The sequence below is a fragment of the Cervus canadensis genome, chromosome 4 (genome assembly GCF_019320065.1).
Source record: "Cervus canadensis isolate Bull #8, Minnesota chromosome 4, ASM1932006v1, whole genome shotgun sequence".
NCBI lineage: Eukaryota > Metazoa > Chordata > Mammalia > Artiodactyla > Cervidae > Cervus > Cervus canadensis.
This window is the reverse complement of record NC_057389.1, coordinates 77,181,412-77,297,096: the sequence shown is the minus strand read 5'-3', so window position 1 is coordinate 77,297,096 and position 115,685 is coordinate 77,181,412. Positions and strand designations below refer to the sequence as shown.

Sequence of the window (115,685 nt, the reverse complement as noted above, 5' to 3'; positions counted from 1 at the left end):
TGACCACTGGCTATTTGTTCTTACGTGAAAGACTGTCATTAGACGTATCTCTAAAGCTAAACTGGAACTTCAGGTTTCATTAGCCTTTCTCTTTAACTACACCCTCTATATTCAGAGGAGCAAAGAGCATTCATGTTCCTAAAATACATACCCACACTCGCTTCTAGATAACAGGTGATTAAATGATGTCTTACTACATGTATTTTTTAAAATAGAAGAGTTTCATTTAGATGCTTCTATAAATCAGTCAAAAAAAGAAAAGCAGAGACATTACTTTGCCAACAAAGGTCTGTCTAGTGAAGGCTATGGTTTTTCCAGTTGTCATGTATGGATGTGATAGTTGGACTATAAAGAAAGCAGAGTGCTAAAGAATTGATGCTGTTGAACTGTGGTGTTGGAGAAGACTCTTGAGAGTCCCTTGGACTGAAAGGAGATCCAACCAGTCCATCCTAAAGGAAATCAGTCCTAAATATTCATTGGAAGGACTGATGTTGAAGCTGAAACGCCAATACTTTGGCCACCTGATGCGAAGAGCTGACTTATTGGAAAAGACCCTGATGCTGGGAAAGATTGAAGGCAGGAGGAGAAGGGGATGACAGAGGATGAGATGAGTTGGATGGCATCACCAACTCAATGGACATGAGCTTGAATAAACTCCTGGAGTTGGTGATATACAGGGAAGCCTGGCATGCTTCAGTCCATGGGGTCACAAAGAGTTGGACATGACTGAGCAACTGAACTGAAATGATAAGTCAGTCATAATCTGGAGTTTTCATAATGATTTGCATTAATGTCAGTATCCTATATAGACAATTAATAGTGAACAAAGATGTGGAATGCTCTGTTAAAAACATAATTTTAAAGTATTTTAATACATTTTATCATGTAATAGACTATTTTTAGTACATGTCTTCATTACCCTACATAATAAATTAATAGTTAGTTTTGCTTAAAATAGGTTAAGTAGATTTGAACATCAACATTCTAAAATAAAATTAATAGACTCTAACTCTTATAACTACTACAGTATAATATCATGAGTGTTTCCAAACATATGTTTTGGTGATTAGGATTTTTTTACATTGAGGTTTACAAGGCACACAGGAAAAAAAATGTAGCAACGAAATCAATGATTTCTATGATCTACTTTTGCCTAAACAACCCAATCTTTGTCAATTACAGATTCCATTTTTCTGTTATCTTATAATTATAATGATATTAATATTTACTTGGCACTTACATGCCAGGTACTATGATAGCTCTATATAAGCTTAGTTGTGTAGTCATGTCCAGCTCTTTGTGATCCTATGAATTGTAGCCTTCCTCCTCTGTCCATGGGGTTTTCCAGGCAAGAACACTGGAGTGGGTTGCCGTCTCTCTTCCAGGGGATCTTCCTGACCCAGGGATCAAACCTGAGTCTCCTGCTCCTGCATTGGCAGACAGATTCTTTACACTGAGCAACCTTGGAAGCCCTTATGCTAGCTCACTGAAGACTTAAAATAACACTATGACGTAGGTATTACTATAACCACCTTATAAAGAAGAAATTAAGGCTTAGGAAAGTTAAATAACTTTCCCAAGGTCACAAGGGGACACCTAAGATACAAATCTAGTTGCTCTCACAAGTATGAAGCCTATGCCCTTAGCTCTTATTTATTACTTCAAAAAATACTTCTTGGGCATACACTATGTGTCAGGCACCCTACTATATAATGAGGATAAAGTAATCAACCAGGAAATTCCTGATCTCAATGAAGCTAAGCAGAAGAGACAAAGAAAAAAATCTAAAAGACAAATGACTAAAATAATTACAGTTGTGAGAAGCAGTGTAGCACAAACATATATCTCCTGGGAATAGGACATTGCTGAGTTAGACAGTTCTCCCTGACGTAACTGGGTCATCTAGTTTATGCAGTAACATCTGTTTGATATTCTCTTGTCCTGCACTTTAAATAGCAGAAAACAGAAAAGTCTGAGATGTGTATTACTGACAAATCTGGGCTTCTCTGGTGGCTCAGTGGTAAATAATCTGCCTGCCAATGCAGGAGACGCAGGAGATGTGGGTTTGATCCCTGGGCCGGGAAGATTCCCTGGAGGAGGGCATGGCAACCCACTTCAATATTCTTGTCTGGAAAATCCCAAGGACAGAGGAGCCTGGTGCGTTACAGTTCAGAAGGTCGCAGAGAGTCAAACACAACTGAAGTGACTTAGAATGCACGCACGCAGGCACGCTGAGAAATCCGTGGGACTGATCCTCCAACCATAAAGGAAACTAGAGAGCTACATGCCTGGATGGATGATCCACATTCCATATCTGAAGCTTGATGCCAGCATCTGGAGTCATGCCACTCCTCAAAGTGGCCAGACTGGGTCTCAGATCCACCTGGTAGACAGGGGCAGACTTTTAAAATGTCTGACCAGAACAGATGGCTCTCACCCAATGGAGACAACCCAATTATCATCCCACTTATGGCTTATTTTATGATTTTATGGGCTTCCCACATGGCACTAGTGGTAAAGCCAATGCAGGAGACATAAGAGATGCAGGTCGGGCAGATCCTTGGAGTAAGGAAATGGCAACACACTCCAGGATTCTTGCCTAGAAAATCCCACTGACAGAGAGGCATGGCAGGCTACAGTCCATGGGGTCACAGAGAGTTGGACACGGCCGAGTGCGCGCACACACATTTTACGGGGGCCTTATATTTCAATAAATCTCAGTTGCATCTTGAGGCAAGGGTTGCACCTCAAAGAATACTGTCAATCAGACTCATGGCTCCATTCTTACCTAAGACTGTTTCCTCATTTGAGGTACACAGCTGATGATATAACAGTACACAGGCTTACTTTTAATCTCGTGACTTGAACAAGTCCCTTGTGTATATATATATATATATATATATATATATATATTAGTGGAAGTCTCCTTATACTTCCGTTTCATCAATAACCTCAAAAATACCCATTACCACCCAAGGAAGCAAATCTAAACAGCTTCCGCAGGAGGTCTGGACCTCAGTACCTTCGTGATATTTCAGGAAACAAGTCAAAGCAATTGTACACCATTCATTTCTTGTGAATTTTGTACTGCTAGGAAGGTGTATTAATTTTCTAGGGCTGCCATAGCAAAGTACCCTAGACCAGGTATGACAGAAATTTGTTTCCTCACAGTTCTGTAGGCTAGAAATCTGAGATGAAGGTGTCGGCACAGTTGGTTTCATCCGAGGCCTGGTTCCTGGCTTGGTGCTGGCTGTAATGCCTCCGTCTTCCCACGGTTTTCCATGTATGTATGTGTGTGTGTGTGTGGTTGTCCAGGCACTGTCTTGTCTGCCTCTTTGAGACCCCATGGACTGCAGCACACCAGGCGCCTCTGTCCTCCGCTCTATCCCAGAGTTTGCTCAAACTTATGTCCATTGAGTCCGTGATGCTGTTTGTGTGTGTCCCAATCTCCTCTTCTTATAAAAACACCAGTTACAGTGGATTAGGGGCCACCCTGATGACCTCATGGTAATTTAACTGCCTCTTTAAAGGCCCTGTTTCCGAATATAGGCACATTCTGAGGTACTGGGAGCTAGGATTTCAACATGTGAGCTTGAGGGTGGAGAGGTGCACGATAGAGCTTGTAACAGGAGAGTTTATGAGAAACGAGAGGGGCCCGGCAAGGCTGTTCTTCACTTACAGAGTGTAGGGCTTCATGGTAAGTCCTCAGTTCCTGATCGCTCCTAAATATGGCCTAAGGGTGACACGGGGGTCTCCCCCCACCCCTTTACAGAGGGCGGCTTCCCCTGGCACAGTGCTCGCTAGAGAGGTGTGTGCGCCCCTGGGCAGGAGCTAGTGTGTGTAGTGTTAGGCGCTCAGTCATGTCTGACTCTTTGCAACCCCATGAACTGTAGCCCTCCAGGTTCCTCTGTCCATGGATTCTCCAGGCAAGAATACTGGAGTGGGTTGCCAGGCCCTCCTCCAGGTGATCTTCCCAACCCAGGGATTGAACCCAGGTCTCCTGCATTGCAGGCAGATTCTTTACCGTCTGAGCCACCAGGAGGCTGAATCATTTCATGAAAGTGATGCCATTCCCTTGCAGTTCTTCTGAAGAAATCCATGGGCAGTCTGGGTATGTTGGCCATTTTTTTTTTTTTTTTGAATACTTGTTAATTCCTCCGTACCCACTCCCTACGTTTTTTTCCTTAAACAAACAGAAATCAGGGCTCAAGCTCAAGAGCCTTTGGCAAGCACCAGTATCCAGCCCTAGGCATCTTGCCTGTTTGTTTTCCTTGAATTCATGAGGTCACCCACATTTGCATTGGTGGCAAGTGATTCTGTTTTCCATCTCAAATTGTGATATGTGTTTTATTTAACACAAAGTATGTAAGTTAAAAAAGTGAATCAATTCAAAGAAAAATATTCATGATGGCCCAGGTAGGAGGAAGATATGAAAAAAATCAGGAAGGTGATCTATAAGAGATTTGAAGTCTTAGAAATACAGCTCTAACATGTAAATTGGACCATAAAGTTGAACCATGAAGAAGGCTAAGCACCAAAATATTGATGCTTTAGAACTGTGGTGTTGGAGAAGACTCTTGAGAGTCCCTTGGACAGAAAGGAGATCCAACCAGTCCATCCTAAGGGAAGTCAAGCCTGAATATTCATTGGAAGGACTGATGCTGGGAAAGATTGAGGGCAGGAGGAGAAGGGGGTGACAGAGGATGAGATGGTTGGACGGCATCACTGACTCAATGGACATGAGTTTGAGCAAACTCTGGGAGGTAGTGAAAGACAGGGAAGTCTGGCATGCTACAGTCCATGGAGTCACAAAGGGACAGAACTTAGGAACTGAGCAACAACAACGTGTAAGATAAGCAGAGACACTGGTCTTACTGACCCTTGGGTTGTTCACCAAGGGACACTCCTTAGAAAAATGGCACTTCTGGCTCCACCCAGAGCCTCCACTGCCAGTATTGTGGTCAACCTTGGTGCCAAGGGCCTGGTTCTCTTCCCAGAGTGATGTGTCTTCTCCACCAGCACCCAAGAGGAGACAGAGCAGGGCAGAGATGCCCGTCCCTTCTTTTATGTTGACAACTGCCACATCTAGTATCTAAACAGTTTCTATCCCCAGGATAGAGGTTTACTCTCTAGATCCTCCCTCTTTTACTTTAGTTCCAACCTTGACATTGGCAAGGCCCTCATCTGGTGGCTCAAAGGTTAAAGCATCTGCCCCCAATGCAGGAGACCTGGGTTCAATCCCTGGGTTCGATCCCTGGGTCAGGAAGATCCCCTGGAGAAGGAAATGGCAACACACTCCAGTATTTTTGCCTGGAGAATCCTATGGTCAGAGGAGCCTGATAGGCTACAGTCCACGGGGTCGCAAAGAGTCGGACACAACTGAGGGACTTCACTTTCACTTTCATCTCAGTTAAGGAGCAGCTACTAAGAGAAGTTTAGTGCAGACACATGTAGACAAAGTATTTTTGGCTTTAACCTGAAAACTTCCAGGAAGTTCCAGTATGTATCTGATTCACAATTCTTTCCTATGCTTGTTTCCTGTGTCACACTTTTGTTTTACAATTTGGAGTTTCGTTCCTAGCTTCCTTTCTCTATTTCTGGTTTAATACCAACTTTAAGAGTCAGGTAGTTCAAATAGGAGGCTAGGCTTATGTTTGTGTTGGACATCTGAGCTTTGTAAACACTTGTAAAATGTTTTATTTGCAAGAATAAGCTATCTGCTCACTAGAGATTGGCTTAATAATCTATTATGTAAGTCTCTGATAGTTTCAAAAGAGTTATTAATACATGGAAGAAGTGCTTATGGTATAATAAAGAAAACAGGTTACAAAACAGCATTTTTGGTAAAACACTACTTTGAAAAGCATTATATATACATATATATATTCACACATACATATGCATATATTACAGTTTATTAATATGTAATTGAAAGAGTATGCTGTAATATTATTAATGGTTCTTTATCTAGAGGGAGTATGAGGATTTTAAATTTGTTCTTTTTACTTTTCTATATGTTCTTGTGTGTTTTTTGTTTTTTTGGACTATACCTTTTATTTGCAGTTTTAAAAATTGAGGAAGAGTTGATAAAATTATGCAAGTTTTAGGTGTGTAACAGTGATCCACAGTTTTTAAAGGTTATACTCCATTTATAGTTTTTATAAAATATCAGCTATGTTCCCCATGTTATACAAGCTATGCTCGTAGCTTATTTATTTTGCATATAGTAGTTTGGACTCTTAATCCCCTGCCCCTGTCTTGCCCCTCCCTTCTTCCCTCTCCCTACTGGTAAACACTAGTTTGTTCTCTGAATCTATGAGTCTGTTTCTTTTTTTGTTATAATCACTGTTTTTATTTTTTGGATTCCACATGTAAGTGATCCTATACAGTATTTGTCTTTCTCTGTCTGACTTATTTCACTTAGCTTAATACACTCCAAGTCCATCCTTGTTGTAGCAAATAGTAAAATTTTATTCTTTTTTATGACTGAGTAGTAATCCATTGTGTGTGTGTATATATCTATATCAGTATGTATTGATCCATCCATCTGTTGATGGACACTTGGCAATTGTAAATAATGCTGCTATAAACATTGGGATACCTGTATCTTTTCAAATTAGTGTTTTCATTTTTTTTTCAGATATATACCCAGAAGTAGAATTGTTGGATTATATGATAGTTCTGTTTTTAGTTTTTTGAGAAACCTCCATAATGTTTTACACAATTACTATACCAATTTCCATTCCCACCAAGTGTATGAAGGTATCTTAATTTTCTGCACTGAATTTTTATTTTGTTTAAAATTTGAAGAAGAAACATTAAATTAGCTTATGTAAAAAAAAATTCTTTTATTCAAATGTTTCAAAGGTGAAGTCTATACCATGTAAAAAGGTGACTACTGCTGGCCAGGATTTTTTAAGAAATCATGTCTGCATTTTTTTTTTTTTTTTTTGAGAAAATGAGAAAAGGATGGCAGTGCTTAGTCTTGAACCTCTTCCAAAGAGACATGGTCTTAGATGAGATACAGGGTCAATGAAACAATGCAAGTTAGGCTGCTTTCCTCATTATCACTAGGCTAGGTGAAATCTGTTTTTAAAAAACAACAACAACAATGGCAGTCTTTATCACAGGACTTGTGAACTTGTGAAACCAAAACAGCAGGTGAAAAGAGGCTGACGTCAGGATGAAATATGAATAACCAACTACACTATTTTATTCCTTTACAAACATTTATTTTTGGCCCCTCACATTAAAAAGTTTTTTCTATAGCCGTGTTTCTCAGTAATTTTGATGTGTTCATCCTTCAGATCCAACAGGGGTCCCAACAGTAACCAATTTTCAGTGTGACAAGTAAAAGAGCCTCATACAGGTATAGATCAGAATAGGGAGGGGAATGTAACTTTGATGAAAAACAAATACTAGAGTCTTCTGATATCCCCCACTTGGGTAATTACTGCTTTATGTTATTTTGTTATCTTTTATTGAATATTTAGTTCAACATCACATGCAACTACCTGTTTAAAAAAAAGAAGCTTTATTCTGCTAAACTTTGTTGGTTTTATTGTTGTTTAGTTACTAAATCCAACTTTTTTATGACCCCATGGACCATAGCCCACAAGGCTCCTCTGTGCATGGGATTTCCCAGGCAAGAATACTGGAATGGGCTGCCATTTCTTTCTCCAGGAGATCTTTCCTACTGAGGGATCGAACCATATCTCCTGCATCAGCAGGCAGATCCTTTACCACTAAGCTACCAGGAAAGCCCACGAACTTTGTTAATGCTAGTCCATTCTCCCTTCTCCTTTCCTAACTGTGTCCTATCTTGCTGTCCTTTCTGCACAGTTCATGTGCTTCAGGGAAATGTGACTTCATCTCCAGCCTCAGGGTTAGGCCTGGCTGGTTTAAAGTGAATCTGAAACTCTTGCAACAGTGTCTGGTTTAGGCAAGCCAGCTGTGACATTCCCCTGGCCACAGGATTGTTCAGAAATGAGCCTGAGGGCCAGTGTGAGCCAATGGGACTCCAGCTGCTTAAAAAGGAAGGTCCTCAGTGTTAGGAGAAAGCCCCTCTGACAGATGCTGTTCCTCTGGAAATCATTCTGGGTTATTACAGTCTCTTCCCACTGAGTGATCCTGACTGAGAATGAAATAACTCAAAACAGAAGGCACAAATGACAGACCAGAAGGGACTGCATGAACCCTGAAGCTCTCCCTACCTCCAAAGTACCTGGTACAAACATTATCTTATGCTGTAAGCCAGTTGGGGTCAAGTTTTCCACCTCTTGAAGCTGAAAGCATACTGATACAATACATGTAATATTGAAGAATTCCTCAAAATATAGTTTTATAATTTTAGTGTGAAGTGAGTTTCACTTCCCAGGCTGGAATATTAGGGAAAGAGAAGCTGCTTGACTCTCTGTAATTATTGACTTAAGTTAATCACTTTAAACAGCATCTTAAATATTCATTCTAAAAGTTTCCATTAAATACAGCATAATATATGGTTGGTTATAAGAGTCTTTTAGCAATCACAAAATGCCAAAGATCTTAAAGCAAATTTCCATAATAGGATTTGTGCTTAAACTATGTTTTACCTGTAATGTCCTTGAGATCTAATCTTAAAATATGAGTGCTGATAAGTGATTAAGATACATTTCTTCCTGAATAATTTATGTATTATGGCATCAAGTTGAAGAATTACACTGGAGAGCATTCAATAACTATAAAAATAATCCTTACATTTTTTCAGTGGTCCTTTTTCAAATAATTCATTCTTTTAAATTTATTGAAATGTTTAAAAATAACATTAAGAACAAAAAAATAGAAGCAGATAATTTAAAAAAATGAACTCAACTTTTTCTTTCTTTGGTGAAATTTCATATTTTGTTCCATAGCTTGTATGTCTAAGAAATCAGTACCTTTTAGGGGCATGAGAAGGGAGGAGGTGATAAAAAACAAATGCAAGGTGATCCATATGATTGTTTTCTAGCAGAAAGGTAACTGCACTAAAAGTATATGTTTTGAAAATTACTTAGATGCCAAAATAATTGAGGAAAAGTTGTGTTATATTTTGATAGAAAATCTTCTGTCCTTCAAAGATGCTTATTTTGGGCATTTCCATTTTCCATTAAACTCAGCAGTAATTATTCTGCAGACTACAGATCCATAAGTATTTTGGCATCCATCCTTCATTATTACTTGCATTTAATCTGCTAGATTCATAATTCCTACATATTATAATAGCATGTAGCCACAGAAGAAATAAAGTATACAAGCTGGCTGAATATTGATCATCTAGATTTAAACTGATTTCTATTTTGCTGACATAAGAAAGTAGGAAAAAGAAAGAGCTTCACTTAGAGAGAAAGTTCTTTAATTAAGGGAAATGTATTAAATTAACTCTATTTTTTGTGTGTTTGATTCACATATGAGATTTCTAAAGAGAAAACAGTAGCTGATAAAGTCCAAATAACTAATATAAGCTGATTTATAGGTTCTGTTTCCAAAATTTTAATCCAATGAGACTTTGTTTTAGGGGGAAGATTTATAAACAAAATATCCCAATGAGTGAAGTTTCAACTAACACAAATAACGTATCTGGATATGTTACTACCTTTTAATATAACCATGGTTGATTTAGGGAGGAAAGGGAAAAAAAATGCATGGAATAGGTGCCTCATCATTGGATATCAGATTAAATTGTTTGATTTAAATGGATGTAAAGTTAATGAATACAGGGAACTGCTATGAAGTTCTACTTTTTCTTATCAAAATGATAACATTAGGCACCCATACTCATGAGAACCAGGCTAGGTGGGGAGAAAGTTAATTGATCTAGGCAGAAATCCTTCAGGGGAAAGGACAAGAAGAAAAGAAACCTGGCCCCTTGTGTAAAATGAGAGCTCCCTCAGCTCTATTCTGAGAAGTGGTAAATTAACTATTTGGATGGACTGATAGTTGGGTTCCATTGCAATGCATTTGTTATACCATTTAATACTTTTTAAATGAAAGCCAATTCAAGCTCTGGAATGTCTGCTCAGTTTTCCTAAAACTTAGAAGCTTACATTAATTAAAAAAAAAAACAACAGTGAACTTGATGGAACAGAGATATATGATAAATTTATATAATTGCCCTGATTAAGTTCGGAGGTAAATTTTCCAGGATAGATAGCAGTGTGAAGTTGGGTATTTGAAATCTGAAGAAACTCCTGGGAATCTTATGGTTCTAATTTGGTCCACTTAAGAAATAAGAGAAAGTCCTTGAAAACTTAATTTCTACATTAAAAAAAAAATGAAGTGTAAAAGTTTGACAAAAGTTAGCTACTAGCCAAATATAACAAAATAGTATTATAGCATTTTATTTTGAAGAAGTAAATATCCCAAGAAAATGTTTAATATTTTGATAAATTTCCTTTATAATGGAGGATATTAGTCAAACATGTCATATCATGTTAGGTTTAGAGTCCATCTGCTGGCTAAAATCCACTCAGTTTTGTCAGGTCATTCAACAAATATTTATTAAATGCCTATTGTGTGCCAACCACTATTCTAGACCCTGGATATAGAAAGTAAAACAAACAAGATCCTGTCCCATGGAACTTAATTTATACATTGTCTTTTATTGGCACTTGTTCAACGAATATAATGACTTGTTAAAGATTTGGAATGAACTGTATCAAAGCTGTTAACATTTCCAATAAGAAAACAGTAACAAACGAGTTATAAAATGTCCTTTTAACTTCACCCTGCTGAATAGACATAATTTTGGTGTGTTCATATTGGTTAATAGAGATGACGGAAAGCAGTTTGTTAATAAATACTGCTGGATGGTGGACAAAACTATAAAGAAGAATTCTCAGAAGTCTAAATTTTAAAATATTTCTTTTTTCTTATTTTAACTATCCTTCTCACTCCCTGATGGAGAATTCCTTTTTCCTTCTCGGACTTCTTATGGCACTGCCAGTGAGGACACTAATGAAACATATTAGTTTAACATCTCCTTTTCCTTTTCTTCAATTTTTCTTTTTTTCTCCTTTTAACACATGTAGAATAATTATCCTTTTCAAGGGTAATTTGCTCACTCTCATCTCTGACATCCTTGCAAAATCATTTCATTATTGTCATCTTAACCTTTGAGACTTTCCCAAAGTACTACAGTAAGTCCTTTCCAGGTGGCCTTGTGGTAAAGGATTCGCCTACCAATGCAGGAGACACAGGAGATGTGGGTTTGACCCTTGGGTTGGGAAGATCCCCTAGAAGGAGGAAATGGCAACCCACTCCAGTATTCTTGCCTGGAAAATTCCATGGACAGAGGAGCCCGGTGAGCTATAGTCCATGGGGTTGAAGAGTCTGATATGACTGAGTGGGCGTGTGTGCGCGCACACACACACACACACACACACACAGAGTTCAATAAATTATTTCTTTTCATATTGTTAAAAGTTCCTGAGACCAAGTAGATTACAAAGTGTTTTTAATGTATTGGAGAATGGCTGTTGCAATCTGATCAGGAAAATTTCAAGGCTCCATTTCTTGAGCTGTACCGAATTCTGTATTCACTTTAGTACTCTACACTTGGATGAATTACATCTCCATTACTATCACTGGTGTAGATATAATTCTATGATTGCTATAAATTTGGCTTTATTTATATAGCAAGAATCTGTTAAGCTTCTATTACAAATTGACTTGACACTCTTCCAAGCATTAGCAATAGGATAATGAACAAAATAGACATGCTTTCTAACTTACTGGGATTTACATTCACTGATATTTGGAAGATTATATATTTCTGGTTAATGTTAGGATAAGTCAGTCAATGTTGACATTGCAGTTTTTAGCCACAAACTAAAAAAAACAAAAACAAGAAAACCACTGATTTTTACCTTGTATTCAACTCTTCTCTGGGACATTAGTCATTTTTATGATAAACCAATTCACAATTGTAAAAATTTGCAGAGTACACTAACATTATGTTATCACACTCAGCAGTCCTAAGAGTACCTCTCAGCTAAATGTCCAATCATTTAAATCTAGCATGACTAGAATATCAAAGTCAACCATCCTCAGAATTTCATTTACTACATTGAAATAATAATGATTTCAATATATAATTAGTCTTCAATTTTCTCTAACTTCTGCTGGAGAAGGGATAGGCTACCCACTCCAGTATTCTTGGGCTAACTTTCTGGCTGAGCTGGTATAGAATCCACCTGTGATGCGGGAGACTGGGGTTCGATCCCTGGGTTGGGAAGATCTGAAAAAGGGAAAGGCTACCTACTCCAGTATTCTGGCCTGGAGAATACCATGGACTGTATAGTCCATGGGGTCACAAAGAGTTGGACACGACTGAGCAGCTTTCACTTTCACATTTCAACCTCATAGAGTGCTATGTGGCAGTATGATATCACTTCCATTTAGACATAATATTCAACCTCACATATGCAGATAAAACAACTCTCATGGCAGAAAGCGGTGGTTGGATAGCATCACAGACTCAATGGATATGAGTTGAGCAAGCTTCAGAAATTAATGAAGGACAGGAAAGCCTGGCAGGCTGCAGTCCATGGGTTGCAGAGAGTTGGACACAACTTAGCAACTGAACAACAACAAAAAGACATTATATTTCCTCCTTTCACTATTGCAAATCGCTTTTAAGATATGAATCTAGCTCAAGAATATAAGTGAGGGCCTTTTCTAAGGGTCTAGTAAATAACCAACTGGAGAGGAGGGCTGACATGAACAGAGTTGGTGGGCTGGGGCGGGGGTGTGAGAGGCTGGAAGTCTGTTAGTCGCTCAGTTGTGTCTGACTGTGACCCTCTGGACCGTAGCCCAGAAGGCTCCCCTGTCCATGGAATTCTCCAGGCAAGAACACTGGATTGGGTTGCCATTTCCTTCTCCAGGGGATCGTCCCAACCCATATGTTGAACCTGTCTCCCAAATTGCAGGCAGATTCTTTATCGCTGAGCTACCAGGGAAGTCCCTGGAGGCTGAAACTGTCCTCCAAAGCAAATTTCTTTGAAGTGTTATGCTCTGTCTTTGAAAATCATGCAAAATATTTCTTGTATCCACACCGTTTCGTGCTCATTTTAATATAAAAACAGTGTTTTCATTTCTTACCACTTATTAACATTGCTGCCCCATCCATAGTGTTGTAAAGAAATTTCTACCCCAGGGTCCCAGCACTGATCCATGTTCTCAGGTCACATGTGTACCCTGGTCGGGGGCTTCCCTCGGGACTCCTATGGTAAAGAATCTGCCTGCAATGCAGGAGACCGAGGTTCGATCTCTGGGATGGGAAGATCCCCCGGAGGGGGAGGGCATGGCAACCCATTCCAGTATTCTTGCCTGGAGAATTCCATGGACGGAGGAGCTGGGTGGTTTATAGTCCATGGGATCACAAAGAGTCGGACACGACTGAGTGACTATCACTTTCACTTTTCACTTTTCAGGGCATCTGAATATCACTGGCTTAACAGAAGCACTCAGACACCCTAACATCTGACTGTTATCAAATTGTTCAAGTTATCCAACCTCAGATTTTCTCAGCTGTTAAAAAGTGGTAAAAACCTCGGCTTTACTCTCCAGAGTGTTGTTGGAAAGATCAGAAGAGTCAACATAATAGTACTATTATTAGTATTAAATAACTGGTTTCTTCAACAATCAGTACGTAGGTCAGTGTAGAAATATGAAATCATTCCACTTTTCTCCAATTATTGCTTTCAACTATGCAACATTGAGTTTCCTTCTCCCATCCCTTCAAGACAGCTTAGTCAGACCCTACAGCTTTCTGATCATTCAGTTATTAAAATATCAGTTTAGTTCAACTTATTGCAGTTTATAATTTCACTTTACACATATGTTTGAAATCTCATTGGCTCCCAACCTCCCCATTCCAGTGAAGCTTGCATTTAAGTAATTTAGACTGGGAAAGGAATGGGATCAGTTGTCTTACTCCCTCACCTCTCTTTCCTTTGGGACCCCTTCTCCTCCAAAGAATTGGGATCAAAGATGGAGAAAGACTGCAAGTATCAGACGTCAGTCCTCCCTTGCCTGTCGTTCTTTCTCAGTTCAAGATCCATCTATCTCTGAGGCCTGCTGAGTAGCTCCCAGCTAAATGCTGAGTCTTTCCTGGGACACGTATGTGAGTTTTCCAGAGGCGATGTTGGTGGGAGTGGTGTGGGGGGCTTTCCAATGCACTATATTTTCTTCTGGGAGATCAGCCTGACTTGGTCACTTATGACTCCTCCTGCTCAAACGCTTCTGAAACCAGATCCGTTCCCACCTCAGATTCTAGACCCCACAGCCTCGGTGGCTGCAGTCTCTTCACTTTATGGCCTCTTTTCATGGACACCAAATAGCTCCATCAAAGTAACCTACCACCATATTCATCTCAACCATGGGAATCTCCCTCTACATTGCTGCTGCAACAAAATCTGAATCTGTCTCTCTTTCCTTTCTCTCTCTCTCTCTCTCTCATATACACACACACAGTCTCTCTCTCTCCTTCCAACGCAAGTATCCACAATGAGCTTTGACTGGCAAGTCTGTCCATGTCTCTGAGAAGTTCCTTTGGATTCACCACCTTTTACTTGTCTTGGGATGAGGCGGGCAGGGGTGTGTGTGGGTATTTTCACTCTCTACAATGGGATGGATGTCAGGCTTATCACTCACTCCTCCTCAGCCCACCGTATGAATATAGTGTTGGCTGGGAGCTGGACTGGTGGTACTGGGTAGCAAAGCTGTTGTAGTCACCTCTTACAAAACCTGAGAGCGGGGTGTGGACCTGAGTTGTCCAAGGTGCTCTTCAGAAAGAGGGACGCATGACACCTCTTTGCCATCCTTTGGTTCATGGGTGTCAACTCCACGGCAACAAGTGAAATCCCCACGCAACATCCTGTTACCTTGTTATGCTCGTTAACTGCTTGGGAAAAGTACTCATTTATGCACATACAAAGTATTACATTGGCAGCAGGAACACAGGCAAAAATTCAGGAGGGACAGTACTGTGATTTATGCGGAATCACATGGGATAACAGTTTTGTTGTACCATTTGTGGTATGACAAAGTTTGCTAGCTGCTGGCTAGCGAAGCTGCTTGCGTTATGGCTTAAGGATACATGTGAGACGGAGGCTTCTGTTTTCTTTGAATCCAGGTTTAGAAACTTTCTCTTAATTCAAGGGTGGGGGGCTATAATTATTGGTATGTAATTTGTTGTTGGTTCACTATAACATAGTGAGGTAGAGAATAGTTTCATCCTCTTCAGGTATATTTGTAATAACAGCAAAAAAAAAAAAAAAAAAAAAATAGGACTCTTGCGCCAGGAATTTCTTGTAGCACAGAAGACTCTGTGTTACTATTTAGTGGAGTCAGACTTCTATGGGCCAATCACCCAGAAGCCTGGGGAATTTTGCCACCAGACAGCTGAGTAGGCGGGCACAAGCTCCTCCTCCAGTATTGGCTTCAGTGGTTCAAACGGGAGCTTTTTAGAAGGAAAAAATATCAACACACATCAGACGTTACATAATAGGTGAAGCAAAGTCCCAAAATGTCACATACTGTTTCTTGATGTCACAGTGTTCCCGTGGCAGGTCTTTCGTCCCTGTGTCTACCATCTGTTCTATGCTCCAGTGTTAAAAGGGACCCTTTAAAGTCTGCTGCCCCAGGACGTGGGCACTCTACAGATAGCGTAGTCTTTCCAAAGCAAGACAGGGGCATTTTTGTTGGCCTGCAGCCCTTCCCCAGAGCTCCAGAAGTGTCTCCAACTCTTCTGGTCTCTCTGGAGTAGGGGGACGTTTCCCACCCTTTATACTTTGCTCCGCAGAGAACCACTGTGATGACATACCGTGACTCAGTGGCTCAAAGCTCATCCCAGCCTAAAGTAACCCCAGGAAACTTACTCCACATAGAAGAGAGTGCCAGAAATATTCCCAGGTGGGGCTAGTGGTTAAGAACCCACCTGCCAATGCAGGAGATGCAAGAGATAAGGGTTCCATCCCTGGGGTTGGAAAGATCCCCTGGACGAGGGCATGGTAACCCACTCAAGTATTCTTGCTTGGAGAATCCCATGGACAAAGGAACCTGGCGGGCTATGGTTCATGGGGTCACAGAATTGGACATGACGGGAGCAACTTAGCAAGCACGTACACACGCCAGAAATATTGCTTTTCTGTAGACTCTTAACTTCAGTTCGAAGTTCCTTCCAACAGGCAGAAATTCAGTCTCAGTTATCATTGTAACTCCCCTCATCCACTCACAGAGTGTTGTGCAAAGGTTCTAGGGTTCTAACACCGAGCAAAGACGGGCCTTGGAAGTTTTTGCCCTTGTTGTCTCTGTTCAGCTGTCTATCAGCCCAGCCTCCACGGTTCCTTGAATTCTAGTGAGTTTGCTGATTCTGTGTCAAATTAGAGGCATGAGAACCTGTGGCAAGTGCGATAAATTGAGGGCTAAGTTCTCAGTTACCTCCCCATTTCTGTTCCCTCCTGAAGGTTCTGTCATGAAATGGAATGTGGGTCCCTACCACACTCCCGTTCATCTTCTTCCCAGTTGAAGGCAATCTCTCCTCCTTCCCTTACTGCTTTCTTTCCTCTGCCCTTCAGGGGCAGCTATGATAACCACTTTAATTCATTTAGGACAGGGAGAGGGGGTAAGTGTGGGAGGGTGGGTGTTGTGTGTGCTGAGTTGCTCAGTTGTGTCCGACTCTTTTAAGACCCCATGGACTGTATCCCACCAGGCTCTTCTGTCCATGGAATTTTCCAGGCAAGAATACTGGAGTGGGTTGCCATTTCTTCCTCCAGTGAATCTTCCCAACCCAGGGATCGAACTCGCATCTCTTGCATCAGCAGGCAGATTCTTTACCACTGTGCCTAGCATTTAAAAATTGAATGAATTCACATAAATGTTAGCTGCTTATGGAAATTTGGAAAATCTGGCTTTTATTGCATGACAATAACCAGTGCAGGGAGAGAAGGGTTCTCCCTTCTGCTCAGGCCAAGCCCAGCCCATTGCACTAGTTAATGGCAGTTGCCTGACCTGGGGAGTATCTGACTTTGAAATTTTCTGCTGTGATCTTTCACAAAAGCCAAGCAGAAGAGCTAGAACATAAATATAGGCATAAGTGAGGGCATATAGAGGATCTGGTTATCTTTAAAAAACCAGAAGGGGAACAACCCACAAAATAATAGCAGAATAAATTATCCCTCCACATTCATAATAAAAATGGCTATCATATTCAGAGATTTTATTACATCCCAGGGCCTTAAAAGAGGCAATGCCATTTAATCCTCACAAAAATCATGTGAGCTGAGGACTACTTAACCCTGGTTTACTGATGGGAAAACTGAGTTTCAGGGCAAAGTGATTTGGCTAAGCCACAAAGCTGCTAGGTTGAGAAACTTGAAATGAAGCCATGTATGTCTCTTTACTGTGGGGCTATATTGTCTCTCCTGCTATAGACATTAGTGGTCCTTCTTTAAGGGATTAAAGGCACGGAAATTAGTTGCCAAGTTTAATGAGGTCAGACCCTAGATTGGAAGTCATCTTGACACTGAGGACTCGTTACTAAGTCTACTCCCGCTTCCTCTTCTAGAAGGAGGCTATTTCTAAGCACCACTTGAAGATCAGAGTGGCACCATGCTTTTACTAAAAGCAGTTATCAATAGATATGTTAATTTTATTAGTCCTTGGAGCTTGCTTTAAATTTTACTAAGTAGGCATGTGGGGAGGGGACCAGAAGAGCAGGGGCTGGTGAAGGGGAATACAACTCATGATGCCCCCTGTGGTGGCCACAAAAGTGTTGAAAAGATTTTTAAAAATATATAGAGATATACTACTAGGAAAGTTGTTTGTCAAAATGTAAAATAGTTACAGAAATTGAAAGGTTTGAAATGAGTCAAAATGCTTTGTTTGGTTCTGGGAAATCCCTAGAAATAGAAAGCTACCTAACATAAACTTTTAGGTTGACAAACATGATTTCAGAATCAAGCATTTAATCACACTGGTTAGTCTGAATTTTCATGTTTAGAGTGTAATGGATCTCACATTATGTAATGGACACAAATTTTACATTTTATTAGCATTTACTGATGTATTTTGAAACAGTAATTGACACTTTATAAACTTATAACAAATTTTTTTTCTCACGAATTTAAGTTGAAATATGATTTATGCAAGAACTGAAGTTATTACTGCTAAATATCACATATGAGAGGAAATGAGATTGTAGAATAACAGATAAGGAGGAGGCTCTAGTGCTGATAGAATTATAATTCCATTTCTAGGTGGGATAAATGGGACATTTTATGTTATTAGTTTTGTAGTTATAAAAAGCAAACAAACAAACAAAAAACCATGCCAACTAAGTTGATGACTTTTCAGTAGCTATGATGAGGTGATTTTAGAAGTAATAGTGTCGTTTGGCGGAGAAGGCAATGGCACCCCACTCCAGTACTCTTGCCTGGAAAATCCTATGGATGGAGGAGCCTGGTGGGCTGCAGTCCATGGGGTCACTAGGAGTCGGACACGACTGAGCGACTTCACTTTCACTTTTCCCTTTCATGCACTGGAGAAGGAAATGGCAACCCACTCCAGTGTTCTTGCCTGGAGAATCCCAGCGACGGTGGAGCCTGGTGGGCTGCTGTCTATGGGGTCGCACAGAGTCGGACACGACTGAAGTGACTTAGCAGCAGCAACAGTGTCGTTTGGGATAAAAATTTAGAGAAAGAGAATTATGTGAAAATTTTACTATGTGAAAATGTTTCTTAATTTCAATGATTTGCCAGATTTTTTTCTGACCTGAGATTATTCTTTGGCATTCAGTAATGGTTTACAGTCTAGGTTTTCGGCCCTCTAGAAATACTAAAGCAAAACAATGAGGTTTATTGATGGCAGTTCCTGGTTCTTTTACAGCTATCAGGTAAGGTCTGAGATTGTTCATATAAAAAGGTAATAACTAAATGGCATTTACTACATTTAAGTCTTGAACTAAGGAATCATTTGTGCTACCATTGTACAGCTGAAACCGAGGCTAAAAGCAGTAAAAATGATGTGTTTAAGGTCACCAATGCAAATGGCAGAGGTAGGTACCCAAACTCTTATCTCCCGGGTATCCTTTCCATTGGAGACCCTGTTTCTGTGCTTTGACTTCCCTTTTCCGAGAGTTTAATGCTAAGTAGTGTTTTACACTCTGATAACCTTGTATTTGTTGTTGTTGATCTGTTTTGCTAATATTCTTTGAGTATTGTCGGTGTGGACATATTGGGTTAGACTGCTCAACAGAGGATATGTTAAATAACAACACTGGTATTGTATCAAAAAATTTAGATTGTGGTAAAATCTGTAAAATTATGTGACCAGTTTCTTCAACAAAGAGTTTCAAGGAAGAAAAAAAGAAGTGGAAGTGAGTACCTATAGATTAAAAAAGGCAAGAGACAGATGAATCAAATACATTGTGTTTTGGGTCCTAATTTGAACAGACCAGCTGAAAAAAATTATTAGACAACCAGGGAATTTGAACAGTGTATATTTAATTTTATTAATGAATTATTGTTAAATTTAAGGTGTGACAATACAATTGTGATTAAGTATCTAATATTTTGTTGTTGTTGAGTTGCTCAGTCATGTCTGACTCTTTGCAACCCCATGGACTGCAGTATACCAGGCTTCTCTGTCCTTCACCATCTCCCAGAGCTTGCTCAAACTCATGTCCATTGAGTCAGTGATGGCATCCAACCATTTTGTCATCTGTAGTCCCCTCCTCCTGCCCCTCAGTCTTTCCCAGCATCAGGGTCTTTTCCAATGAGTCGTCTCTTCGCATCAGGTGGCCAAAGTATCGGAGCTTCAGCATCAGTCATTCTAATGAAATCTAATATTTAAGATTAAAAAAAAAACTTTATTTTTTAGAGGTACTTATTGAAAGAGGTGAATTGATATGACATTAGGAAAGTGAAAGTGAAAGTCCCCTCTGACTCTTTGCGACCCTGTGGACTGTATAGTCCATGGGATTCTCCAGGCCAGAATACTGGAGTGGGTAGCCTTTCCCTTCTCCAGGGGATCTTCTCAATCCAGGGATCAAACCCCAGTCTCTCACATTGCGGGTAGATTCTTTACCAGCTGGGCCACAGGGTAAGCCCAAGAACACTAAAGTGGGTAGCCTATTCCTTCTCCAGCGGATCTTCACGACCCAGGAACTGAACTGGGTCTCCTTCATTGCAGGTGAATTCTTGACCAACTGAGTTATCAGGCATTTCCTTCAAATACCTGTTCCTCTGCAACGGATGAAGAGGACTGGTCTTCAGCTGATAATTTCCCAAGCTGCATTCTGGGTACCTGGGGGTTCTTGTATGATCGGTTCACTTTTGAGTCTGACATTTTCCGCAGAAGAATGTATTGAACCGAAAGTAGATCATTACTTTGGTTTTATTTTGCATAATGCCTTATTTCAGGGAGGCCTCTAAAGGGGCCTGAAAATGTTTTAGAAGTAGTCTAGTCCGGTCTCCACATCCTCCTTTTCTTTGGGGCACAAAGCGGAGATGGGGTGGTGCGGTGGAGTGAAGGAGTAAAAATTGTTCTCTCTTCCTCCTCCTCCCACCGATCCCGCCCAAGAACCAGTTTCAAACTAGGTGCTTTCCAAAAGACTTCTAATCTTTCCTAAAATAAAGCCTGACGTGTGTGGGGGAGAAGGCCTGTAAAGGAGGAAATGTCCTCTAAAATGAAGCTTTTAGATGCTTTTTGATTTCTGGTCTTGATTTCGCTAATTACTTTGTCGCTAGGGAGTAGAAGAACCTATACCTTTAATTTTCCTGCCCACGTGACAATGTTTTTGTTTTAGGGTAGTTTTTACTGTACAGGAAATTCTCAGCGAGCTTACGTCACTGCCAGCAGTTACAGCAGTTACCGTAATGACGCTACTTTAGTTTACAAAGCGTGAAACCTGGGCTGCCGTCAGGACAATTTTAGTTGATTTTAGAGTTCAGACTTAAATCATTATTTTTCCAGGATTTAACTTCTAAGCAGTATTGACACTGGTGGCCTGAACAGAGCTAGCTTTTTTGTTTTCTAAATTTATATTGATGTATTTCCCAGGTTTGTCTAGGACGAAAACCAGAGAATACATTACATTCACTTTCCTTACTGGGGAAGTTCGGGAAGGGTTTACTGCAGTAGTGCGCCTGCGCGGTTGGTCTCCACCAAATCGCCCGCTTTCCCCAGTCCGGCTAGCAGGGGGCGCTGTGAGGCAACGGCCAGTCTTTTCTTCAGGGCTCTGGAACGTAGCGTAAAAAGGGTAAGAGGTGAGGCGGGCTGAAGGGCGTTCTATCCTCGACTGCCCTGATCTCTATCACCCTTTGTCCTCCAGCCTCCCCGGGGCGCTGGGCCTGCGGGCCTGGTTGCTAGGCGGAAGCGGGGAAGTGCGGCGGCCGCGGCGGCAGCAACCGGGGTGTTTGAAAAGCTTTTACGCAGGCGGCAAAAGGTCCTCTGGCGGCGGGCTCGCGTCTCCCTGAGGACAGGCCGGGCCGGGTGGCCGACCGGCTTTTGCCTGAGTCGGGACCGGGTTGCAGTTGGACTGGCGGCCCCGGGCCGGGGAGCCGGGCGCGCTGCAGGCCGACCGCCGAGCGGGATCCGGGTGTCCGGGGCTGTGGGCGGGCGGCAGAAGCCTCGCCTGGGGTTCTGCCTGGGGTCGCAGGCTGCCCGCCACTCACCCGGGCCCTTCTTCCTCCCAGCAGACCCCCGCCTACCGGCCGCCGACCACGACCATGGTCTCCAAGTCCGACCAGCTGCTCATCGTCGTGTCCATCCTAGAAGGTGAGCGACCGGGAACTTGGCGTTTGCAGTTGCTGCGCTCTAAATGTTAACGGAGTAATGTGGGACTGGGACCGAGGCTTTGTTAACCTGAAGAACCCTGTCATCTTCGCCGGTGCAGTCCTCAGAGACTTGTTTGAAGTTGTATGCTGTAAGGTCTGTTGGGCAGTTGATTTAAAAGACCCCCAAGGGAGTGGGAGTATGGGAGGTATTAAGGGTAGGTGATATTTAGTGTGATTAGCCGTAGACCCAGAGAGTGTTGGAGAAGGTTTCCATCAGAAGCAGCATATCGATGCTGCTTACAATATGAGCTGAAATAGTACCTGGAAAGCAGGTTCTGCTCAGCGTCCTCCTGGTATCAGTGTTGAGAACTTTGCTTTGACTCAAATACATACTTCTTTTTTCAGAAGCGTTTATGTGTTCTTGCATCTTCAGATGTCTTTGCGGGGGCCCTTCCGTTTACAGGTCTCTACTGGGTGCTTAGAGGACTTCAGTTGTCAAGAGGGTCTATTGCACATGCCCGGAAGTTGGGTTTGTTTGGAGACTAGCTGAGTGTCAGGCACTGTGCTGGGAATGAAAACACAACAGACCTGGTTCCAAAAGCTACCGGTGTAGCCTGGAGAATAATTCTTATCAAGGTGTGGAAGAAGGAACATTCTTCTTCCTCTGTCTGGGGAAGCTGGGAACATTTTCCCAAAGGAGATGACATTTATTTTGGTCCTAAAGAATGATTAAAAGTTTGTCGGGGGAGAAAAAAGGAAGGAAGGACATTCCAGGCAAAGGGAAGCGCCAGTGGTGTTTAAGGGATAGTCAAGCCAGGCATCTTCTTTGATTGCTTGAATTCAGTGTGGTTGGAGAACAGGAAAGTGGAGGATATAGGAGTTGATGGGTAAATTGAGGTTAGGTTTTGAATAATAGGACAAGAAGGAGTCACCTTGAACGGTGAGAGGAATGGCTGGGGACCCCTGCCCTTCAGGGGAGGTGTCTCATGGAGGCCTGACACTCTTTGGGAGGTGAGAGGGAAGAAAAGATAAAACTAGTCTTTTAATTTTGGAGGAGAGGATGGGCCGGAATCCATAGTGTTGGGGAAGATTTTAACTGTTAGGTTACTGACTGTTTAAAGACATAGGACTAAAATCCTCTTCTAATTTGGTGAACAAAAACTTTTGGACTGTGGACCATGCTATGAGGTAACAGAAATGTAAGGCACTTTCTTTCCCTTCAAGGTTGTAGGGTTCTGTCTCCTTAGGGAGGTCAAATTAATGTGCAGGCCATAGTATGTTGGGATGTAATGTAAATAAAAATAAATGATTCAGGCTGTAAACACAGGTTTGGAGGTGGATGAGGTTGATGGCTGAAGTGCCTTGGTTGGTAGGTAATCAAGGATAGAAGAGTCATTCCAGGCGATTAGATAACTCAGACCACTGTGAGATTGAGTATGGTGGTTTCCAGAGAACCTGGAATTGGGAAGGTCAGTTAGGTGTTGCTATAAACATATGCAGTCCTCCAAGCCATTCCTCCTTTTGTGTTTGTGTTTCCATTCATTGTAACCACGCTGTTGCTTCAAGCCAAGACCCTGGGAGTCATCGTCTTCCTGGGTTCCCTCTCCATCCCCAACATCCAGATGGTCACCAAGTGTTGATTTTATTTTAAAAATAATAGTAGGTGCTTTATATAACTTTTTTTTAAATGTAAGCTTTTAAATGAGCGAGTTTCCATTGTGGGTGCCTTGCTGTCGGGCTGTCATTATCCCCCTAATCTACTGTAGTAATCTTCTCAGTAGTCTGTTTGATAAATCTTTTCAGAAAACACTGTCCACCTTACTGGCAGGGGTAACTTCTGAAATGCCAAGCTAAGTTTCTTAAAGTCCTTTGGTGTGCTGAGGGATAAGGTCCTGCTTAGAGTGGCATACATGGCCCTTTAGGGTAGACTTGTGACCTACCTTTTCAGCCTTCTCTCTCCTGCTGTGTGTATTCATATGTTCCTGGTCCTTCAGCTATTTGAACTGCTTGCAATTTCTTGGCTATGCTTCTAGAAGTGCTCTTTACTCAAAAGAAGATCACTGGGCCTCTACCATGAGCAAACTTTGGCCTAAGTACTAGATTCCAGGGATGAGAATGACAAGGGTTTCTGATTTCAAGGTCTTCTTTGTCTTTGGGATGAGGCAGGCACCTGTTGTTCCCGTACTTATCCTCAGTTTTCAAGCTAATTGGAAGTTGTGGTTAGGATAGCCTTTAAATATAGGGGTGTTTTTGGACACATGTGAAATTCATTTGTGAAACTTAGTGATTGGTTAGAGCAGCCAACAGTGATGTCCCGTGAGAGGCCCCTGAGTTCTAATGGGGAGAGCCATGCCCAGCGTGGCAAGGCTCTTCATAGGGAGTTTCAAATGAGAACTTTAGGTTGACACTCACAGGTTTGCAATCAAGGTCTTTGTGACCAGCTTAATTCCTTTTAAGCAGCTTGAACCAGGGTGAGTAGCAGGAGGGATGCACTTATTTAACAGTGGTTAAACTCTGCTCACTGAAACCCCCTCAGCAGACCTGCAGACATATTGGCTGTAAAATGCTTAGTGCTTATTTCTTTTTTAGTGTTTTGTTTTCACTGTGTTAAGTCTGTTTCCACTGGACCTTCAACTCTTCAAGAACACATACTCTGCTTTCTTCCTTTTGCATCCCATTTTCTGGCATAAACTGAACTCTGAATATGTCTTCAGCAAACTGAAGGAATGAAGTCTGTCAGTACAAATGAACAGCAATGCAGAGAGAATATTTTACTATTTCTTGATAGTGTATAACGTTGTCATTGAAAATAACATGAATGAATGAACGTGTTTATTTTCCTTTGGCTAATTTGTAAAGTATCCTTTACTGTGTTGTGTTAGTTCAGTTGCTCAGTTGTGTCCGACTCTTTGTGACCCCATGGACTGCAGCACGCCAGGCCTGCCTGTCCATTGCCAACTCCCAGAGTTGACTCAAGCTCATGTCTATTGAGTCCAGGATGCCATCCAACCATCTCATCCTCTGTCGTCCCCTTCTCCTTCTGCCTTCAGTCTTTCCTAGCATCAGGGTCTTTTCAAATGAGTCAGTTCTTCGCATCAGGTGGCCAAAGTATTGGAGTTTCAACTTCTGCATCAGTCCTTCCAATGAATATTCAGGACTGATTTCCTTTAGGATGGACTGTTTGGATCTCCTTGCAGAGACTCTCAAGAGTCTCCTCCAACACCACAGTTCAAAAGCGTCAATTCTTCAGTGCTCAGCTTTCTTTATAGTCCAACTCTCACATCCATACGTGGCTACTGGAAAAACCACAGATTTGACTAGATGGACCTTTGTTGGCAAAGGAATGTCTCTGCTTTATAACTTTTCTTCCAAGGAGTAAGCATCTTTTAATTTATGACTGTTGTCACCGTCTGCAGTGATTTTGGAGCCCAAAAAATAAAGTCTGTCACTGTTTCCACTGTTTCCCCATCTATTTGCCATGAAGTGATGGGACCAGATGCCATGATCTTAGTTTTCTGAATGTTGAGTTTTAAGCCAACTTTTTCACTTTCCTCTTTCAACTTTCATCGAGGCACTTTAGTTCTTCTTTGCTTTCTGCCGTAAGGGTGGTATCATCTGCATATCTGGAGAAGGAAATGGCAACCCACTCCAGTACTCTTGCCTGGAAAATCCCATGGATGGAGGAGCCTGGTAGGCTGCAGTCCATGGGGTTGCACAGAATCGGACACAACTGAAGCTACTTAGCAGCAGCAGCATCTGCATATCTGAGGTTATTGATATTTCTCCCGACAATCTTGATTCCACCTTGTGCTTCATCCAGCCCAGCATTTCTCATGATGTACTGTGCATATAAGTTAAATAAGCAGGCTGACAATATACAGCCTTAATGTACTCCTTTTCCTATTTGGAACCAGTCTGTTGTTCCATGTCCAGTTCTAACTTGCTTCCTGACCTGCATACAGGTTTCTCAAGAGGCAGGTCAGGTGGTCTGGTATTTCCATCCCTTGAAGAATTTTCTGCTGTTTTTTTGTGGTCCACACAATCAAAGGCTTTGGCATAGTCAATAAAGCAGAAGTAGATGTTTTTCTGGAACTCTCTTGCTTTTCGATGACCCAGCGGATGTTGGCAATTTGATCTCTGGTTCCTCTGCCTTTTCTAAATCCAGCTTGAACATCTAGAAGTTCATGGTTCACGTACTGTTGAAGCCTGGCTTGGAGAATTTTGAGCATTACTTGGCTAGCGTGTGAGATGAGTGCAATTGTGCAGTAGTTTGAGCATTCTTTGGTGTTGCCTTTCTTTGGGATTGGAATGAAAGGTGACCTTCTCCAGTCCTGTGGCCACTGCTGAGTTTTTCAAATTTGCTGGCATATTGAGTGCAGTACTTTCACAACTTCATCTTTTAGGATTTGAAATAACTCAACTGGAATTCTATCACCTCCACTAGCTTTGTTTGTAGTGATGCTTCCTAAGGCCCACTTGACTTCGCATTCCAGGATGTCTGACTCTAGGTGAGTGATCACACCATTGTGATTATCTGGGTCATGAAGATCTTTTTTGTATAGTTCTGTGTATTCTTGCCGCCTTTTCTCAATAGCTTCTGCTTCTGTTAGGTCCATACCATCTCTAATTTTCTTGAAGAGATCTCTAGATGGTTCCCATTCTATTGTTTTCCTCTATTTCTTTGCATTGCTCGCTGAGGAAGGGTTTCTTATCTCTCCTTGCTATTCTTTGGAACTCTGCATTCAAATGGGTATATCTTTCCTTTTCTCCTTTGCTTTTCGCTTCTCTTTTCACAGCTATTTGTAAGGCCTCCTCAGACAACCATTTTGCTGTTTTGCATTTCTTTTCCTTGGGGATGGTTTTGATCCCTGCCTCCTCTATAATGTAATGAACCTCCATCCATAGTTCTTCAGGAACTCTATCAGATCTAATCCCTTGAATCTATTTGTCACTTCCACTGTATAATCATAAGGGATTTGATTTAGGTCATAACTGAATGGTCTAGTGGTTTTCCCTACTTTCTTCAATTTAAGTCTGAACTTGGCAATCAGGAGTCCATGGTCTGTGCCACAGTCTTGTTTTTGCTGACTGTATGGAACTTCTCCATCTTTGGCTGCAGAGCATATAATCAATCTGATCTTGGTATTGACCATATGTTAATGTCCATGTGTAGAGTCTTCTCTTGTGTTGTTGGAAGAGGGTGTTTGCTATGACCAGTGTGTTCTCTTGGCAAAACTCTGTTAGCCTTTGCCCTGCTTCATTTTGTACTTCAAGGCCAAATTTGCCTGTTACTCCAGGTATTTCTTGACTTCCTACGTTTGCATTCCAGTCCCCTATAATGAAAAAGACATCTTTTTTGGGTGTTAGTTCTAGAAGGTCTTGTAGGTCTTCAAAGAACCATTCAACTTCAGCTTGTTTAGCATTACTGGTTGGGGCATAGACTTGGATTACTGTGATACTGAATGGTTTGCTTTGGAAACGAACAGAGATCATTCTGTCATTTTTGAGATTGCATCCAAGTACTGCACTTTGGACTCTTGTTGACGATGATGGTTACTCCATTTCTTCTGAGGGATTCTTGCCCAGAGTAGTAGATGTATTTGTCGTCTGAGTTAAATTCACCCGTTCCAGTCCATTTTAATTCTCTGATTCCTAAAATGTGGATGTTCACTCTTGCCATCTCCTGTTTGACCACCTCCAATTTGCCGTGATTCATGGACTATTGCTCTTTACAGCGTTGGACTTTACTTCTATCACCAGTCACATCCACAGCTGGGTAGTGTTTTTGCTTTGGCTCCATTCCTTCATTCTGGAGTTATTTCTCCACTGATCTCCAGTAACATGTTGGGCACCTACTGACCTGGGTAGTTCATCTTTCAGAGTCCTATCATTTTGCCTTTTCCTACCGTTCATGGGGTTCTCAAGGCAAGAATACTGAAGTGTTTTGCCATTCCCTTCTCCAGTGGACCACATTTTGTCAGAACTCTCCACCGTGACCTGTTCGTCTTGGGTGGCCCTACACAGCATGGTTCTTGGTTTCATTGAGTTAGACAAGGCTGTGGTCCATCTGATCAGATTGATCCTGTTACTGTGTTAACAGGAAAATTAAGATGCAGGTAAATTTGATTTTGCTAATTTGATTATTTTTTAACTCTCTAGACAACCTGTTCTATATTATATACTGGTATTTGTTGTTGTTCAGTTGCTCTGTCCTGTCTGACTCTTTGTGACCCCATGGAGTGCAGCATGACAAGCTTCCGTGTCCTTCACTATCTCCCAGAATTTGCTCAAACTTATTACCATTGAGTCAATGATGCCATCCAACAATCTTGTCCTCTGTTGCCCCCTACTTCTCCTGCCCTCAGTCTTTCCCAGCATCAGGGAGTCACCTCTTCATTTCAGATGGCGAAGGTACTGGAGCTTCAGCATCAATCCTTCTAATGAATATTTAGGGTTGATTTCCTCTAGGATTGACTGCTTTGATCTCCTTGCTGTCCAAAGGACTCTCAAGAGTCTTCTCCAGCACCTCAGTTGGAAAGCATCAGTTCTTTGGGGCTCAGACTTTTCTCCAACTCTCACATCCATACTTCACTACTGGAAAAACTATAGGTTTGACTATATGGACTTTTGTTGGCAAAGTGATGTTTCTGCTTTTTAATATGCTGTCTAAGTTTGTCATCGGTTTTCTTCCAAGGAACAAGCATCTTTTAATTTTGTGGCTGCAGTCACTGTCCACAGTGATTTTAGTAACATCTAAAGTGGGTATAATCACATTTTTAACACTTTAATTCTGAATGTCATTGAGATCATTGCTGCTCAAAGTGTGAACCAAGAACAACACCATTGACATCTCCTGGGATCTTGTTAGAAATGCAGAATCCTGGGCCCATCCCAGACCAGTTGAACCAGAATCTACATTTTAACAGGACCTTGGGTGATTCATTGCACATTAATGTTAGAGAAGCACTAATTTATTAATCACGGCTTTCAGTTTGACTAATGTGTTTATGAATCATGAATTTGAGTATATATGTGAGTATGTGCTTCTGCTGCTGCTAAGTCGCTTCAGTTGTGTCCGACTCTCAGTGACCCCATGGACCGCAGCCCACCAGGTTCCTCCGTCCATGGGATTTTTCAGGCAAGAGTACTGGAGTGGGGTGCCATTGCCTTCTCCGGAATATGTGCTAGTGAGTTAGTTTATGGAATACGTGGTAAGTTAACCACTGTTAACATGTCAGTTTTTAAAACTTGGGTGCCAGGTGACCATATTTGATTTTTGTACACTTCCAGTTAACCTGTACAGTCTTTTTTTCCCTAGGTCGCCATTTCCCCAAACGTCCAAAACATATGCTTATAGTAGAAGCGAAGTTTGATGGAGAGCAGTTGGCTACTGATCCTGTGGACCATACAGACCAGCCGGAATTTGCTACTGAGTTAGCCTGGGAAATTGACAGGAAAGCACTTCATCAGCACAGGTGACTGTTATTTCCAGTCTGTTCAGCTCTTGTTTCAGTTTGTGAGGTGTGTGTGCACAGACATGTGTGCACGCTCGAAGGTGCTGTCCTGCGCTTGGTCGCTCAGTTGTGTCCAGCTCTTTGTGACCTTATGGACTGTAGCCCACCAGGCTCCTCTGCCATGGGGATTCTCCAGGCAAGAATACTGGAGTGGGTTGCCATGCCCTCCAGGGGATCTTCCCAACCCAGGGATCAAACCGGGGTCTCCTGCATTGCAGGTGGATTCTGTACCATCTGAGCCATGAGGGAAGCCCAAGAATACTGGAGTGGGTAGCCTACCCCTTCTCCAAGGGAACTTCCTGACCCAGGAATTGAACTGGGGTCTCCTGCATTGCAGGTGGGTTCTTTGCCAGCTGAGCTACTGCGTGTATATACACATATACACACAAATGTCTGGGTGGGCTTCCCTGGTAGCTCAGGTGGTAAAGAGTCTGCCTGCAGTGCAGGAAACCTGGGTTTGACTGGGAAGATCCCCTGGCTTAGTCCATGAATTTCTTTGAAATGGTATTAAATTCCTAGAGGATACGAGAATTTTGCATTTCATCTCAGTGACTTGTGGAATATCTGCTCAGACAATGTCTTCATATTGAGATATTAGTGCCTGCGTTGATGTTTGTGTATACGATTGTGTTAGTATAAAGTGGCACCTCTCTGTTTTGTGGACTGAGACAGTAACATGGATAAATACATACATGATGACTTTCGTGCCCAGTGCGGGGTTCTCAGTCATTCCGTTAGATGATGGCAGTGATGGCGAACCCCGGTCAGCTTACTGCATGTGTAGGGGTGCCAGACTCAAAAGAAGCCATGCTGCACAAGTCAAGCTCCTGCTTACGTGACCTTATCATGTATTACACTGAATTGTTTTTAACTTAATTTTAATAATTTACAATGTTATGACATTTAATTCTTAAGCTTATTTCATTTTTTATTTTTTTAGCAACAAGAAGAGCTACAAGCATATAAATAGGGACTCCCTGGCTGTACAGTTAAGACTGCCTTCCAGTGTAATGGTGCAGGTTCCATCCCTGGTCTGGGAGCTAAGATGCCACATGCCTCAGGGCCATGAAACTAAAACATTAAACAGAAGCAATGTTGTAACAGATTCAATAAAGATTTCTTTTGTCTACATAAAAAAATCTGTGTAAAAAAAACAAGCATATATATGTGTATTCGAAACTTTATGTGTGTAAGTCTAAGAAAAACAATTTAAAATCAGTCTTGAGGATTAATGGTAATTTTTGACTTTGAAAGCATTCTGTGTATCACAGAAGCTTGAGAAACATTGACCTAGATGTTGGCTTCTTGGATGAGAGAGACTTAAAGTTGTTTTTTTTTGACATGTTGTGTGTATTAGTTGGTATATAAATAAGTAGACATAATTAATAGTTCATGCCAGTTGAGTTTTTTAGAAAGTACAGAAAAGATACAGGTTATCCAACAAAATAATAGTTGTCTTGAATAGTAGTATAAGTAGCTTTTTCAAAGCTAATAGAAAGTTCAGTATTAAGCAAAAGTGATTTTATTTATCACATGAATTGTTACGTTACAGGCTACAGCGTACTCCTATCAAACTGCAGTGTTTTGCCTTGGATCCTTTAACTTCAGCCAGAGAAACTATTGGTTACGTTGTTCTCGACTTAAGAACTGCTCAAGAAACAAAGCAGGTACTGACCTTTTGATGTTTTGTTACTGACTCTGTCAAAACAGTTGGTTATTTTCAGTAGATAAGAGATTGATGGAAAGGACATGGACTATTAGACCTAATAGATCATGGCTCGTACCATGGTATATGGTATGGTAGTTCTTAGTTCTTAAAGTGAATTTGGCATAGAAAATCCTGACCTTTTGATCCTTCCTTGACCTAGATCTATCTCTCAAAGAAACTTCTGAGTTCAAATCTGTGTTCAAGTTGCTATTACCTTTACGTTTAACATGTTCAGCTCTTGCTGAAGCTTCAAAGTGCTCCTCTTTTAGAGTTCCTTGCTTCAGTGATGGTCACTGCTCTCCTTCCAGACGTCTTCCTTGACACTCCCCTTTCCTGGCCTCCAGAGCCAACCTTTTCCAGTTGGTTTTCCCTCCTGATTCATCTAATTTCCCACATTTCATGCTGCCATCTCAAACTGAAGCCACTTACCCAGGCTGTCATGTTGTTCAGGCACTAAGTCGTGTCCAACTCTTTGCGAGCCCATGGACTGCAGCACACCAGGCTTCCCTGTCCTTCGTTATCTCCCAGAGTTTGCTCAGATTCATGTCCACTGAGTCGGTGATGCTCTCTAACCATTTCATCCTCTGCTGCTCTCTTCTCTTTTTGCCTTCAATTGTTCCCAGCATCAGGGTCTTTTCCAGTGAGTCATCTCTTCACATCACGTGGCCACAGTATTGGAGCTTCAGTTTCTGCTCAGTCCTTCCAGTGAATATTCAGGGTTTATTTCCTTTAGGATTGACTGGTTTGATCTCTCTGCAGTCCAACTGCAAGAGTCCAACTGCAATAGGACTCTCTGTTTATTTAACTTATATGCAGAGTACATTATGTGAAATGCCAGACTGGATGAATCACAAGCTGGAATCAAGACTGACATGAGAAATATCAACAACCTCATAGCTTTGGGTATATGGACCTTTATTGTCAAAGTGATGTCTCTACTTTTTAATACACTGTCAAGGTTTGTCATTCCTTTCCTTCCAAGGAGCAAGCATCTTTTAATTTCACAGCTGCAGTCACCTTCCTCAGTGATTTTGTAGCCCAAGAAAATAAAGTCTGTCACTGCTTCCATTTTTTCCCCTTCTGTTTGCCATGAATACCATGATTTTTGCTTTTTGAATGTTGAGAGTTAAGCCAGCTTTTTCACTCTTCCCTTTCACCCTCATCAAGAGGCTCTTTAGTTCTTCTCTTTCTGCCATTAGAGTGGTATCATCTGCATGTCTGAGGTTGTTGATATTTCTCATGTCAGTCTTGATTCCAGCTTGTGATTCATCCAGTCTGGCATTTCACATAATGTACTCTGCATATAAGTTAAATAAACAGGGTGACAATTTACAGCCTTATTGTACTCCCTTTTCCAGTTTTGAACCAGTCAGTTGTTCCCTGTAAGATTCTGACTGTTGCTTCTGAACCCGCATACAGGTTTATCAGGAGACAGGTAAGGTGGTCTGGTATTTCCATCTCTTTAAGAATTTTCCACAGTTTGTTATGATCCACACAGTCAAAGACTTTAGCCTGGTTAATGAAGCAGAGGTAGATTTTTTCTGAAATTCCCTTGCTTTTTCTATGTTCCAGCAGATGTTGGCAATTTAATCTCTGGTTCCTCTGCCTTTTCTAAACCCAGCTTGTACGTCTGGAAGTTCTTGGTTCACATACTGCAGAAGCCTTGCTTGAAGGATTTTGAACATAACCTAACTAACATGTGAAATGAATGCAATTATACCCTAGTTTGTACATTCTTTGGCACTGCCTTTCTTTGGGGTTGTAATGAAAACTGACCTTTCTTGGTCCTGTGGCCACTGCTGAGTTTTCCAAATTTGCTGACATATTGAGTGCAGCACTTTAACAGCATCATCTTTTAGGATTTGAAATAGCTCAGCTAGAATTCCATCACCTCCACTAGCCTTGTTTGTGGTGCTGCTTCCTAAGGCCCACTTGACTTTAGACTCTAGCATGTCAGGCTCTAGGTGAGTGACCACACCATTGTGGTTATCTGGGTCACTAAGAATTTTTGTATTTTTCTTCTGTGTATTCTTGTCACTTCTTTTAAATCTCTTCTGCTTCTGTTAGGTCCTTACTGTCTTGTCATTTATCATGCCCATCCTTGCATGAAATGTTCCCTTAGTATCTCTAATTTTCTTAAAGAGATCCTAGTCTTTCCCATTCTGTTGTTTTCCTCTATTTCTTGCATGGTTCATTTAAGAAGCCCTTCTTATCTCTCCTTGCTATTCTCTGGGAACTCTGCATTCAGTTGCGTATATCTTTCCCTTTCTTGCTTTTTGCTTCTCTTCTTTCCTCAGCTATGTGTAAAGCCTCCTCAGACAACCACTTTGCCTTCTTGCATTTCTTTTTCTTTGGGATAATTTTGGTCACTAGCTCCTGTACAATGTTACGAACCTCGGTCCGTAGTCCTTCAGGCACTCTGTCAGATCTAATCCCTTGAATCTATTCATCGCCCCCACTGTATGATCAGAAGGGATTTGAACTGGGTCATACCTGAATGGCCTAGTGGTTTTCCCTACTTCCTTCAGTTTAAACCTGAATTTTGCCGGCTTTCATAGCAGCCTTCTATTTGGTGTCCTGGCTTCCTGCTCCTTGCATGCCTTTTGTATTATTTAAGAGTAAGGGAACTTCTTGTAACACACTTGTTATGTAAATAGTATCCCCTTGGCAAGGTGGTAAAACAGCTCAGGGTCTTGATTATGCTTTTGTTATTGAAAATGCTTCTTAGGTCTTTTAAAATATCTTACAACTTTTTTTGTATGTTACTGACTTTAGAAGTTCTTAGTTTCAGTTTTTCTTAATGATATTTTTTGGCCCTACTTTCTTCAGAAAATAAAGTAAAAAAATATTCTCTTTTATTTTAAAGTCCTTGATGGATTTGGATCTTAAATTTTTCTTCACAGAATCCTCATTTATCTGTTACTGACATTTCTGCTCCTGGTAGAAAGATAAAGGCCTCATTTTTATTGCACTTCATTTTTATTGCACTTCAGTTTATTGTACTTCACAGATATGCTTTTTAAAAAAAACAAAAAAAACAATTGTGACAACTGGTTGTCAAGGAGATCTGTTGGAGCTGCTTTCCAGCAGCATTTGCTCACATTTTGGTAACTGGAATATTTCAAACATTTTCATCATTATATTTATTATAGTGATCTGTGATCAGTGATCTCTGATGTTACTATTGTAAGGAGATTATGACTCACTGAAGGCTTAGCTGATGGTTAGCATTTTTTAGCAATAAAGTATTTTTTAAATAAGGTATGTACTTTTTTTTAGGCATAATGCTACTGCACAGTTAAACTACAGTATAGTGTAAACAGAACTTCTGTGTGCACTGGGAGACCCAAGAACTTTGTTGCAATAGTTAGTTTATTGTGTTCGTCTGGGACCCACCCTGCAATATCTCCAAGAGTATGTGTGTAATTGCAAATAAGCCACTCAGTCTGGCCCAAATTTGGGGCTATTCAAAAGAAACTGAAATGCTTTAAAAGAGGACTTGTTTCTCATCCATCTTTGGGTCACCTCTCTTCCCCCCAAGTCTTGAGAAAGGTTTTCCTTCTAGGCTTAGACCCGGAATACTTGTGTAGTTTCTTTGGTTAAAGAGAAGGTAATGCCTCTGAGAAGGAGGATGTCCAAGCCAAGCTCTTATCTCTAAATGCTCTTGGCATTGCTTTTACCTGGTTAGTCCTTTAGGGCAGTTAGTCTTCATATTGGTGAACAGAGTTAAGAAGGAATATTTCAAAAGTATGTTAGTTTTGGGAAAACTAAATATTGTCTTGCTTAATGTTTTCTGTTTGCCAGCAGAAATATTTGAAGTTGGATAGTAGAATATTTTAATTTCAGGGTAAATTGATTCTCTGTAAATAAACACAAACAGAAGAAACCAAATTTGTTTTTCTGAGTTAATACCAGAAAAATAAAATATATCGTAAATTCTGCGAGCAACTAAAAGTCTTTTTTTTTTTTAGGCTAATGCTTAAAGTTAGAAAATATCTGTCATAAATACAGCAACGAACTATGAGTTTTTGCCTTAAAAAAAACTTGGTTATGGATTTGAAAAAATACCTATGGTTTATTTCATCCTGTTTTACCTATAAACATAGTTTGAATATAAAGCTGCAGTTTTTGGTTTTGATCACCAGTTCCTTCGCCTTTCTATTACAGTGTTCAGAGTAAGAATGCTGTTTGTAGGTATTGAAATGGTGCCCCTGCACTAATGGTCCATGTGGTCATGGGCCATGAGATTCTGCAGGCTGATTTGGGTATTAGAATTCTTGCAGTTACTCTTGGGTTTGAGGAGAGAGGGTGGCTATGCAGGTATTTTAGGATTCCTCATTCTGTGAGAAAGCTTTTATATTTCAGTATCAGTCAAATACATGGCTCATAACCGAGAACGCTGCCATTAGACCTTACTTTAGTATTTTGTGTTTTTATTAACACTAAGCTTTTATTTTCCTGATTTGATATAAACAGAACAAAGCAGAAATGTGGCAGGCAGAAAAGGTGTAACAGAAAAAGTGAAAAATTAGCAGTTAGAAATTGGAAAACTGATAGTCTTTGTTGTTATAAGGGATGAAGTGAGACAGACGATATAAGAATGAAGATAGAAAGAAATACACATACCTGTTGAAGCATAGGAATAAAAACAAGCAAGGCAATCTAAACTTTTGCCTGCTTGTTTTTTTCAACAGGAAACTCAGTTAGTTTCCTAAGCAGGATTCATTTCTTTTGAGGAAAATGTGGAGGAAAAATACTTTAAAAGAGGAGGAAGTTCTGAGAAACTACAGGAAACGTATTTACAACCTTATAGAACATTTCCCACTACTGTTTATTTCCTGTTAACTATTAAGGAGCTTTGCTTTTTTTTGTTACTCTCTAGGCACCAAAATGGTACCAGTTGCTGAGTAATAAATACACCAAGTTCAAGTCTGAGATACAGATAAGCATTGCTTTGGAAACAGACACAAAGGCACCAGTGGACAGTTTTAAAGCAAAGGGAGCCCCTCCTCGTGATGGAAAAGGTTTGTGTATCATCTCTAAGGTTATTCTCTGCGATGTATACCTGTGGACTAGAATTTCAGGAAGGGAGGGGTGGAGGTATTATAGGGAGATAAATGCAAGGGTGTGAACTGATTTTACTCCAGAGCATCAGACAAATGCGACGTTGTTACGCATGAACACTTGTTTCTCTCTGCTGTTGTCTTCAAAAATTAGCAATAAGGAAAGATTGTGTTTTCATTGTTTGATATATAGCAGAATAAAGCAGAATTTTGTATTGTTTATAAAAATTTCTTCTTAGGAAAATTTTCTTCCTTGGATGAGTACAGGGAAACCAAAAATGTCTTTATTGGTCTCTGTTAACTCAGCTGTAGTTTAAGAAAACCTTCACTTTTTTCTTTATTTTTCATTTAATAAACTTTTGTTTTTTAAGAGCTTTTTTAGGTTCACAGCAAAATCAAGTGGGAAGTACTGAGTGTTCCCAAATACTACCCACCTCCCCACAGTCCTCCTCACCACTGTCAGCATCTCCCACCAGAGTGGTACATTTAGATAGTTGATGAACCCACACTGACACATCATTATCACTCAATGTCCATAATTTATATTAGGGTTTGTCCTTGGTATTGTACATCCTGTACGTTTTGACCAGTGTGTAATGACACCCATCGATGGTTGGAGGATCCTGCAGAATAGTTTCACTGCCCTAGAGATCTCCTGTGTTCTGTTTGTTCATCTCTCCTCCCCCTCTAACCCTCGGCCACTACCGATCTTTTTACTGTCTCCATAGTTTTGCTTTTTCTAGAATGTTGTATTGTTGGGATCATGTAGCATGTGGCTTTTTCAGATTGGCTTCTTTCACTCAGTAATAATGCATTTAGGTTTCTTCCGTGTCATTTTGTGGCTTGATAGATCATTTCTTTTTAGAGCTGAATAATATGCCATTGTTTGGATGTACCAATATTTATTTATCCACTCAAGCTATTGAAGGATATATCTTAGTTGCTTCCAAGTTGGGGCTCTTAGGAATAGAGCTATTACAGACGTCCTTGTGCAGGCTTTTGAATGGACCTGAGTTTTCAGTTCATTTGGGCAAATACCAGAGAGCATGATTATTGGATCGTATAGTAAAAGCATGCCAAGTTTTATTAATATAAGAAACTGCCAAACGGTAAGAGTGTGTGTAAGAATGTTTAATTTTGTAAGAAACCAACAAACTTGTCTTCTAAAGTGGGTGTGCCATTTTCCATTTCCACCAGCAGTGAATGGGAGTTTCTGTTGCTCCACATCCGTGACAGCATTTACTGTTGTCTGTGTTTTGGATTTTGTTCATTTTAATAAGTACATAGTGGTATCTCATTGTTTTTATTTGCAATTCTCTAGTGATAAATGATGTTAACATCTTTTCCTGTGCTTATTTGCCCTCTGTATATCTTCTTAAGTGAGGTGTCTGTTTAGGTTGTTTGCCCAGTTTTTAATTTTTTTTCTTTTTTTGCATTTTAAGTGTTCTTTGTATATTTTGGAAAATAGGTCTTTATCAAATGTCTTTTGCAAATATTTTTTCCATTCTGTGGCTTGTCTTCTTATTTGTTTGACATTGTCTTTAGCAGAGCAGAAGTTTTAAAATTTTAACGAAATCCTGCTCATCAATTCTTTCACGGATTGTACCTACAGTGTTGTATCTAAAAAATCATTCCATAACTACAGTCACCCAGGTTTTTCCTAGGATTTAGTAGGGTTTGTACTTTGGTCTTTTAGGATTTAATAAAGGTTTGTACTTTACACTTAGATCTATGAACCATTTTGAGTTAACTTTTGTGAAGATAAAATAAGTTTATGTTCATATTTTTACATGTGGCTGTCCCGTTGTTCTAGTACCACTTGTTGAAAGACTGTCGGCTCCATTGTATTGTCTTTGCTACTTGGTCAAACATCAGTTGACAGTGTTTATGTCCGTCTGTTTCTGGGCTCTCTGTTTCATTGATCTGTGTGTGTTTCACGACTACCACACTGTCTTAATTACTGTAGCTTTGTAGTAAGTGTGTAGGTTGAGTAGTATCAGTCTAGCAACTTTGTTCTTCAATATTGAGGTGCCTATTCTGGGTCCTTTGCTTCTCCGTTGAAACTTTGGAATCATTTTGTCCTTATGCCCACAAAATAGCTTGTTGGAGTTTTGATTGGGATTGCACTGATTGTGTAGATCAAGTTGGAAGGACTGACATCTTGACAATATTGAATTGCTCTACTCATAAGCATAGAATTAGCTTAATTTATTTAGTCCTTTGATGTTATTTATCACAGCTTTATAGTTTACCTTGCATAGATCTTCTGCATGTTTGTTAGGCTTATTTCTAAGTACATAATTGTTTTGGGTGCTGATGTAAATGGTGTCTTATTTTGATGGTACATTGAAACATTTTATTTGATGTTGGAGTAGATAGTTGATTTAAAATTTTGTGTAACTTTCAGGTGTTAGAGCAAAGTGGTTCAGTTATACATATGCATATATCTGTTCTTTTTCAAATTATTTTCCCATTTAGGTTATTACAGAATATTGAGTAGAGTTCCCTGTGCTATACAGTAGTTCCTTGTTGATCATCTGTTTTAAATATAGTGTGTTTATTTAAAATTTGGGATTTTAAATAACTCCACCTTATCCCAAATTCCCAGTTTACCTCTCCCTCCCACCTTTCCCCTGGTAAGCATGAGTCTATTTTTCTATGTGTGTGAGCGTTTTTGTTTGTAAATAAGTTCAATTGTATCATTTTTTCAGTTTCTTCAATAAGGGGTATTGTATATTTGTCTTTCTTTGTCTGACTTCACTTAGTATAGTAATCTCTATGTAGATCTCTACAAATAGCATTATTTCATTGTTTTTAATGGCTGAGTAATATTCCATTGCATGTACATACTCTATCTTTCTTTATCCATTCGTCTGTCAGTGGACATTGGGTTGCTTCCATGTCTTGGCTATTGTAAATAGTGCTGCAGTGAACATGGGGTGCATGGATCTTTTCAAATTATGGTTTTCTCTGGATATATGCCCAGGAGTGGCTTCCCAGGTGGCACTAGTGGTAAAGAACCCACCTGCCTATTTAAGAGACACAAGAGACAGGGGTTTGATCTCTAGGTTGGAAAGGCCCCCTGAGGAGGGCATGGCAACCCACTGCAGTATTCTTGCCTGGAGGATCCCATGGACAGAGGAGGCTGGCAGGCTGCAGTCCATGGGGTGCAGAGAGATGGTCATGACTGAAGCACCTTGACATGCACATAGGTACACACGTGTGCCCAGGAGTGGGATGGCCGCATCATATGGTAGCTCTATCTTAGTTTTTTAAGGAATCTCCATACTGTTCTCCATAGTAGCTGTATTATTTAACATTCCTATGAAAACACTGTAGAAGGGTTCCCTTTTCTCTACACCCTCTCCAGCGTTTATTGTTTATAGACTTTTTTAAAATTTATTTTTTTTATTGAAGGATAATTTCTTTACAGAATTTTGTTGTTCTCTGTCAAACCTCAACATGAATCAGCAATGGGTATATATATATCCCCTCCCTTTTGAACCTCTCTCCCATCTCCCTCCCCATCCCACCCCTCTAGGCTGATACAGAGCCCTGTTTGAGTTTCCTGAGCCAGACAGCAAATTCCCATTGGCTATCTATTGTACAGATGGTAGTGTAAGTTTCCCTGTTACTCTTTCCATACATCTCACCCTCTCCTCCCCTCTCCCCCAGTGCACAAATCTATTCTCTATGTCTGTTTCTCCACTGCTTCCCTGAAAATAAGTCCTTCAGTACCATTTTTCTAGATTGTATATATGCGTTAAGTTCAGGTCAGTCACTCAGTTGTGTCTCTGTGACCCCATGGACTGCAGCATGCCAGGCTTCCTTGTCTATCACCAATTCCCAGAGCTTACTCAAACTCATGTCCATTGAGTTGGTGATGCCATCCTACCATCTCATCCTCTGTCGTCCCCTTCTTCTTCCGCCTTCAATCTTTCCCAGCATCAGGGTCTTTTCCAATAAGTCAGTTCTTCACATCAGGTGGCCAAAGTATTGGAGTTTCAACTTCAGCATCAGTCCTTCCAATGAATATTCAGGACTGATTTCCTTTAGGATGGACTGGTTGGATCTCCTTGCAGTCCAAGGGATGCTGAAGAGTCTTCTGCAACACCACCGTTTAAAAGCATCAGTTCTTCAGCACTCATCTTTCTTTATAGTCCAATTCTCACATCCATACATGACTACTGGAAAAACCATAGCTGTGACTAGATGGACCTTTGTTGGCAAAGTAATGTCTCTGTTTTTTAACATGCTGTCTAGGTTGCTCATAACTTTTCTTCCAAGCAGCAGGCATCTATTAATTTCACGGCTGCAGTCCCCATATGCGGTGATTTTGTAGCCCAAAAAAATAAAGTCTGTCACTGTTTCCACTGTTTCCCCATCTACTTGCCATGCAGTGATGGGACCAGATGCCGTGATCTTAGTTTTCTGAATGTTGAGTTTTAAGCCAACTTTTTCACGTTCCTCTTTTATTTTCATTGAGAGGCTGTTTAGTTCTTCTTCGCTTTCTGCCTTGAGGGTGGTGTCATCTGCATATCTGAGGTTATTGATATTTCTCCTGGCAATCTTGATTCCAGGTTGTGCTTCATCCAGCCCAGTGTTTCTCATGATGTACTCTGCATATAAGTTAAATAAGCAGGGTGACAGTATACAGCCTTGAGGTACTCCTTTCCCTATTTGGAACCAGTCTGTTTTTCCATGTCCAGTTCTAAGTGTTATGTATGCACTAGAATACAATATTTATCTTTCTATTTTTTGACTCACTTCACTCTGAATAATAGGTTCTAGGTTCATCCATCTCATCAGAACTGACTCAAATGCATTCCTTTTTATGGCTGTGTAATATTCCATTGTGTATATGTATCATAACTTCTTTATCCATTCATCTGTCCGTGGACATCTACATTGCTTCTATGTTCTAGCTATGGTAAATAGTGCTGCAATGAACAATGTGATACATGTGTCCTTTTCAGTTTTGGTTTCTTCAAGATATATGCCTAGGAGTGGGATTGCTGGGTCATATGGTGGTTTTATTCCTAGTGTTTTAAGGAATCTTCATACCATCTTCCATAGTGGCTGTATCAATTTACATTCCCACCAACAGTGCAAGAGCGTCCCCTTTCCTCCACACCCTCTCCAGCATTATTGTTTGTAGACCTGTTGATGGTGGCCATTTTGACCAGTGTGAGGTGATATCTCATTGTGGCATTCTGACCAGTGTGAGGTGATATCTCATTGTGGTTTTGATTTGCGTTTCTCTAATAATGAGTGATGCTGAGCATCTTTTCATGTGTTTGTTAGCCATCTGTATATCTTCTTTGGAGAAATGTCTGTTTAAATCTTTTTCCCACTTTTTGATTGGGTTGTTTGTTTTCCTGGCATGGAGTTGTGTAAGCTGCTTGTATATTTTGGAAATTAATTCTTTGTCAGTTGTTTCATTTGCTATTTTTATCTCCCATTCTGAGGGTTGTCTTTTCATCTTGCTTATAGTTTTCTTTGCTGTGTGAAAGCTTTTAAGTTTAATCAGGTCCCACTTGTTTACTTTTGTTTTTATTTCCATTACACTAGGAGGTGGGTCATAAAGGATTTTGCTTTGATTTATGTCCTCAAGTGATCTGCCTATGTTTTCCTCTAAGAGTTTTATAGTTTCTGGTCTTACATTTAGGTCTTTAATCCATTTTGAGTTTAACTTTGTGTATGGTGTTAGGAAGTGTTCTAATTTCATTCTTTTACATGTAGCTGTCTAGTTTTCCCAGCACCATTTATTGAACAGGCTATCTTTGCCCCATTGTATATCTTGTTTGTCAAAAATAAGGTCCCCATAGGTGCATGGGTTTGTTTCTGGGCTTTCCATCTTGTTTCATTGGTTTATATTTGTTTTTGTGCTAGTACCATACAGTCTTGATGACTGTAGCTTTGGAGTATAATCTGAAGTCAGGAAGGTTGATTCCTTCAGTTCCATTCTTCTTTCTCAAGACTGCTTTGGCCATTTGGAGTCTTTTGTGTTTCCATATGAATTGTGAAATTTTTTGTTCTAGTTCTGTTAAAAAATGCCATTGGTAATTTGCTGGGAATGCATTGAATCTGTAGATTGCATTTGGTAGTATAGTCATTTCCACAATATTGATTCTTCCTACCCAGGAACATGGAATTTGTTTATGTTGTCTTTGATTTCTTTTATTAATGTCTTACAATTTTCTGTGTACAGTTCTTTTGTCTCCCTAGGTAACTTTATTCCTAGATATTTAGCTCTTTTTGTTGCAGTGGTAAATAGAATTGATTCCTTAATTTCTTTCTGATTTTTCATTGTTAGTATATAGAAATGCAAGTGATTTCTGTGTCCTGATTTTGTATCCTACATCTTTGATAAATTCTCTGATTAGCTCTAGTAATTTTCTGATACTATCTTTAGGGTTTTCTATGTATAGTATCATATCATCTGCAAACAGTGAGAGCTTTACTTCTTTTCTGATCTGGATTCCTTTTATTTCTTTTTCTTCTCTGATTGCTGTAGCTAGGACTTCCTGAATTATGTTGAATAATAGTGGTGAAAGTGAACACCCTTGTCTTGTTCCTGATGTTAGGGGGGATGCTTTCAGTTTTTCACCATTGAGAATAGTGTTTGCTGTTAGGGCTTCCCTGGTGGCTCAGAGGTTAAAGCGTCTACCTGCAATGCAGGAGACCCAGGTTCAATCCCTGGGTCGGGAAGATCCCCTGGAGAAGGAAATGGCAACCCACTCCAGTATTCTTGCCTGGTGAATCCCATGGAGGAAGGAGCCTGGTAGGCTACAATCCACGGGGTTGCAAAGAGTCAGACACGACTGAGATACTTCACTTTCACTTTCACTTTATCATATACAGCCTTTAATATGTTGAGGTAGGTTCCTTCTATGCCCAGTTTTTGAAGAGTTTTCATCATAAATGGGTGCTGAATTTTGTGAAAGGCTTTTTATGCGTCTATTGAGAGGATCATATGGTTTTTATCTTTCAATTTGTTAATATGGTGTATCACATGGATTGATTTGTGTATATTGAAGAATCCTTGCATGCCTGGAATAAACCCAACTTGATCATGGTGTATGAGCAATTTGATGTGTTGCTGCATTCTGTTTACTAAAATTTTGCTGAGGATTTTTGCATCTATGTTCATCAATGATACTGGCCTGTGGTTTTCTTTTTTTGTGTTGTCTTTGTCTGGTTTTGGTATCAGGGTGATGGTGGCCTCATAGAATGAGTGTGGAAGTGTTCTTTCCTCTGCAGTATTTTGAAAGAGTTTTAGAAGGATAGGCATTAGCTCTTCTCTAAATGTTAGAATTCTCCTGTGAAAATATCTGGTCCTGGGCTTTTGTTTTTGGGGAGATTTTTGATCACAGCTTTAGTTTCGGTGCCTGTAATTGAGTTGCTCATAATCCCTATTTCATGTTGGTTCAGTCTTGGAAGATTGATCTTTTCTAAGAATCTGTCCATTTCTTCCAGGTTATTCATTTTATTGCCATATAGTTGTTCATAATCTTCTCTTACAATCCTTTGTATTTCTTCATTGTCTGTTGTAACCTATTCTTTTTCATTTCTAATTTTGTTGATTTGATTCTTCTCTCTTTTGCTCTTGATATGTCTGGCTAAAGGTGTCTCAATTTTGTTTATCTTCTCAAAGAACCAGCTTTTAGTTTTATTAATCTTTATTATTGTTTCTTTTATTTCTTTTTCATTTATTTCTACTCCGATCTTTATGAATTCTTTCCTTCTACTAATTTTGGGGTTTTTTTGTTCTTCTTTTTCCAGTTGTTTTAGGTGTAAAGTTAGGTTGTCTATTTGATGTTATTCTTGTTTCTTGAGGTAGGATTGTATTGCTATAAACTTCCCTCTTAGAACTGCTTTTGCTGCATCCCATGGGTTTTGAGTTGTCATGTTTTCATTGTCATTTGTTTCTAGAAATTTTTAAATTTCCTTTTTGATTTCTTCAGTGATCTGTTGGTTATTTAGAAATATGTTGTTTAATCTCCATGTGTTTACATTTCTTACAGTTTTTTTCCTGTAATTGATACCCGGATTCATAGTGTTGTGGTCGGAAGATGCTTGATATGATTTCAGTTTTCTTAAATTTACTGAGGTTTGATTTGTGACCCAAGATGTGATCTTTCCTGGAGAATGTTCCATATGCACTTGAGAAGAAGGTGTATTCTTCTGCGTTTTGATGGAATGTCCTGAAGATACAATCAGTGAGATCCATATCATCTAATGTATCCTTATTAATTTTCTGTTTTGATGATGTGTCCATTGGTGTGAGTGGGGTGTTAAAGTCTCCTAGTATTATTGTGTTACTGTCAATTTCTCCTTTTATGTCTGTTAGTGTTTTTCTTATGTATTGAGGTGCTCCTATGCTGGGTGCATACATATGTACAATTGTTAAGTCGTCTTCTTGGATTGATACCTCAATTATTATGTAGTGTCCTTCCTTATCTCTTGTAATATTCTTTAAGATCTATTTTGTCTGATATGAGGATTGCTATGCCAGCTTTCTTTTGTTTCCTATTTGCGTGGAATATATTTTTCCATCCTCTCACTTTCAGTCTATATGTGTCTTTAGGTCTGAAGTGGGTTTCTTGAAGATAGCATATATATGTGTCTTATTTTTGTATCCATTCAGCCAGTCTGTGTCTTTTGGTTGGAGCATTTAATCCATTTACATTTAAAGTAATTATTGATATATATGTTCCTATTGCCATTTTCTTAATTGTTTGGGGTTTACTTTGTAGATTTTTTTCTTTTCTTGCATTTCTTGACTGTATAAGTCCTGTTAACATTTGTGGTGAAGCTGGCTTGGTGGTACTGAATTCTCTTTAACTTTTGCTTGTCTGAAAAGCTTTTTATTTTTCCATCAATTTTGAATGAGATCCTTGCTGGGTACAGTAATCTTGGTTGTAGATTTTTCCCTTTCAGTACTTTAAATATATCCTGCCATTCCCTTCTGGCCTGCAGTTTCTGCTGAAAGATCAGCTGTTAAATGTAAGGGGTTTCCCTTGTATGTTACTTGTTGCTTCTCCCTTGCTGCTTTTAATATTCTTTCTTTGTGCTTAGACTTTGTTAGGTTGATTAGTATGAGTCTTGGTGTGTTTCTCCTTGGGTTTATCCTGTGTAGGACTCTGTGCCTCTTGGACTTGATTGACCTTTTCTTTTTCCATATTTGGGAAGTTTCCAACTATAATCTCTTCAACTATAATCTCTTCCAACTATAATCCCTTTCTTTTTCTCTTCTTCTTCTGGGACCCCTATAATTCGAATATTGGTGCGTTTGATATTGTCCCAGAGGTCTCTGAGACTGTCCTCAGCTCTTTTCATTCTTTTTACTTTATTCTGCTCTTCAGAAGTTATTTCCATCATTTTATCTTCCAGCTCACCGATTCGTTCTTCTTCTTCAGAGATTCTGCTATTGATTCCTTCTAGGGTATTTTTAATTTCAGTAATTGTGTTGTTTCTCTCTGCATGTTTATTCTTTAATTCTTCTAGGTCTTTGTTAAGTGATTCTTGCATTTTCTCCATATTGTTTTCAAGGTTTTTAATCATCTTTACTATCATTATTCTGAATTCTTTTTCAGGTAGTTTGCCTGTTGCCTCTAAATTTATTTGAATTTCCTTGTTTCTAGTATGTTTCTTTATTTGTGTAGTATTTCTCTGCCTTTTCATTTTTTTTTTTTTAATTTATAGGGTTTGAGGTCTCCTTTCCCCAGGCTTCAGGGTTGAATCTTTCTTCCTTTTGGCTTCTACCCTTTCTAGGTTGGTCCAGTGGTTTTCGTAAGCTTTGGGTAGGGTGTGATTTTTGTTTGTTTGTTTTTCCTCTGATGGGCAAGGCTGAGTGAGGTGGTCTCCTGTCTGCCGATGACTGGGTTTGTGTTTTTGGTTTTTTTGTTGTTTAGATGAGGCGTCCTGCACAGGGTGCTACTGGTGGTTGGGTGATGCTGGGTCGGGTCTTGTATTCAAGTGGTTTCCTTTGCGTTTGTTCTCATTATTTGGTACTCTCTAAGGTTAGTTATCTGGTAGTCTGGGGTCTTGGAGTCAGTGTTCCCGCTCCAAAGGCCCAGGGCTTGATCTCTCTGGTCAGGAACGAAGATTCCACAAGTTGTTTGTTATGGTATTAAGTGAGATTAAAACAAATATCCAAAAATGAGAAACCAAAGATGAACCCCAGACAAATGACAGTTACAAAATCAGGCAAATAATAATTAAAATATTGGAATGTATACATATACATAAACACCCATGAGCAAAGTCAAAACAGTCCAACAAAAATATAGTAGATTGACCAGGTGAACAAAGGAAATCAGAAATCTATTTACCAGTTAAAAACAAAACTAACTAAAGCACAAACTAGAAAACAAAACTAAAGCTAGGTGCCAAGTGGGTAATAAAGCAGTGAAAACAAAACTAACAAATATGTCGAGAGGAAGGGAAGGAAAGAATAGATACGCAAAGTTAAATAGAGGTAGATGAAGAAGATTTATATACATTAAAGTTTAAATGCAAGGGGAAAAGAACGGTAGGGAAGGCAAACAAAGGAATAAATGTAGAAAAAATATAATAGGTTTAAAAAAATTTTAAACTAAAATTATAAAAAAGAATAGAAGAAGAAAAAAAAAAATGGAGGCAGGAAGAAAAAAGGAAAACTCCATAGAACTGCACAAGCCCAATGTAGAGGCAGAGGTTTATAACAACCATAAAAAATGTGACTGAGAGGGGGAAAAAAAAAGCTCAAAAGCTTAATTAGATTTCATAGTGTCAATAAAATCGACAACTGCAATGGGGTGGGGGTGGGGGAATAGAAAAAATCCCACAGAACAAGTCAAAACATAATAATAAATGTGTTTCTTGAGTCACTGCTGCCAGAGTCCTTTCTCTCGCTGGGAGTCCCAGTCCACCTCACCTCCCTGGGATGCCCTCTAACACTGTGCTGGTCTCTGGACCTGCTGTGGGGGCAGCTCAGATTCTAATCTGGTTCTACTCTTCTGTGTTGTTGCCTCCATGTCCCCAGCTATCAGAACTAGTGCGTTTTCTTTTGCGGGAGCTCTCAATGACCTTTATATATTCCATAGACACAGAGTCTGCCTAGATGATCGTGTGGATTTAATCTGCAGCTTGTGCAGCTGGTGGGAGGGTTTGGGTCTTCTTCCTTAGCCACACCGCCCCTGGGTTTCAATTGTGGTTTTATTTCCACCTCTGCATGTGGGTCGTCCACTGGGGTTTGCTCCTGAGGCTGCCCTGGAGGCCTTGGGTTTGCCCCTCTGAGGGCCGGGTGTGGAGGTGGTGCAGCTGCTTGGGTTGCAGGGGTTCTGGCAGCACCAGGTTCTCAGGGGGGTTGATGGCGAGGGCAGCAGGAAATATAGTGCTCCAGAAGGGTATGGCAACCAGCATTGGCCCATATGCTTTAGTACTGTTGCCTGGAGAACCTGCCTCCCTGACAGAGAAGCCTGGCAGGCCATGGTCTACGAGGTCTCAAAGAGTGGGACGTTACCAAAGCGACCCTGCGCACGTAGATGCAAGACTTCTTTTGCCTGTGCCGGCTCTGCCCCAGTGAGAGTTGAGCGTGAAGGTGGTGCAGCTGCTTGGCCTGTGGGGATCCTGGTGGCGTCAAGTGTGCAGGGACACAGACTGCCTCTGCTGTGGAGTTATGGCCCTGTCAGAGTCTTTTTTCAAGCCTCCTGTAGCTGGCGATCAGAAGGCCTCTTTGGCCGGTCTTTCTCCGCAGCTCCGCCCGTTCAGGCACTTAGAGGGCTCCCCCCCTGGCTGGGGTCATACTCTGTAGCTCAGTGCATCAGGCGTTTGATGGGCCAGCCTCGCTGTTGTTCAGCTGCCAATGCTGCTGTGTGGGGAGAGAAAGGCTGTGGTGATGGCTCCACCCATTACTCATGACTCAGCCGTGAAGTGAAGTTGCTCAGTTGTGTCCCCATGGACTCTTTGCGACCCCATGGACTGTAGCCTACCAGGCTCCTCAGTCCATGGAATTTTTCAGGCAAGAGTACTGGAGTGGGTTGCCATTTCCTTATTGCCTTGCTTCTGTGGCTTTTATGCTTCTATGGCAGCTTTCCTCTACAGGCATTTCCCACCACAGTCTCCTCCCTGACATCCCCTTGATCTGTCTCTCCACAGTCAACAGCAGTCCTCGCCCTGGGATTGCTCCACAATCCCTAAACTCCAGCTCCCAGCCACTGCGCTTTTCAGGGGACTTGCGTCCCTGTCCAGGGTATGTATGGCTGCAGTGAGGACTGTCTGATTCTCATTCCATTTAGCCTGCTACAATCAGCTGTTTCAGTGTCAGCCTTAAATGTTCCTCCTCTGACTCAGACAATTTCCCCGATATGGGGATTGGACTTCTGCTTTAGTTCCCCCACCTGCCGAGGGCAGGTCCAGTCCTACTGACACTCCTGTTTTTCCTCCTAGTTCCTTCCTCCTACCGAGTTTTGCATAGTATATATATTCTTTTCCACTGGTCAGGTACTCCTGTCCACTCTCAGCTGGTATTCTGCATGCACTTCTGTGTCTGAAGGTGTACTCCTGATGCATCCGTGGAGAGAGATGTACTCCATGTCCACCTGCTCCTCCACCATCTTGTTCTTTTCTTTATAGACTTTTTCATGATGGCCGTTCTGACTGCTGTGAGGTGATACTGCATTGTAGTTTTGGCTTGCATTTCTTTAACAATTTGTGATGCCAGGCACCTTTTCGTGTGTCTCTTGGCCATCTGTATGTCTTTGGAGAAATGTCTATATAGGTCCTCTATATAATGCCTATATAGGCCCATTTTTTAAAAAGGATTTATTTATTCAGTTTTGGCTACACTGGGTCTTCTTTGCTGTGTGTGGGCTTTCTCTAGTTGTGGCAAGCAGGGACTACTCTTCATTGCCGTGCATGAGCTTCTCATTGCAGTTGCTTCTCTTGTTCCGGAGCACAGGCTCTAGGCTTGTGGACTTCGGTATTTGTGGGGTGTGGACTTGGAAGTTGTGTTACATGGACTTATTTGTCCCATGGCCTGTGGGATTTTCCTGGGCCAGGGATAGAACCTGTGTCCCCTGTGTTGGCAGGTGGATTCTTAACCACTAGACCACCAGGAAAGCCCTTGCTGACCATTGTTTTGATGGGGTTGTTCATTTTCTTGATATTGAGCTGCATAAGCTGTTTGTAAATTTTGGAGACTAATCCCATTTCGGTCACATCGTTTGCAAATATTTTCTGCCATTTTGTGGGTTGTCTTTATGTTTTGTTCATGGTTTCTTTTGCTGTGCAAAAGCTTCTGTGTTGAATTAGGTCCCTTTTTTGTTTATTTTTTTAAGTTACTTTTTATTGGAATATGGTCAATATAAGGTGTTAATTTCTGCTGTATGGCAGAATGAATCAGTTATACACATATGTAGATCGTTTTTTTTTTAGGTGCTATTCCCATATAGGTCATTACACAATATTGAGTAGAGTGCTCTGTGCTATGTAGTAGGACCTTATTAGTTATTTAGTTATATATCATAGTGTATATATATCAATCACAATCTCCTAGTTTATCCTTCCCCGCTTCCCCCTTGATAACTATAAATTTGTTTTCTACATCTGTGACACCATTTTGTTCTGTAAATGGATGCATTTGTACCATGTTTTAAAATTCCACATATGAGCAATATCATATTTGTCTTTCTCTGACTTTCTTCACTTAGTATTACAATCTTTGGGTCCATCCATGTTGTCACAAATGGCATTATTTGGATCTTTTTAATGACTGAGCAATAGTCCGTTGTATATATGTACCACATTTTTTAAAAACCATTCCTTTGTCAATGGACATTTAGGTTGCTTCCATGTGCTGGCTATTGTAAATAGTGCTGCAGTGAACTTTGGGATGCATGTGTCTTTTCAAATTATGCTTTTTTCTGGACATTTGACCAGGAATAGGATTGCTGGATCATATGGTAGCTCTTTTTAGTCCATTGGTTTATTTGTGTTTTTATTTCCGTTACTCTAAGATTGGAAAAGATATTTCTGAAATTTCTGTTAACAAGTGTTTTTCCTGTGATTTCCTCTTAACGGTTTTATAGTATCTGGTCTTATGTTTAGGTCTTTAACCCATTTTGAATTTATTTTTGTGTTAGAGAATGTTCTTATTTCATTCTTTTACAGGTAGCTATCCAGTTTTCCCAACACCACTTATTGAAGAGACTTCTCTCCGTTGTATATTCTTGTCTCCTTTTTCATAGATTAATTGACTGTAGGTGCATGGGTTTATTTCTGGGTGTCCTATCCTGTTCCATTGATCAGCATTTCTGTTTCTCTGCCAGTGCCATACTGTTTTGATTGCTATAGCTTTGTAGTATGGTCTGAAGTTGGAGTGCTTGATTCCTCCAGCTCGTTTTTCTTTCTCACAATTGTTTTGGCTCTTCAGGGTCTTTTGTGTCTCCATACAAATTAAAAAATTTTTTGTTCTACATCTGCAAAAAAATACCTTTGGTAATTTGATGGGGATTGCATTGAATCTGTAGATTGCCTTGAGTGGTATAGTCATTTTGAGAATATTAATTCTTCCAATCCAAGAATTTGGTATCTGTTTTGTGTTATCTTTAATTTCTTTCGTAAATATTTTATGGTTTTCTGAGTACAGGTCTTCTGCCTCCTTAAGTGGGTTTATTCTAGGTATTTTATTACTTTTGATGTCATGATAAGTGGAATTATTTCATTAATTTCTCTTTCTGATCTTTCATTGTTAATGTATTAAAATACAAGAGGTTCCTGTGCATTAATTTTGTATCCTGCAACTTTACTGAATCCATTGTTGTAGTTTTCTGGTTGCATCTTTAGGATTTTCTATATATAGTGTCATGTCATCTTCTAACAGTGATAGTTTTGCTTCTTTTCCTATCTGGATTTCTTTTGTTCCTTTATCTTCTTTGACTGCCATGGCTAGGACTTCTAAAACTATGTTGAATAGAAGTGGCGATAGTGGATGTTCTTGTCTTTTTTCTGACCTTAGAGGGAATGCTTTCAGCTTTTCACTTTTATGAATGATGTTAGCTGTGGGTTTGTCATATATAGCCTTTATTATGTTGAGGTAAGTTCCCTCTTTGCCACTTTCTGGAGAGTTTTCAATCATTAATGCGTATTGAATTTTGTAAAAAGGTTTTTTTTGTATCCCCTAATATAAGCATATGATTTTTTAATATTTATTTATTCTTATTTTGGGCTGTGCTGTGTCTTCATTGCTGCATGGGCTTTCTCTAGTTGTGGTGAGCAGGGGCTGCTCTCTGAGGCGGTGCTCAGGCTTCTTATTGCGGTGGCTTCCCTTGTTGCAGAGTCCAGGCTCTAGGGCCACAGGCTTCAGTAGTTGCAGTTAAGGGGTCTAGAGTGCAGTCTCAGTAGTTGCATGGGCTTTGTTGCTCCATGGCATGTGGAATCTTCCCAGATGAGGGATCGAACCCGTGTCTCCTGCATTGGCAGGGGGCTTATTATCCACTGCACTACCAGGGAAGGCCCTGAGCATATGGTTTTTACTCTTCAGTTTGTTGATGTGATGAATCGTGCTGATTGATCTCCAGTACTGAAGAATCCTTGCATCCCTGCAATAAATTCCAATTGATTGAGCTGGGTGATTCTTTTAATATATTGTTGGATTCAGTTCGCTAGCATTTTGTTTTTTCTGTCTGTGTTCATCAGTGATATTTGCTTGTATTCCTCCTTGGGTTTATCCTGCCTGGGACTCTCTGAACTTCCTGGCCTTGAGTGAGTGTTTTCTTTTTCATGTTAGGGAAGTTTTCACATATAATTTCTTCACATATTTTCTTGGGCCCTTTCTCTCTCTTCTCCTCTGAGAACCCTATAATGTGAATGAAAGTCGCTCAGTCGTGTCCATCTCTTTGCAACCCCATGGACTCTACAGTCCATGGGATTCTCCAGGCCAGAATACTGCTGTGGGTAGCCTTTCTTTTCTCCAGAGGATCTTCCCAACCCAGGGATTGAACACAGGTCTCCCACATTGCAGGCAGATTCTTTACCAGCTGAGCCAAAAGGGAAGGAAGCCCAAGAATACTGCAGTGGGTAACCTATCCCTTCTCCACCAGATCTTCCCGACCCAGGAATTGAACCAGAGTCTCCTGCATTGCAGGCGGATTCTTTACCAGCTGAGCTATCAGGGAAATAAATGTGAACGTTGCCTTTAATGTACCATGAGTCTCTGACTGTTCTCATTTGTTTTCCTTTTTTCCCCTTTATTCTGCTCTGCAGCAGCATATCCACCATATGTCTTCCAGCTCAGTTACCTGTTCTCTTGCCTCATTTAACTTGCCTTTGATTCCTGTAGTATATTTTTCTTTTCAGTTCTTGTAAGGTTGATCTCTGTTTGTTCTTTAGGTCTTCTGGCTCTTTATTAAACATTTCTTGTATCTTCTCATTCTCTGCCTTCATTCTGTTTTTAAGGTCTTGGATCATCTTTACTATCATTACTCTGAATTCTTTTTTGTGTAGATTGTGTATCTCCACTTTGTTGTTCTTCTGGGGTTTTATATTTTTACTTGATCTGGGAGCTACTCCTCTGATGTCTCATTTTGTCTACTTTCTGTGAATGTGGTTTTCATTCCACAGACTGCAGGGCAGTGAAAGTGAAAGTGAAGTAGTCATCATCGATTAGTCTTCTTGCTTCTGCTTTCTGACCCCTGGTGGATGAGGCCTAAGAGGCTTGTACAGACTTCCTTGTGAGAGAGACTGGTTCTGCCCACTTATGGGTGGACCTTGACCATCTCGGGGGCAGGGTCGTGTCAAGGGGTGTGTTTAGTGGGCAGCTGTGGGCTCAGAAAGACTTTAGGCAGCCTGTGTGCTGATTGGTGGGGCTGTGTTCCTGCTCTGCTGGTTTGACTTCAGGTATCCCAGCACTGGAGTCTACAGGCTGTTGGTTGGGGCCCAGATCCTGGGGAGAAAATAGCACCCTCCAAGAGAGCTCATGCCAGTGAGTACTCCCCAGAATTACTGCCACCAGTGTTTCTGTCCTTGCAGTGAGCCGTACCCAAGCCCTGCTTCTGCCAGAGACACTCTGATTCCAGCAGATAGGTCTGGCCCAGGCTTTTATGAGATCACTGTTTGTTTGTTTTTTACCCTGGTCGTGGTGTACAGGAGACCTTGTGTGCATTCTCCGAGAGTGGAGTTTTTGTTCCCTCCAGTACTGTGAATTTCCTGTAATCAAACCCTGCTTGCTGAGTTGAAAGCCAGTTTGTTCTGAGGGCTCTTTCTAATACCAGACCTCCAGGCTGGGGAGCCTGACTTGGGGCTCAGAACTTTCACTCCTGTGGGAGAACCTGAGGAATATAATTATTTTCCAGTTTGTGAGTTGCCCATCTAGTGGGACTGGCATTTTGATTTTATTGCATTTGTGCCTCTCCTGCCCTTTTGTGGCTTTTTCTTTGTCTTTGGATGTGGGATATCTTTCTTGGTAGGCTCCAGTGTTGTTGTGTTTTTGTTTGTTTTGCTTGTTTTTTGGTTGATGATTGTTCATCATTTAGTTGCAATTTTGATTTTTTTTGAGAAGTGAGCTTATGTACAATATTACTCCACCATCTTGTCTCCATGCTGGTTAACTCTCTGTAAATGGTGTTTTAAATTTCAAATTCTACTTTATTCTTGATCTGTAGGAAAGCAGTTGGTTTTTGCATGTTAACCTTGTCTGCTGCACTATAATTGTTTATTCTTAGTTCCAGGATTAGGGTTTTTTCCTTCTGTTTTTGGTTTTGGTTTTCCATAGATGGACATTCTACACTTACCTGCAAACAGAGAAAGTTTAGTTTCTTTCTTCCCAATCTGCAAGACTTTGTTTCCTTTCTTGTTTTACAGCAACAGCTAGGATTTCCAGTGTACTATTGAAAAGCAGAGTGAAAGGAGACATCCTTGCCTTGCTCTTGATCTTAGTGGGAAAGCCTCTCACCAATAAGTATGATGTTAGCTGTAGATTTTTATAGATGCTCTTTATCAAGGTAAGGAGGTTACTCCCTATTTCTAGCTTACAGACAATGTTTTATCATGAGTAAGTGTTGGATTTTGTCAGATGCTTTTTCTGCATGTATTGATAAGATCACGTGAGTTTTCATCTTTAGTCTGTTGACATAGTGGGTTATATTCATGGGTTTTTGAATGTTGAACCAGCTTTGTGTACCTTGAATAAATCTCATTTTGTTGTGGTATATAGTTCTTTTTGTGTATTCAATTTGATTGTCTAACACTTGGTTGAGGAGTTTTACATCTATGATCATGAGAGATGTAGGTCTGTTGTTTTCTTGTAATGTCTTTGCCTAGATTTCATATTAGGACAGTGCTAGTGAGCGACTTCACTTTCATTTTTCACGTTCATGCATTGGAGAAGGAAATGGCAACCCACTCCAGTGTTCTTGCCTGGAGAATCCCTGGGATGGGGGAGCCTGGTAGGCTGCCATCTATAGGGTCGCACAGAGTTGGACACGACTGAAGTGACTTAGCAGCAGCAGCCCCAAATAATGAGTTAGGAAATATTCTCTCTGCTTCTGACTTGTGAAAAAAAATTGTAGAGGATTGGTATAATTTCTTCCAGAAATTATGGTGAATGTTAGGTAGAATTCACCAGTGAACCCATCTGGATCCAGTACTTTCTGTTTTCTGAAGTTACTGACTCAGTTTCATCATATAGGCCTATTTTTAAAAAGAATTTTCTGTTTCATCGAGGTTATCCAATTTGTAGACATAGAGTTGTTTATAGTATTCTTTCATTAAACTTCTAATGTACATGAAATCTATAGTGATATCCCCTCTTTCATTTTTGATGATAGTAATTTGTGTCTTCCCCCCACTCCCCCAGGCTGGCTACATTCTTACTGATCTTTTTCAAAGAGCCGGCTTTTGATTTTGTTAATTTTTTTTCCATTGATTTCTTGGTTTCAATTTCATTGATTTTGGTTCTAGTTTTTATTATTTCTCTTCTGCTTACTTTTAATTTTACTTGCTCCTGTTTTCTTAAGATGAAAGTTTAGGTTATGAATTTTTTTTTTTTTTTTTTGTCTTTTAGTATGCCTTAAAATTTTTTATTGAAAGATGGACCTGATATACTACTAATGCAGTGAGTGGTAAGGGGGAGGAGAGCATTCTATTCAGAAGATCAGTTTCGGTCTTTTGGTGAAGATGTGTCCCCTGTACATTTTGGGCTTGTCTGACGCTAGATTTTGGTTAGGCATCTTTGGCAGGAGTATCAAGATGCTCTCTTCTCATTGCATTATGTTGGTTGGTGCACTATTTTGATTTAGTCTCATTACTGATGATGTTCACTTGATTATTTGATTAAGGTGGTGTGTGTCTGTGTTTTCCTTTGTAATTAATAAATACTTTGTGGGGAAGAATTAGAAATTTAGAAAAATATTTATTCTTCCTTATACCTTCAATTTATTTGTTTATATTATCTAAATACAGACTTACAGTTTTCTCTTAGTTTAGTGGATTATAATCTTTAACCATCATTATTTGTCACAGATTTGAGCATTAAGAACTCTTTTAATTATCTATTTTTTAGTACATCAGCAATTCTTTGAGTTTTTGGTTTTTTTTTTCTTTTTTTTTGGCCATAAGAAGATAGTCTAAGTTCATCTTATACTTTCCCTATCTCAGTCCTGGATTCAGCTATTTCCATAAGGAGCTGTGCTTCTCTTTAGAAAAGAATGATGTTTAGAAGTCAGGATTCAGCTGCTAGGTGTGCCAGTTGCTGTTGGGCTGTTGCCGTTCCCATGTATGTTTACACATGGATATATATACTCAAACACATGTACATGCACATACATCCTTTTGTATATTTATTTGTCCATATTTATACCTAACAACATAATACTCACATTGAAATGTTCAGTCCTTTTAATCCTTCACAAGATTTATCCTAGCGTTCTCCCTTTCTGAGAATGAGTAATGAGACCCATCATAGTTAGTATTTTGACTTTTATTTAAGTACTTTATTAAAGTACTTGTCAGGTACTGTGCTAAGTGCTTTATTTTACTTATCTAATTTGATCTTCTCAACAGCAGTGTAAAAGATTTTCAGAAGAAAAACTGGAGACTAAAGGAGATGGTATAAGTTCCCCATACAACCCACTGAATAGCAGAACTCGGGTTGGAACCTTGGTCTGTGCTCTTAACCATTAAGCTACTTTTAGCCAGTGCTGCCATAAGCATAATTCTTCAGGATTAACTCCTGAAGAAGTCAGGGTTTGCTGTGGTATACTGTATGCATGTATAAAGTTTTGGTAAGCCCTGACATACTACCCTTCAAAAGGTTGAACTAGTCTGTGCCTACCAACATGGACAGTGCTGACTTGCTGGCAGCCTCCCTAACACTGAATATTATCTGTTACTTTAGTTTTATGTAGTTTCTTTTTTCAACTTAATCAGTTGCAAAAACCCCTGTCCCTCTGCCATCTCTTCATAACAAAGCCTGTTTGTTTATATCTGTTCTCAAAATTGTTTACTGTTTCCTGTTATTCTTAGAACACTGTCCAGATGTTTCAGCATGGTCTTCAGGAAGACTTTATGATATGGCCTCTCTCCTCTTTCTGTACCTGAGTCTTTGCACTGTGGTCCAGCATGCCACACCTGTTTCAGTTCTCTAACCACATCCTTTGTCTTGCCTCTGAGGTTTTGTATGTATTGTTCCTTTTCCCTAGAATACCTTTCCCTCTATCTCGTCACTTTGCTCTTTTCAGCCAGGTTTTGCTTATTTTTCAGTTCACAGTTTAGATTCATTTCCTTCAGGCAACCTGTGATGCCTTTTCTATGTGGTTTATTAAACTGAAGTCAAAGGAAACCTTATTGAGGTATTGACTGTATCTGTGAAAATGGCCAAGTAAATGAAAAAGTATAAGCAGCTTTCAAACTCTTATACTAGTTTATGGCAAACTACAATGTAGTTAATTGTGTTTTTTTCCATACAGTACCTGCCAGCCTGTCTGGACTTGACCCAAAGGACATCGTGGCAGTGCTGAATGAGGAGGGAGGCTACCATCAGATCGGACCAGCAGGGTCCTGTACCGACTTCTTCATCATGTCAGTGACCATAGCATTCGCCACCCAGTTGGAGCAGGTGAGATTGGTGATTCACGAAGAATCTGAAAACATTTTATTTTTAAAATCTGTCTTTTAGGTATTGAAAAGACTTGAAAAAGTAGACTTAAAAAATAATTTAGAATAATGTTTTCTTTCACGTCAGAAAACATTTTTGTTTCAGGAAAAAAATAAATAGGGATGATCTTGGTAGTAAGAGAATAAATTAGATCTCTTAGAATTTAGAAGAAAGACCATGAGTAAACATTGTTTTACATTGTATTGTGTGACATTGTTAGGACTGGTATGAAATGATTCCCCTCTCTCACCCCCACCCCCAAGTATTAAATTATTTACTTTTTGGAGAAATGTATAATGTTGGGAACATTGTCTCAGTCATACCTTAATAGCCTATCAGGTCTGGGATTTGATTTTACCCTATTTACAGACTAATAAATTATCCCAAATGCTGCCAGAAGATAGTAGATTCTTAGATCAGGGATAAAGGAGTGTATTACTCTCAGCCCAGCAAACAATATGACTATCAGTGTATTTCTTTCAGTTTCTTCTACCCCAAGTACCGTGGCGGTGACATAGAGGGGCCTAGGTGGTTTCTCCACACTCACTGGGTATGTCCCAGTTTAGGAATACAGAATTTAGGCAGTGTACCACTTTTAGCACAAGCAGTACTAGTCTTTGTCTGGGAAGACATGTTACGAGGTTATGAGTTGCACAGTAGTGAGGGCCTCACAGTCGTGGTACACAGTAAGAATGTACCAACCAGGATGAATTCTGGCAGCATTCAGGCTTATTTGTTAGTTTGTAAACAAGGTAATATCTAATCCCAGAATGTGTGGAGATGCTTAAGGCCTATGGCTGATTATCTCTTCCCATCAATGGCTCAGCACAACAGTAGCTGTTATTTCCTGCCCTTTTCAGGATCAAGTGCAGTTTTTTTGACATTATGTTGATCTATAGTGTGTGAAATAAATTAATGTTTTTAAAAAAAAGAGACTATAACTTATGACTTTACATTTTTATCATACTATTCACTTTCTTAAGAGGTATACATTTTCCAGATAATCCACATGCATAAGTGAAATATGAGTTAGTGACCACACTAAATCTTTGTAAGGTTTATCAGGTAAAGATTTTTCTTAGGAAATAATATTTAGCTTTGTCACACTGAATGCATGCCCACTGCACAAAGTACTTTTATATATGCATTTTTTTTGATCATTTCTTTGAGAAAGAGTAATACTCTTTCTCTCCCAATTTGGTCCTGTCATTTTCTCCTTAACACTTTGTATGTGCTTTTGTCTTTCTCCATCAGTTTCCTTATTTTTTTCTTCTCTTCATAAAACTGCTTGTTGATTGCCCTGCTTAATATGCCTCACTGGTTGGGGGGAAAGCCAGCTACCTATTGTCTGTTCATTAATCACGTCAGAACACACATTAGATAATGATCCTATTGTATTTTTATTATGTTATTAAATACCTGCAAAGTATTTAAAATCGCTCCTTTATTTTTAAAAACATTTTTTCAGCTTCCCTGGGAAGGCATAATTGTTAATATTTATCAATCACTTACTTTTGTTATGTTTTGTGAAATACTTTGCTAATGTTGGGTTTAAATGTACCACAACTTTCGGAGGTTATTAGGTTTACTTTTGAGATAAGGAAACCAACTCTTGAGAAAGTTCTGTAACTAGTAAATATACTTAGGAATTTCCAGCCACAGGGTCACTTTCCACATTCTGTTGTTGCCGTATTTTGCTCCCTCTGAAGGAGTTTTGGAGTAAGATCAATTTGAGCTGGAGTCTCATTCTCATACTTACTAACTTCTTTAATTTAGGGAACTTACTTAACCTTTCTCAGGCTTGAATTTTCTTGGTTGTGTGGTATTGGTACTACCAGCTTTGTGGGTGTGTGTGAGGAATGAAATAAAACTAATGTGCCTAATATGTAGTTTGTATGTGTGAAGCTATACACACATACATAGTGAAAGCTAATCGACCTATTTGAATCCACCACTAAAACTAATTCAGTTCTTGGTAATACAAAGGAACTGATTAGGAGAAATCACTCAGCTTAGTTAAAAGTATAAAACAAGCTTGTCTGGCAAGCTATTTGAAATCTCTGATAAAAATTAAGCCAAATATGTAACTCCTAAGATTAAACAGAAAATTACCATAGAACTCAACAATTTCACTACTGGGTATATATCAAAAGAATTGAAAACATGGTATTCAAATAAAAACTTATACGTAAAATTCATAGCAGCATTATTCACAATCCCAGAATATCACAGAAATAACACAGTGACCATCCATGGATGAATGGATTAATTATACACACACACACAGTGGAATATTAGTGGAATATTATTCAACTGTAAAACAAATGAGGTACTGATGCATGCTACAACAAGGATGAATGTTGCAAGCATGCTGAGCAAATAAGCCATACATGAAAGGCCACATACTGTATGATTCCATTTATAAAAAAGTATCCAGAACAGGGCAAACTCAGAGAGACAAAAAGCAGATTTGTGAATTCCGGGGGTGGGAACAGTTGCAGGGGTGTGGAATGGGAGTGGCTGCTTAAAGATTCTGGTGTTTCTGCTTGGGGTGACGCGGAAAAGTTCTGGGACAAGCTGTGGTGATGGTTGCACAGTATTGTGAATGCACCTAATGTTACTGAAATGCACAGTGTTTAATGGTTAAAATGTTAACTTTTCTGTTACAGGTATTTTACAATAATTTTTTAAAACACACAAAAAAATAAGCCCAGTAATTTATTCATATCCTGCTATTGCTTAGTTTGTATTAAGTATTACTTGTTTGTATTAAGTATTAATACAAATTAATACAAATTAAAACTAAGTATTACTAGTTTGTATTACTTGTTTGCTTTTTTTTTTTTTTTGGACTAGCCCAAGGATTTTTAAAAATAGCATTTCAGCTTTCTTCTTCTCAAGCTAGTCAAAGGCCATGTGAGAGAACATTTAGTAGTAAAGAAACATATTTTTCAGATGCAGATAAGGGACTTAGAATACTGATACTGTAAAGTAGTAGAATGGAGGAGTGAGATTATAATAAAAATACTGGAAGATAATAATCTTACAAAGACTCCTTTTTAAATAGTGAAATTAAGGGTAAACAAAACAAAACTGTTTCTAAATCCAGGGGTGATAAAGGATTTTTAAAAGCATCTCTTCCCTTAATGGGAATTACTTAGAAGTAAGTGTACTATGAAATATAAAAGAGCTATCTTTATTTCTTATAATTTTTGTTGCTGCCTGATTACGGAAGAAGGGAAAAGAAAGTGAAAGTCTCTTTTAAGTAAACTCAGAAATAATCACCCATAAGGGCAGAATATTTTTTTCCTCAGATATTTTCTAATTCATGTAACAGTTGACTGTGTGCTAGGTAGAATTGTAGAAGTGAACATGTATTATTTCTTTTAATCCTTCAGATAACCATAGGAGAAGTGGAGTTGCAGAATGATTAAGTACTTGTCTAGTCTCAAGGCAAGCCATTGGTGGAACCAAGGTTGAGGACTGGAGAGTACTCCAGAATTTGTTCTTAATAACTACAGTATTAGTAGTTTTTGATTATGATTTTAGATTTGATTAATGATTAAAATCTAATCAATTAAACAAATACATTTTAAAGTATAGGATTAAAGTAATAACATATATAATAATACAGAGGTTCGTGACATTGTACAAGAGGCAGTGATCAAGACCATCTCCAAGAAAAAGAAATGCAAAAAGGCAAAATGGTTGTCTGAGGAGGACTTAAAAATAGCTATGAAAAGAAAAGTGAAAGGCAAAGAAGAAAAGGAAAGATATACCCATTTGAATGCAGAGTTCCAAAGAATAGCAAGGAGAGATAAGAAAGCCTTCCTCAGTGATCAGGGCAAAGAAATAGAGGAAAACAATAGAATGGGAAAGACTAGAGATCTCTTCAAGAAAATTAGAGATACCAGGGGAACTTTTCATGCACAGATGGCCACAATAAAGGACAGAAATAGTATGGACCTAACAGAAGCAGAAGATATTAAGAAGAGGTGGCAAGAATACACAGAGCTATACAAAAAAGATCTTCACGACCCAGAAGTAGCAGAAGTAGATGTTCTTCTGGAATTCCCTTGCTTTCTCTATGATCCAACAGATATTGGCAATTTGATCTCTGGTTCTTTTACCTTTTCTAAATCCAGCTAGTACATCTGGTGGTTCTCGGGTCACGTACTGTTGAAGCCTAGCTTGAAGAATTTTGAGCACTACCTTGCTTCATGTGAAATGAATGCAGTTGTACGGTAGTTTGAACATTCCTTGTCATTGCCCTTCTTTGGGATTGGAATGAAAACTGACCTTTTCCAGTCCCGTGGCCACTGCTGAGTTCCCAAATTGGCTGGCATGTTGAGTACAGCACTTCCACAGCATCATCCTTTAGGATTTTAAATAGCTCAACTGGATTTCCATCACCTCCACTTGCTTGGTTTGTAGTAATGCTTCCTAAGGTCCACTTGACTTCACACCCCAGGATGTCTGGCTGTAGGTGAGTGAGCACACCATCATGGTTATATGGGCCATTAAGACCATGTTTGTCTTTTGTTAATTCTTGCCACCTCTTCTTAATCTCTTTTACTTCCGTTAGGTCCTTGCTGTTTCTGTCCTTTATTGTGCCCATCTTTAAATGAAATGTTCCCTTAGTATCTTCCAGATTTTCAATCTATACCTCCATTCTTTTTCCAAGATCTTGGATCATCTTTAGTATCATTACTCTGAATTCTTTTTCACATAGATTGCCTATCTTCACGTCACTTAGTTACTGTTCTGGGGTCTTATCTTGTTCCTTTGTCTGGGACAGGTTCTTCTGGTATATCATTTTATCTTCCTGTGATTTCAGTTTCTCTTCCACAGGCTGTAGGATTGTAGTTCTTTTTTGCTGCTTCTTTCTGCCTGTGGTGGATGAGGCCAGCCCAAGGGGCTTGTGCAGGCCTCCTGGTAGGAAGGACTGGTCCCTGCCTGTTGGCTGGTGGAGCTGGGAGTCATCCTTTGGTGGCCAGGGCCATATTAAAGGCTGTGTTTAGTGGGCAGCTGTGGGCTCAGAAAGCCTTTATGCGGCTTATCTGCTAATTGGTAGGGCTGTGTCTCGCCCTGTTCATTGCTTGACTTGTTGCATCCCAGCACTGGAGCCTACAGGCTGTTGGGCGGGGCCAGGTCTTGGTAAAAAATGGTGGCCACCAGGCGGGCTCACGCCGATGGGTACTCCCCAGAAATACCACCGCTGGCGTCTTTATCCCTGCAGTGAGCCGCATCCACCCCACCTCTCACACCTTCACAGGACACCCTGCAGCATCAGCAGTCAGGTCTGGCCCAGGATCTCACGAGGTCACTGCTTTTTCCCGTGTTCCTGGTGTGCCCGAGACCTTGTGTGCATCCTCCAAGCGCGGAGTTTCTCTTTTCCCTGGTCTGAGGGTTTCCTGTGAGCAGACTTTGCTGGCCTTCAAAGCCAGGTGCTCTGGGGCTTCTCCCAAGACCAGCCCTCCACATTGGGGAGCCTCATGTGGGGCTCAGAACTTTCACTCCTGTGGGAGAACTTTTGTGATGTAATTATTTTCCAGTTTGTGTGTTGCCCACCCAGGGATATGGAATTTGATTTTATCGTGGTTGTCCCTCTCCTACCCACTTGTTGTGGCTCCTTCTTTGTCTTTGGATGTAGGATATCTTTTTTGGTATGTTCCAGTGGTTTTTCTTCCTTTTTCCGCCCAGTGGTTGTTTAGCAGTTGTGAATTTGGTGGTTTTTTGAGAAGAGGTGAGCTCACATCCTTCTACTCCACCATCTTGTTCCACCCTCAGTAAACATTTCATTGGTGAAGGGCTCCATTTCCCCCCTGCAATAGCTCTTTATAGTGGGTGGAAGATAGCCTTTTGTAGCTGTTAATTTACAGGTCTCCAAGTTTTGTAGGAATAACTAAAAAACAATTTTTTTTTTCTTTCATCAAAAGCCCTGGACTGAGAATTTATAAGGAAAAGTTCAGTATCAGATATTTCACTACTTTCTTCTAAAATAATATTTATGGACTTTTCATGGACTAGTTAAATGAAATGTGAACTCTAAAACAACATAAGTGTTATGTTATACAACATAAATGTATAAAAATATTTTAGTTTCATTTTGCTTGTCTAAGTAAACCTTTAAAAATTAAAACTAGTAATTTAATAGCAATTTGGCAGAGATTTAGAAATTTTGAGTTACTAATTGAAGGCCTGAATTAAAAATCATCTTAGCAAATGTTTTTGGAGTTTATCAGACATCTATAAGCATGTTTAGTGGTTTATAAAGTAATAATCTTTCTTTTCCCCCCCCTTAAATGTTTAGTTAATTCCATGTACCATGAAACTTCCAGAAAGACAGCCTGAGTTTTTCTTTTATTATTCTTTACTGGGAAATGATGTTACAAATGAACCCTTCAATGATTTGATCAACCCAAACTTTGAGCCAGAGAGAGCATCTGTTCGTATCCGGAGCAGTGTAGAAATTCTTCGTGTTTACCTGACTCTTCATTCTAAACTACAGGTAAGTACAGCAGAAAACTGTTTCCAATTAGAGCTTATTTTTTTGTAAGCATTAAAGAGGTGCCTAAACTCTCTTGTTTCTGAAGTACATACCATCTTTCTACCACATCTTATTTTTTTAGGAATTATCCTGACTTGTAAGTCATAAGATGATAGTTATTTCAGAATGTTAGGAGATGTAACATTTTAGTTATTTTGAAAAGAGGTAGGTCAGTTATCAATCATTTATCATATTCAGTAACAAATTGTACCTGGAACTCAAACCTGTGAGCATCACGTAGGTTTCATTACTGCTACTGCAGATTGGCTGTTACCATACAGATCACACTCTAGAGTTCAGAATTTATAAACCTTTTTGCTATTAAAGCAAAGAGATATATAACAACTTTTTAAAATCTGCCCTTGAATTAAGTAATTTTGTAAACCAATTTTAAATAGGACTTTATTTTTTAGAAAAGTTTCTCTAATCTGAAATTACTTCTCTGTTCATTATGATTAGCTTTACTCAGACTGAAATGGGTGGCGAAGTGTAGGGTGGGGTAGTCCTTTTTTTATACTAAAGTGATTCAATAAACTTTGCTTATACTTTGGGTGGATAGTACAAAAAGCATAAAGAAATTTTAGTGGAACTAAATTTTAGAGGTGGTTGCTAAATCCAAGGTATTTAGAATGTTGACGATTCTATAAAATGATGAAGGAAAAAAGTAGTTTGATCTTATATCTAACATATTCCCCACCAAACTATTGACTTACATATCAATTTGATTCTTATGGACTTGTAAGTCATAAAAATCCTTTCTTTCCAGCCCATTAAAAATATCACACTTAATAACATTAAGACTGACATTAGAATTAAAAATATTTTTATGTAATGATTGCATATTGTTCATGTGAATAGTAGGTCTGCTGAGGCTTCAGTGTAGTAAGGGAAAAGAATAGTTATGTAACACATACCTGGAACAGCCGTTTTTTTTTTTTTTTCTTTTTTGGTAGTTTCCAAAGGTGGTAATGTCCAAGTTTTGATTAGCTAGCAGTGATTCACAGTACATTCCATCTCAGTGATATTCTCTTTTATCTTTTACTGTTAAGCACTGTTTTATATATAGAGTTTGAAAAGCAAGAAAAAAGAAAGATTCATAGTGTTTTATGGGTGAATAAAACAGAATTATTTGAAGTTCTTTAGTTCAAATAGGGCTGGATCCACTCACTTAGTTTTTAAGAACTGTGCTTAAATTAATGTTATAATGAAAAGAGAAAAGAATGGTGGATGTATTTCTCTGTTTAAATTCATGTATTCATGATACAGTTTGCGTATGTACAATAAGATAGTATAGTGAAATATTAAAGTAACCATAGCTCACCAAGGAGACAGAAAAGAGAACAAGAAGTAACATGTAATGTCTATGGATGATGATTCATGTTGAGGTTTGACTGAAAACAACAAAATTCTGTAAAGCAATTATCCTTCAATTAAAAAATAAATTTTTTAAAAAGTAACACATAGGAGTAAACAATACTGAAAGGAAAAGTGAAAAGAATTAATAACTTTATTATTGAGTTCTGGGTAACTTTGTACTTTATCAACGTTTTAGCAATCAGGTATGAGAATCTTAGTCACTAGCAGTCAGTAAGATAACCTGCATTCTGCTTTCCTTCTCTGAAGCATTTTATAACTTTGTTGTTAAGTTTGTGTGTTTAGGATAAAGGAGAAAGTGTAAATTCTGGTTTTGACTTTCCCTTTCATATTAGATCCATCTCTGCTGTGGAGATCAGTCACTTGGAAGTACAGAAATACCCTTAACCGGACTACTGAGAAAGGGTAGTACAGAAATTAACCATCGCCCAGTCACAGTTGAGGGTGCTTTTACCCTTGACCCTCCAAACCGAGCCAAACAAAAGCTTGCGCCTATTCCTGTGGAGCTGGCCCCCACGGTGGGAGTGTCTGTGGCTCTGCAGAGAGAAGGTGTGGACGCCCAGGCAAGTAGCAACCCGCCTTCCCCTCCTCCAGCTTCTCTGATATGTTGGTCATGATTAGTTACAAAAGTCGAATTTCAGATGCATCATCTCACATAAGAGAGTATTTATCACTCTTAATTCGTGGTCTTCATTATACGATAACCCCTTCTCTAAAAAGACCCTTCTGAAAAGTGCTGTGACTTCTGCCATGGTTCATAAGTGACTCTGCCCAGAGTCTTTGAGTCCAATTTTCTCACGTAGTGGAAACCATCTCCCACACTCCAGCTCACCGTCAGTGACTACAGGACTCTGGTGGAAGACACTGTTTTTAGACCTGGTTTCTGGGGATCTGCATTAATAGATCCTTTTTAGTTGACTCAGCCTTAGCTAAGGTTCTCGGTTCCTTACTGCTTCACAGTCCTCATACTGTCCCCAGGCAACAGAAACATTTATTTGAATGTAGATGTTTTTTGATTATATATAACCCTTGAGTCAACTTTAGCATCCTGTTCTTTTAAAGAACTGATTTTTATGTAGACTCTGAACTAAAGTAAGAATTTAAAATGTCACATATGCATGTATTTTTGGAGGATAGTGAACCAAAGGAAGAAAATCATACTAGACTTCTGGGTTTTTGGTTTTTGTTTGTTTTCTAGTAATGTGGACCTCCTTTGTATTGCTTTGGTAGGAATAACCATTCTTAGGGACACCTATGCCTGACTTCCTTTATTGAACATCCCTTCTTAGGCATTAGGATGCATTTTGATACTGAGCTCTGGATATCATATTTCCTTCCTGTTCATCTCCCTTTTTCTGGTCCTAGATGCTATAAGAAAATATGCAAATTATGAAGAAAAATAGACTAGGAATATCCAAACTGGGAAAGGAAGCTTTTTTTTAAAAAAAAAAAAAAACAACATCACGTTTTTTGCTTAATTATGAAGGAAAGTTCTTTGCAAATTATACTTTATTTAAAAATTGTTTTTAGTCTTTAATTGAATTAAAGACCCAGAATGAACATGAGCCACACCATTCAAAGAAGAGAGTTTTAACCCCCATAAAGGAGAAGGCACATACTGGGCCGCCGTCACCCAGCGGGTCCCCTGCTCCACCTCACAACCAGTCACCTCCAACCAAAGACGACGCGACAGAAAGTGAAGTGGAAAGCTTATTGTACGATAAGGACACAAAACTCAATCCAAAGGGTAAGATGTTCTTTTCACAGATCTTTTAGGTTTAGATTTTCCGGCCATCTGATAAATGACTGTGAGGGTTTATATGGGTGTTAAGTAAAAACTGTAAATTTTTTTTTTAAAGAGCCAGTCATGTGTGGTGATGTTTTTTTAAAAAAAAAAAAAAAATCAGTTTAAAGTAATTGCAACTTATATAACTTCATAATAGAATTTGCTAACAGAAAATTTTTCATTGACTTTCATACTAGAAATAGTATCTTATTCAAAGGAAATTAAAGAATATAGTTCTTTGAAGTAGATTTTTAGCAATCTCAAATTCATTGGAATTTTAGAGAAAAGAGATACTGCCTCTTACAGTAAACTTAAAATAATCATTTTTGATCCTAAAGTTGAGACAGTTTGAGAATACGTATTTATCTGTCTTATACAATTTTTCTACCTGTTACATAAGAATCTGTAGTTAAATTTAGTAGTATAAATTGTAAGAGCAGTGGTGGATTAGGAATTAGAAGTTTGGGTGCAAGTTATAGGTGTTTCCATAAGTAGCTATAGGACTTGAGCCATTCACTAAACATCTGTGATATATAATAGGATTGGAATAGATATCTCTGTCTTTTCAGTTTTAAAAATTTTTATTGCAGTGTAGTTGATTTACGGTGTTGTGTTAGTTTCGGGGGTACAGCCCAGTGAATCAGCTGTACATACATCTACTCGCTTTGAGATTCTCTTCCCAAGGCCATTACAGAGCATTGAGTTCCCTGTGCTAGACAGTAGGTCCTTACTAGCCACCTGTTTTATATATAGTAGTGTGTATATGTTAGTCCCATATCCCAATTTATCTCTCCCCCCGCTTTACCCCCTGGTGACCATAAGTGTGTTTTTTACATCCGTGACTGTATTTTCTGTTATGTAAATAAGACCATGTGTACCACTCTTTGTAGATTCCACATATAAGTATTATCATTGATACTTGTCTTTGTCAAGTTTTATTTTGTTAGACTATGTCATATGTGTCTAAAATAACCAAGCTACTTTAAAAAAAAAAACAAACGGATGTAATTATTTACATAATTACTGTAAAATACTGATGTATATGTGCAGTAAGTCTCAAACACAGTCTTTGCAATACTAAGTTATATTCACCTGCTTCTTAGAAATAAGTTAGTGCCAGGCTGCTGTCAGACATTGCTGCCTCAGTACTATATGCTTTTTAAGTTCTGCACTATGTCTTGAGAGTGAGAGTAAGGTTTTTTTTTTCCTCCCACAGTTCTATGATGGGAATTAAACATCTTGAGAATGAGAATAAGGTCTTTTTTTTCCCACAGTTCTATGATGGGAATTAAAGCCTACGTAATTTTGGACAAATCACTTGGAAGTTTATGCTTCAGTTCATATGTTTATTTAGTTGAGTTATTTAGTTGAGTCTTTGAGATTATATCTTTAAATTATCTGAGTAACTTAAGAGAAATTGTTTGCAAATGAAATTTTTTTTTTTTTAATTTTTATGTTCACCTTAGCTATCAGTTCTTCTGTACCTGCAATACTGGCCCAGCCAGTGACAACATCTGTTGCTTCAGAAACAGCCTCAGGACAGAAGATTGCTGTTCCTGCAACATCACATCATTTTTGCTTTTCAATAGACTTGAGAAGTATCCATGATTTGGAGGTTGGCTTTCCAATCAACTGTATACTAAGGTATGATTTGATTTTGTTTCAGAGTGTTATTTTCTGAGAAGAAATGCCTTTTCTGTATTTGGGGTGTTGCAGACAATGTCACCAAAGAAATTATTACATTTGTTAAATCAGTGGACCGGAAGGATTAAAGCGGTTGTGTCCTATGACTTTGAAGATATTGGAGGGTGGCATTGATGGTATGAAGGGTAGTTAATCTTGCCTATTCTGATATAGTAATCATAGATATTTTACAATACTTGTTCTGTTTCAAAATACACTGACTCTTGAACTTAAAATGTCTTGTTTCTGGAAAAGTTGCCACAGGTTCAAAATACTTGGATGTATAGTATCTGATTTTTCTATAAAATTGCATTATAATGGAAGGTTATATTCCTGATATCTACCTTTTGTATGTATGAATCTAAAAACCATACCTAATGAACTGGAAGTGGAATGTGTCCACACTGTTTAGAGAATTGAAATTTAGTCTGTTAAGTGACTTTATGCAGTGGCTTGTTTTTAATATTACATTTTCATAAACTTTTCAGCTGATAAATAGATTAAATGTAATATGATTGTGTGTTTTGGTTTGGAGTCTTTAGGTTCTTATAAATTACTTTGGAGCAAGCAATAGCATTTGTAATAACATTTTTGGTCTTTATGTGACTAACATGCAAAAAATTAGAAAATTTTTCTGTCATCTTGGATTACCATTCCCAAGAATTTCATCAACTTTTTGTTGCTTCCTGCTGTTGTTTGAGGCACATCTGCCTTTCAGATGTCCAAGTGAACTCCTTGTGTGTGTGTATGCTCATTTCTGTCCGACTCTTTGTGATCCTGTGGACTATATCTCGCCAGGCTCCTCTGTCCATGGGATTCTCCAGGCAAGAATATTCGAGTGGGTTGCCATTTCTTCAGGAGCTCTTTCCTATCCAGAGATCAAACCCGGGTCTCCATCATTGGCAGGTGGATTCTTTAACCACTGAGTCACCCAGGAAGCCTTAAGTCCACTCCTATTGTATCTACTTTTACAGTTCTTTTGATTGTTTATCAAATTGTTTCCAAAGTCCTCTGAGATTTGGTGTGAATAAAGGACAGAATCAAAGAGACCCAACACTGAATGTGACAGTGAAGTCGTAGAATGGAAATCTATCCTCACAGCTTAAGTTCTGCCTTTTACTTCATGTTAAAGGCTGAGAAGCATGGCTGAAAGACTGTTTTTATTTAAAACTTGAAAGCCCAAAAGGGTTTCCTCTTATAGACATAGCTTTTCTCACAGGGTTTATATAATATAGAACTATTGCTTTTTCTGTTTTGCTCCTAGTGGAGAAACTGGTTTTAGAGATGATGTTGGCCAGAAGCACAGGGATGATCTAAAATTGGATGAAGGATTTCCCTGGTGGTCCAGTGGTTAAGACTACACACTTCCACTGTAGGGGCATGGGTTCAGTCCCTGGTCAGGGTGCTGAGATCCCACATGCTTGTGGTACAGCCAGAAAATAAAATAAATAGAATAGATGTTTTGAGGGAAAGTCTTGAACAAGCCCACTTAGAAGACACATATTAGTTTTTGTGTTTCCTGATTGCCACAGGCCCATTTGTTTAATCATCAAGTGATTACAGTAAGCCAGCAGTTTGCCCAGTATCAGGGCAGGGAGCATATAGACAAAGAGCTCAACCTAGTGAAGAAGACAGATTCAGAAATATGTTAATAAATGAGGAAGGCCAGTATTATAGTACACTTGACAAAAGTGGAAAGAATATTCTGCCCCAAGGAAATAGTTAGAATCCACTTAATACTCTGTAGAAATTATTTGATCATAAGGACTACTGCTTCTCTTTGATTCATTTTAAGGCTTTAAAAAAAAAGGTTGGGCATTTTATGTTTGATAGATTTTATGTTATTTTATTTTTATGCTCTGCATTGGTATGAAATTGTTGTGTCCTATTACCTAAGGGAATTTGTGAGATAACACTTATATTAGAAAAAAAGTTTAATGCATTTCCTTTTTTTAAAATCACTACATCTGTTAAATTTCTAGGGGATGAACTCTGTGAGATGACCGAAATTCAGTTTATGTAATTGTTTAGGAGTTGAATCTATGCACAAGATTCTTCTTGTATTAATAGAAAAAGTAGTTTTCACTAGTAGAGCTTAAATCCTAGTTTTGTCAATAAACAACAAAGTATCAGATGAAATTTAAGTGAGCATTACAGTATCTTTATATTTGACTTCAAATACAAAATAAGTTCAGCAATAGGCCAGGCATTCTTCTGTTTAATCTGGTGTGACTTATGTTGAAAGAAATAATGTTATGTCAATCTTTGATACTTTTGTAGTATATTCTCAGTTCACAGACAAAACACTATGACTGCATCCTTTAGGAGTTGACTAAGGGTTTTTTTAGCCCATAAAAAAATCAGGACATTATTATATAAAGGAAAATAAGTTTAAAAATTGAACTTAGCAAGCGTTTCTTGACAGTACACTGTGTCACAAAAGCTGTTCCTTGGAGTGCAAAGATGGAAATGATAAGAACTGTGCCCTCAGGAATTCTTTTTCCCCCACATTTTAGTTTTATTATTTCTTCATAATAATATTTTTGAAGTATAACATTGGGTGAATTTAATGTGTATAGCAGGTTAATTTGCTACATTTATACACCTCAAGGGTACCAGCACTGTCTTTGTTTAAGGGAGTCATTTTCACTTCTAAATCTTTGTCTTACTGGGAATTTATCAAAGTGACTCTCTTCCTTAATTAGTATATTGCCTTCAAATTACAGTATTCTCCTTCTTCCCCAGAGCATCATTTGAAGATGACTTGTAAAGCAACTTTGGAAGCCAGTGCTGGGCAAATAATGCATTTTTTTTCTGTAATCTCTGTGATTTTTTTTCTGTTAATACCAAAAATATTTATATAATTTTAAAGTTGGTGATAGTAAAACCATAAGGTATTTGTACCATTTATCTATTAAAATTTATTTGCTCACAATATTCATATTGTACTCTCTTTTTCACAGATTATAAATCTCATCTGTACACTGCTTTAAGATTTTTGTTTTCCTTAAATTCTAGGTACTCATATCCTTTCTTTGGAAGTGCAGCTCCTATTATGACTAACCCTCCAGTAGAAGTTCGGAAAAACATGGAGGTTTTTCTTCCCCAGTCTTACTGTGCATTCGATTTTGCAACTTTGCCTCATCAACTCCAGGATACCTTCCTAAGGTAATGTGTACATGATAGTATTTTTTTCAAATCAGCTCTCGAAAATTTGTATCTTATTGACAAGAGGAATTCCTTTACATGTCTAAATCCACAGCAGCTTATGCATTTGAGAATCTGGAAACAAACTTAACATCTCTGACACTTGTGCTTCCACTATAAGGTTTTATCAGTATGTGTTCATGAAGGCTTTTTTCAGATTTTCATATCTGGTTTGCCTGAGTTGGGATATTAGAACTTTATTAAAACAATATAGGAGTAATGAAGGCTCTTTGAAAAGTAATCTTGCTTTTTCCTGTACAATATGCGAAGATAAATACAGGCTGTTTAATTCTTGATGATTCATTTAATGACTGTAATGCATTATTTGCTTTTTCTGTTTTTTTTTAATCTGTATAAAATAGAGATGTGGTTCCAGCTATCTGAAATGGATTTGTGAAGAAAAATGAGATCTTTGAAATATCTTTTTACTTTCTTAGAGTATCACAATTCAAAAAGAATTTTAAAAGAGAAAAAAATAAACATTATGTAACCATTCGTGGGAATAGTGTTTGAAGGGTTTTCTTTATTGCATAGGAAGAGGTGTAAAAAAAATGTAATAGTATTTTCTATCTGTTATTTGTAGAATTGAGCCTTTACATTCCAGGTAACAAAAACATGCTTGACTACATTAAAGGAATTCAAAATTTTTAGTCCAGAAAAGCCTTAGTTCACAGTTGATAAGTATGAACACATGTTTCTCTTTTTCTTAGGATTCCATTGCTGGTTGAATTATGGCACAAGGATAAAATGAGTAAAGATTTACTTCTGGGAATCGCCAGAATCCAACTTTCTAACGTCTTGTCTTCAGAAAAAACTCGCTTTTTAGGTTCTAGTGGTGAACAGTGCTGGCGACAAACTTACAGTGAAAGTGTGCCTATTATTGCAACACAAGGGTAATGCATTTCTTATATTGAGTCTTTGCTTTTTATTCTGTTTAGCTGGTTATAGCCTTATCCTTTAATGTCATTTTTTTCATATCTTTTTTCTTTGACCCGTGGGGGCTATATCCCAGTTTGCTCGTTAGCTTTCTGATACCTAGTATACCCTCACAGAGTGAATCTGTGTTACCATAATACTTAAGAGTGTTGAGTGAGTATTTCTCTCTCCTCTGTTTAGACTCATAATTTTAAGTTCAGGATCAGGCTTTTTTTTTAATTTAGTAATTCAAATTTATAATGTATTTTTACATTATTTTGAATTTTTCTACTTGAAAAATATGTAAACTTTTGCCTTAAATATAGTTGGCGAATGTTACAGATGTTTGACTCTAAAAAATGAGTATTTTTTTTTTTGGCCCTGAAATTCACTGCCACAGTGAAAAACTGGAGTTCGTATATTTTAAATGAAATCATTCAACAATTATCTCTCTATATATCACCTGCCTTTATGTTTAAAGTGCAAAAAGAATGTGGAAGAAAAGCAGGCCCAGTGAAAAGCTGAGATGTCTTAAGTATTATTGGAATTTCTTCTCTCACTCTTCCTTCTCCATGCCACTTCCAGAGACTGAAGGGTTTAGTAAACTTTCTTATTTACTTGGAGATCTGGGAACAGTTTTTTTAGAAAATCAGTTATTCTGGATAATTGAAAATTCTTTTAAAACTTAACATTCTTTTCTGTTAGGTCAAGTAGAATATGAGGAAAACAATCATTACTTGTTGGAAGTTATTCTAATGATGATTGCTTTGAATATTAACTTTTATTGACCTGCTGTGTAGACAAGTTTTAAGAGATTTACTTAAGCGAAAACTTCAGAGATGATTCTGCTTCATTTTACTTTACTCATTTCTTCTAAAATCTGAGATGAGAAGAAGGAAATGTAAAAGTTGATTAATTAAGAGTTCTAATTGTGTGAATCCAATCCTTAAAGTTTTGATTTAAACAAAGCCACGTATTTTAGTTGCCAAAATTTTATTTTCCTTTAACATTTTTTTATTTAATGCCCCATGCAGTTCTGTGATACAGAGAGGTATTCATTATAATAAACATGTCATTATCCTGCTTCCAGGATTTAATCCTGAAGCAATGCTCATACTCAGCAAAAGATTTATGAACGAGAATGTTACAGTCCAAGAAAAGCAGAAAAAAGAGTTCAGAATAATCTATATATAATTGAGTAGGGGAATTGTTATGTGTTTAAAATTTTACCAAATAAATTCATTAGTATGTTTTACAGGCTTTAACAGTTACATTTTTGAATTAGTGTTTGTCATTACACTGGAGAAAATGTTCCTGTATAAATGGAAAAATGGACAAAACTATGAATTTTAATATGCCTGAGTACATGCATATCTACATAATCTAAAAAAGAAGAAAATGAAATTTTAGCACTCTTTGTGGGCAGTGAGATTTAAAATTTCTCTTTTATACTTTTGAAGTTTTTCAAATAACCTGCTACTGTTACAGGTAATTTTGTAGTGAATGTAGGTATGTACTTAATACTGTGTTTGTGACCAAATAAAATGACATATATAGAAGGTCTTGAAGTCTATAAAAGCTGCTTCACTTTGAGCAACAAGTGTCAGGAGCAAGGCTTGTTACCTACTCAATGCTCTAGCCTTGGGGAAGTAAAAGGAAACATAGAAGTGTTTCCATGACGTTTTAAATATTTCTGATTTCATTTGTAGGTCAAATAACAGGATAGTAGATCTTTCTTACACAGTGACTTTAGAGGATTACGGACTAGTGAAGATGCGTGAGATTTTTGTCTCTGATTCATCTCAGGTATGTGTCACTGAATGTTATGAGATTATTCTTTAAAATGGACCTAATGTATGTATGTGTGTGTGTTTGTTTCAATATGCTTTTTTTTTTTTTTTTAATTCACATCGTAGGGTTTATCTGCTGTACAACAAAAACCATCTTCTGTTCCTCCAGCACCCTGTCCTTCAGAAATCCAGACAGAGCCTCGTGAAACCTTAGAATACAAAGCAGCACTTGAGCTAGAAATGTGGAAAGAGATGCAAGAAGACATTTTTGAAAATCAGGTTACCTTTTAAATGTTACTTAAAAAGTATTTTTGTCCAGTTTAGTGTATCTTTCCTCCTGCAACATAGGCTTTTCTTTCTTTTCCACGGGTACCTTATCTAGTCCCTTCGAATTCAAGAATTGCCTTGCTCTTTAAAAGAAAGAAAACTAAGAATTAAAAATATGCAGGGGACTTCCTTGGTGGTCAGATGGCTAAGACCTCCCTCTCCCAGTGCAGAGGGCCCAGGTTCAGTCCCTGGTCAGGGAGCTAGATTCCCACATGCCACAGTTTAAGAGTTCACATGCCTCAACTACAAAGATCCCATGTGCTGCAACTAAGACCTGGCAGAGCCAAATAAATAAGTATAAATATTTTAAAAGGTGAACTATCAAAAAATACTCAAAATGTGACCACTTTGTAGAAGCCATCCAGAAGGAGTCTTCTAAACTTTCTCCAAGTCAGAATTTAAGGACTTGAAGGTTCCTTGTAATTGCAGGATCTCATTTAGCATGCCCTCCTGGAAGCTGGAATCACCAGTTGTTAAGTAAGAGAGGTACAAAACAGCTTACTGTTAGCTTTATACTGTCCTGAAATACCCTCAGATTGGTATAACTCACATCAGGCATCCTCTGTTGTGTTTAAATAGAATGTCTGAAAGAAATATCAGTGGTCAGTATTATTTAACTGAAAACAACTGTTATTTGAAATATTTACTTGTTTGAAATTTTTTTTAAACTTTATTTTTCTTTCTTTTTTCTTCCTTTGGCAGCTAAAGCAGAAAGAACTGGCTCATATGCAAGCTCTTGCTGAGGAATGGAAGAAAAGAGACCGAGAGAGAGAGTCACTAGTAAACAAAAAGGTAATGACTGTGTAAAAATGGAAGGAGGAAAGATAGAGTATTAATGACAGTATCTTCTATAGACACAAACATCTCTGGAATGAATGACTAAGCATCGTGGTTATATATTGGCCTGGATAAAGTGAATGAATGGGTCAAGGGTAGAAAGAAGAGTTTTCACTATAAAGTGTTTTATACTTCTTAGATTTTGAACCCTGCAAATACGTTACCAGTTCAAAAAGTGAATGAATATAAAAAACCTACTGTACCGCACAGAGAACTCTATAAGTGCCCTGTGGTGACCTAAATGGGAAGGAAATCCAAAAAAGAGGGGAGCTATGTGTATGTATAGCAGATTCACTTTGCTGTAGAGCACAAACATTGTGAAGCAACCATATATCAATAAAAATTAATAAAGCAACCATATCCAAAACCAAAAAAGGGAACACTCTAGAGAAACAGCCTATCTCTGTATTTAAAAAGAAAATTAAACATTTAAGTGTATATAAATATTACATTATCATCTATTAGTTAATGAAAAGTACGCCAAACTTTTAAGTTGTTTTAAAAGACTGAATCATGAAATAAATCACATCTTTAAAAATGATAACATAAGACCATCTGATCTTATTCCAGAAAGCCAAAATTTAATGTTTATCTATTCATACTCAAGTTACTGAGTAAAACAACCTTGAAAATTAGACCTGTCTCAGATATTCCAAATTTAAGTCTCTAAAAATACTCTTATATTAGTGATTCATGAAATGTCTACAAATGGGAGAAGACAAACTATGGCAGGGGAGTTTGCTACACTAGACCAAGACACAGCCCAGTGTGTGGACTAGAAAATTCTTTAAAGTTGTTTCAGGTCTCTTCTCTGACTTTCAGCCATTTACATTTAATGTAGTTATTGATGTGCTTGGGTTTAATTCTACTGTCTTGCTCTCAGTTTTCAATTTGTCGCACACATTTCTTGTTCCTTTTTGGCTCTTCTCCTGTTTTCTTTTGCAATTCGTTGCATTTTTTTTTTAATGATTCCATTTTATTTTTTACAGTTGCTTTATTAGTAACATCTCTTTTGTTGTATTTTTTTAGTGATGGCTCTAGGGCTTATAGTATGTATCTTTGTTGTTGTTTAGTTGCTCCGTCATGTCCGATTATTTTGTGACCCCATGGGCTGTAGCCTGCCAGGCTCCTCTGTCCATGGGATTTCCCAGGCAAGAGTACTGGAGGGGGTTGCTGTTTCCTTCTCCAGGGGATCTTCCCAGCCCAGGGATCAAACCCACGTCTCCTGTCTTGGCAGGCATATTCTTTGAGCCACTGGGAAAGCCCATGCATCTTTATTTATCACAGTTTATCTTCAGATGATATAGCACAATTAGTTTTTGACACAATTTAATCTTTGAGCCATTTTTCTAATGTGATTGATGGGCTTTTCATTGTTGATGTTTGTAACATATGTAGAAGCAAAATAGTTGATGATAACACAAGGTGTGGAAGTGAGGATATGGACATACACTGTTGTAAAGTTCTCATTCTGCTTCGCTAGTTTAAGCAATCATCTCTTTTCTAGATTACTGCGTTTACTTCTTAACTTGGTACCCTGTCCTCTTTTCCTGGCCCCTGTAGTTTTTTGATACTCATATCAGCCAAGAGTAGAGGAAGTCAGATTATGTACTCCTCTGCTTAAAACCCATCCAACTGATCACATTTAGAATAAAACTCAAGAGTTCTTACCAGACCTGCAAGGCCTTATGTGACCCATCCCCTCGCTTCCTCTGTGGCCTCATCCTCTGCCAGCCTTCAGGTCACAGAGTCTGCTCTAACCGTGCTGACCTCTGTGTTTCGTCAGACGTGCTGAGCCACTTCTCGCCTCAGGATCTCCAGGCTGCTCTTCTTTAGAGATACCTTCTGGTTTCTGCTCGGAGTGGTCTGAGGGAGGCCTTCTCTGATCACTGTATCCAGAATAGTGTCCTCTTCACCTGCCGCCGGGCACTAACCATCCCCTCATTCTGGTTTGTTTCCCTCATAGCATTTCCCTACTATTACATTAAAGATTCACTTCTTTGATTGTAGTTTGTTTTCCCTCCGAGTATATAGGTTCCACATGACTTTGTTTTGCCTGTGGTCTGCAAGGTGTACAGTTAACATTTGTTTAAACTAAAAGGATAATGATTTCGGGTTTTACATAGTTTTGAGTTTGAGATTTATGGGGAATGTTGGCATGTTCAGCAGGTATTTGGATTTACAGGTCTATAACTGTGGAGCGAGGTTTGACTTTGCGATACAAACTTGGGATTTCTTTGTATATCTGATGGTATGTAGATAAGGTCACCCCAGGAAGTCACATAGTTTGAGAGGAGAAGACATCCTGAGGCAGAATTCTGGGAACACAGATATTTGGGTTGTCAGAGGAAGCACATGTGGTTTGAATACTCTTACCTGCCTTCCTATGAGGCATTTTTACATGTGGCACTCAGAATTTTTTTTATTTAGTTTTAAATTAGTTTTTATTGGAGGACAGTGTTGTGTTAGTTTCTACTCTGCAGCACAGTGAATCAGCCATTACATATGTCCCCGCCTTTTTGGACTTCTTCCCCATCCCGGTCACCACAGGGCATTATAGAGTTCTCTGTGCCAGACGGTATGTTCTGCTTAGTTATCTATTTTATATTTAGTATCAATAGTATATATGTGTCAATCCCAATCTCCCACCTCCTCCTATCCCCCCTTTCCCCTTGGTATCCATATATTTGTTCTCTAGGTCTGTGTCTCTATTTTTGCTTTGGCAAAGTGGCACACAGAATTTGACACATTTATATTAGTGATTTGCCTAAGATTTATTAATTTATTAAGATTAAGATTAAATTAATTAAGATTAAAGTAAACCAAAAGTCAGTGGTAGAGTTAACAGAATAAATAAATGATCTTGGTTGATTAGTATGTTGGGCTAAATAAAATACAGTTTAACAAGGACAGATGTCAAATTCTGTTATAGGAGTAAAACATTAACTTGGACAGTGGATATAGTTATTCCAGGTTTATAAATACAAACCTTGGGGATTTTCTTTGATATAACAAATGGTGTGATTAGGATCCTCAGATAGCAAATGAAGTTTTAGATGAACTTCATAGACATGTGTTGACCTGGTCTCTGGCAGTGCACGTTCTTTAGTTTCTGAAAGAGTGAGATACATCTGGGTGCCATATTTGTGAAAGGACTTAGTTTAGAATAGAGACTCCAGATTAAGTCCAACATACTAGAGGATGTGGAAATAATAACATGTGGACAATAGTTGAAGCTTGTGTTTATCATGGAGAAGAAAAAAGACTAGGAGGATATATGATGGCTATCGCTAGAGTCAAATATGTGAAGGTACTTTTTTTCTTCTTCCCAAGGGAGAGAAACATGATTAAAGGGGGGGCTCTAAGGAGCATCAAACCAGAGCTTTACTGGCAGTAGTAAAGAGAAAACTAGGTTGGGGCCTGGGACCTGGTAAGGAGGACAGAAAATTGGTTCACAAAGTCCTGGTAAATATGATCAGTCTGAACTGAACCATGAGAGAGGGTCCTGTGGAAACCAAGCATCCATCATGGACTCACATCTTTAAAGACAGAGCAGAGCAGGACTTTAGGCATTGGGGTAGAATTTGGCATACCAAGTATGGGCCCATGCAGGAACTCTAACTTTAGAAATGACTAAGAACTCATGACTAAGAACTCAGTTATTTGAACTGTAATAAAGGACCAGGTCTGAACAATAGGAGGACTGACTTGAAACTGATTAGCTGGTCTATCAACAATATTAGTTGCAGGGAGAGAGCTAAATAAATAAATGAATAAGAAGGCTTCAAAAGAAAACTGGGCTGTTGAACAAGGTAGATTTTTAAGGAGCTAGTTTTTTGTTTTTTTTTTTTTCACTAAACAAAATTTTATTGGCAGTCTACCTTAGCACCGCATGGGTGAAGGGCTTCCTCCGGAGACTGAAAAGTACTGCAGATACCCAAGCAGAGGCTAGGTCAGCTTCTTTCCTTAGAGTGTAATAGAATGAATTTCTGCTTTGAATTGGTGAATATAATTCATGATTTTCCTATTCTCAGATCCTTTGTTTCAGTAAAATAATATATGCACTTTTGAATTTGTGTTTTGAATTTGGGGAAAAGTTAAAAGTAATTTTTATTATATTTTAGGTGGCTGAATATACTATTCTCGAAGGAAAACTTCAAAAAACTCTAATTGACTTGGAGAAACGAGAGCAGCAGCTTGCCATTGCAGAATCAGAGGTACTGTATTCATCTGTCATATGTGTTTATTTCACAGAATCCATTTATTAAATAGATACTTATGAATTCATACTATTCATTTGTTTTGTCTTTGTATAAAATATATTTCATGGAAATTGTCTTTTAGGCATTATAGGGGAAACTGCTATTCAACTGGGTAAAGCATATTTTTATATGTTAGAAGGTGAAGAAAAGGTAGAAAACTGTTGTTTAAAATGGTTAATATTCAGTCAGCTTTGGCTGACTTCTGCAATAGTGGAGACTTTTGGTTACCTTTGCAATGATGTGGAAGGAATGGATAGTTGCACTACCTACAGAAAAGCATCAGGGGCCTAGAATTATACTTTTGATTTCAGTAAGAAGGGAATATCCCTTTTTCTTGCCCATTAAAGATTATATCCCAAGAAAGGATAAACATGTTAGTATTGGTTGGCCAAAAAGTTTGTTTGGGTTTTCCTGTAACATCTTGCAGAAAACTTGAATAAACTTTTTCACCAACCTAATACTGTGCCTGGTTAGCATTTTTGTTAGGTTTTATTGAATTTTACTTGATATACTTTTTAGCATTACTATAAAGGTCACTTCAAATTATTAGAATTTCTTCCACATGAAATGTATATGCCCATTCCTTGCCCAAATATTTCTTAAAATTTTCTCGGTATATAACTCAAACCTTATGTAAATCCATGGCTGATTCATGTCAATGTATGGCAAAAACCACTACAATATTGTAAAGTAATTAGCCTCCAACTAATAAAAATAAATGGGGAAAAAAAAAAACCTCTAACCTTATCTTTACACATTTTCTGGGATTTCTAAATTGATTTACATAGTTAAACCTAAATATAATATAATATGTATTTGTTTCTAATAGTAAGGCTCTGTTATCTTCTATGTGATTAGGTAAAAAAATAAGTTTCTAAAGAAGAAAAGAAACTTGGGCATATTTGCTTATATAATAAAATGGGTTATCTAGATCAGTTATTTAGTCTTAAATAGTTAAGGCTTTTTCAGTTGAATTTATGCATCATATATGGATTTGGGGATATACTTTGTATTTTAGTAGTAAATGATTAAAAATTTTAATTTTAATATACCTAAACATTAACTCTCTAATACCTGAAAATATGAAAATCAGTTTGTAAATTATTCTGAACACTTGACCATATATATAAGGATAATATTGAGCAATATAATGCAACTAGTAGTGAATCACCCTCTTAAAGATGTACCCGTTTTAAGCTTCAAAGAGAAAGAAGAGAACTGAAATCAGAACGTGAACGGAACCTGCAAGAACTTCAGGATTCTATCCGGAGGGCCAAGGAAGATTGTGTTCACCAAGTAGAACTGGAAAGGTTGAAGATGAAGCAACTACAAGAGGATAAACACCGACTTCAGCAGCAAGTAGGGTTAAAATATGTGTTACCTCTTTAAACTGAGAGTTTTTTGCATTCTAGAAATAATAGAAATGGTTCGCTAAAGAGTTATAAAAATTCTCAGTAATTTGGACTACTAATCGTATTTATTGCACTGAGATTCAAATGTAAGTTGAATCTTCTTTTCCTGAGTCAAAGCTAAGGACTATATTGGAATAATCTCTTATAATTATTTGCATGAGTCTGTGCTATATTTGAGTTAAATCTCAAATTAGAATTTTTTTTCAGATAAATCTCCTCTTAGCAAACATACTTTTCATATATGACTGGACCAAGTTCAGTTAAGAACCAAATTTCACGAGAGAATTGTCTGTGCTCCTCCTCATTTTTCACCTCTCAACCGCTTCTCCTCAGGTTTCTATCCCCATTGCCCCAGGCAGTTGTCAGAGAAACGACCAGTGGCTCAGCCGTTAAGTTCCGTGGGCATTTTTCATTTCTCATCTAAATCACACTTATCACCAGCATCAACACTGTTGTTTTTGCTTTTGTATATTCTCTTCTCTCAGTGCCACTCTCCTTGTTTTTCTCTACTTTCTGGCCATGCCTCAGGCTCTCTGAAAGCTTATTTTCCTTTATCTAGCCATTAAATGTTGAACTACCTCCCAGCTCCAGACTTAGACTGTGCTAAGCAGTCTTACTCATGCCTATAGTTTCAGAGACAGCCTATATCTCTGGGACTTGCACATTTGTATCCCAGACCTTACCTTTGCACCCTGGACCCACTTATCTCATTGCCTTTTAGACATCTCTCCTTGGGTGTCTTGGGCATTTAAAACTCAGCATGAGCCTCCTATCCATACTTGACCTTGCTGTAAGTGTTCTTTACTTCAGTGAGCAACCCCTGTAACCTGTTCTTCTGTTGCAGCCTAAGTGATATTTTTGAAGTTTGGGAATCATGACACTCTCTTCTAAAACCATTTAGGGTTGTCTTAATGCTCATAGAATAAAGATCAGAATTACTGTCTTGCCCTACCAACCTTTGCATAGTTTGCACCCAGCCTACCTACCTCACCTCGTCTCTCGCTGTTGCTGTATGGTCCTCTTCAGGTCCTCGGGCATACCATGCATGCTTCACCCTTTAGAATCTTTGTATACTCTGCTTTTTCTTGGCCCAGTGAACTATACTAATCTCTGTTTGCAGCTGAGGCATTGCTTTCCCAGAGAAATCTTCCCTGACCCCTGCTGTCCAAGTCTAGGTCAAGTTTTGTTATATGTTTTCTTGGTGTACTCTTCTCTTATTCTATTTCTTTATGATATGTTATAGCAGTTTGTTTTTATTTTCATTAGTGTGATAATTTGATCAGTGTCAGATTGTTAGGTCAATGAAACTATTTGGGTTTCTATCTGTATGCCTGGAGCCCAGCCAGTCTTCAGTACATAATATGGGCTTAAAAAATATTTGCTGGGGAAAAAAAAAAAGGCTCAAGCTGTTAAAAATGAAGCTTATCTATCTTGAAAAATTTCAGTGTAGATTAGATATATATGATGAATGCCTCTGAAGTCTTTAGTAAATTCTGGCATGAAGAATAGTTTCCCTAGCAGTTCAGGGTCAGGTAAGACCATATTATTTAGGTGGTTATAAAGATAAATTCGATTGTTGTTATGGCAGTCTCATGTAGATTTATGAAAGATAAAGTTGTAAAAGTGGGCAATTGTGCTGGGATTCTCCAGGATTGCTTCTCTTCTACGATTTATCAGGAAGATTGAGCCATCTAGAAAAAATGCTTCTAAGATATGTTAGAATCCCTAGGGGAGCTCTTGAAAAAAAAACAACAAAACAAAACATGGGCATTGCTACCCTGTCCCTACCCTACCTGAGGTATAATTAGCTTACATCTTTGTGGAAAGAATTAGTATTTTGGAAAAATTCCCCAGAGCACTCCTAAAATATAAGCTAAAACCTGTGGGAAAAACTGTGGTAGAAAGCAGAAGTTTTGGGGATGCCCAATTACTAAGCCCATGACTGTAAACATTTCCCCTCTTCTGTATTAGAGAACTTTGCAGGCCCTTACTCTGAACCAGGTTACGTGTATGTACACACAATTCTAACAAGACGGGTAGAAGAGACAGATACACCATCAGTGCACAGTGATGAAGTATATACATTCAAATACGTAAAAGCAGTTATTAGAAGTGAAAAAAGCCAATGTAAATTGTGATCCACTTAGCAAAGGAAAAAGAGCCCAGTATGCCTAATAGTAGATTGATAATGTGCCTGTCAAAAAATGCCAAACACTAAGTTTATTAGCTTTTGTTTTAAACAAAAATGTGACAGATTCTTTAGAGAAGTTTCTATTCAATTTTAAAAGTTTGCGTGTTCAAAGAGGTAAACTTTAGTTATATGGAAAGCTTCCACGTATGGAACACTCACTACCTTAAGATGCTAGATAAATCCTGATTAGAATTATCGATAATTACTAGCATAAATAAGAATTTATTGGTAATTTAAGTTCCATTTTTGCTACCAGTTTTCTCAGTATTTCACATTTCGTTACGTCTTAGAGAAATAAAAAACTGGTTTACCTAATGATGGCTAGTCATATTGGTAAAAGCTTCTTTAACAGTACTTGAAAGTGAAGGGAAAGTGTTAGTCACTCAGTCGTGTCCGACTCTGTGACCCCAGGGACTGTAGCCCACCAGGCTCCTCTCCGTTGGATTTCCCAGACAAGAATACTGGAGTGGGTTGCCATTTCCTTCTCCAGGGATCAAATCCGGGTCTCCTGCATTGCAGATGGATTCTTTACCGTCTGGGCCACTAGGGAATCCCTGTGCTTACTTCCATTTGATTAAAAAAAAAAATCCCAGATTTTGAAGCAACACTTTTATTATCTTTTTGTCTTGATAGTTTTGAAACTGTTTTAAGGGAAATTACAGTGTTTAGTCAAGACAGTCTTTTTTTTTTTTTTTTTTTAATTTAAGGAAGTATTGCCTGCTTTCATTAGAGGATCATTCTAGGAGATGAAAATATCTGAGTTCTGTTCGTATGTCTGCCACTTACTGGCTCTATGGCACTGCCTCAGTAATCCAGTTCTCTGACCCTCAGTTTTGTTACCTATAAATATGAAGGGACTGAGCCAAATCTTTAGGTTGTAATCATATTGGAATTATGAAATTCATAGAGTATCAAATTATAAGAACAATAAATACTGCATTAAAATTAAACTTACTTTCATCAATAATCAGGTATACCTATAATGTTCAATCATTCATGACACATTTTAAAAAATTATTTCCAGTATTTTTATAATATTACTTTTCTGTCACCTAAAATTTAACAACAATGTTCTCAAGATACTGGTTTAATAAGAAATTTCATACTCTTAAAAAGTTTTTGTATATTGTTAATCAGTTGACTTACTGAATTTTTAAGATTACTAGAGCAGTTAATTTTCCTCATTACAGTTTATGTATTTTCTAAATTTTCTAAATATGAACATGCCTTAAAGATAAAATGACACTGTTGAATTCTGTAATACTATACTTTGCATACCTCTGTTTTAAAACGGCTATAATCTTTTTTTAATACAGCTTAACGATGCCGAAAATAAGTATAAGACTTTAGAAAAAGAGTTCCATCAGTTCAAAGATCAGCAAAGCAGCAAACCAGAAATTCGACTACAGTCTGAAATAAATCTTCTCACTTTGGAAAAGGTACCTGTGTTGGTTTATGGCATCTTAACTAGCCCTAATGATCATTTTATAAGATCAGTAAATGATACTTGCATATTCAGTGTAATAACATTTAACTGTAGTATTCTGATATCAAATAATACATCTCATCAAAGAATTTGATGCACATGACGCTGTCACTTGAATTTCATCGCTTTATTTTTAACAATTATAGCCTATACTGGAGTCATTGGTTGAAAACTGCAGAACTGAGTAACTCTTGGACTAAAGGAATTCACAAACCTGTCAGGAAAGCTATAACAGCCAGGAGAAACTGAAGCTTTAAAAAAGGAGAGGATGGTTGGACCATATAAATAAAATGTAGTCCTTGATATAACTATTCAAGAGGCAAAAAGGGTGTACATAGAAAATTTGGAGAGAAGAATAAGAATGTGGTTTAAAAAATTGAGTTGAAAAAGGGTATTAACTGATTTCTTGTAGCATTTCTGAATTCATTAAATGTTTCTGGAGCTTGTCAAATGCCATGCTATCTTTGGTTCCTCTTCTTACCTCATATCTATTTAATTGCAAAGTTCTGCTTCTTACATATCTAGACACTCTCAGCCTTCTCCTCATTTCTTTACCAGTGACCTTGAATTTGAATCAAGCTGGACATTTCCCACCCTTTTTGAATAATCCAAGTATTTAAAGCACTTCTGTTTTTGTATTATGAATTCTGTGGCCTACCAGAGGTCTTTGAAGCATTCAGACAATATCTCATAAATTCTCACAAGCTCTATTAAGTAGGTGTCAAAAATATTTGCATTTTTACCTTGGGGAAATTCGGGACCAAATATCTCAAAATTGGAACAGAAATATTTATCTTATTAATCTTTTCTGAATATAAATTAGATAATATCCACCACAGAAATAAATGGTAAATGATTTTTAAAATTCCTTCTTCCAACTGCATTTCTACCAATAGAATAGAAATCACCAAACATAGTACAAGTATAAATAGTACCATGAACTTGTTAAGGGAAAAAAAAGTGTAATTGAAGTGCCTTTATATCAGACCTAATGAATTCATCTACTGTTTTTAAATACCTAGTGAAACAAGACTTCTCAGCTCTTTTGAAAATTGTTTGTAAGTGCTTTTGGAGCCAGAAGAGGGCAGAATCTTATTTCTTAAGTAGTAAAGTCATAAAAGCACAAAAAGGAAGGCTTAAGTGAAGAAGTCCCTGATTTAGTCTGCAACTTCTAGTTATGTCTGATTGAGAGCTTTTTCTTTTCTGTTTACTCATCTCTTCAGTGTAACACAAATATTCCCATTCTTCACTGAAATGGTCTACAGATAAGTTAACATTAAGATTTAAGTTAACATTAACAGTTTTACTAAATTCACTTCTTGATTCCCTTTATAAGAAGTAAAAAATAGTTTGATTTGCTTTAAGCTAGGAAATGACTTTATATGGCTTAAAAATAATTTGGACTTTTAAAAAATAAGATAGGGAAAGCATTATAATTTAGTAGGGCATAAAGAACAAGACAGAAGTTCTACAGAAGCTAAAATTGGTGTATTTAAGAGCATTTGGTGAGTTCCTTTGTGTGCCCACCCCTGACTTAAGAAAGAGGGGAAAATGAGAGAAAAGAAAAGAATAAGAGGAAAAATATGTTATCCTTTTGAAAGGGACCTCACTTTTAAAGAGTTTGTAACCTAATTGGGGAGATAACCCAGAGAGGCTTAAATGATTGTATATAATTAAATACCAGGGAATGTGATAGAAACTCTTTGCAACTCAGAAAGAAGAAATCATTTGATGTTCAGAATATAGTAGTTTTAAGGCATCTCCATGTAGAGGTAGAATTTGAGCTGAACCTGAAGTTTTAAGCAAGCAATGAAGCAAAAAAATGGACAGGTTCAGGAATTAACTTGGGCTAGGAGATGGAGGGGGACAAAACTGGTGGTTGGTGTTTCATTTTGAGCACCAAGAAAGTTGAACAAGTAGGATGGAAATTGTGTTTTGGTGCTTTAACACCTAGGCAGAGGAGTTTGGGTTCAATACTTGCCAATAGGCAAGTATTTAGTAGCTATTGTAGATGCTTTAGTAGAGAGTAAATTGATGTAATAGTGGCTTGCAGGATTTGTAGATAGAATATATTTAAGGCTGAGGAGACAAGAGAAGATGAGATGAGCCTGAACTTAGGAAATGGTAGTAAGAATACAAAAGAATAAAACTGGAAAATATTTCAAGGGAGAAATCTGTAGTTTCTTATGACAGATTGGAACTGGAGAATAGAAGATTAGAGGCAAAGACAATGCCATGCCAACAGTAGAGAATTAGGAGTTGTGGATATATCAAGGATAGAAATAGGGACATTAAAATCAGTGGAAGTCTGCTTGGTCTTCACTAGGCCCTGAATTGATGCTAGGTGCTGAGCCGAATTTTATTTTCAGTCTGTAACTTGGCTTATAATTTAAGTGCAAAAAAGGTTTCCTCAAGTCTCATGTCTACTACCCACAAAAAGGGCCCTTAACTCGAGGTCTTTGAATGTCCTGAAATTGTGTCAAAACTTTGGTTGTGTACATTTTTCTGGGAATTGGGTGTGTATATTACATTAGAATCACAGAGGCATTTGTATCATTAAAGTTAGGAATCACTGATTTGATAGTTTGGGATGAATTAGGAAAATGATGTTTACATCTCAGATTTGTTAGCTATCACTTTTTTGTTGTTTGTTAAGAATAAAGAAATTATATGTTTTGATTATATATGTGTTTTAAATTAGTGTGAATAACAATGCAAATGTGAATTATTTTGATAATCATGGCAAAACGGATGTAACCTACCCCGTTTTTTCTGATGGAGTCAGTTTAGTGGGTATAAACGATCTTTCTAGTTGTCCTAACCCTCATCCTGGGGCTTGTCCAGGACACTATACCTTCTCCAAGATGGAGGGACATGATCACTTTTATAATTGAATACTATTCTTGTATCTCACAGTTATAAACAGATTTTTGCTTTTCCTCTGACATATGTCCAGTTGTTAAATTACCAATTGTTATATAATTATACTGGACAGTTGTTATATGTCCAGTTAAGTAATAGGAATAAATCTTTGGGGGCATAAGTGGAAGAGATCATATTTGATAATCTCAGAATATTATTCAGCTTAAGACGTATGAGTCTACTTGTGAAATGTCAACACATTTAAATCCAAGCTCTAGGGATTTGTAAAGCAGCAAAAACCTTGACTCCATGAAGTCATATATTACTGCAGAGAACGTTCTGGTCTTTTGTGAAGGGGTTTTGGCAATCTACTTTTCCTTTCATTTTATTTCCTCCTGAGTTTTCTGAAGTTTGAATATTTGGATAGTGTCTTTGATTTTATTTTTCTGCAAAACATTAGGAGTTGTGTGTATGGGAAAAACTAGAATCGATATTCAAAAACTACAGCAGTTTAGATGAACAGTATGTTACTGTAATTCAGCCATATTATCACCTTATCACTTCAATAGTAAAACTGTCTGTTGGCTGCATGAATTTGTTTGGTACTTGGTTTGAAACTTTGAGAGAGTACATTCCAAGAAGCTAGCCAAGTTGGCTTCAGTTCATGCACAACAGATTGCCTGCTGCAAGTATAAATAACTGTATTTTAAAAATTGAATCTCTTTCGTGTTTCTCTTCATGTGTTTGAGGAAAAATAGAAAATAAAAGTTAGATGAGTGTTTTTAGGAGCATTATTTTTCTTACTTGGGTTTAACATTCTTAAAATATTTTTGACTTTGTAGTCTTACTAAACTGCTTTCTGATAAAACAGTTCACTGTTCTCAGAATTCTGTGATTTTTGCCAAAATGAGTTATAAAAGTATCTCTACAAGCTCTCTTCACTGTAAGACAAAATTCCACATAATGATAGGTCTCCAAAAGGAGTAATCTGGTTTCAGGGTCGAGAGTGTCAGCTAAATTGGAATGCTAACAACTGCTTTTTGTAAAAAAACAACCCCCAAAAATGTGTTTTTTTACTCTATGATCTTTGTTATATGTTTTAAATACATTTATAGTAACTGTCTGGAGGTTAAGACTGATTCAGTTCCTTTTAGTATAGGCTGTTAGGCAGTAAAAATACGACTATATTTTAAACAAGAAAATGTTCACGTGCCATAATATTTATAGTAAATTATATAACAGTTTTAGATGATGTCGTATGTTACACTGTATAAACTCTTTTCTTAAGCCAGACTCCTTGTATATATTATCTTTCAGTGATTGTACACAGTGGTATAGTGTTTCACTTGATATGATTTTAATCACTGTTAGGTTGAACTTGAAAGAAAGTTGGAATCCGCAACCAAGTCTAAACTGCATTACAAGCAGCAGTGGGGACGAGCTTTGAAAGAACTTGCCAGACTTAAACAGGTATGTAGTTTATAGCTGATGATGGATTATGCTTTCTATGCCATTTTCCCTTGATTCTTTACAAGTTTGCATATGTGGCAATATCTGTTATGTTCAGATGTCCATATTTGAGTTTCCAGGTCTATATTTGAGATTAGGGCCTTTTTTTTTTTTAATGTATTATATATAAGATCTTCCTTTCCTTAATTAAAAACTGAAACTTATAGGTCTTTTTTTTTTTTTTTTTTCTCCTTAATTGCAACTATCCTCTGGCCCACAGAAAACTGGGAATAATTTCTTCTACTTATAAACTACCATCCTTTTCTCCCTAGTATTAATTTCCTTCTATTGGGAGTGCCTTTAGGAGGGAGAACTTTAAGAACATACTTTTAAATGTTACCTCCTAGGAAGACATAGTAATTTCTTCATCAAGGAATCACGGGGTAGCTCTGCATAATTTTATAAGAATTTAAAAGTGATAGTACTTTCCTGAATTCTTTGTTACTTTTTTTTCCCCCCTTCCTGGTACTGGGTGACAAATGCTATTAGCTTTATGAGAAATTAATTTTAATTTGGGGTATAATTTCTTCAAATTATTAAGGTCAAATAAAATATGAACAAGATTTTCATTTTGAAATTACTGGTTAGTTTATTCTGTTTTGCTTTTGTTAAATGTGTCCATTTAAATTCTGAATGAAATTTGGTACATAGGGTCTCTTAGATTTGTGGGTTTTTTTTTAATGTGTCTCCCAAACCATCAAATGTTATTAAATATCTTTATGGTATTGTTCTAAATGCATACCAGTGTCATAGAAGAGCATTTACTAGACTGCCTGAGGATAGCATAGTTTGCTTTAACATAGCTTGTAGATGAATTGAGATTGTAAGCATAAAATAATATTACACACAGTGAATATGTTTTATAAATGCTCACAAGACTAAGGATGATCATATATAGTATCAGGGCCTCCTGTGTTCAAGGCACTGCCCTAGATTTATAGATACAAGTTAAACATAGGTCTTTGTCTCAGGGAGCTTGCCATTTAGTAGTAGGGAAGAAAACTATGACATTTACTGCCTAATAGTAAGAGCCCTGAAAAGAACTGGACAGAGTACTCAAGAGAGGAAGTACTTTTATTTAATAGAACTTAGAAAAGGTGTCATAGAAGATGAGAGGTATTTGAGATGGAGCTCTGAAGAATTGCTCGTGATTTAGAGAAGTTGTTGGGCAGGGGGAGAAGTGTTGTAAATACAGTGAATAGAATGATTATAGTAAAGAGGCATAAAGTCAGAAAGCATAGACTTCATGGACAACAGAGGAGGTCCCATTTTAAAGGTCATTTCAGGAAGTAGGGATTAGAACTTAAGTGGTAGCAGTGAGAACGTGACAAAGAGGTTATTTTAAAAGATGTGATTTTGGTAGATGCTATACAGGACACTATACCTAATCAGATGCAGAGTGGAAAGTTAAAGATGATGTCAAGTGTTCAAGCCTCAGTGTCCAGAAAGAGAGTTTTCCAATAGTGGAATTATGGTTATTAAGACAAGAAGCTGATGGAGGCATGGGAAGAAGATAGGACATGCAGATTTGAACATTTTAATTTTTACAGAAAGAAATTCAATAATCAGAAATATGGACTGATATGTGGAGGATGTTTAAGCTTAAGGATAGATGAAGGAATCCTTTGCCGAGATGATAACTGAAGATGTAGATAGAACTTAGAATGCTTATATTTAAGGAGGAGGAAGGAAAGCTGATAAGTCTCAGCTAAGCCCTTCATATCTTTTCATTTGCCACTAAACAAGATCCTATATGGCCTTCCCTGGTGGCCCAGTGGTAAAGAATCCTGCCTGCCAATGCAGGAGATGTGGGTTCAATCCCTGGGTCAGAAAGATCACCGGGAGAAGGAAATGGCAACCCACTCCAGTGGGAAATCCCACGAATAAGAGGAGCCTGGCAGGCTGCAGTCCATGGGGTCACAAGAGAGTCGGACACAACTGTAAACAACAAGACCCTCCCCCTATATAGCAGGTACTATTTCCATTTAATAGATGAAAGAAACAGAGAAGTTAAATTGCACATGATCACACAGATACTAAGTGTTAAGAGTGAGGATAGAATCATATAACTGAGCATACACTCACGCTCTTTCCCCTTTCCAGTGTTACGGCTTAATTCCATAGAACCCACATAAAGTATTTCAGAGTGAGCCGTGGAAGACATTAGGGATCTCTGCCTGAGTACTGAAGCAGAAGAAGTAATGATTTGGCTTGTGATAAGCAAGGAAAATGCCATCATTGACTGTTAGATAGACCAGCTCTGGAAATGAGAAATTAAAGTGACTTTGAAAGAGAAGAAGCTAATATAAAGTCATGATGCCAAGACATTGAAGTTCCCTTTAGTTCCACAGGGAAGAGTCCCCATGGAACTGGGAGCAAGGGGATAATGTGATGAGAGTGGCTATTAAAAATAACAGAATAACAACTTCTGTCAGAGGCAGCACACATAGTAGTTTAGAACATGGTCTTGGTGTCAAGAGAGCTGAATTGAATCTTGGCTGTTAATAACTCTGCGACCTGGGGAATTTAATTTCTCCGATTAGTCCCTTTATTTGTACAATGAAAAATCTTTCCTCGAGGTTGTCTGAGAATTACTGAGTGGTCTGAAAGCATTATTAGCGTTTGGTACTTTGTCTATGCTCAGTAAAGGGTAACTTGTTAAAAGAACATGAGCCATAATGCTACGGTGTAGTGTTCTTGGTTTCAGCGGGTGAGGACCTAGTGAGATGATAGCTTCGAATATTGATGAACAGAACAAATATTAGAAAGATTTGTGACTGATTAGCTGAAAGATAATGGCAGCAACAAAAATTTGAAAAATTTTAAGTCTAGAAAGTAAGATGTTGCTATATGCGATAGCTGTAGGGAAGTGGGGTTTGGGATAGTTTGAGTAAGAATAGTACTTTGGATGATAGTTGTAAGGTAGATATTTTGTAGAAACTGACAGAAGAGAGAAAAACCTGCATAAGGGCTAATTGTGCAGTAGTGTCAGTCAGCAGGTGCAAAGAGGTGAGAGTGTGTTAAGTCTGGAGAAACATTTAGAGTTGTTTTATGTGTTCATTCTTTAGCACGTACTTATCAGGAGCCTACTGTGTGCCTTGAACAGTGGAGGATGCTCTGTTCTGGAAGAGATAGCAGTTCTCTTCCACAGGAAAGTGCAGCTGGGAGGGCTGACACGTAACAGGAATATGGCAGGGTTGTAAGAAATGCAAATGAAGTTAGCAAAACTAACGGAAAATAAGTATTAGACAAACAAGAGGACTGTGGGGTTCTCGTTTTAATTTGTCATTCAGAGCTAAAGGAGAAATATGGTTCAAAACCAATGTTTCTAATATCAGTATTAGAAAAGGGGATCCAAATTGGAGAAGAAGTGAAACTGTCACCGTGTGCGGTTGACATGATCTGACACACAGAAAATCCTAAGGGTGCTACAGAAAACTGCTAGAGCTCATCATTTTAAAAACAATAGTTAGAAATTGGTAAAAACAAAAAATAGCAGTATAGATATGAAGTCACTTTAAGTTTAACAATAAAGAGCAGGTAGGAAAGAAGTGGAAGACAATGCCTATCTCTGAAGAAGTTTATGCAACGTATGAAGGATAAGAGACTAATGCAGTGGTAAATACTTATAGGGCATTACCAAAATCAGTAATGAAAAGATGGAAACCTGCTGATTAGGGCGTTTCTTCTGGAGAACTTAGGAATTATCAGAGCATAATTTCATTATAATTGTCACGTTTCTTACTAAGAAATACCCATGCAAGAACAATGAGTAAGTAAATTGATTTTTAACTTATGTTCATATGTGTATATTGATGGATGACATTGTTTTCACATTGTTTGAGGTAGTTTTTAAAATGTAAAAAATAATGTTTTGAATATAAACCCCCCAGTTCATGAACTGAAACTGGCTCTTAAAAAAAAGTTCAATTTAAAATGCTTCCATCCAAGCACCCTCTCCTTCTAACATAAGCATTCTCATATACTTTTGCTGTCTTCTTGGTTTTTCCTTTAATTCCTTGTTTTCTATTTACCCTTTTTTCCTATGTTTTTTCCTACCCTCTTGCCTAAAAACCATTAGCATAGTAATTTTAGCTATTTGTACCTAATAACAGAAGACATCACAAAAGTTCAGATTGCGTCTTTTAAGGTTCTATAAGTGAATTAAGGAGAAAAAACTTTGTTAAATTACTGATTCAACCCCAGACGTCTGCTTCATGAAAGAAAATAGTCTCAAATTCTTTGAGTGCAGTAAGCTTCATTGCAGACCACTTCTATTCCTTATCCCGCAGACTTTCTGCGTTAGAAACAGCACTGTAAACTAATTTTAGGGTCACTAGGAATTGCTCATGTTCTACAGGCCACATTTGAGAGATGCAGCACTTTAAAAATGTAATAGACCTTGGGATTGCCATAGTGAATTCTGCTCTGCCACTAGCTGTTTTTGGAAGATTAAAATTAATTACTTCATCAAACAGGCACAATTTATATGTGTGAAAATTACTTCAGTTTTTTTCCTAAAACTTTTTATTAAAAACACATTGTGTTTGAATATAAAATTGGAATCCTCTATCTGCTTTTGTTCAGAGGATTGTTTGTGCAACTTCTTGTTTAAATTGGATTAGTACCATGTTAATTTTACATTGCCTCTGGTGAATAGCCACGGGGCTATAATCTCTGCCAGTAATTTGTCACAGCAAAATCCTCTGGAGGGCAGTACAAAACATTTGTGTAGTGCGGATTAGACGGCGAAAGCCGTATCTTAGATTGTTAATAAATGTTAATGACAAAACCCAGCTGGTAAAGCTTGGAAATAAGACCTAATGCTCAGTGCCTATTGCCAAAAGAATGTTTAAACAGAGATTTCCATTACTCAAAGGTGACCTCGTATAGTCAATTGGTGAATTTAAAAAATCATAATCTTCCAGTTATTTAGAAAAAAAATCTTTTCTTCTGATTCATAAGTATAAAAGCCTGTGTTTTTTCATGTTGTAAACTTTTTTGTTCTTGGGTAACTGGGTAGGCAACAGCTGTAAAATATAAATAAGTGTAACTTGAAATGGGTTCTAACTTAGAAGACAAGGAAATGATGCCCGTACATTCTGGATTTGCTATCTTTGGTATGATGTATAACACTGACTTTGAAGAGTTCTAGTTGTCAGACACTTAAGGGGTAATTTAGTTTCCGCCCCTCCCCAATTCTAAGTTAAGATTGTTACTTTACTGTGTCCTAAGTGCCATATTTACTTAAAAACATTTCTTGACACATTAGAATATAGTTATGGAGGAAGAATAATAGCCACTGCTTTTTAAAAACAAATGAATCATCATTAAGAGATATGAATTTGTTGTTCTGGGCAATTTAACATTTTCATCATGTCTGATGCATTAAAACTAGGTATGTTTGTTCGCAGGACAGGAAACAGAACTAAGATTTGGGTAGGACGTGGGCCCCTTACCATATTTGTGCACAGTAGATCTGTTTAAAACTGAGCTGATATATTTAGTTAAAACAACACAGACTTCATTGGCTGACATCAGCGCTATCTTGTCCAGCCTCCTGCTTATCCACTCAGAGTAATTAATTTGATTAATTTATAAGTAATTTAGCCAAGGATGGGATGTAAATCTTTGTTTAAGAAAACAGTTGGAGGTCCAAGTCTTGGTTAAAAACTGTGTCTTGAAACCATCCAGGCCCTCCTACTGACTTGTCAGCTCTGGGTTATTTTCAGAAAACTTGACTTGAGTTCCTTAGTTTAGTTGTAAGTTTTTTCCCACAGACTTACATGGTATGTGTGAGTGGGAGAGTAAGTAGTGGCCACGTTTTAGCCGCTGTTTAGTCTAGTGTATGTATGTTTACATCTCCTCTCTGGATTTATAGGCAGCCAAGGCAAAATAAAGATTATACTCACTTGATTGAGGAGCCTTTAACCCAGAGCACCTGGCAGCAGAGGGGTTCGTCCTGGAACCTCTAATTTTTGTGTGTGTGCATGTGTGATTATTATTAATGCTGTACGCTGGATTAAACACTCAGGGCCGTTCAAGGCTTTTCTTATGGTTTAGAATTAAAGTGTTTCAGGTCTTATAATGTTACACTTTTACAAAGGAACCTAAAATTAAATCATTGACCTTTTCCCCCCTTGTTTGCAATTATATCTGCTCACTGTAAAAGAAAAAAAAAAGTCTAAATTTCCTGCAGCATAACGTACATGAAAGTCACTAGTAACCTTATCACCTCTTCAGCCAGATGTAACAAGCCAGTGTGTTTTTTGTCTGGATTTCTTTTCCTTTATTTTCTTAATAATTACTTTTGAAATGAAACACGTTACATGTTCCAAAAAGGGAATCAAAGATTCTTCTGCTCCTCAACCCCCACCTTCTAGTTTAAGAAACAGCATTATCAGTGCTGCATGCGCCTGTTCTCACCTGCATCCTCTCCACAGTTTACTGCTTTGCTGACTTTGGTGTTTATTATTCCTTTGCTATTTTTTTAATAAGATTAGAAAGATACTAAAAATATCAGTAAATAACACTATTTACTTTTTGTATGTCTTTAAACTTTATATACATGGAAGTACTCGGAATCATTCTGTGACTGCCTAGTGTGATTCAAAATGGTTTTTGTGATATAACTATTTTGATGTAGTAGCCTGATTTTATTTTTACTGGTTTACACAACTTAAAGATATAGTAAGACAACACTGAGAAATTTTTTACATGTGAGCATTTCTCTCTGTTTCTGTCTAAAAGTAGAACTTCTGGGTAGTAGGCTTTGCTCATTTCTTCTTCATTAAATGTTGCCAAATTACTTTCCGAAGTGGTTGTACAAACCTGCAGTTCCCAAGAGGGGTGTGTGATTGTTATGCTTCACACCATGTCGAACACGTGGCTGTTATCAGATGTATACATTTTTTCCAGTTTGGTGGGTGTGAAGTGGTCTCACTCTGTGGTTCACCTGTTTATTTCCCTGATTATTAGACTTGCATGTAGAATGCCTTTTTGTTTTTTGCTCAGTAGAAATCAACAGATTTTGGAATCACCAGACAGAAAGTTAGAAATAACTGCCAGAAAATAAGCGATATGATAGAGAAATGTATTAGAGAAGTGGAGCCTTTTCAGTCACATAGACATCCTGGAACTGAAAAGTTTTACAATGGAATTGTAAATTCAGTAGATGAATTAATAGCAGAACCAAGAATATGTGAGCTGAAGATAAACCAATAAAAAGTATCTAAACTGGAAGAGAAAAAAGGATAGAAAATGCAGCACAGAACATGTGAGACACAGGATAGGTAACCCCAGACCCCCCTCTTAGTCTGTTTGGGCCTCTGTGACAGAACAGCACAGCTGGGTGGCTTATAAACATCAGAAGTTTGTTTCTCACGTTTCTGGAGGTTGAAGTCTGAGATCAAAGTGTACACACAGTCAGGTTCTCTGTCTGGAAAGGATCCACTTCCTAGTTTATAAATAGCCATCTTTCTACTGGGGAACTCTACTGAGGTTCTTTTTTTAATTAAAATAGTCAAACAACTAGAACTCATCAATGAATTTGGTCAAGTTGCAGGCTACAAAATTAATACACATAAATCTGTTGCATTCCTATACACTAACAATGAAAGATAAGAAAAAGAAATTAAGGAAACAGTCCCATTTACCATTGCATCAGAAAGAATAAAATACCTAGAAATAAACCTAGTTAAGAAGGCAAAAGACCCATACTCTGAAAACTATAAGTACTTTTCATCAGTGTAAAAGAATGAAAGAAATCAAAGATGACACAAACAGATGGAAAGATGTACCATGTTCTTGGATTGGAAGAAACATATTGTGAAAGGGACTATACTACCCAAAGCAAGCTGCAGGTTCAGTGCTGTTCCTATTACATTGCACAAACTGCTTCAGAACCTAGGAAGAGAGAAGAATTCTCACTTAAAAACAATGACACCACCATTCTCTTCATTCTAAAATCTGACAAGGATGTTATAATAATATTCACTGATCAGTCAATCTCATGTACATATAAAGCTTGTAAGTAGCACAACTAAATGTATTTATTAAACAAAGGGGAAGTTGACTGTCACCTTTAAAAATGAAGAAATCAAATGCTTTTATCAAAAATGCAGAAAGTCAGTACCCATTCATAGTAACAATGTAGAAAGGTTCATGAGATCACTATGTTAGATGATAGGATGTCTTACTGCAGCATTCTAAAATGTCTATTACTGAGAGAGTGGTTGACTAAATCATGGAATATCCATTCTGTGGAATGTTACACATTTATATAAAAGAAATTTTCTGTGCATAGATTTTCTGTGAGTCTGAAGAGTGGAAAGGCATATTATTTCTTGAGATAGGAGTGGAATTAATTACTAGTACAGGGGCTGTTATTGAATTTTTCTTGGTAACTCTGTATAATTTGTATTTTATATAATTACTTTGTATACTCTATCATTCCTTTATAATTATAATTTCTTATATAATTTTGTTTAATTAACCTGTTTCTTAGATGCTTCTCTTAACCATTGCTCTTGTGGCAACTTACTGTATTGACAGGAGACTCTTGCCCTTAACTTCTGTTATCTTATATCCAGCTAACCTCAATCACTGATTGGAACATGAGTGGTTATGGCTTATAACAGGAAGGGAAGTCATGGAAAAGTTTGTAAAGAGAACACACATTTCTAGATAATATGTGTCCCCAGAATCTGCTGTGTATGGCTATATCACGGGTACAGTCAAGGAGGGTTATAATCACAAATCACAGTCATATAAGTATATGTGTTCCTAACATGAGAGATCTGGCTTGTTTCTTTCAAGCGAGAGCAAGAAAGTCAAATGGCTCGTCTCAAAAAACAGCAGGAAGAATTGGAACAGATGAGACTCCGTTACCTGGCCGCTGAGGAAAAAGATACAGTAAAAACTGAGAGACAAGAATTGTTGGATATAAGAAATGAACTGAACAGGTATAATGACTAAAAAATTACTTTATTTTCCATACAAAAACTCAAGTTCAAATAGTACAACTTTTTATTTATTCATTGGTCCAGGGAGAGTACAACATCAAGTCTAAGAATAGGGACATCATTTCTAAAATGTAGCTGTTATATAATAGAAAATCTTTGCCAAAGACCATTACTCTCACATTTTTTTTTGCCATGAATATAGCTCTGTTTAGCTTTTTTGTTTCCATAGCATTAGTACTTTAAATTTTATTCCTGTGTGACTATTTCAGATTTATTGCAACTATTTCAAGGTAATTAATGATAATGAATTTAATTATATAAAGTATAACAAATTTCAAATATTGCTATATTATTTATATAAATAATAGATTAGCTGTTAATTACTGCCCTTACTGTGTATCAGCAGCTATTTTAAATATCTCATATGCCTATCTCCACTGTTTTTTTGTTTTTTTTTTTTTTTTTTACTCTGCAAAGCAGCTTTTTGAGGAAGATAATTAATCCCATTTGGAGATGAGGAAACTGAGGATTAAAGAGATTTAAGTACCCCTTCCAAGGTCACACAGCTAGTAAGTCAGGGGGCCAGACTTCAGATCTGATGCCAGAGGTTGTATTTGTAACTCCTCTGCAACACCGGGCTTCTCTGTAGTGTCATGGTACTCTTAGTTACTCTTTTAAGTATTTCGTGTTAGAAAAGTAATCGTTAGGAAGCAATGTTAGAACAAACTAGTGTCTTTTTGGAGGAGAATGTAGGGGAAGACTCTTAGAGTTTATCAGGAGACTAGTATTTTGTTGCAGTGAAGCATACTGTCTTAGCTCGGCTAGCATAACAAAATACCATAGATGGGCTTAAACAACAGAAATTTATTTTCTCACAGCTCTGGAGGCTAAAAATTCCAGATCAAAGCGTCAACACAGTTAGTTTCTGGTGAGGACTCTCTTCCTAGCTTGTCGACAGCTGCCTGACCACTTGTCCTCACAAACTCTCCCATGTCTCCTGCAGGAAGTGCACAAATTTCATCATGATGGCCCCTGGCTCATGATCTCATCTGAACCTAATTCTCTTTCAAAGGCTCCATCACCAGACACCATTGCACTGGGGGTTGCATCATATTCATTCAGCATGTGAATGTGGGGAAGGCACAATTCAGGACATAGGACATGCATTTGACAGACGACCCCGTGATACATCCCTACACAGCCTGGGGAAGCTCAGTCACTGTATCCAGCGGGTTTGGAGCTGAATTACACAAATGCATTTAGAATATTAATGTATAAATATCAGTTGGAAAAGGGTCAAGGTCTTTAGTACATGCTACAGGGCTCAGTTCACTCTGTTAGTCTCTTAATTCAGCAAATACTTATTTGGTGTCAACTGTGTCACAGATCTGGGAGATGTTACGAATTAATTTTAACATGCCCCTTCCAAATTTTTCCTATTGTATATAGCAGTTTAGCAAATACATATTAAGCCACTACTCTTTGCTCAGCACTGTTTTGGTGGTTTAAATGAAGATAGCCATGTGCCTGTCATATGTGTAGGTCATATGAAATTAAATCTTATTGTTAATCATCCCCATGTATTGCTCCATTTTACCAGTGTCCTGTTAATCACTTGATTTCCTCCCGAGTCCCAAAGCACAGGGCCCTATTTTTTATTTCCTTTCTTAGAACAAATGGAGGTATTTGGTGTCCTGCTTGGACTGTACACCTCAGTTTCTTATTATTTTGTGAGGGATCGTAGGAGTTTGTTCATATGACTCTTTGAAACCTGAATTAACAAAACCATGCACTACCACTGATCCTGCACCCTTTCTGGGGTCCGGCAGAACTCTTCCTGGCTCTTCCTCTCCCCTATGCCATATGTAATCTCAGAACTGGTTCTCATGGGCTTACTTACTGTGAAGGCCATCTAGAAGCAGGGACTTAGATTCAGCTGTTTTTTGTCTTCTTTATAAAGACAAAAGTCAGGAATAGTTGCAAATTAAAATATTTTTGTAACTTGTTACTTAGAGAAGTGTAAAGTTGTATCTTAGTTGTAGATTCCAAATCAAATCAAAACCTACTCCGTGTCCAAACTAACTTAGTATACTTACTAAGTGATAGTAATGCCAGGTATACTCCCCATTTTCAAGGTAATGTGATTGATAATATTCCATTGGAAATACCCAGATCCCAGGCTGGCACCTGCTCCCCTTTCTTCATCTTTTAGATAAGATCATCATAAACGTAACTTGAAGCTATCCATAACTTAATATCCTTTTAAACTCTTAAAAGGTACACACCCTAGATTCAAGCATTCATATCTATAGAATATCACTTTCTACAAATAATATTTATATAAGCTCCATAATAACAGAAACTTCTTCTTGATTTGACACAGTATCCCCCAAACCTAGCACCTTTTAGTATGAGTAAATATTTGTGGGATAAAGTTAGAAGAAAATTATGTTCAAGAAACAATAACAAGGGCTTAATAACAACCTAAATATCAATAATGATGATATAGGAAAATATTCATTATATTAATAATAGTGAAAATATATTGGTAATTGTACAGAATTGCATATATACAATTGCTTTTTAGATAACTGTTTAAAATGCATATTTTTTAATTGAGAAGAGATATAGAAAATTACTTAGATTGCTTATCTCTGCTTAAGATGTTTTTTTTTTTCCTGCATACTCCCAAAATTTCTACACTTTTCATGTATTTTATGCAAGTATTGGTTTTTAAAACTCTTTTATAAGTGTGCTAACTCTGGCTAGCCAAGTAGGTTTTTGTTTTCTTCCTGAAAATATTACTGAAAATGTATTTTACCATTGAGTCATTTTGTTGTTAAGTGGCAGTACTAACTAAAAACCAAAACAGTGTGAGTGGCCTGTGTTCTTGACTTCTCAGGTTAAGGCAACAAGAACAAAAACAGTACCCGGATTCCAGAGAGATTGCAAGTGGAAAAATGGATGGCCCCCATGGCAGTGCATTGGAAGAAGGTTTGGATGATTATTTGACTCGCCTAATAGAAGAAAGGGATACTTTGATGAGGACGGGTGTGTATAATCACGAGGATCGAATTATAAGTGAACTCGACCGACAGATCAGAGAGGTTTTGGCAAAAAACAATGCCAGTAACTAGTAACATTTTGAAAAACTTTGCCTGAGACCCCGGGTCTAAATTTTAATTGTAAAGCCCTCAAAAGAAGGGAAAATGGCTGTTTTAAAATGCAATTTTCAATTTTTTATAAGCAGAATTTTGTACGTTATTGTATAGTATTTATTTGGTTTTATTTGCTGTGTGCTACCTCTCCCACCCTGGTTTATTTGTAATTGCATTTTGTATACTCATTTTTTTAAAAACGTCAGTGTTTATCATTTCATGGCTAACTTTCAAAACAGCTTTTCTCTAAATTTGTTCTCAGAGAAATGACTGTACTAATTTCCAGTTATATAATTTTTTATGTTGAGCCAAAAGAGTATATGTTGCACTTTAAAAATGCTGTTCATTTGAAGAGATATCTTAAAAGTTGATACCACTTAAAAATCCAACTAGTTTTATTTAATTCTTTTTAGATTACCTTTTTTTAACTTGAAACATTTGCAGAGAAGTCATATGTGATCTGTTGAGTGACAAATTAGTCATTTATTGAAAATAAAGTTAATACAGATTAAACTTGTTCCAATAGCTATTAAATTTTCAAACGTTTAAGACTGTGAATAGCTTAATAAGTCTCTGTCAGTCTCCTGCTCAAGATTGCATTGTTTTCTTTTGTTGAAAAGAGATTTCATTGTCCAGTAATAGTAATACTAGTTGTTAACATAAACCCTCTGTAATAAAACATGAAAGCAGACGCATAAACGCTTCAGCTAAGAAAGTAGAGTGGAAACCTATTTTTGATTTTCCCTAGTTTTAATCAATCTTTTACAAAAGTACAAGAGACTAAGTCATTGTATCGATGTAGTGCCATGTCAATATAAATTTTTAAGGATTCCTTTATGTAAGATTGTTCAGAGCAAACATTTGCCCTCAGAGCAACACTTTCCACTTCCTTTTACCAGGTACTGAAAAGGTTTAATTAGCAAATTCACAGATTAGGTCAGCTTTACAATAGATGTAGTTTAAAATTTCTTATTCCCAAATATAATAAATTTAAGTGTATACTTTAGGAAGTATATACTATTTACTGATAACTTCCACAAAAGCAGAATAGGCTATTTTCTGTCATTTTCAAGGAGGTGTATTTCTTGTTTGGGAAATTAAAGTCCCTCCATGCTTTATATTTTCTTTTTTTCCCTTATTACCAAGTGTTAACCCAAAAACAACCCAACAGTAAATACAGAAATTACTGAATGAGAGAATAATGAATATGAGAATTATAGAAAGAATGTGAAATATTAATTATGGCTGAACATTTTCTCTCATTGATTTTTGTGCCACATGAACAGAGTATTATTTTCGTTTGGGAAGGTCTCGGGTAAAATATCGTGACTGTGCCTTCAACTGCCTGGTGTGCTGCATGTGATGTTTTCAAACACTAGAGGGGGCCTTAGATTTAAAGAAACAAAAGGGACAGTTCTAAAATGGATGTGTGGTTTGCCTTCTCTAATCTTTTGGCTATGTATTTTATCAAATAAAAATCATAATTATATACATCTTTGGGCTAGTGCTTGTCACTTCCTGTATCAAGTAACTGTGTATTTTTGGTTTTTAAATGTTTACACTGCAGATACCTTTATATGTTCTAAAGTTGATTGGGAGAGTCTGAAATTTTAACATCTTTTTGTGGTCCTTCAGCAACAGACATTTCATTTGTCAGTGACGTTTACTGTGTTTATACTGATTGCTCTACTAGCTTGTCCTCAGTGCCTGGGATTTGAGTGTGACCACAGTAGACAGATAAATGAATGAGAAAAGGAGTAGGTGAGTGAAGAAGAAGTTTCCTCAGTACCATGTGTAACAGCAGACCTTTCATCAGATACTTTCATGTGAAACAAAATTTACCTTTAAAATGTTTGTGATTCCTTTTCATGAAGAAAGCCTAGTTTCCATGCCTAAGGCCAGCCCATACCGCAGGGGAAGTGAATCACATCTCCCAGGTTCGTGTGGTGCCATGTCTGTATAAGTTGGAAGAGTTCCTTTACGGGTATAACCCAGTGATTTCTATATAGGCCTGGGATCCTGTTGCTTTCAGCAGCGGTGGAGGTTTGGGTGGGATTTAAGGATGTGTAAAGGCACTGCATGAACAGCTTGAGAGTACAGCAGGTGAGTCTGACAGATGACTTTCTCATCCACGTACTGCTCTGTCCAGTTCCTTCCCAGCCTGAATCCTCAGATCACCTCAGTACATACTGCTTGTCCTCAGCCACCTCAGAATGGACCACCTGACCTGGTTCTTGCAGCCTATAAAAAAAGAGTCCTCTCCTCTGGTAGCTATGTTTGGGCTTTTAAAATTTGGCTTCTCACTACCCTTATGTCTGGCTTGAATGAATACCTAACCTGACGTTTTTACTGATAGAATTCACATACCATAGGATTCACCATTTTGATGCACTTGAGTGGTTTTTAGTATATTCACCTGGTTGCACAGTCGTCACTACTATCTAACATCTTCCCCCAAAGAAGCAGCGTATTCATTAGTAATCATTACCCCTTTACATCCTCCCCCAGCCCTTGGCAGCCACTAATCTACTTTCTGTCTCTCTGGATTTGCCTATTCTGGATATTTCATTTAAATGAAATTCTAAATTTGATACTAAAATTGGAACCCCGAAATATTTTTCGTGTGCCCAATTTCTATGGTATATAGCATTTTTATTGTTGTTCAGTCACTAAGACATGTCCGACTCTTTGCAACCCCATGAACTACAGCACGCCAGGCTTCCCTGTCCTTTACCATCTCCCAGAGTTTGCTCAAACTCATGTGCATTGAGTCAGTGATGTTATACATACATACATATATATATAAATAACTTTAGTTGGGCCTTCTGCATCTGCTTATTTAACATCTGATAAAATGCTATATATATATGTATATATAGCAGCGGAGGGACTCTGTGTGTATATATAGAGTTGCTCTGTTCAATGTAATATATATATATATTTGTTAAATAATAGTGATGCAGAAGGCCCAAATAAGGGTATAGCATTTATCAATCAGTTAGTATAGCTCCGCTGTGCTATTATCTGTTCCTTAGTGGAGCAGTCACCAGGAACAGTGAAAGGTAGGGAACGCTCTGCTGCGCCACCTCTGAGCAGTCCTGCGGTGCTGGAAATGCATCACTGATACAAGGCGTGTGAAATGCCACTCACATCCTATCGAAGTTGCACACTTTCCACATTAGCACGGCCACTGTGGAGAACAACATGGAGCTTCCTTAAAAAACTGAAGGTAGAGCTACCATATGACCCTTCAGTCCCATTCCTGGGCATATATCCAGAAAAAAACATGATCCAAAGGATACATGCGCCCATACGTTCATTGTAGCACTGCTTACAATAACCAAGGCGTGGAAGCAACATCAGGCCCATTGACAGTGGCGTGGATGAAGATGTAGTACATAGGTACATATGTACAATAGAATATTTCTCCTCCGTTAAAAAGAATGAAATGCCATTTGGAGCAATATGGATGGACCTAGAGAGTATCTATTGAGTGAAGTCAGTCAGAGAAGGAGAGATACCATATGGCACCCCACATATGTGGAATCTAAAAAGAAATGACACAAATGAACTTACTTACAAAACAAACTCAGAAAGTGAGCTTATGGTTGCTGGGGGAAGGGGTCGTTAGGGAGTTGGGGATGGTCATGTGTACACTGCTGTATTTAGAATGGGCCTCCTGTATCGTACATGGAACTCTGCTCAGTGTTATATGTCAGCCTGGATGGGAGAGGTGTTTGGGGGAGAATGGATACATGTGCATGTATGGCTGAGTCCCTTTGCTGTTCGTCTGAAACTGTCATAATATTGTTAATTGGGTATATCCCAATAAAAAAATTCAAAAGAAAAATTGCACACTTTCCCATGTGATTTCTAGAGTGTGAATAAGGAGAAGTATGGTTAACTAGAATATAAGGTCCATGAAGACAGAGGTTAGGTCTGTCTGTCTGCCATTTGCCTGCCCCATGCAGGCACTCAGGAGTTGCTGCATTCATGAAGAAACATGTGAAGAAACAAATCGTTTATGGTCTGCCAGTCAAAATAGACATAAAAATGAACGATGACAGGTACAGCCCCTGCTGAAACTGAAGGATTTGTTTGTTGGATTGTTTGGCTTTTTAAAAGGATGCTTCAACTACACAGATAAAAGGTAGAACAGAGGTTACCTAAGGGGTGGGGTGCAGGAATGGGGGAGCTACATGTTGAGTAGGTACAGAGTTTCTGCTTAGGGTGATGATTGTAGAAATTACTGCATGGCATTGTGAATATATTGCTGTGTAATACCACTGAATTATACACTTACAACTGTTAAAATTTTATGTATTAATATATTTACTACAATTAAAAAATGTTTGCTTCAAACCTGCCTACCCAGTGTTTAAATGCTAAGAGGTTTTTGCACATGAGTCTCCCAGTAAGCCATTGTTAAAGACACTTATCTTCTCATTCCCAGGAATGCATCAGATACTTCATTATATATTTATAGTATCTTTGTTAGCAAAATCTGAAATTTGTGAAAATTAATGGCTACTTTTTCATCCCAACTTCTAAAGGTAAAATTGGGGCATCCTTGAAACTTGGAATTATGATGCCTTCATGTATTATAAAATTAAGGTCTTATTATCCTTTTAAGAAAGAAAAATGACAAAATCAAGACAACACTGGTTATATAATTGAGCAGATAGTCCAGACCATGGACATAAATTTGAGTGGTAATTTTTCATAATGAATTACTAGTTTCTTAAATTGGGCTTAATATCTTTTTGTTTGAGGTAGTCTGATTGTTGGTTGGTTGTCTTATTAACTGACAAAATGGTTTGTGTGGGAGTAAGTGCTGAATAAAGTCTGGGTGGATAATTTTTAACATGGTATGACTTCAAAATGAAAATCCATCTTTGACATTTGGGTTTTGGCAACTGGGACAGAGGCCTGGGAACCCAGACTGTTCAGCCTGCAGTTCTTTTGTCACCTGCCCTAGAGCATAGTCATTATGCTTCTTCCTATCCAATGGACTCTCTGCTTGTGCGACTTGGCAGACAGGGATGCAACTCCTCCATTCTGGTGTAAATGTGTAAATACAGACAGAATTGTTTAAGCACCTACATTTTTCACTGAAACCAAAAGAATTAGCGTGGTCACTGATTTTGTTATATAACCTCTATTTGGCATCAAATTAGAATCCACTATTGTTAGGAATGTAACTGTAGAAAGGCTGCTATATACTTAAATCTCATTTTATTTGCTTCTCTGGGGGTTGTCTTCATGTTTTCATTAGGAATGTTTTTACAGATGTAGGCTCTTCAGATATAAAGTTGCTGAAATAGAGACTCAGAAGTTTAGCTTTCAAATTGAAGAGGGGTGGAAATCTGTTTAGAAAGATTAATTTATAGATAAATAATTTACTGACTCTGATACGTTAATGTACAATAATCCCGAGAGGCTTTTAAAGATGTAGTCATTATATTCTTAGGGTTTCTAGGAATGTTAAACCTGTCATTCATAATAGGAGAGAACTAAAATAGGGCCCATTTATAATTTCTTCTTGGAAACATTTCATCCACAAATTCATAGACAAATATTTTTTCTTTTCCAAATAGCTTATCTAATAGTTGGACAGCATAACCCTTTTCTCGATTAACATGTTAACTAGTCAAAAGCCTGCAGACACATTGGATGAGTGCTGAATTTTCCTCAATATTGCAGATTAAAACTTGGCCAGAACAAATAAAATATTACCACAAGAATCCTACTCTGACATTATTGTAAATTTTAGTGAATGCCAACCCGATAGTGAGAGGGTCTGTGCCTAGTAGGTATGCTCAGTTTTTTAGCTGACTCTCATGTTAATGAATAGATGGAGCAAGGCTAAAAGCATTAAAGAACTGGCTTCATGACTGACTTCTTTCTGTAGTCTGAAAAACTGAGAAAGATTTGGTCACTAAAATTTCCATCTGTTTTCTGGAGAGAAATACTGAATTTCAAGCAAGGCTATTATTGAGTTACTTGAGTTCAGTTCAGATTGTGTGCAAAGATGCCCTGAAGATGGGATGTCAGATCAGGAACTGGAGGCATTAATATTCAGCAAGTATCTTGAGTCATTCTATTTAGATTGGATGAGATAGGAAAAAAGAAAAAGATAGCGCTAAGTCATGTCCAACTCTTGGAATCTCATGAACTGTAGCCTGCCAGGCTCCTCTGTCTATGGGATTCTCCAGGCAAGAATACTGGAGTCGGTTGCCATTTCCTTCTCCAGGGGAACTTCCTGACCCAGGAATTAAACCCAGGTCTCCCGCATTGCAGGCAGATGCTTTACCAACTGGGCTACGCAGGAAAGCAGACTGGTTTAGTGGCCTGGTTGTTGCCTCAAGGAAAGAACTTTCAATTTCTGACTTAGCTTCATTGTTGGCAGATGAGAGTAATGGTCTATTCTTGGTTTCTGGTAGAAGTTTATTTAGGTAACCAACCAAAATTTGTAAAATTTGCACAAAGAAAATAAAGGTACCAAATAGGGAAGTTTTATAGTCCAGAAGTGATTCAGGCCAACAGATTTTTTTCACCAATAAAAGATGAAATAGCCGGCCCATGTTTGGCCTATCACTTCTTTCCCTGTTATCAGTCCACACTTATTTCTTATCTCCCTATAAATGTGTGTTTATCAGGAACAAATGACACCCAAAATTTGCCTCTAAAAGATTCCTTATAAAACTCCTTGGAAAAGAAAAGGAAGAAAGAAAAGGAAAGAGTGGATAGAAGAGCTCACACCTCAATTTTCCTTTGGTCTCCCTTTTCTTTTTCTATCCAAGGTCTATAAAATAGGTGGTTTCAGTGGTTCGATTATTCTTTACCCCTTATCACTTGAACCTCAGTGTTACTTCCAAATCTATCTGAATGCATTTACGAATCCAGCAGTATACATACATATGAGAACCAACTGTCAATCTAGTATATTCTGGCATGAATCCAAACTTAAAATTTGGAACATATACGAGATAGCCTTTAATGCTCCCTTCCATGTGTGTACTTATTTGGCAATTGCCAGTGGCATGCCTGTCTACCAAAGGAGAGAATAATCTGCCTGTCCCACTGAAATAAAAAAAAAATTATACAATTAATTTAATATATACATATATATAAGATTATATATATAATTTTATATAAAATTGTATATATTTATAATTATATAATATATACATATATTATATACAAGTGCTTTATGTAATATACAATTCTACATAACAGTTGACCCTTGAACAACGCATGTGTTAGGAGTGCCAACACTGGCAGTGGAAACTCCACCTGTAACTTTACAGTTGGCTCTCCTATCTGTGGTTCTGCATGTGCAGATTTAAGCACAGATCACACAGCTCTACAGTTCATATTTATATACATGGACCCATATAGTTCAAGTCCGTGTTCAATGGTCAACCTGTGGTTATATATGAAGTATACCTATTGTTCTTGCACAACTCAATGAAGCTATGAGCCATGCCATGCAGGCCATACAAGATGAACGGGTCATAGTGAAGAGGTCTGACAAAACATGGTCCCCTGGGAACAGAAGTGGCACCCACTCCAGTATTCTTGCCTAAAGAACCCCATGGACAGTAATGAAAACGCAAAAAGATGTGACGTGACACCAGAAGATAGGTGCCCCCAGATCAGAAAGTGTGCGGTATGCCACTGGGGAAGAACGGAGGGCAATTAGTAACATCTCCAGTAAGAAGGAAGTGGCTGGGCCAAAGCAGGAACAACACTTAGCTGTCAATCTGTCTGGTGCTGAAAGTAAAGTCTGATGCTATAAAGAACAATATTGCATAGGAAGCTGGAATGTCAGGTACATGAATCAAGGTAAATTAGCCATGGTCAAGCAGGAGATGGCAAGAGTGAACTGACATTTTAGGAATCAGTGAACTAAAATGGATGGAAATTGGTGAATTTAATTCAGATGACCATTATATCTACTACTATGGGCAAGAATCCCTTAGAAGAAATGGAGTAGCCCTCATAGTCAACGAAGCATCTGAAGTGCAGAACCTGGGTACAATCTCAAGAATGAGGCATTCAGCATCATAGGAATCCAAGTGTATGCCAACCACTGACGCCAAAGAAGTTGGAGTTGGCCAGTTCTGTGAAGACCTACAAGAGTTCCTAGAACTAACAACAACAATGAAATGTCCTTATCACAGGGGCCTAGAATGCAAAAGCAGGAAGTCAAGAGATACCTGGAGTAACAGGCAAGTTTGGCCTTGGAGTACACAATGAAGCAGGGTGAAGGCTAACAGATTTATCAAGAGAACACACTGGTCATAGCAAACACCATATCCAATGCAAGAGATGTTGGATGGACATCACCACATGGTCAATATACATGGACATCTCCACATAGTCAATACCAAAATCAGATTATGTTCTTTGCAGTCAAAGATGGAGAAGCTCTATACAGTCAGTGAAAACAAGACCTGGAACTGACTGTGGCTCAGATTTTGAGCTTATTGCAAAATTTAGGCTTAAATAGAGTAGGGAAAACCACTAGGCCATTCAGGTATGACCTAAATCAAATCCGTTACAATTATTTAGTGGAGGTGACAAATAAATTCAAGAGATTAAATCTGGTAGACAGAGTACCCAAAGAACTATGAACAGTGATTCATAACATTGTACAAGAAATAGTGACCAAAACCATCTCCAAGAGAAAGAAATGCAAGTCGTCAAAGTGGTTGTCTGAGGAGGCCTTACAAATAGCTGAGGAAAGAAGCAAAAGGCAAGGGAGAAAGGGAAATTGAATGCAGAGTTCCAGAGAACAGGAAGGAGAGATAAGAAGGCCTTCTTCAATGAACAGTGCTAAGAAACAGGAAAACAATAGAATGGGTAAGACTAGAGATCTCTTTAAGAAAATTAGGGATAAAGGAACATTTCATGCAAGGATAGGCAACACATCCTGGAGTGCGAGGTTGAGTGGGCCTTAGCATTTCTATAAATAATGCTAGTGGAGGTGATGGAATTCCAGCTGAGCTATTTAAAATCCTAAAAGATGATGCTGTTAAAATGCTGCACTCAATGATCACACAACTCAATACCAGAAGAACAACCCAATCAAAAAGTGGGCAAAAACCTAAACAGACATTTCTCCAAAGAAGACATGTAGATGGCTAATAAACACATGAAGAGATGCTCAACATCACTCATTATTAGAGAATTGAAAATCAAAACTACAGTGAGATGCCAGACAGAATGGCCATAATCAAAATATCCACAAACAACAAATTCTGGAGAGGGTATGCAGAAAAGGGAACCCTCCTACACTGCTGGTGGGAATGTAAATTGATACAGCCACTATGGAAGACAGTATGGAGATACTTTAAAAAACTAGGAATAAAACCACCATCAGTTCTGTTCAGTTCAGTTGCTCAGTCATGGCCAACTCTTTGTGACCCCAGGGACTGCAGCACACCTGTCCATCACCAACTCCCAGAGTTTACTCAGACTCATGTCCATTGAGTCAGTGATGCCATCCAACCATTTCATCCTCTATCTTCCCTTTCTCCTCTCACCTTCAATCTCTCACCCTCACCAGCATCAGGGTCTTTTCCAATGAGTCAACTCTTCACATGAGGTGGCCAAAGTATTGGAGTTTCAGCTTCAGCATCAGTCCTTCCAATGAAGATTCAGCACTGATCTCCTTTAGGATGGACTGGTTGGATCTCCTTGCACTCCAAGGGACTCTCAAGAGTCTTCTGCAACACCACAGTTCAAAAGCATCAATTCTTTACCGCTCAGCTTTCTTTATAGTCCAACTCTCACATCCATACATGACTACTGGAAAAATCATAGCCTTGACTAGACAGACCTTTGTTGGCAAGGTAATGTCTCTGCTTTTTAATATGCTGTCTAGGTTGATGACCCAGCAATACCACTTCTAGGCGTATACTCTGAGGAAACCAAAATTGAATAAGACACATGTACCCCAATGTTCACTGCAGCACTATTTACAACAGCTAGGACATGGAAGGAACCTAGAGGTCAGATGAATGGATAAAGAAGCTGTGGTATATATATACAACGGAAACTACTCAGCCATAAAAAGGAACATTTTGAGTCCGTTTTAATGAGGTGGATAAACCTAGTGCTTATTATACAGAGTGAAGTAAGTCAGAAAGAGAAAAACAAATATTGCATATTAACACATATATATGGAATCTAGAAGGATGGTACTGATGAACCTGTTTTCAGAGCAGCAGTGGAGACTCAAACATAGAGAACAGACTTATGGACAAGGGTCGGGGAAAAGAGGGAGAAGGTGAGATGAATGGAGAGAGTACCATGGATGCATATACGCCAACATATATAAATAGATAGCCTATGGGAATTTGCTCTATGACTCAGGGAACTCAAACTGGGGCTCTGTAATAACCTAGAGGATTGGGAATGGGCAGGTGGTGGGATGGAGTCTCAAGCGGGAGGGGGCACTTGTATACCCATGGTTAATTCAATTGATACATGACAGAAATCAAGCCAATATTGTAAAACAATCAATCAATTAAAAATAAATATTAAAAAAAATTTTAAAGTACTGCACTCAAAATGTCAGCAAATTTGGAAAAGTCAGCAGTGGCCACAGGACTGGAAAAGATCAGTTTTCATTCCAATTCCAAAGAAGGGCAATGCCAAGGAATGTGCAAACTACCACACAATTGTGTTCATTTTACATGCTAATAAGGTTATGCTCAAAATCCTTCAAGCTAGACTCCAGCAGTATGTGAACCAAGAACTTCCAGATGTACATTCTGGGTTTAGAAAAGTCAGAGGAACCAGAGATCAAATTGCCAACATTCTTTGGATCATGGAGAAGCAGGGGAGTTCCAGACAAACATCTACTTCTGCTTCATTGATTATGCTAAAGCCTTTGTGTGGAGCACAACAAACTGGGGAAAACTCTTAAAGAGATGGGAGTACCAGCCCACCTTATCTGTCTCCTGAGAAACCTGTATGTGTGTCAAGAAGGAACAGTTAGAACCTTACATAGAGCAACTGATTGGTTCAGAATTGGGGAAGGAGTGTGACAAGGCTGTATATTGCCCTCTGCTTATTTAACTTATATGCAGAGTACGTCATGTGAAATGCCAGGCTGGATGAATCACAAGCTGGAATCAAGATTGCCAGAAGAAATATCAACAACCTCAGATACGCAGAGGATACCTTTCTAATGGCAGAAAGTGAAGAAGAACTAAAGAGCCTCTTGATAAGGGTCAAAGAGGAGATTGAAAAAGTTGGCTTAAAACTCAACATTTAAAAAATGAAGACCATGGCATCTGGTCCCATCACTTCATGGAAAATAGATGGTGAAAAAGTGGAAGCAGTAACATGTTTTTATTTTCTTGGGCTCCAAAATCACTGCAGATGGTGACTGCAGCCCTGAAATTAAAAGACACCTGCTCCTTGGAAGAAAAGCTATGACAAACCTAGACAGCGTGTTAAAAAGCAGAGACATTACTTTGCCAACAAAGGTCTGCGTAGTCAAAGCTGGTTTTTCCAATAGTCATGTACAGATGAGACAGCTGGACCATAAAAATGGCTGCGCTCTGAAGAACTGATGCTTTTGAATTGTGGTGCTGGAGAAGACTCCTGAGAGTCTCTTGGACAGCAAGATCAACCCTGAATATTCATTGGAAAGACTGATGCTGAAGCTCCAATACTTGGGTCACTTAATGCCAAGAGCCAACTCATTGGAAACAATCCTGATGCTGGGAAAGATTGAAGGCAAAGGAGAAGGGGGTGGCAAAGAATGAGATGGCTAGATAGCATCACTGATTTAATGGACATGACTTAACTGAACAACAACACTGTTCTTCCTATTATGTTACAAGACATATATTATACTCTTCATGGTGATCAGTAAAAACTATCGGTGATAGTGGGCCTCCAATCCCCTTATGGAATCACCAGCAAAGAATGACCAAGATAGCATTTCTGCATTTTCCTTCTCATCATCATTTATCTGCACTTCTCTGGTGGCTCAGCAGTAAAGAATCTGCCTGCCAATGCAGAAGATGCAAGTCATTCCCTGGGTTGGGAAGATCTCTGCTGAAGGAAATGGCAATCCACTCCAGTATTCTTCCCTGGGATTTCCCAGGGACAAAGGAGTCTGGTGGGCTATAGTCCATGCGGTCCCAAGGAGTAGACACAACTTAGCTACTAAACAACAACAACAACATCCTTTATCCACACTCATTGTTCTATCATTTCTATGATAGAATCTGTTACCATAGAGTGAATAGAAGTTTCCAATCTCAGCTTTATTAAAAAAAGCTCTCCTCAAGCATGTTAATTATTTTATCTCACAAGACTTTTCCTGAAAGTTCACATGAGTATCTGAACATTAAATTTGATATTAAAAGGAGCATCAAATTTGTTTGAACCAGAGAAAAAATTTACATCAAAGTAGCTACTAGTCACGCTAAAATTTCAGAGGTAGGTATAGGGGGAGAATGAAAAAATAAAGCAATATGTTTATAAGCCTGTGCTCCCAAAAATTAGCTTGCAAAGGGAGTGAATATGTAGGCAATCACAGCTGGAATCTAAGGTGGCCTTAAAATCCTTAGGGTCCAAAGTATTTCCATAGAATGTGGCAATAGACATTTTGGGGTGCAAGTGAGAGTAGTGGTCAAATGAGAAAAAGCATTTGTCAAAATCCAGCATCCATTCCTAATGAACACTACTCGAAAACCAAGCATATAAGGGAACTTCTTCAACCTGATAAAGGGCATCTATAAAACCCTAGAGCTAACATGCATGCATGCATGCAAAGTTGCTTCAGTCATGTCCAAGTCTTTGGATCCTATGGACTGTAGCCCGCCAAGGTCCTCTGTCCACAGGGTTCTCCAGGCAAGAATACTGGAGTGGGTTACCGTGCCCTCCTCCAGGGGATCTTCCTGACCCAGGCGTTGAACCTGCATCTCCTGTGGCTCCTGAATTGCAGGTGGATTCTTTACTGCTAAGCCGCCTGGGAAGCCCAGGGCTAACACACGTAATGATAAAAGAGTGAGTGCTTTCCCAAAAGATCAAGGACAAAAAAGCATCTCCTCTCACTATCTCTGTTCAATACAGCATGGAAGGTTCAAATACCACTGTATGGTACACCCAGTGAAATAAAGCAGAAAACAAGAAGATAATAGAGTAGCAGATACCCAGCCTCAAGAACATATAACAAGTATGTAGTTATTCATGAATGAAAACAGCCTTGGTAGGACTCAAAATTCCAATAAGAGCCTATAGCAAGACAGTGCAACCAAACTGGAGAATAAAGAACAAAAATGACTCCTTGAGAGATCAGCACAGTTCCTGTCTCAACAGATGCACCTACTTTCCAGATCCCAGCTACCACGGCTGCTGGCCTTGTATGCACATCTCAGAGAGCAGAGCAGCCACCACTGTGGCAGCCAGTGCCCCAAACCCTGGATCCACTGTTGCTCTGTGACCATTCACACTCCAGAGCCCGACTTTCAGATGTTCCATGGTACCTATGTATCAGACACCAGTGTCAACTTAAACACGAGGGCACTCATGAGCTGGACATGGATCCATAAGGGATACCCTCTCCCATGACATGCCCAGCAGAAGAGAAAAGATCAGAGTTCCCCAGAAGCCTTTACCGCCAAAGACCCCATCAGACCCCACCACTGCTTCAGACAACCACAATCCTGGGCCAATGAAGACCCCAGCAATCTTTGGGAACAGTGACCTTGGCTGGTGGACCTGCAAGGAGAAGCACTGTCAGGGCCTAACTGGAGCCAAGGACGACCACATCCCACACAGCCACTGTGCTTACACCACCTGCTGGTAACCTCTTCCTACTAAAATCTGTCCATAAAGTCTGAAAGAGGTGGCTGATCCATCAAATGCAGAGACATCAACAAAAGACTACAAGAAAAGGTGAAAAATCAACGTAAAGTGACATGACCAAAGAAACAATAATTTTCCAGTAATCAACTCCAAAGAAATAAAAACTATGAGTTGATAGAAAATTCAAAATAATTGGTTTAAGGAAGATCAATGAGCTATAAGAGACTACATATAGACAATAAAATTATGAAAATACATAAGCTAAGCAAGAAGATCAACAGAGAGATAAATCGTAAAATAGAACCAAACATGCTGG

General features: G+C 38.3%; 1 protein-coding gene across 3 annotated transcripts; it reads left to right on the top strand.

Annotated features, from left to right (window-relative positions):
- Positions 1-21,307: 21,307 nt before the first annotated feature.
- Positions 21,308-103,023, top strand: CEP120 (centrosomal protein 120). Of its 3 annotated transcripts, none has more exons than XM_043465911.1 (21): positions 21,308-21,463; positions 21,717-21,795; positions 29,113-29,269; positions 30,861-30,975; positions 35,899-36,040; positions 57,031-57,179; positions 63,532-63,729; positions 65,478-65,705; positions 66,673-66,889; positions 68,395-68,572; positions 71,630-71,779; positions 72,529-72,711; positions 74,443-74,539; positions 74,650-74,802; positions 75,553-75,642; positions 79,812-79,904; positions 81,147-81,308; positions 84,869-84,991; positions 89,272-89,370; positions 98,227-98,372; positions 101,275-103,023. In XM_043465911.1, exons 2-21 carry the CDS (start codon positions 21,747-21,749, stop codon positions 101,507-101,509), a joined length of 2,964 nt encoding a protein of 987 aa, XP_043321846.1. In that variant the 5' UTR covers positions 21,308-21,463; positions 21,717-21,746; the 3' UTR covers positions 101,510-103,023. The 3 variants fall into 3 exon arrangements, with proteins under 3 accessions (XP_043321846.1, XP_043321847.1, XP_043321848.1); XM_043465912.1 differs by having other exon boundaries at positions 21,335-21,463; positions 21,714-21,795; XM_043465913.1 differs by lacking the exons at positions 21,308-21,463; positions 21,717-21,795; positions 29,113-29,269; positions 30,861-30,975; positions 35,899-36,040 and adding an exon at positions 52,694-53,048.
- The last annotated feature ends 12,662 nt before the right edge of the window (positions 103,024-115,685 follow it).

Bases quoted from the DNA above. Each gene is read 5' to 3' on its own strand.
- CEP120 (XM_043465911.1), top strand. From the start codon at position 21,747: ATGGTCTCCAAGTCCGACCAGCTGCTCATCGTCGTGTCCATCCTAGAA. The intron at 68,573-71,629 runs GTATGATTTGAT...CTTAAATTCTAG, and splicing joins CCAATCAACTGTATACTAAG to GTACTCATATCCTTTCTTTG. The intron at 72,712-74,442 runs GTAATGCATTTC...TTTCATTTGTAG, and splicing joins CCTATTATTGCAACACAAGG to GTCAAATAACAGGATAGTAG.